This window comes from Acipenser ruthenus, chromosome 28 (genome assembly GCF_902713425.1).
Source record: "Acipenser ruthenus chromosome 28, fAciRut3.2 maternal haplotype, whole genome shotgun sequence".
NCBI classification, from domain to species: Eukaryota; Metazoa; Chordata; class Actinopteri; order Acipenseriformes; family Acipenseridae; genus Acipenser; species Acipenser ruthenus.
The window spans coordinates 16,459,513-16,592,569 of record NC_081216.1 but is presented as its reverse complement, the minus strand read 5'-3'; the positions used below and the strand labels follow the sequence as shown (position 1 = coordinate 16,592,569).

Here is a 133,057-nt window from a genome sequence, read left to right as displayed (position 1 = left end):
TGTGTGTGTGTTTGACGGCCTTGCTTTGAGATAGTCTTGCACTCAATTAACTTTCTTTCCTCCCATTTCTGTTTCTTTCTTTCTCCTTAGTTTCTTTTCTACCACTCCCACTTTTCACAAGTATCTACACCTCTACTCCACTCCTGATCACACACCTTATACAGACAAATCATAATGATGGGTGCAGTTCACTGCTAGCTTTCACAGGGAGGGGACCGCCCTTCCAAATACATATAATGATATCATATACATTTGTTCATCAGTACGCTGAAAAAGGCACTAGACAAATCATTTGTCTATTTGAATTAATTTCTTAGAATTTGGAGTGTTTTGAAGTTATGGATGACATGAACCCAGCAATTTTGAAAGTACTTGCTTTAAATAATTTGAGAAATCATTAGCTATATAGGTCTCGAATGTGCAGTTTTAAAAATATGTTAATGCATTTTCATTTTAAAATCTCAGTTTCTATGCCTTGTTCTTGGGTTGCCTGCTGCCCTTACACTGTCTGGGTCATTTCACCCCAGCAGTGTCTTCTGGATCAAAGCATGTTACTGGCTGAAAGCATGTCAGTCAATAGGGGAAGCAGAGGATTGGTTATTGACAGGAATGAAGCAAGTGAAGGGGTGGTGACAGTTTCAAAGACCCAGGAAGTACAAGACAGTCTAAAAGCATGGCTTGTGAACATAGTTTTATTTAACCTGGTGTGGTGCCATATATCAAGTTTTGAAATTAAAATGCATGCTTGCTATAACATGTGTTTCTTTCAAAACTACACAATTGAGACCTGTAAATGGAAAGATGTGCAAGGTAGAGACATTTTATGAAACTATTTTGTTAGCTACAATTACTTCAAAAGTTACTTCAAGAGTTCACCCAGTATAGTTTCAATGAAGTGCCAGTTTGATTATTGTTCTTAGGGAAGCTCATTCTAAATGAGTTTTAGGGTGTGATAATGATTACATTATTCGCTTTCATAACAAAGCCCCTGTTTAATGTATAGAGAAACAGGCAACCATTAGCATCTCTACGTCACATGACAACCGAATCTCAGAACAGCAAACCAAGCCTGTCATGGCAAAATGCATGTCAGGAGAGCCCAGGGTACAGACAGAAAACCTGCAGAAATACCCACTCTCTATTAGAATTTCACAGGGAAAATGACATGAGGTACAGAAAGTGATGGTTTGCTTTGAATTGAGTGATACTTGTATACTAGCATGAACGATAATTTCTAAAATTTCAAGGATTTAGCAAAATAAGTCAGTGGTTATACCCGTTTCCGAAATTGCTCTGAATCATATGCATTGCCAAATAAATGTCTAATGCACACATTGATATTTTAAGATTCACCCCAAAGCCAGGTAAAGTGCTTTGCAAGTTCCAATCACTGTTTGAGGATTAAATAACAAAAGACTGTAAGAGCTGCTGAGCAGGAGTATAGAGGCGTCCCTTACAGACAGCCAGTGAAGTATTTGCAAACCTGGATAATTGCTTCCTATCGCGGAGGTTATAAATGTTACTTAACTCGCAGAATTGGAACAAAATCACTCATTTGTTGCCAGATCCCTGCAGTGCCGCCAGAACAATCAGTTCAGATCAGATGGCAAGGTGATGCCTCCGAAATGTGACCCTTCTTGAGGTAGAGAGTGAGTGGCTGGCTTGGCAGGCTATAAAATACTTGGGAAGGTGAACCGGTTTAGGGTTGAATTCTTTATGCAACATATCCTAATTGGGGGCTACCAACATTTATTGGGTATAAAATGTCAACTCCTGTCATTTGTGTTCAAGTTCTTAAGCAGACCTGGTCTTCTCAGTGATGTGCAAATTACTTCCAAGCCTTTCATTCCTCACAGCCACCGTTTTAAGCCTTCAGCCTTCCACAACACTTAAGTTAACTTCCTGAAGTACAGGAAATTACACCCTACCTGTTCTTAGTACTGTACCTATAACACTGGGAGCACACTTACATCAACACGTAGGATAAAGGGGCTTCACTTTAGTTGATCCAGCCCAATACATCTGGATAGAGCAGAGATTGGACCAGAAGGTGACCCCCGTATTCAATTACCAGTCAATGGTAGCCAATACTAACCGCGCCAGGTAAATGAGTCAGTCGATTTGCCCCACTACCTGTATCAGCATCAGCCAAGAGATTCAATATGCAGGCATTCAAGGCTGAACGACAAACAAGCCAGTGAAATAAGCATGTTGAGACTCAAATTTCTAATCATCTGTTACAATTTTTTTTTTTAAATCTCAACAGTTGTCCCGACTGAATATTATCCAGGTTTAGACTTGACTGCCCTCCTAGAAACCACATTTCTGAACATTTAATGTCAGAACCTATTGGACGAGAACCAAAGCTTTCTGTTGGATTGTTTGATTGTACTACAGTGAATATTGTTCACGATCGGTAGCTAGGTGTGTATTGGTGGATTCTAAGACTGCTGCAACAGCTATTAAGTACTGTGTTGATTCATTAATTAAGCGTTTGGCTCTGGAATAACGTCCCTACCAACATCATAACTGTAACCAGGGCTCGGTGTATACATTTCACAAAGTACTTTTTAAAAAGTTGTTTTTTAATTTTAAAAATAGGTAAGATGGTGCTAACTTTGCCTGCAGACCTACACCAGTCTCAGTATGTTCTTCACAACAGGATCCCTCATTTAGATAGCATGCATCTATATCTGTTCTCTGCCCTCTCAGGACATCTATCCATGAACTCTAATTCATTGCACAACTTATGACTATCCCTGACAGCCATCACACCACTTTTCTCTCATTTCATTTTTTTTGTCTCTCTTCTTCCTTTTCTTTCATTTTGCTTGCCCTATACCTTTGTTGTTATCTGAGCCAGTAGAATCTCTTGTTGATTACCTTCTTATTTTTACAATGCATTGCAAGCTCACCATAATGATTTATTTGGAATCAGGAAGTCCCCAAAAATTACATTTGAAACTTTAAAGGTTTCACATTTAATACATGATGTAAATGTTAATAATACTACTACTACTACTACTACTACTACTACTACTACTACTACTACTAATAATAATAATAATAATAATAATAATAATAATAATAATAATAATAATAATAATAATAATAGATTGCTAACAGAAAAGGTTCAGCGTCAATTAAAAAGCATGGGAAGCTTCAAGTAGGTGTGTGGTTTCTTTCCAGTATTTCTGAATGAGTCAACAAGCCATGTGTTTTGCCTGACCTGGCATCCTTGTGTTTCTATATCAACAGCATAGTCAGCTCCAGCACTGAGGCCAGGAAACAAACGGTTCACATGGAGTGGAATGACTGGCTGTATCAGAAAGGAACATTGTTCATGAAAACCTGTGAACAAAATCAGCGTGCCTTTTCTATTGATCTTCCAGTTTTCCCATGAACCTGTTGTGGTATTGACTACAATGAACTGTGCCGCTATGACTAATGCTACATTTCCATCTGCCACTGGGACAGACTTGAAAGCGATTTGAAATGAGACTCGTTTCCGTATTAGCCTTTTGAGATCAAATTGATTTGAACAGGGACTCTGTCAGACACAGTTAGGGCATCCAGCTGAACAGTTTTCAAATGTTAGCAACTATGTAAATGTTCTTCACATATGTAAACAAAATCACTGGAAAGTACAAGGAATTTCAACAGGAATGAAATGTTTACAAGGAAATTCACACCTCTGTGTTTTTTTTTAGGTTAGGATCAAAAACTCAAATTAACAAAACTAGAGGTCTAAAGCAAACAAAACACTAAGGCCCTGTCCACACTATGCCTTTATACCAGCTTAAAAGTGCTAAATACGGTTAGCGCCTACACTAGGCAGCGTAATACCTCAGGCGGTAGTCTCGAGTCCGGTTCTAAATTAGTTCGCATCAGGTAGTGCGGTTTGTCAGCAGTGTGGACGCCGTAACACCAAACAAAATTTTTGTGTATCCTCCAATATCCCAAAATGCTTTCTGATATGTTTTGGCGCGTGAACATTACAAATACAGTACTCAGAACAGGCGGCTGAAGGAGTTGAGAACGACTGTCAATACTGCTGTACTGTATACAATTTCTGAGGCTTGTTGTGAAATGGTGGATCATGGAGCGACGAGATCAGATGCCGAAATCAAGGCACATTGATATCTGGAGCGATGAAATCGGTCAAGGAGAACTTAAGAGTTCAAAACGAAAACCCACACATTATGACAAAATGCACCTTGTGTTTTTAAGAAACAAAGCCATTACGTTCATGCTAAGAAGCGCCATGTCTTCCATGGGCACGGGCTCCATATTTGCCGGGTTGTAAACATGAAATACAGTGCATGGTGGGATAATGTCATATTCAGTCCCACAGTACGTTGCGAACTGTAACCAAACTATTTTAATTGTGTTTGTACGCATTAAGCCAGACTAAACATGAAACAGTACTTTAGTGTGGACGCTTTGAGCTGGATTAATTAAAATGTTTTTGAGTACGGTTCTCAAGATCGGTTAGGTAGTGTGGACAGGGCCTTACAGGAAGCTTTTTCAGACAAATTGTGAAGCCACTCGGTTGATATTTTGTGAGGATTTGTTTACTTTTCTGTCCTGCAGATAAATGTGATTCATTCACAGCAGGCAGATACACTCAGATTCCTTGTCCATGTGGTTTAATGCTAATCCTCCACATTCTCATATATATATATATATATATATATATATATATATATATGAATGGTCCCTGCGAATTCTGGTCAAAGGGACTGCATAGCTGCACTGCACTGGACTAATGGCGTGGGCTATGAGAGTGGAATGCCACTCTGAGTCCCACTCAGTTCATTAGCAGTTAAACACTGGCCCTTTTGAATACAACTGTGCAATAATTGGGCTTTTAGGACATGTCACAGTCACTAAAAATGCACTTTTATAAAATGACTTTCTTATCTTAGTGGGTTTTAATGTAACTTTAAAATTGCTGCTTTTGTATTATTATGTGTATACTGTTATTTAAATGGTCTGATTGTGGTAGTTGTATATGTGACATGCTATACAAATGTATTGTGGTTTGTTCTTTTTTTCTGTTATGTACTGTACAGTGCTTTGCGATACTTTTGCATAAAAAGCACTATATATCAAAGCTGCCAGGTCAGTTTCAGTATTAATGGGCAGAGGTGGTGGTGGAGTAGGTTGACCTGAGTGCATAATTAAACCTCAAGGGGATTTGTGTGGAGTAGTGGTTAGGGCTCTGGACTCTTGACAGGAGGGTCGTGGGTTCAATCCCAGGTGGGGGACACTGCTGTTGTACCCTTGAGCAAGGTACTTTACCTCGATTGCTCCAGTAAAAACCCAACTATATAAATGGGTAATTGTATGTAAAAATAATGTAATTGTATGTAAAAATAATGTGATATCTTGTAACAATTGTAAGTCGCCCTGGATAAGGGCGTCTGCTAAGAAATAAATAATAATAATTTTACTTTTGTATGTTTTCAATGTTCCAGTACAGGGGTCTCCAAATCTGGTCCTGGAGGGCCGGTCTCTCCTGGTTTTTGTTCTACCTGTACTCTAAATTAATTAATTGGAGCAATTAAGCTTCCAATAAGCACTTAATTGGTCCAATTAAGTAATTTAGGGTACAGTTGGAACAAAAACCAGACGACCCCTGTTCTGGTATGATAATGCCACTGTTACCATAGCAACAAGACTTCATAAATCAGTGAGGTGTCTTGTGATGTCATAGAGGCCACCAAGCAACAGTGCCTGACAATAGAATGTTCTGGGGGCTTATAAATTCAATTATAAACAACTATTATAAAGTTGTTTCAACTTTACAAACAAACCAGACCTTTTGAGTTTTTCTCCTGTGCTGAATCGGATTATTAAGATTATACATATTCAACGAAGTTCTTGTTTCAATTAAATTTTGTTTTTTATTATTTAGATGTATTGATAGTAGTTAATAATTCCAGTTATTTTACATTGTTACATATATACAGTAGATTAAGTTTTATTTTCTTCTAGGCCTAGAATAGTAATTGTTTACTTCTTAGATTAATTTCATTTTATTTTTTTTCTGTTTGTTTAGTTTATTGTAGTTATATTTAAGTATTTGGTAAAAACAGATTTTTGACTAACTTTTTTTTTTTAAGTAAAAAAAGTTCCTTTCCAGGTGTCATTTGAATTTGGATACAATCACAGGTAAATATTTTAATGAAAAGTTATATATTTCACTGTCTAAGCGACCTAAAGACAGAACTAAAGTGGTTCATTTTTCAGAAAGTAAAAAAAAAAATTCTTACTACAGTATATTGATTCGATTTGTAAACACACACTACAGGATATAGTAAATAAACTACAAAAATAATAAAGATAAATTACTGAAAGTTAAAAAAAATAAAAATAAATTAATCTCAAGTAAATTACTAAACAAACATAAAAAATGCAAACTGTTGCTTGGGACTGTGTGTAGCTGGATAGGCCAGTCCATTATTATTATTATTATTATTATTATTATTATTATTATTATTATTATTATTATTATTATTTATCCAGGGCGACTTACAGTTATAAACAAAAAATACATTGTAATTATGACAGTGGGTCTTTTGGTAAAAATTAGCCCAAGCTGTGGATCAAGTTATGTTTACTTGTCGATAACAATAATGTTAATAATAATAATAGAGAGGACTTTCTGTTTCACAGACACCCCCCCACCCCATATTGATGAGGCGCTCTCAGTCCCTCCCCCTGTGCAGGGCAGGCAGCAGTGTGGGGGTCCCCAGGAGAAGCTGGAGTCTGGACGCTGCCCCCGGATCCAGGAGCCCCCACAAACCTAGACTGGCCTCCTCCACCAGAGCCAAAGAAAACATCCAGACGGTCTCCACAAAGCCTCAGGAGCCCATACTCATTGGGGACCCCCCCGGGAATGTTCTGAAAGGTAATGAACCCCTATACTCCAGTCAGTTTCATTCTACACCAGCACTTCAGCGACATAGCATAAAACAAAAGGCTTATAACACAGGAGGTGTGTTATAGAATGTCATCATTGCAATAAGAAAGTTTCGTTTTAAACGCTGTTGCTTATAACAGCATCTCCAACTATAATGAAAATGAAGATGTCACACCATTCTCTGTGGAGACCAAAACAGTGATGTCACTGAACCATGCTGATATGAGTGGAATGAAAGGACACCATCACAAAGCAATGTTTGCAATGTCTTTTTCTATAGATATTTTTGGTATCCCACAATGCCTTGCTTGCAGCAGGGTACAGGTTAAGAGGAGCTATGGATGAATTATAGATGTCACCCCTCAAAATCAAGTGGAGAGTGTTCTCCAGTCATTTAAGCTGTTTCACATAACTCTTTTATCCAGGAGCCCCGTTGTGCACAGGGTATCACTACAGATGTAGGTTATGGTCTATTTTTAATGTTATGCACACTGGTGTTATATTGTCTTTTGTTTTTATCTCCTTTGCATTGATTTCCATTTCTCTGTGACTCCACCACGGTGTTCTCCAGGGGATGACTCTGGTTTTGGCCTAAAATCCACCCCAGATGCCCAGTATCAGTAAGTAACATTTCAAAGTCAAATCTCTTAAAAAAAAAAAATAAATAAAAAAAACTCACCATACTGTACCTCCATTGTTCAGGGTAATGGGGACCAAAGGTTGTTTGGAAAATCAAATACCTTACTGTATTGTTAGTCTGACATGTCCAATCAAGAAGGAGGCTGTGTGGTCCAGTGGTTAAAGAAAAGGGCTTGTAACCAGGAGGTCCCCGGTTCAAATCCCACCTCAGCCACTGACTCATTGTGACCCTGAGCAAGTCACTTAACCTTCACTTAACCTTTCGGGTGAGACATAGTTGTAAATGACTCTGCAGCTGATGCATAGCTCACACACCCTAGTCTCTGTAAATCGCCTTGGATAAAGGCGTCTGCTAAATAAACAAATAATAAGAAGAAGAAGAAGAAGAAACCTCCAGAAACAATTACAGTACTCTTATGCAATTAATGGTTTCATTCTGCACTAGCACTCCTCTAACATAGCATACAACACGAATGCCTCTGCACTGCATGTGAACTCATAGTGTAGTCTACTTTATCACTCCATTGTCCACTGCCTCTTCTAGAAGAGCTGCCCTTCTCTACCAGCTTTAGGCTGAAGAGGTCTCCAGTTCAATTGGATGTTAGTTGCCATGGAGCTGGCTACAAACTGTCATTTCACTCAGACCTGTGACCCCTCTCTCCTGTACAGTTCATCCAGTGCCTGGGACCAGGTTAGCACCCTATCCTAAGCGTTGCATTGAAGGTTTTACTATTAAAGGACCTCCTGTTCCTAGGGACTACTAGATAGACCCTTAGATGGGTGGTTATAATTTGAGCGTACTAATGAATACTATGTTATTTTCTTTAGCAAAGTGAGGTCTCTCATGAGACAGAGACATGTTGCTGAGAGAGCCAAAGCACTGCCTATACTGGCCTTCAATCTGCACGTGAACACCGGATCACTGGTGAGATTGTTTTTCCAGTAAAAAAATGTCAAGCATTGGGGAATACAGTACACCAAGGGGAAACAGGGGGGCATTTACATCTTGCAACATATGGGTACAGTTGAGGGCTTTGTTTTTGACTTGAGAAATTAGATAAGTCTTTTTCTCCTAAAATTTTATTTCTTTACTGTTTTGTTTTTTTTTCTACTGCACTTCACTATGGAACCTGTGGGTGAAGGATTCAGTTCATTAAGTCTAGCGTGACTGCGCTTTCACTACCATGTTAAAGTCTAGTGCGAAAACCTGTATATGTCTGCACCCCTGTGTGAGGTTCCAGCTATACTTCTGTTATTATTTAGGGAAGAAGATCATTTTAATTGCTGTTGTGCTTAGTTTTTCGTGTTCAAGAACTATAGCTGTTGTTTTGAATCCCCCCCCCCCGCCCCCGCCCCCCCCCGCCCCCTACACAATCTTTCATTGTGTTTCTAAAATAAATGTTGTATTGATCTGACCACAGGAAGACACAAGCGAAGAGATGAGGAAACTGCGCATTATGCTCGACAAAGAGGTAACCCTATTATGGTTTTCATAGCAACAGCGAGGCAGACTGAAGAACTTTTTGGCAATAGCAAGGTTCCTGTCGACCTTGATGTAGAGCTTCTGAAGTATAAACTATTTTGCAACATAGCTTACATAACCACTACTCTGAATGGCTTATCAGATGTTGCTAATGGAATGTTATCCCTACAACCAATGATAAGGAGTGAACAGGTAAAATAAGTAAAGACTAACGTTCAACACTTATTAGCTTGTTACAGAAGGGCGTGAGAATAGACCAGTGGATCACTGGATCGCACTGAATGAAAAGAAATTTCCCAAACTGGAGGTAAACTGTCATGACCTCTGCCAATACAAAAATGTGTTACAGCTGGTTTGCCTCACCCTTACAGCCAATAAAAACCCAGCTTTATTGATCATGCAGAACAGTAATTGACACATCTGAGAATTAAATAGAAAATCCATAATGTTGCTTTATCTTGTTTTTGAAAAACACTTTTTTGTTCAGGTCACGTGGTATTTATTCTGTGCAGCAAAGTTCAGTTTTGAATTATAAAAATAAAATAAAAAAAACACCATTTAAAACATTTATTTAGAAAATATTGTCACTGCATACTTGATTGTATGGAGCAATTAGGGCAGCAATCTCAAGTGATTTTTCAGACAATATGACATGAAACCTAGGGAATTCTAAATTACCAGAACATGCTCATATCACAAAATAAATATCATAAATGTAATGTGTTTTTTTTCTTCTGCTATATATTACACAGCGTAAAATACAGGACCATGAAAGGGACTATGACGACCGTGTGAAACAAATTTTAAAGGTACGTATTATAGTTCAGACACCCTACAGTAACTGTGCCATTGCAAACCTTCAGTTGAAATATTGCATTTGAACTTACAGTAATCCATTTTGTCATGATTTACAGGTGAACGAAGAAATCGAACAAATTGACTCAAGAGGACAAACAGCTTACAATAAAATACTGGTAGGTACAATTTAAAAACTTTTCTCTGTTTCAAACAAGGTCTAGCACTTCATTTAATGGTTTCAATTGTGGGTTTAGCCACAGTGAAGTTTTTACGCAGCCAGTTGCTCCTTGTTGTATTACAGAGCCTGAAGGAGGAGATAAAAAAACTGCAGAAGAAACTGAGCAACCTGGATAAAGTGGATGGAGAGGCTTTTATACAACAGTATGAGGAAGAGTACGGGGAGGAGCCAGAGGAGAGCGAGGAGAAAAGAAAAGGAAACAACCAAGAGGATCAAGAGGAAGCAGAACAGAAGGAAGAAAGAATGGAAGCCAAGAACCCAAATAGAGAGGTGAAAAGGAAGCAAGCACCCAAAGGGACTAACACAAAGGAAGATAAGTAAGTAATCTGCGTGTAACAAGGAAACACAGAAATTCAGTTATGGTACTCTATGAACATTCATGGAGTACCACGGTTATTTCACGAACGAGGATGGACGTATTATGATTATCTTCATTTTCCAATCGTTTTTCCTTTTTAAGGCTTTCGACTGGTGGCTGCTCCTGCTTTTCATGGTTGTGTGGAAAGAGCCGGGTCCAGAAAAGAAAGAAGGTAGAGCTCACTACAGAAGTCTTATAGCTTCTTTAACAAAAGTTTAACAAGAGATGTGCAGAACTTTTGGTCAGTTTATTCATATCATCCGTTCTTTCTCTCAATAGGCTTGGATTTGCTCCTGAGGATTATTGCTAAACATTCCTTATTGCGAAGGCTTGCGTTTCTGACAGTCACATTCACACAGGCTCTATTTATTTGCTCTCCTGCACCTTGTCTCTCAGTATGTGCTAGTCTCCTGTGACCCCGACTGTTTTGGCTTTGCATTAATAGTGTTTTTTGTGAAGTATTTGTTTTAAGTAGGTTAGCTGCATGGTTTTTCGACCGTGAATTGGGTGGTTATCCATACTAGTTGTAGTGCTGATGACTATTATTGGGTTCTCTGGCAGTTGTTGTTTTCTAATAAAAACCTGATTTACACAACACAAAAAACAGGACAATCAACCTAAATTCACACAGAATTACCATATATAAAGCCTTTTTTTCAAAGTGAAATGAAAACAGTCACATTACAAGAGATCTTACCACATAGTGAGCAAAAGGAATAGGTCAAACATAAGGGACATGCCTGAATCCATCAGTAAGAAACTTCAGTCAGTTATCTAAGAAAACACCCTAGAAGAAATGTTATATAATCAGAAATATGGGCCTCAACATAAAAAAGCGGTTCCACCATGTTCTTGGTGGGGAATAAAAAATTAATGGATAATGTATAGTGTATAATGAAAGATGTGTAATATTTCTTTTAAAAAGGAATGTTAACTTTAGAAATAAGTCAAGATATCAATAAGGTTAATCTTTGCATCCATTGCTCAGAAATATGTTTATAGAGTGAATGTGCTCAAATTAATTCCGGGTGACCACTTTCTGCACTTGCAATATGATTTTACCTTTAACATGTATGTATTTTCAGAACCAATTCATGTTTTACTTATTTACTCAGTTACTTCTATTTACATATATAATTGTTTTATTGAAATAAAAATGTATGATTAAAATTTCCTTGTAAATTATTCTAAATGGGGAAACAGAACTTAACATATAACAAATTTATGTTACAGTAGAACTTCTGTGGCAGTGTGAAAGCCCTGCTGGTGCACGAGTGTGTGTTGTGTAGAGACTGTTAGGTAGGCAGAGAGGGGGTTCAAAACACATGGGAATGTGGCTGGAACTGACAATTTAATACATTATAAAATAGCTGTTAGAGGGAGGGTTAGAATTGTTGTTGGTGATAGTAGAGGTCTGTGTTTCGCGTTTCATGTTCCTTGCTATGCTGTCAGTTTGTTTACATTCGTGAGTTTTCGTCAAACCTTTTGACAGGTGTGTTTTTGTAAAGATTTTGTTAGTTTTATTCATTAAAACTGCACATTAGCACATTTAACCTTGCAGCTTTGTGTCTCTCTCCCTGCCATAGCATCTGGGTTGGGACGCTACCACGCCACACTTCTCCGTGCAATTAATGGGATCGTTTTTTGTATTTGCAACACAAAAATATTTGCAAACCAAATACTCAAAAAACATAAACCAAAGAGTCGTAGCTTCCATGTTGCACAACTTTAATAGAATATTCTAGCTAATCTACAGAAAAACATCACTTTAAAAATAACAAATTGTTTAGAACACTGAAAGGCCATAACGCACTCTACGTGCCAGGGCATGTTGCTGTGCTGGTGTGTTACGATTTAATCACAGGAAAAACCTGTTTCAAAATGAATTCAAGGTGCATTTTGTTGGTACTTTTCACATGGGTCAACAATAATCTTTTTTTAATTAAAAAAGCTGGGTGGAATGCACCTATGGCAATTTTTGCACTGTCTCCTTTAGCTACCAATCTAGATTCCTAAAGCACCTGCTGGAGCGCTCTTCCTGTTCTACATCCCGCAGAGAATCAACAGGCACAGCATTGCTGTTTTAGGTAAGTATGTGGGCACCAAAGGAGTTAAAAATCATAAGCAGCTTTGTGGGATCTAAAGTATTGAGACAATTTGGCTTTTTATATTTTATTTTTTACTTAAAATGTAATTAACTCTCAACAATGTTAAATCTGGCTCAATTAAAAGTTTTTTTGACAGTTTGGTAACAATGCTACATTTCATGAAAAGGAAAGTCTATAACACTCTGTGGTGCTTATAAGCAGTGCAAACCAGCAAAACTGTTCTTTTTTTAAAAGAGAATACATAAAACCATGAGAAATGCATGTATATAAATAACTTAGTCATGACATAAAAACAAAGTTAATGCTTCCAAACAGCTCCCCTACCTTCCCTTATAAGTTTTGTTAATGCATTTGACTTTTATGCAATTGTTTCTTGGCATGAAAAACCCTGAGTAGCCTATGATGAAGCCAATGGGTGGGTAGGTTTAAATATTATCAATTTATTGAATGGGTGAAGTGTGATACATAAATTGTACTCTACACATTTGTGGGTGTATATTTCAAAAGTTCATAACAGAGGGAACCAGGATGTCGCTTTATTTTTGCTTCAGATTACATTTTACAATGTACAAAGGTAAGCCAAAAAAAAAAAAAAAAAGAGTTAAATGTTAAGAGGAAAAAACAATTCATGCGCTTTAAAACCTTTTATTATTATTATTATTATTTTTTTATGTTTTAGTCAAGATTGTGCTACATTGAAAAGGTAACCACATCTGCAGGCTGGAGTATTTTGATACATTTGGTTAACATGGTGTTGTCCGCTAATCTCATGGCAGTGGTATCTGTGTTACTGCTGTTTGCATTCAGTAGGCTGGGTTGCTTCTTTCTGTAGGGGGGAAAAAATAAAAATTATATTATATATGATAATTAGGAGAAAGGAGTAACGCCTAAATACAAATAAAATGCTCTGTGCATTAGCAGGCTGATTTTCAATTATTTTGCACTGTTCCACTTTTCATATATTTCTCCAAAACACAATTTTCAAAAGCCTTGATTTGAGCAATCACTCCCTCCACTGGTGCCTGTGCATCGCAGTGCACCTGTTGCAGAGGTACAATTTAAAAACTGAAAAGAAGAGCAAGAGAGTCCATGTAACCAATATTTTACAACTATTTTATGGTGGTGTAAAATGTTGAGCAAGCTATAAAACAGGATTATCAATGTAAATCAATTTGGACTGTCCCCAATGCCTTTCTAGTCCATTGATAAATCACAAACTGCACTTTCTAAATGCATGAATTTAATTTCACCATTTCCAAAATGAGCTACTACAGGATGTTAGAGGGAAGCTCAGATATTTTGTTAAAACACAGAAACCTCTAAAAATATTTGAGATCTGCAAATTATTGAACAAGCTTTTGTTCAGTATACCGAACATTTTTCATTTTTCATTTGACAGCCCTCAGGTACGGACGTTCAAAATACTGAATATTAAATATTTCGGGATCCCACATATTGGTATCGTATTTTGTATATATTTTTAGGTCTCGTGTAAAGCAAATAATGTGTTTCACAGCGAAATTTCATTCTCTCATAAACTTGGTCTCAGGACAATACAAAAAAGCCTACATGTGGCTAACCATACGTGTTACCTTAACATACTGTGTGGCAGAGCAAAGAGAATTTAAAGCGTTGTGTCCTTCATTACCATAGGAATTAATACATGAATATTTAATGGTGTGCTCCAGGACAACACCAGGCAGGAATAAATTGAAAATAGTCAATTTTTACACAAGAGCAAGTGAGGAGCATATTGGAGTACAAAAAAAATAGAACAGAGCAAAATCTTTGAACATTGACCTGTAATTCCTAGTCAATCAGTATATTAGGAAAGAAGAGGTACAGTCTAAGAGGTAAAGGGATGGAACTTAAAAATTAAACAAAAAAAGAAAAGAAAAAGGTGTATTCTCCCTTACCTAAAAATGTATGAATTGACACATGAATTATGCCTAAAATAGAGGAAGAAAAAAAAATAGATGCATATGTTTTTTTGGTTTTTTTTTGACATCTGGACATTCAACCAAAAACCTCAATAAAAATGAAGCTACCAACCATAATTCCACAATACAAAAAAATCTAGGTAAACTAGTTCAAGAAAGAAAATTATATATATATATATATATATATATATATATATATATATATATATATATATATATATATATATATATTCCGAATAGTTTTCCTTTTAAGGTCTCACTGAACCGACACATTTCAATTGAAAGCCAGTTAAGTTTTTAAATCAGATGATTGGGTTGTGCTGTGTGTATAATCTCCAAAGTGCTTTCAATTAAAAACAAACTGTCTCCTTTTAATCTGTAGACAGATGAGTTTCCCGTGGCCGATGCAGATCCACATTATAATCACATAAGCATAACAATAGACAATCTACTGTTCCTTCAGGCATCATCAGTCTATTTATCCATTTATTTTGTTTTATTTCATCTATACTGTACATTATCAAATTTTATTTTTTCTAAAACCACAAACTTTGTCATCCATGGTGTGTCTGTTCCTTGTAAACTATTGGTTCATTTACTTTTGTAATTCTTTTATTTGATAGGCGGTTCTGTATTCTTTTATATAATGATGTACCTGTCTCTCCTACGTATTTTATTTTATTAAATGTTATGCAAAATATACCATATACATGGTTACTATGCATGCATGACTGATTATTTTAAGACTGCATATTTATTTTCTTCATTTGCAATTTTACTTTGATCTTTACCAATACATTTGCACACTTTACATGTGAATTACAGGTTTCAATGTCCATTAATGTATCTATGGTCCCTTTATGCTTGGACTAAAATGTGGACTTAAATGTCAGCCAAATTTGCATCCCTTCTAAAAGCTACGATAGATGCTTTCGGAAATATTTAATTTTTTTTCTGAAGTTTACGTAAATGCTTCCAAACAAATTTTTTAAATGTTGGTTAATTGAGAATATGTAATTATTAATGGTACTCTCTTAACCCTCTCTTCCCTTGTCTTATAATCAAGTAGTTAATAACTATTTTCTTTGTCATCAATTCTCTCTCAATAATTTGTTCTTTATCTTCTTGATTTATTTTTAATTCCTTTCTGTTTTTTCATCAGAACAGATTTTCTTTTTATCCTTATACCGTCCTTTAGGAATTGCTCTTTTAGTAAGGATATGCAGATGACATATGTAGGTACTGATGCATATCAGTAGGTCTCAAGTAAAAAAATCTGTTTTAATATATATAGTGATTTATAAGGTGATTAGAAAGTAAGTTTATCACATCAACACATCATTGATGTGGTAAACTTATTTTCATCACCCTGTATATAAAAACAAAGTGTTGGTTAACAGATCTAAATAACCAATAGATATGCTACCATAACCTGAACCCACATATCAAAGTTAACCATGTCATAATTATAAGAATTGCCATCATGGTTATCTACTTCCATGAGGTTCACCAGTGTTTATATTAAGCCATTCTTCCAAAGTATTAACTCAAATAAATAAAAATGAAATAAATACATGAGCTTCTTTAACAACCCTCAATCTACCAGACTATAAATTAACTAGAAAAGCAGAAATTGCATTATATTTCAGGCATAAACCCCACTATTAAATAAGGCAGGGTGCTAGTCCAAATGGAAGCTAGAATGAAATGCATCAGGGGAAGCCTGGCGTTACATTCAAAATGTAATCCAACTGAAAGCTGACCTTAGGATCATACTCTTCATCTTCATCCACATCTTCCTATTTAAAAGAAATGTTAAAGAAAGAAAAAAAAAATCAAGACAAATGAGCAGGTACTAAACTGCATGTGCAAAAACAGTAAATGGTAGATACTCATTCACAAACAACTGTAGTACAGAGACAAAATGCATATTTGAAGTAAATGTGTTCATAGATAAGCATAACTGCATAAAAGAAAATACATGCATTGTAGTATTATTAAGAAAAAAACACAACACGCTCCCTAATTTTATTCAGTATATGTTTAAATCGGGGAAAATGTAACCATGCCTCCTCCCAAACCTATAGTGGAACACAATGGGAGTCTGTTTGTATCAACACCAGACATCAAGAGGCACACCTTAAGTAAACCTTTGTCAATATTTAGGTTATTAAAAGCATCTGTCATGTGGGACTGGGTAGCAGATTGGGCTGGTCATCTTTACAGAATACTGGCTGCAATATTGATTTGATGTGTGCGGTCTTAAAGTCTTATATGTACTATGTATTCATTTTAGTTTCTTTTCACAAAACATGGTGGTGTACAAGGCTCAATGCACAAACAGAATACTGAGAATACAATACAAGCTAATCTATCAGTCCAATGTAGTTTCATGTATTTTTTTTTAACTGCAACATCTTTATATATGGTTTAAAAAAAATACTACCAACAAAGAAGCACTCTTGCAGGTTTAAATCCTTGCTAATAACCGGATTTTCTGTTTTTACATATTTAAAATTGCACATGCAGACATGTCTCTTTTAAATAAGATGCCACATAAATTGTGGTCAGGTAAAAACAACCTACCTCCTCCTCGCCTTCTTCCCCCTCCTCCTCTTCAAACTAAAAAAATAAAAATGGGGGGAAAAAAACATGCGTTAAAAACAAAAAAATAAAAAACAAAACAAAAACACCCCCACAACACTCATACATTACAAATATAAAATACCCCATACTCATTTATTTAAGTAAACTATTATTGTTAAACACAGGGACACCTACATTATCGTCATCATCTTCTATGGCTTCTCCAGTGAAATATAGCACTGCCCGAGGAACTATCCGTTCACGGAAAAAGTGTCCAACTTCAAAATCTTCTGCTAAACTGAATTCAGAATCTTCATCCTGGAAAACACATTATGATCCTGAGACAATTTGTGTTCTCATATTATACAGCACAATAAAGTAAACACTAGACCAGTATATTAAATTAGCTTAAACTTTTTTGGATTATTTTAACAGTTTTTGCTATTAATTTGTTAAAACTTGAATAATAAAGACCTGTTACTCACCAATGCCTCTCCATCTCCAGAAACTAAAAATATAAAAAATAGATTAAATGAAATTGTTAATATTCTATTGCACGGTAAACACTGTCTGAGGAAAATTTCTATTAATAGCATAAGATTATGCTTTCATTAAAACGCATCATACAGCAGTTCTGTACATTTGTTTAGGTTTATTGCTCATTTGCTGAAAACAATAGTACTGATAAAGTTAAAAAAATTCTGTGTGCCATAGCAACCAGTATAAAAATGACAATCCAACATCCTCTTGGCTCCAATGCAAAAATGCATAGTTTATATGACTGCCAATTAAACAATCCTGAGTCTAATTCACAAGCAGCAATTTCCCAGTGCTAAGATCAGGCTCTACTGCATTCCTTTTGTCTATTAAAAAATTAATACATTTGACAGCCTTAACTGCAGCAGTTAAATTGAAGAATGAGTTTGAAAGACATCAAAAAGACCAACACTAACACAAACTGTTCTACATTACAAGTAGCAAGTGCAAGGTCTCCCATCTCCTCCTTAATGTGCACCTAGATTGTAGATATTTAGACTTCTGAAATGCTATACTACTTTTAAAACAAGTCAAATATGATCTATTTTTCTGTTATGTGAATTTGTGGCTTCAGATGTATGAAAATATTAGTTAATCAATCGAGTTTCTTTAAAAAGTTGACAGTAAATAAATACATTTGCACATTTATATTTTAAGACAATCACAGCATGGTCATTTGCGTAGTGTTTTTCTTCTTGTACAGGTAACATGATAAAATGCAATATCAATGTGAAGCTATACAGTTCATTTTTGGAACTATAGTAGATATTTACTACAGCTAGATTAAACCAACTAGCTGCTATGCAAAAAAACAGTGTCAACACTCTTCCAACTGCTAAAATCTACAGGACCTTTAATTATAATAATCCTTAATAAATAGAAAGCACACTTTTGTAGAAGATTCCCACATCTTTTTTTTTTTTTTTTAAGTGACTTAAAAGAAGAAAAAAAAAAAAAAGAAAAAAAGGGAGGGCCAAACCACAAAGATTCTTTGTTCCCAAGATTGCACACTCCGATTCCTTGTCACATAAGGAAGTGATGATCAGGCCGTACAGGAATGTTGGCACCAGCCCAGACAATAAGGACTCGCCTAACTTCAAGTACTATAGAGACTACCTGTTTAATTACTGAAGGAATTTAAAGCTACGTAAGCGTTCAAATCTGTATCATCATAATTAGTAAGTTGTGAGACAATAGGTAGATAGTGAAGGTGTGCTTCTCGCCAGGGTTGGTTAATTTTTAGGTTAATTTGAGGTTTTAACTAATTAAATTACCTAGTTAATTGTAAATTAATTACTAAGGAGTTAATTTAACTTGTTGACGATTTAACGCATTAACATGATTGCCAGTATTCAGTTGTTGTCATTGCAAAATGTATCGGCAGCTCACTCAATACAACACGTTATCACAGCAACTGCAGCCTCTTGCTATGCACATTGCTGCACACACAGCCTGCACGCTCCAAAAAGGCAGTTTGCAAAGTGATGTCGCCGATTCAAATGTTGTAAAGAAAAAGTCAATTGCAAAAAGTCGATACCTGCGATCATAAAGCAGTTCTACAACGTCAATTGTGCTGCCGCAGACAACTTATCCAAGATGGAGACACTTAAAAGGCGAATGCAAGCTTTGCAAAAAAGGAAGATCAGCAAAGTTAATAAAAAAAAGAAATGTCTTGTTATCTTAATTGTGGTAGGGTTCATTTAATTTCAATAATTAACTGTTCATTTAATTGATAATGATGACTTTAATTTAATGCATTAACTGTGCACATTAATTTGTCTAACCCTGCTTCCCTCCCTGGCAATTTATCAAATCTCTTCCATTAAATAGGGCATTATATTCCTGGTGGTGTTACAAGAATATTTTAATCTTGAGCATGGTTATTACCAGTTACCTTAAATAACAAAACAACTATGCATGTATACTCCTGCCCTCTATCAAAATTCAAATATCCTGACTACCAGACCAGTCCTATCAAGCTGTTACTCACAGTATTCTGTATCTCACAATTTAATGCAACAACAAAGGTTTGGTAACAAATTCAGGCTTTTGTTTCCATCTACCCCCAATACATTTTTTATTGTATTATAGCCTGATGATGTACACAGAACACCCAACAACAGAGAAGCAGATCACATAGCTTTTAAATACCCATCTAAGGACATCTGGTACGTGAATGACTGTAGCATACACATATCAGTAAAACATTAACCAAGGTCAAAACCATATAATTATATATGTTTAAACATTGACACTGCTAAAGTCAAGAAAAGTCAAATAGAGGATATGATTAAATATTGACAGATGCTAATGTGAGGACTCTCACAAGACACCTGTTAACTGAAGCAAAAATGATAATAATACATACAGAATACAGTTAGTGTGTTTAGACACTTAACTCCGAGCTGGCTTAGTGTTGATTAGATAAAAACATTGTTATCATTTGAGTCACCTGTTTACACTTGAACGGCGCTCTAAGCTGGTTCTGACTCTGTGCGCACGCACAGCCACTGACTTAAAGTGCGTGACCTCAGACGTCAGATCTGCAGGGCGACCTCCCGATACACAGGAGGAAAAGTTAAGACATTGTGATTTCCTGAGTTAACAAATCAAATTTTTACCCACGATTTTCTCCCCAATTTTGAATGTCCAATCCATTTTTTACCCTCACCGCAGTGATTCCCCACACATCTCAGGAGAACTGAAGGTTCAATGGGTGTCCTCCGATCCCAAGACCAAGCCAGCTTCCTTTTTTACACACCAGGAAATCGAGAACAGATGTCAGTGAGCTACCGTCCTCTGAAGGGTAAAAGGCCCGTCCCCTGCAGGTGTCTGCCAGAGCTCAGTAGGCGCCTGACCAGCAGGTTCTGCTGTAGCGAAATGGGGAGAAACAGTCCCTGCCAGTTTTGCCTCCCTAACACACGGTAGTGCCAGAGCCAAAGCAACACTCCTTTCGGAATCCCCAGCGAAGACCGACGATTTTGCACAGCCAGGATGCAAACCTGCGTTCCCATGACTGTACGACTCACCCTACGCACCACACTGCTGTGCTTTCACCAGGTGAGCCACTCCGGAAACCCTAACAAGTGTTTTCTTTCCGATTAGCTAAAACTTGAGGACCTAGAAAAAGCATGTACCATGCAGGAGTATTCTATCTGTATAAATCTGAATAAAAGTTACCTGTACATGTTACTGAAGTACAGATATTGATCCAACATTTCTCCACTTGTCTACTCCCATTTATATTACACACCTGTATAAAACCAAACATTTTCTAGTTACTAGCATTTGTAATATTCACCTTAAACCTAAAATAAACAACCATATGATGGGCATGTTGTTTATTTATTGGATCTAGGTAAAATATACTTAGTTAAAATGTACTTTGTTTTAGAAAAATGTTAATAACATTGCAAAAACACAAATTAAAAAACACGTCTTTTTTGCAGTCACAGTGAGTAGTTCTACAGTGAAACTGTGTGTTCGGATATGATACTCTTAATAGTATTGGAGGTGAAACATCATTCAGGAAATGGTAGAACAGTGCATTTATTTAATTTTGTAATTGATTTATTAGGCTTCCAAGCTGGCTTGGGAAGCCTATTACTGTAGATTGTTTTTATTTATTTATTTATTTATTAGTCGGTTTTTCCTCCCAAAACTTTAAACTGCTCCTGTTTGCACGCGGTGTAACCAATCAACATGAAACTTGGCAGGTATCATCCCGTGTATATTAGTTCAAATGCAAACAAAATTGCGCTCCTGTGTCAACCAAGATGGCGACCCGACTCATTTTTTGGAAAAACCTTTCAAAATCTTCTTCTTGGGAAGCGCTGAACCGATTGATCTGAAACTTTGCATATGTCATCAGCAACCAAACCCGCTTCAAGTTTGCGAAGTAGAAGTTGCTGCAATAAATTTTACTATCAAAATGGCTGCCACCAAATTCGCAAAAAATGCACCCAAACAAACTGCTTCTGTTTGCAAACCATTTAACAAACTAACTAACTTGGTAGGCGTCATCCTGAGGACAATGGAATTCAAATGTGTCAAAATGGTGTTCTTTTGTTAAACAAGATGACCAACCGACCGACATTTTCTTCTTAAATTTAAAACTGCTTCAGTTGAAAAATTGTTTATTTGATTAACTCCAAAATTGACAAGTCATCCCTGTGTCAATATAATTGACTTTTTCAGAAACGGTGTTTGTGCGTAAATCAATATGGCCACTTAACGCATTTCTTTAAAAACCTTTCAAAATCTACAGGCAAATGTAAAACTAGCTTTCAACTCCTTATAGAGTGCAGTTAAGTTAATGGTTACTATGGAACACATATAGGAGACCATATGTGCTCTATCTAAAAATGACCTTGCCTGCAATCTTTGACTTCCCCAATGTCAAACTTAAAACTAGCTTATAAATCACTTGTGCTGCAATGTTACAGCTTGCCAAAATTTCCAACTTGTACTGAGCTTAGAAGCAGTAGAAGTGTCTGGCAGTTCTAGTTTATCTTAAATTTGGTCAGGTATTGTTACTGAAGTATACAGGACACACTTCAAGTAAACATTGGGGGGGTAATACACCATGATACTAATAGGCTTACATATCATAGAATGTGTAAACTAAACTGTTATTTTTTTGGTTCTCCATTTTTATGTCATTAGTGGTTACCAAGATAAACGTCCAGGATCCTGTGCATGAGTGAAACTGCCCAGAATTGACGATTAAAAAAATACTAACCAGCCTGTCATGTACGTGGCTTCACCAGAGTGTATTTGTATGTCCTGTTCCAAATGAGACATAAAAAACTGTAAAAAATTCCCTACCTACCTTATGATTATTTATTTATCTGCAACAGACAACTGGCCTAATGTACCAACAATGGACCAACCTGGGCTACAGACATGCCATCAACCCATTGCCCATTTGGAAATGATTTTGCATTGGAATGGAACCCGCTGCTAGGAAAGGTAACTTGCAACAGGTTACGAACAATGCAGGTAAAGAAAAAACAAGAGACAAACTAAAAATTCAGAATTTAAATCTCATGTAGTAATTCTGAGTTGCATAAAAAGTGAATTATGAAATAGTGTACCAGTGCTGCCACCTACTGCTCGTGAGAATAGTCCTAAAACTAACACACCTGGAGTATGTACAGTACACACTTTTTTTCATGGGTCGCTCTCACTCACATGAAATAATTTGTTTTGTAAATGGCCTCACCAACAAGTATTCTGTAAAAAGCTACATGTCCCTTTTTGCAAGAGTCAGCCTCAATGGGCAAGACAGCCAATTTGACAGACCAGGGATGGAAGCAAGACTCCTAATCTATTACAGTTTCACCCATTCCAGGCTGCACTACAAGCTTGATTAGCCACAGTGTACAGGTAACTAGTCTAATTAAACCCATAGTAAAATCAGGAATGGATCAAACTGCTTTGCAATTGGAGTATTATAGTCAAACAATAAGAGAAATGAAATAGAATCATAAAAAATGTAACTGATAATCAACTTCCTTGGATAGATAGGTAGATTTTTTTTTTTTAAATCTCAATCTTGATCTCTTCAATCACAGCGACCGTTCCTGTAAAGCACTGGGCTGAAGCAAATTCAGCCAGATTGCAATTGGGGTGGAGATCGGTTGTGTTGGATCTTAGCAACAGAGTCCTCTTATGTTAAGCTATACCCCCACCCCCACCCCAAAAAAATATTGATATTTAAGAATATAAAAAAACATAATTACACTGCAGTAATTGCAGACATCAGTGTATTATAATACAGTGAGCAGTTCTGTTCAGGTTGACTGATATGACAGCCTCCCTGATCACCTTGAGAAGTTAAACTAACGTTGAGAAGAGACACAGGCAGCGTGTTTGTAGGAATAAAAAATATAGGTGCAAAGCTCGATCATTGTACTAGGGAAACTGATTTCAAAAGCATCAACTTTAATTACTCTCAAAACTGTTTGAGAAGTTTTCATATTTAAGCAATAACTCACGACAGGGTGTGCGGTAAGATATCTTATTGCACTTCTGGGTGGTTAAAATATGTCTTGCCACGAGTTATTGCTTCCAGATGAAAACTACTCAGACAGTTTTGTGAGTAAATTGACTGTATAGCTCCACCTTGTGGTAAAATGTCAGTTTCAGTCAGATATTCTTGAAGTAGTACTTTCTCCATTATTAGGGCACTCTTTTTTTATTACTTGGGAGAGTAGTCATTGTTGAGATTATATATATATATATATTATATATATATATATAAAATATATATATATATATATATATATATATATATATATATATATATATATATATATATATATATATATATATATATATATATATATATATATATATATGCTGCTTACCTTTGACAGGGTTGAAGAAGTTGAAGAAAGAGTCACTGGGTACTTGTTTCGTGATTGTCCTCATTGTGCCACGGCCCTTGTGCTTCTGCTTCTTTTTGATTGTTTTTACAGTCACGTTTTTGCCTTTCTTCCAGTCAATTAAACACCTGGTTTAAAAAAGGATAAAATAATGAACTTCTTTAAAAGTAACATTAAATCACAAACCCAGGCAGTTATAAGTGCATAGTGTTTTGGTCTACAACATCTGGAAATCAAAAGTCACATGAACACAATATGGCAGCCATTACTGAAGGGTATGCTTACATTCCCCCCACAACCTACTGCAGATCTAGACTGTGTCATATGCATATTTGAAAAGAGAAATGTCTTTCACAACAGTAATATTTAACATCACCTGATGGATACTATGTCAGCTTCTTTCTAAACACATCTTTAGGACCCAATACTATAACAAAGCAGTACCCTATAATTTGATTTAATTTTGCACTGCAATGGAAAGCGCCGATAGGACGGGCAACTTGCAACAGGTTACGAACAATGCAGGGAAAAAACACACTCTTTCCATGCTGCAATAGAGAAAATTCATAAGGAATCCTAAAAGAAAAAACAAAGCCAAATGTCCGCTCACCCTTCACAGTCAACAATTTCAGGCCCTTCAAAAGAGAAAGGGTCTGCCTGATCTGGTTCTGACTTCATCTTGTAGACTTTTGTTAGGACAGCATTGTTGAAGAAGTCATTGGGCTCAAAGAGGAACTCTAACGTGAAACTCTGTTAGACAACAAGCAAGATCAATGTCTTTTGTTTATCTTCATTAATATTGCAAAGCTTAATAAGAACAGTGTCTGTTCTGGTTAACTTCTAATGAATGTGTTATTGTGTTCCCAAAGATAGAACAGAAAGACTCCAAACAAAAAGCAGTTTCCTGTTTCAGTGGGGTTAATTTAGCACTGGAATGGAACCCAATGCCAGAAAGCAGACTGATCACAGGTTACGAACAGTGCAAAGTAAACATCTTAAACTAAAACAAGGAGACAAGATTGTTACAACCAGTGCAAATGGCACCAAAAGCCAATTTAAATAAAGCTTCTCAAAACAATTTAAACTGGGAGAGGAAATACTAACCAATGGTTGTCCAGGATCAGAAAACTTAACTTTGATGTCCTGCAAGTGATTCAGGATTGGCTCGTCATGCTCCTAGATTAAGAAGGGGAGATGAAAAGTAAATTAAGCCAGAGTATATGGTCCCAAAACAAACATTTTACCGGCATGCAAGAATTGATTTTTGCATTATTTCAGAAATCTTCTGCATTCTGAATGGGTCAGTTTTTACAATGCTCACATTGGAATAATGTAGTAGTAACAATCTAATTCTTTGAAATTGCTTGACACATACATGAATGATTTGCTTAAAGTACATCCTTGTAAAATAACCCAAACAGCTTATGTATCAAAGTACAGAACAGACAGACTGCACCAGCAGCCAGCCACTTGTTCTAGATGAGTTAATGTAGCACTGGAATGGAACCCACAATCAGAAAAGGGGCTGATCACAGATTACGAACAGTGCAAGATTGTTGTCTGTCAATTTAGGTTGCTTATAGTGCAAGAAATGATTAAAATTAAAACAAAAGAGGTTCATTTTTTTAACCATTAATTAAACTTGTCTAGGTTTGATTATTCAAGCAAAGGTTATTAAAATCTACCTCTGGTTTGCCTGAATCTCAAGAACATTAGTTGCTGTAGTTTCCGTAGTATACCACGCACTCATTTACATATTATTGAGGCTCATGACGAGGGGTGTGTGGAATGCATCGAAGCATGTTCTCTATGACTTGTTTTTCAAATTTGAATGCTTAACAGACATGGGAGCACACATGTCGGGAGCATAGTTTCGTGCCGGCGTGTATGTTGCACAGCACCACCGAGATGACAGCAGGAGAAGACGCCATTAAAACTTTAACATTGAAAAATACAGTTTTCCTAAAAAGCGTGTGACAGCTGCTTGTAATGGAGCCGTGTTTAATTAATGAGACCTTAAAAGAATTTCTGCAACCAATGCCATAGAATAAACAAATGTTTTTTTATGTAAGTTTAATTTTTGCTAATAATGCCATATTATTTAAAACTGATGTCCCATGCATTATAGTAGTAACATTAGGAAGGTGTGGTTTACAGTATTTAAGATTTATATAAGATATGTTACATTAAAATGCATCAGCTAAAATATATTTCACAGTACCGGTATAGAATGTGTTCATTTAAAAAAAAAAAAAAAAAATGATCAGCAATGTATTTTCTTTATTCATTTAAAAACAATAGTTTGTTCTTCACATTTACTGTCATAAACTCAATGCATTTAGTGCCAAAGATAATCTATATAACACTTGAATGTAATAGTACAGCTTTAAAAGGGCCGCCAGTTTGCCAAATAGGTAAACAGAAAACAGATTCTCACTTGTATTTCTCTGCAAAGGCAATACCTTTGTTATAAAATCAATTCAAATCCGAACCAAATTCAAAATTAAGGCTAGGATATGCTGTGCTTAAGTATTGTAGGTGACAAAAATATTTTGCCTGGATACGGATATAAGGGTTAAAAGAAGAATCCTTCAATTTGTTGTAAACAGAAAAAAGAAAACAAGGTTATCAAGTGTTGGTTCTTACATGTACCAAGTCGCTTAGAATGTCTATGTTCCGGAATATCGTGATCCAGAACCCTGGGATTCCTTTAAGGTCTTCCTCTGGTACTGCATCTTCTTTATTTTCCTCTACTGTTGCTTTCTTTTTCATATCTTCCTGGGATAGAAAGAGCAGAATGCTGGGATAAATGGGTTTGTTTTTTTAAGCAGGTATTTATTCAAAAGTTGCTCACTTCCAGTATTGGTCATAATTGTGGGTAGGATGCCCTAACCGTGCACAAAAATGTATATGTACTAAACCAAACATGTCTAATATTAACTAACTAAAACACTTAGCATTTTGGATAGTGTTGAACAATACAAAGTTACAATGTTCCCAGCGACAGAACAGAGAGGCAAGCAAACAAAAAGACAATCTGATGTTTTAGTGGGTTGATGTAGCACTGGAATGGAAGCCAATGTCAGAAAGTAGACTGATCACAGGTTAAAAACAGCACAAACTATCTTTTTGTTCGCATGAGGGTTTTGGGGGTAATTTAGCCACTGTGAGTGTGTAATCAGAATGTTATAATGAAAGCAACATACATCCCTGCCATCATGAAAACATAAAACCACCATGGCTGACTAACATGTAAAAATACACTCAATAACTAAAGGATGTCCTAAATTACATAATTGCAATTGGAGAAGTGATTTTATTTTATTTATATATAGAGAGAGATAGATAGAGCGATAGATAGAGAGATTTTATTTTTCACTTTGACATTATGGACTTTTTTTGTGTTGATCAGTGGCATAAACGCCTAATTAAATCCATTTTGATTCCATGATGTAACATAATAAAATTGGAAAAGTCCAAGGGGGGTGAATACTTATGAGAGCCACTGTATATAGCTAGTAATCTATTCTATCACATTAAGCATAAAAATTACAAAGCTTTATAAATCATTAAATTAATGCAATTCAGCACAACTTTGATACATTACAGAACTTTAGGAATCTTTAAAAACTCAGTAAAATGTTTTGATACTTGCAATTGAAATTAATAAATTAAGTTCTTAGCTGCTCAATACCAGACATGATCTCCAGCCCTTACTGACGAAATAGAAGAAAAATCAAGAACAAGGTCACTGTTTAAATTTGCTTAACTGCAACAATTTAAAGCCTGGCATGCCAACTTGAAAATAAAATAAAAATGCTGTCACGGCAGATGAGATCCTGGTAAAACTTCTGGCCTTTACAAAAATAGTGTTGTTTAAAACTGTTCCATTACCTTATCAACACCTGAATTTAAGTATTTTTTTTCTGTTAGTCACCATCACACAGCAAAAGGATTGTTAAGTAGGCAGAGTGAAAACAGATAAACCTGAGTACAGTTTTTTTTTTTTTTTTATGACGTTTAAATCAAGAAACCGCAAATACAGGCAAATGAACAAAAACACATTCCAGTTAACTGTAGAACTGAAGGTATATACAGAATGTCTCCTCTGTATCAGTCAATAAAAGTCATTCTTTTCATTTCTCTCTGCCATGTTAAGCCAAGTAGCTGCAGAGAGTGGTTGTTATCATTAAAGCGAATTTCAAATCTCGTGGTTTTAATTTTAGCAGCAGGGGTTGGTTGCCTAGTTACTAAGTGCAGCAGAGTAGAACACACCGAAACAAGGGAAAATCATTAGTAAAAACGGAATCAGAAATCGGGATTCAGGAGCTGAATTTACCATACAGGATTCCTAGGATGCAAACATTAAATACACCACACGTAATTCATCACGTAAGTACAGGTGCATTCGGTCGGGTTGATTAGACCGTACGGTTGATCAAAGAGCAGATAATTGTCTATATATATATATATATATATATATATATATATATATATATATATATATATATATATATATATATATATATATATATATATATACACACATACAGTACTGTGCAAAAGTTTTAGGCAGGTGTGAAAAAATGCTGTAAAGTAAGAATGCTTTCAAAAATAGACATGTTAATAGTTTATATTTATCAATTAACAAAATGCAAAGTGAGTGAACAGAAGAAAAATCTACATCAAATCAATATTTGGTGTGACCACCCTTTGCCTTCAAAACAGCATCAATTCTTCTAGGTACACTTGCACACAGTTTTTGAAGGAACTCGGCAGGTAGGTTGGCCCAAACATCTTGGAGAACTAACCACAGTTCTTCTGTGGATTTAGGCAGCCTCAATTGCTTCTCTCTCTTCATGTAATCCCAGACAGACTCGATGATGTTGAGATCAGGGCTCTGTGGGGGCCAAACCATCACTTCCAGGACTCCATGTTCTTCTTTACGCTGAAGATCTTAATGACTTTCGCTGTATGTTTGGGGTCGTTGTCATGCTGCAGAATAAATTTGGGGCCAATTAGATGCCTCCCTGATGGTATTGCATGATGGATAAGTATCTGCCTGTACTTCTCAGCATTGAGGAGACCATCAATTCTGACCAAATCCCCAACTCCATTTGCAGAAATGCAGCCCCAAACTTGCAAGGAACCTCCACCATGCTTCACTGTTGCCTGCAGACACTCATTCGTGTACCGCTCTCCAGCCCTTCGGCGAACAAACTGCCTTCTGCTACAGCCAAATATTTCAAATTTTGACTCATCAGTCCAGAGCACCTGCTGCCATTTTTCTGCATCCCAGTTCCTGTGTTTTTGTGCATAGTTGAGTCGCTCGGCCTTGTTTCCACGTCTGATGTATGGCTTTTTGGCCGCAAGTCTTCCATGAAGGCCACTTCTGACCAGACTTCTCCGGACAGTAGATGGGTGTACCAGGGTCCCACTGTTTTCTCCCAATTCTGAGCTGATGGTACTGCTGGACATCTTCCGATTGCGAAGGGAAGTAAGCATGATGTGTCTTTCATCTGCTGCAGTAAGTTTCCTTGGCCGACCACTGCGTCTACAGTCCTCAGCGTTGCCCGTTTCTTTGTGCTTCTTCAAAAGAGCTTGGACAGCACATCTGGAAACCCCTGTCTGCCTTGAAATTTCTGCCTGGGAGAGACCTTGCTGATGCAGTATAACTACCTTGTGTCTTGTTGCTGTGCTCAGTCTTGCCATGGTGTATGACTTGACAGTAAACTGTCTTCAGCAACCTCACCTTGTTAGCTGAGTTTGGCTGTTCCTCACCCAGTTTTATTCCTCCTACACAGCTGTTTCTGTTTCAGTTAACCCTTTGCGGTCCATTGTCGGACTGGGTCCGACATTGCAATTATTCCTCTCAGGTCCTTTTCGGACTGGGTCCCACATCATTATAGCAACGCAAAAAACGGGTTTCTAGTCGTTTTTTCTCCGGAAAAAGCCGAGAAAACCATTCAATTGCCGAGTGGGAGCGACAGGAGCCGAAACAAGTCGGGGGGGGGGAAGGCGTATCACATGAATAGTCATATATGGCCCTGGTATCAGATAACGGGGCGGTCATAGTAAACAAGCTGGCTGAGTGCGTCAGCGCACAGAGACTATCATGGACATTTGCAGAGCTTTTTTCAGATGTTATAGTAATAAAATAATGACTTTGATCGCAATATTGAGGAGTTTGGTGATAAAACGAGTGATCCGGAGATGATTGATCGGTATGTACGACTATTATTTTTATTATTATTTATTTCTTACATAGATGAAAGCGATAGCGAAAGAAAGGGTGTGGCGGGGCTGGAGAAGCCTAGTGAGTGCTTTGTTGATATGCAGGGCCATTTAAACCTGTTTGACTGTGGAAAAAAATACATTTTAAACAACGCGTCTAAAATTAACTGCGCGTGTGAAAATAAATTGGACCTGACGCGCCTGACACGCACTTAATAAATGGACTGCAAAGGGTTAATGATTGTGTTTCAACCTACATATTGAATTGATGATCATTAGCACCTGTTTGGTATAATTGTTTAATCATACACCTGACTATATGCCTACAAAATCCCTGACTTTGTGCAAGTGTACCTAGAAGAATTGATGCTGTTTTGAAGGCAAAGGGTGGTCACACTAAATATGGATTTGATTTAGATTTTTTCTTCTGTTCACTCACTTTGCATTTAGTTAATTGATAAATATAATCTATTAACATGTCTATTTTTGAAAGCATTCTTACTTTACAGCATTTTTTCACACCTGCCTAAAACTTTTGCACAGTACTGTATATATATAGGCAATTATCCGCAGTACATGGCTGTACACAGAGGGTGTGTAGGAGTGTGGAGAGAGAGAACAAAAAAAAAAAAGAGCGCAACTTGAAATGCAGAAACTAAAACTTGGGTTATACTTACAGCTAATTCATCCTCCTCTTCTCCTTCACTATGCCACTCACACTCTTCATCTGTAGGCTCAATACTACCGGTAACTATTTCTCGTCTCTGTGAAACAAATAGAATGGCCATCAAATAAATAAGCAAAAAGGCTGTGCTGATTTTGTTTTATATTTGCTACCTGCATGCTTGGTGGCAGTGAAACATTTTGTCCATGGTGTTAAAATAGAAATCTTCAAAACAATAAGTAACACTGTTTTAAAAAAAGTAATATCTTTTGCATGCACAAAATGTTCCTAACGTTGAAAGCAGCCAAACTTAAAAAAAAAAAAAAAAAAGCAGATGGCCATTAGTTCTTATGGGATTAATGTAGCACTGGAATGGAACCCAAAGTCAGAAAAGTGACTGTCAGGTTACGAACAGTGCACAGTTTGTTAAAATTAGCTATACTGGATAAAATACAGCCCTTGATAATTTAAACTAGAATATCATTGGAACGGCATCCATTTTATCCCCCTTTAGCTTGCTGATAATCAGAGGGGTTGGACACAACACATTTTAAATAATTTGCTCCACAAGACGTCTACCCTCACCTACCCATGTCTGGATGCACAGAAAGGGGGATTTATACATATGTGGAAAAGAAATTCCACCATACATTCCTACTAGGTAAGACGATCAGCAATATCACTGAATGTGGATACAAGCAGGGCAACAGAATAGTGGGTCACATACATGGTTGCCTACAATGGGCACCTAAGGATTTTATTGGGACTCAAAGATTTTCTCCAGCAACAGCTGCTACTACCACCGCCTGCTCCTCTCTCTCCCCGCTCTAGTTATCTGTCCTTAAAACTTAACATGCTTCGTTACGATGAAATATATTGCCCACAATGTTGCCCACTACCATTTACCTTGTCTTTTGATTTATCCTATACTTAGTATTTTAGTGATGATACATTTGAATTGTAATAACCAACAAGGTATTGCCACTTTTAATTTATTTATTTATTTATTTATTTTTTTTAATTCAGAAGTCAGGACTTTATCTGAGTGTACATCACACGTCAAAACAAAACACTGCTTATGCACCTTGATGGACATTGCAGCAATTGTTAAATGCAGCCACGACAATTGCTGCATGGCCGGCGTTAAATTTTGTACACTGTAAATATGTAAGCAAACACACGCAAACAATGTAAAAGAGGTCCAGGCTTTATGTCCTACCTTGTCAAACAGTGGCTGGTACATGGCTGCATATTTCCTTTCTAGTTCATGGACTTCCTCATAAAATTTGGCTTCTATGTGTGCACATTTTACCTGCAGCTGCTTTAAGGCGTTAACTCGTCTCTTGACCTGTATTGGTATACTGTAAGGAACACAAACAGACAAGGACATGTTAATTGCGGCACTCCCATGAAAATGATACACAAGCGTGAAATGATACGCTCATGGTAAAAGCCTGGTAAGCAGCACAAGATCAATAGATACTTTAGATCAGTACTGAACTCAACAACCAATTTCTTCATATTGCAATAATCTATTACAGTATCTAAAGATTAAATAAATCTATTTTCATATAAGGGTTATGTAAAATAAGAACAAATGACAATTATGTACAATCAATTATATATAAATAATGCCAATGGGTTATAAAGAAATGCCTATGCCAGTGTTGACGGTCATACAGTAAATGAGTTAGGGTTGCAGTGATACAGCAGTTATACCGTTATATTGCGATACAAAAATTGTTATTTGTCAAATCAATTACAGCTACATTACAGGATAATGGCAAGGATAATGTTATTAAGTCAGAGATATGTTGCATAAAAAAGCAATCCACATTTGGAGACGTTCCTTATTTGTCAGTTAAACAATGTGAAAGGCTTACGTATGACTTCCTGTCTGTATAACACAAGCAAAGTCTGTGCAAGGAGGCAGTGACAATAACGGAAACCAGTGCTATGAGGACGAAACACCGAATTTAGTCGTTAAGAAAAAAAACACATTCTGTCATTTGGGACTACTTTGGAATTGCTGAAAACGACCAACGAGAGAAAAATCCAAACACTTACTGTATAGCATGTAAAACGCTTGTGTCCTGGTGGCAGCACCTCTAATTTATTTAGCCATCTACGTGACTGGCACCCCCCAACTTCACATCAAAACTAAGAAACAGCAATTTCAATCTAAGCCACAAACCAGTGCCACAGTAAATAGGCCACAGTAAATCAGTCTGAAATCACAGCAGCTTTTGGGATGCAAAAAGTGTACAATATCAACAGTGCTGAGGCTATAAAGCTTCGAAAAGCCATTGGATACTGGCTTGAAGCAGCCAGTCTACGGTGTTGAAAAAGGATATGCTGCATACATTTAATCCTCGCTACAAGGTAGGCCTGATTTACTTAAATACACGCTTTAGGTTTAGAGTTTTAAAACAGATCAGTAGCCTAGGCGTAAGAGCATTTACCTTGTGTAGCGAGAAGTTTAATTTCACCCCCCATAAAACTCTAGGCTTAATCAGTGAAATTAATATATTTTCCTTGAAATTCTATTACGTACTGTTATTGTTAACATTAATACAACTGTTCCTTTCTATAAAATTATCCTGAAAAAAAATATTCTAGATCCAGATGATCATTTATCGTGATAACACTGGGATATCTTCATTTTCTGTTCACTTTGTACCGTGATGTGAAATCTCGTATCGCTGCAACCCTAAAATGAGTGCTAACAAATACTTTAAATATATAGATTTTTAACCTTTTATTAGCTTCATTGACATTACTGCCCCACTTTTACTGTGCTGAGAATATATTTTTCTTCTTCACTTACTTCAAATGCAATGCTATAGATGAACTGGTGCATCCTGGTACATTTGAACTTCAACACCATTGAACTTCAACACACTGAGTGTTTAGGTACCAGGAAGCAGCAGCAACATTACATATATAGCATTATCTTTGAAATATCTGCATATTCCAAATGTAAGTAATAAGTACAAACACAAAATGTGTTAAGAATGAGCTTGTTTTGAAAGCTGGTACTCTTTTAAAGTTTTATCATTTGCCTGCACAACATGTTCCCAACTTTGGAAATAGCCAAACTTCAGCAAAATCAGATGACCATTCGTTCTAGTGGGATTAATGTAGCACTGGAATGGAACCCAAAGTCAGAAAATGGACTGTCAGAAGGTTACGAACAGTGCACAATGTTTGTTAGAATATATCATCAAATTAGCTACACCAGAAAATAATACAGCACTTGCTCAATTAAACTGGAATAGGGTTGGAACGACTCGCTTTTAAGCAGAGGGGACGGACACAGCTCATTAAAAAAAAAAAAAAAATCTTAGTGACTTCAACAAGTCTATCCATCCCAGAGACTGTGTAACATTCTTAATGTTGTGATCACAAAGGTACACCTAAAACATTTCTTCTAGTTGGTGATCTAGCATTAAAACGTGTATAACAATTACTATACATATCAAATAAATAATGAATATGACCAAACTTTAGTGCAAGGCTCGGTAATGGTATTTGCTTAATGGGGAACCTACACGTTTCTTTTCACTAGAAGACTCGAGCACTAAAAATGTCCTGGGTTTAAATCCCAACACAGTGCAAGCAAAAGCAGCAAACAAGATGTTGGATTCTAGGTGAGCTAGAATGAGTTAACAGAGTTAATTTCTTACCTATCCATGATGGTGGATGGAGTATGTGATGCACTTTCAAGTCGCTCCTGAAGAGCGGCCATGGCCTGTGGATTCTGCATGACCTGATCCGCTGCAAAATGGGTTTTGGGGGGGGGGGGGGGGGGGGAGAAGCGAAACCTTTGTTTATTAGAACAATGGCACTTCTCTTAAACACATTTGATGTAATACACAGTGCTCCAGATAAGCTGTGTACTGGGTATTTTATGTCGTGAAAAAATATGAATTACGTATGATATTTAAATGTTATGCTTAAGGAATACACATAGCAATTTTTTTCAAGATTTCTCAGTGCCGTCTTGGTCCCCTCAACCTAACATACCAATTTACCTATTTGTCAACTGAATTTTTGGAAGTTAAATCTGTATTTGGAGACAGTCAGGATCCTTTATATTGCTTTTACAAGGCTATCAATAAGGAATACAATATTATCATTTCTTTATTTGCACAGGCTAGAAACGCAGATCACTGAACAGGGGAGGTATTGAATTTCACTCCCTGGTCTATATTTTTTTATATGACGTCACTGAGGGGCATTTATATTTTAAATTACTTAATTTTATTAGAACATGTATGTTACATTTTAGGGCAGAGGAAAACTTAAAAGATTAAAATCAGCACAAAAACAAGTCCAGAAAAAAAAAAGTTACCAGAATTATCTGAATATTTCATAATTTTATAATGGAAGTGTAAATTGGCCACACAGATGTTTGAGATTCACAATACAATAGATTAGCACATACAAAAAGCCCACAAATGGTTCTTAAGCCTTTTGCAGTTAAAAAAAAACTTATGACATGGCCCAAAATGTCAACACATCGTGGCCATATCCGTATCAACAATGTATATAGATAGGGTGTTGTACAATACAAGATGATAGCCACACTGTGAGAGTGGGTTGAAAATCAGCTTAAATTGTATCATTTTTTATATATATATATATATATATATATATATACACAATTAAACAGTATATAGCTAATCTAAATGTGACATCATATCCATCAGATACAAGACATTTCATATACACCATTTGAGACTAATACTTTGCAGAAGGCTTTATCACATCTATATCACACTCAACCAGATTATACAAGTTTATACAGTAGCTCATAGAAGAAACAAAATACTTAAGATCAGTAGCTTTAAATGGACCTTACCTTTGCCAATCTTGTCACCGTCCATAGTAAAAGGCTTTGGCCCACTTAACTGGAATCAAACACAGGCTTCACATTAGACACACAGTAACACAGAAACTGAGCGCTTCTTTAAATCTCAAGCCTTGACTTGTTATGGCTTAGTTCTCTAACAATACAAAAACATTACACAAACATTATTAACCTTAAACTTTCAGATACCATACAGAACAATACAAACTGACTTCACATACTGTGTGAGGCAGGAGATTTTTTAAAAAATAACTTCTGACTCACTTTTATAACAACCTCATTACACAGACAACCTACAGTACTCATACTAAATAACACTGTTCTGCATACATGCATTTAGATAAATTTGTGAAATTATGAAGCTGTTGGTGAAATTATGACGTTTGGGATGCCCGTTTGCTGGAATGACATGTGCCAGAACTGCCAGAGGTGAGACTGGGCAAACAGGCATGGGAAATGTTAATTTTTTATGCTGCTATCCAATTACATTTTCGTCACATTTAGTTTGAATATCTACAAGCCTTACAACCTTTTTATTGTTGTTATTTCTGGGATGGGCAGGTTGGAATGCCAAATTCAAGGTAAACGAACCACACCAAAAATGCTGTGCCAAAAAGTCTAGTACCCAGGAGATGTGACTCCCTTTATGCAACATAATGTAGACATGCAAGAAATACAAAAATGTATAAACATTTCTTAAAGCTACTATAAAAATATGAAACCCTTTTTAAAGTTTTCACTTACATATTTAATACATTAAACACAATGCTCTCGTACAAAAAGTCATATTTACATTAATATCTAAACAGTGAGGTTAAATGGGTGTCTACCATTGCACAATACAATCTTCACAACATTGTTACTACTAGTGAGAATAGATGAATAGCTAGAATGATAGTTTTGTTATTTAACTAAACCCCAGGAAAATGACTGCTGTGTAGGGAACAAAGAATGAAAAACACATATTTTGTTTTAAAATCGATTACCTGTAGCTCCACAGTATGGAAAAAAGGTCTCAAAACCAACAAGCATTACAATTACAATTTATGTTCTGCTTTTAAATTAAAACTATTATTTAATATTCAGTTTTCACTTCGAAATAAAAAGTACACTGTACAATACTTTCCTGTATCATTATGTACATTGTCCTCGATCAAAAGTAACCTACACCCGATTATTTTCAAAGTCCCAATAACAGTTCAATGTTACAAATATTCAATTTTTATTTTTGATATTAACGAAGTATCCTGTTATTTTATATATTTTTGCTTTCAACTTTTAAGAAAAAGTGTACCATATATGTAAGCGTAGCTTATTACTGACATAAAAAAAACGACTACTGTTCCGTTCAATAACCGCATAGCTAACTTCTGAATTACATAGAAACTCAAATTGGCCTGTTTTTAAACACTTTATCCCTATGTAAACAAATTACGCACCTTGTAAAGACTATAACGTACGTCTTTACAGCTCAATTAAATGGTATCTGAATGCGAAGAAAATCCAATTATTTGTATCTGTTCATAAAGTTTCTCTCTGTGTGACAGGCGCGCCTGCTTCCCTAGTCTAGCTCAGTTAAATCCCAACACGTGTCTGAATCGGATATTATCCAACACCACCACCACGGCGTTCCCCGTCACGAATACAATACACTTCTTAATCCACATTCTGTAATGACAAAAAAGAACGGTATATTTTAAGTCATTTTTCCCCTTTTATTTATTTTGTTTTGTTTTGTTTTGTTTTGTTTTTACCTCAGGGCCGCTTTCCTTCCTCTCTCAGGCTTGCAGCCGCAGCGAAAGTTCCGAACCTCGCACTAACCCCGCCTCCCATTGGCCTGAGCACACACACGGCCGCCCCAGTGCTGTTCAGGGATCCCCAGTAAGTCCGCACGCCATTGGCTCCTCAGATGAGGGGGCGGTCAGAAGCGAGCATTACGAGAACGACCTTTACAATGTTGCAATATATATATATATTATTATTAATATCAACATAAACAATGCACAAGTGAATCGTTTTATTTAACACAAGAGTATTTACAAGTAGCCAGAGGAGAAACAAAAATAAATAGGCCTATTACACAACATCACAGAGTAATTACAGACAGCAGGGTGTTGAAATATTGTTGAACGACGATGTTGTTCAGTGTTGCTCGGCACAAGGCCATAGGCATTTATATCTCCTTCTTTAAAAAGCTGCATTATAAAGTATTTAACCCCTGTGTATTTTCCACCCACTATTTTATTTTATTTTATTGGTGTATATTTTTATTTCTTTAGTCTTTACAAAATGCCCAACAGTCTTTTTTACAGTATATAGCTTTTTTGTATATTGCAGTACATGGGCTGATAAGTGATGCTTTTCATATGTGGTGATATATTTAGCAATTCAATATGACATATTTATTGTTTGTATTACAGCACTAATTGTGCACTACGTTTCCGAGGGGATCAAATCTGAGGCCAAAGAAAGACGTTTGCCAATGTGTCCTATACGTTATATAACTATACAATGTTTTGGACGCTTGAAATTTTGGATTTTCAATTACATGGCATGCTATGTCGGTTTTCAAAGTAGAATTATGTAGATTTTGTAAGGGTGTTAAGGATGATGCGTTGCGCTCAATTCAAATAATGCGTTAGCATATATAAAAGGAGCTTTCCACCGGAATAATGTGCAGTATAAAGAAGCTAGGAAGAGATTCAATCTTCAATGTGAGCCGGTCAGTTCTCAGGGTGTTGGCTACAATCTCACTGTTCTCACAGCACAGACCTGTAACCTCGCTCTCTTCTGTGCATTTCTTTAGCTCTGCCGGTACAGGAACACACCAAAGCTTTGTAGAAATAAGGTGTTAGGTTATTTTTTTTCTTTGTTGGGTGCCATTTTGGATCAAAGTGTACAGTGGTATGTAGTTCAGTGTGGGCATGTGAGTTGAGTTCAGAGGCTTCCTGTTGATCCAAAATGGAACCCACAAAAATCCATGCTCATATTACCTCCTTCTCGGCCTTGTCTGCAACAAGTATCATTGTCCCTCAGTCCCGTCAATAAATAAGCATAGTAAACCAAGCTTAATACAAGCGTGGCAAAAAACTAGACTTTGAGCAAAACTGCAGGTCCTAGGCAGTACACTGACCCTAAAAACATGTCACAAGTTTAAATCCTGGATAGGGACATTCCTAAACATAATCAGTCTCCAATAACCTCAGCATGTGCGCATGTGCACCTGGTGGGAAGGGATAACTTGCATAACCACTGATATATTTGGACAGCTGATGTCAAAGATCTTTTGTCACTGACCTGTCTGGAAAAGATACAGGGTGCTAACTTTGACTAAGCCCTTCCTCCCCCAGTCTATAGTCTACCCATTCAGACGTTATACAGCAACAGACTTTAGCAACAAAATACACCAAATAATACAGTGCATGCTATATATAGGTATTTATAAGCTTGTGATGCCATGGTAACCACATATTTATTTCTCTTTAAATCTCATGTCTTTGTGATGTCATTCACTATATAGCTAATGATGTAGCGATCTACTGTTCCTGTTACTGTTCAGGCATCATGGTATCTAGTCTATTTATCCATTTATTGTCTTTTATTCTTCTATACTGTACATTATCTAATTTTTTTTTTTCTAAAACCACAAACTTTGTCATCCATGGTGTGTCTGTTCCTTGTAAACTATTGGTTCATTTACTTTTGTAATTATTTTATTTGATAGGCGGTTCTGTATTCCTTTATATAATGATGTACCTACATAATTTATTTTATTACCATTTATGTAAAATATACCATATACAAGGTTGCTATCCTTACAGGATGAATTTTATAAGACTGAATATTTATTTTCTTTATTTGTGATTTAACTTTTATCTTAACCAATATATTTGCACACTTGACATGTGCTTTTACAGATTTCAATGTCCCTTAATGTATCTATGATCCCTTTATGTTTAATGTTGACTAAAATGTCAGCCAAATTTGCATCCCTACAAAAAGCTACGATTAGTGTTTCTTTCTGAATTATAAAGTAAATGTAATTGCTTCCAAACAATTTTTGAACTGTTGATTAATTTAGAATATGTAATAATGGTACTCTCTTAACCCTCTCTTCCCTTTTAATCAAGTAGTTAATTTGTCAACTTTTCTGAATTCTCTCAATATTTTTTTCTTTAATACTGTTTTCTTAATTTGTTTTTAATTCCCTTCTCTGTTTTTTGTAGTCATTTTAATCAGATTATTTTTTTTATCCTTATACACATGCTCTTTTGGTAAATCAGACGGGGCAAATACTTTTTCACGGCACTGTATATCCTGATACAGTACTATGAATTTTCTTCATGGTCCTGGTCAAATGTAGCTGTTTGTAAATTCCGTCATCACATATTTCCTGTTAGGTCCATTTATTTTGGGGCCCTCAGAGGGAAGAAAAATGTGAATAAAACCAATCACCTTTGTTCAAATAGCTCACGCATCAATGCCATTTCCATGAAGCAGCACAAAAATGTGCACTATCCTTGCAGACAAAAGTGGAGGTGTTGAAAGCGATGGATAATGCACCAACCTTACAAGAAAAAGAAACATGTTGCTGCAGATTTCCACATTTCCACAAACACTTTGTCAACCAAGCTGTGGATGCAAGTCATCAGCATTTCCGATTTGCTCAATACTTGAGGTTGAGGACACTGTTTTTCTGGTCAGAATGGAACTTACAGGTTTCAAGTGCAGTTCATTTCCAATGTAGGCTATACTTTTTAAAAGTTCACTTACAACTCTATTTTAAATAAAATGCACAGTACTTTTACATTTGTAATACTTTTCATTGTTCTGTAATTGACAATTAATTTCAATGTTACTGTAACTTCAATAAAAACTTACAGTATATATTTGTCTTAGACTCCTGGTACTAAGAATTACTGACAATACAATTTTATTTGCTGGTTCGTTGAACGTCATATTAACCCAATTGGTTTGAGACAACTTATCATACACTACTACTTTATGAATATATTTTATTTGAATACACATATAATATATGTGTTTTCTGAATTGAAGTTCATAATGGTAACAGAGACCAGATTTTCTTTTTAAATCTGTGTCTGTTTTAAACAATTACTTTGCAATACAATAACTTTTCTCATGTATGATTGGCCAACACAGAACATATGTCATTGACCACATACGATTAATAGTGCAGTACAAATATGAAAAGCTGAAGGTAAGTGATGAATGTAGGTATTTTAATGCTTGAGGCTCAGGAGGGGGTTCCAGGAAGCCATAGTAGTGAGATGGTAGGGAAAAGTGGCTTGAGTCAAACTGAAAAGTTAATGTGGGGTCTGTGGGGTAAACAGTGCCAGAATGCCACTTCAAGCTGTATGGGAGGCTTCCAGTGTCTCATAATAAAGCAGACATCAGAGGAGCTCAAATCAATAAGCTTTACTGTCTTTCCCCTGATTATGAAGTTCTAACCCCTCAGCACTTTGTGGCTTGTTTAATTTTCTTAGTGAAAGCTTGGCATACTATTTGTTTGGCTCTGTTTCTTTTCAGTAGGTCCATTTTCACACGGCGCCTGGGGATGTTTTTCAGAACAAAAAAGTATTATAAATCCCATTCAGTGCTTGCTAGCAACATTGTCAAAAGTCCCTATTTTTTTTTCCCCAGACTATCCTTTTGATTTCCAATGCCTAATTTAAATGTCGCCTCTGCATCATTGCATCCTGCCATTGCATGAAGACCGATGGGCGACTGTTACCACTGTCAAGCTAAGAGCATAAGCAATGGATATCAGTAAACTTCTGAACCCTCGTGTGTGGAGTGCCTTACCAGTAGGGGGCGTGGGAGTGTGACGAGGCTGATTTTCCTCTCTAATTTGTAGGGAGGGCAAAGGTCTAGGGGAGCCACCCTGGTAAGAAAATGTAGACCTTGGTTAACTGTTCTATACTCTATCAGAATCTATCAGAAAAACTTGGAAGGTAGGCTTCAAAAGTCATTAGGCTAGAAGTGCCATTGTAGACAGGTCCAGCTTGTTGCTGGTTTGGTAGCTCCCCAGTAATAAGTGCCATTGCTGGACAGCAGGTTTAACAGGAGTCTGGTGACTGAGATTGCTGGGTTAAAAAAAACAAAAAAAAACACTCCAATATTATACCAAAAGGACATTGTGTCCCTGGAGAGAGTCCAGCAAAGAGTGACCAGACCAATCCCAGGGCTTAAAGGAATGTGTTACAAAAATAGGTTGAAGGACCTACATTTACTTAGCCTAAAACAAAAAATGATTAGGGGAAGGGGCTAGAACTGGATGTAGCCATCTCTCGTTCATTCATTTTCATATGTTCCTACATCTGGGTTTGTGTCTCTCAAACGTTGCTCTAGGGCTCAGCATCTCTCCTCTCGAATGCAGTATTTCTGACGGGTATATAACTGCTTCCGAGTCCCTCAGCACTGTAGGATTCTAGACATCGTGGAGCTCCCACAGCTGCCAGAAATGACTGCCCTGGGCTGCCTTAGGATTCTTCACAGTTGTTGTGCGCAGATGCCTGCTCCTGACTCAGCAATGTGTTAGGACAGGCAATGACAGGATACCGACAAGAATGCTGGAAAGTTTAAGCAATGTTTACCCAAAAATGAAGATCCCTAAAACGGCCTAATATTTTACTAAACCGAAAATCTTTTTTTTTTTATTATTATTTTGCAATGATTGTTATAGATATATATATCTATATTAATATCTATCTATCTATATAAATATTATATATCTATTATGTATATATATATATCTCTATATTTATATATATATATATATATATATATATATAATATATATCTATCTATCTATCTATCTATCTATATATTTATCTATATATATATAAGTGTTATCATTTTTGATACGCTCTAAACCACTGTAATGGCATACTGTGGAGTAAAACTATTTTATGAATAGGGCCCAAGTCTTTTTAAATGAAATGTGACACAAAATGCCATTATCTAAAGCAGTGGGGCTCTCAAAGTGACTTACAAAAAAAACCCCCAAAAAACAAACAAAAAAAAACTGTAGTACATGTAAAATTAATTTTAAAAAAAAAACAACCAGAAGACATGCAGTATTACAAAATGAGATATTTAGTGATAACATGAATGTACGCTTGTCGTGGTTCATTAGCCCACACACTACAGAGAAACTGTTTTTGATTGATACTTGATACATCTAAAGAAATAAATACACTGTTAAAAATGAGGCCAGAATAGGTGTGTTTTTGATAGTTTTATTTTCCATCATTGTGTTGTATGTCCAATGTGTGGGAGGACATTGTTGTGACAGATTGTTTTAATTTGATGTCTCTGGGACACTCTTTAAAGCAGGTTGCTGGAAATCAAGAGTTTATCCTGGCGTGACATTAAAATAACTAAAATCTCTTGCTGTATTATTTCACTGTACTAAAACTGAAATTCTTAAGTGAAGTGGTTTGATCACTTGGCTTGCACAGATGTAATTTGCAATCACTTTGTGAAAATGGGAAAAAGTAACAACATTGCACAAATACTAAAGTATATTTTATTTAGGATTTGGTTTGGTCATATAAAATTATATGAAACAAATGAAAAACTGCAATGATTTTAATACCATATTTTAATTCCATAAAATTATTTTCAAAGATGGACACATACTGTATATGCACCAGACGTTTACTTCATAACTATTTGTTTACAGATCCGTTTCACAAAATGGAGAATGGCGTTGCTTTCACTTTGATCAAACCGTTGCTCAGACGCTGATGTGAGTCCCTGCTAACCCAGCTGGAGCAGTCAGGGGGATCAGGGGTGACAGTGCTCCTGGCTGGATCTCAGGGATCCTCCGTTAGCTTCGCTGGTGGGGACACTTTCAGCTGCTCCCTCCGTTCTGAACCATCTCCAGGTAGTCCTTGTGAAGCTTCTCCTGAGCGTCATACAGTTTCTTCAGCTTCTTTGTCTGTCCTTTGCTGATCTCCTTGCCCTCCGCGTCATGCGTGGGAAAACCCTGCAATGTAGAAACATCAGTGTTAAGACCAGCATTGCCAGTTACATTCATCCCTGTAGATGCATATGGAAGGTGCATTCAAGAGATATATCTTAGTTATTTGTGCAATAGAATATTCTTAGGCAGTTTCATCACAATTGGAAAAGCGTTTCTACAGACAGATGCAAAAATAAAATTACATGGACGGACAAACAGCCTCTTTCTACCTCCATCAGACATGCCTTCATTTATATACATCCATGTGGGATAAAAACTATGGAGGGTCAAGAAGCATGGTGCCATTTCTATTTTCAAAACATGTTGCATGTTGGCTGCACAAGACCATTTTACCCCATTTTTTGTCAGCTGGGAAAAAAGTAAACGGTTCAAGACACAAGCCTTGGACCCCCCCAAAAAATAAAAAAAAATAAAAAGATACTATAAACACACACTGTCAACATCCCGGTCTGTATGCCACCTCAGCAGTGAAGTCAACTCTTTTGTCTTAATAAAAAATACGCACTGTGTAACTATGACTCCAAAACAAAAATCATTTTATGTTGCAACAAAGCTGGAAAGTATACTGATCGTTTGAAAAAAAGCAGTAACTCAGGCATATCTCTGTCATGAATATAGGTTGTTTTGGCTTGTTCAACAACCATGCGGCAAAGCAAAATTGATTAAAGAAAAAACAAACAATAATAAACTTTTCATGTCGGGTTGATTTGGAATAAAAGATCAGTTTGGGATTCTTGCATGTTGGATTAAGATTTGGTTCACTTTGAAACGATTTGTGTCAGATTTATTTACTTATTTATTTTTTAAATTTAGTCGTCGTCAATTCCCCCCCCCCCATTTGAAATGCCCAATTATGATTATTTTATCCTGGTTCACCGCTGCAAACTCCCCTGACGACTCGGGAAACGGAGGCTGGAACACGCATCCTATGAAACATGCTCCTGCCAATCCGTCTTTTTTCACGCTGCGGATCCACAGCGGGGCCACCAGACCTATAGTGCCGGAGGACAACACGGATCTGATGGCTCCACTGCAGAACCGCAGCTCCCCATCGACCACAGGGGTCGTTGGTGCGCGGTGAACCGTGGATTCCCCTGCCGACCTAAGCCCTCCCTACCCGGGCAGTGCTCCACCAATTGTGGGCCGCCCCCTAGGAACCCCCGCTCACGGTCGGCAGTGAGTCAGATTGAGTTTGAATAAAAGTTCAGCTTCAATTTGGCTTTTTTGCTTTTTTTACTGCGTTTTAACAAATTGGATAAAGCAAAAGCAGAATACTGCATACATGAGACGAACAGTTTATCTTCATTTTGGGTGTCCTTTCGCCATAACGATCCCCTTGATATAACGAACAAAAGGCTTGGACCCCAACAGGTTCATTATAGCGAGGGTGTACTGTACTAATTACAATTTCCCAATGTGATCGACTGTAGTGGAACTAGCAATAAATCTTTATTTCAAATCTGCTTGTAACTATATTGATTGCTCTACAGTCTGTTTGTCACCAGACTGCAATAAACAAAGAAAAGAACAAACAAGACCTGATGGACACAGACGCAGCACCCTTGGTCGTACTTAAGGTCCACTGAGCTACTGCATATAATCTAGTCTTCTAATAATTGAAATGTCTCAATAAAACCAGATTAACTCACACTACACATCTTACAGGAATGACATGGAGGGTACGCTTACACTGTCATCGAAGTTCGAGTACTTGTCAATTTCTGAGCGGAACATTTCACTTGGTGGGATCTTCATCTTTGCTAGTTTTGCTGCCTGTTAATAGAAAAAAAAACAACATTACTACAAGACAAGTACATGTGCAAAAATGCAGGATGAACATGTTGATGCATGCTGAACATGCATCAACATGTACTGTACAAACCCGAGCCAGGTCAAAGCACTGACAAACAGAACCAAGATTAAGGGATTTGTTTGAAGTATTGTGCTCGTGTTGAAAAAAAACAGGACCGAAACACACGGGGCTGGATTTTCCACTTTCCTTTATTAAGTTGCCTCTTCATTTAGGTTCAATAGTACAAGGGACAATAAATAAATAAATAAAGTGAAGAGTAAAATGAAAATATGAAACGTGTAAAACTACAAAAATATAGCATCATTATCTTACCTTTGATTAAACCAATACTTTAACATGTGCTAAGGAATGTCCTTTTCAAGTTTCATCATAATTGGATACAGACAGATAGACACACTTAGCAACATTCATCACAATTAAATACACATAAATATAAGAAGTATGAACATTCATGGAGTACTGTCCAAAAATGACGGATGGTCGAGTTCTAATGCAAAGACCTTTTTGTTTATTGAGTATTCTGTAAACCTAAAGAATTACGTAGAATTTTATTGTATGACTTTAGTTACAGTTGTGTTGTCTTTTGCAAAGATACTAAGTGGGGAAGAGTTAATACCATTCTTTCCCACCTCTTTCCAGGGAAGCAATGGGATTATTTGCATTTATAGTTTACTGCAGCGTAGTAGCAAGGCAGTCCTATTCCCCTGTTCAGAGGTCAGACTTCTCATTTCTGATGGCACAGAATGTAGATGTGCGGTGGGATGCCCTGCCCATTTGTGTATATATGTTTTATTATTATTATTTGTTTTGTGTAAATATGACGGCAGAAAAAACAGTGTTATGATTTATTATTTATGTGCGACTGTCGGCTAAATAATTATTGAATTAGCTGACAGTCACGTAGACAAATTTAAACCTGTGTGGAATGCGGCCATCTCCGGCTTGATTGATTGTTGTTAGTCTGGAGATGGTCGGATATAAATGGAGACCCACTGCTTTTGCAAGGGGGGTGGAAAACAGAGACGTGTCTGTCTGGAGAGAGATAGGCTGGAAATACGATTGCTATCCTACAAACCCTACCTGTTTACTCACCTTCCTGAAGGGTACTCGTTTTCGTTTGTTTTGTGTTCTGTTATAGTGTTTGTTTACTTTGGTCCTTTTGTTTTGTGTTTATTTAAAGTGTATTATTGTTTAATAAATAGAAAGCACCGTAGCGTCTCATAAATTACCCCGCAGTTGCCGTGTGTGTGCAATTAGTTCTTGTTCTAACGTCAACCCTACAGCCATCCTTGTCACAAGCTGGTTACTTACTTCCTGTTCCTGTTTCTTCCGGGCCGCCTCTTCTTTCTTCCTCTTCTTCTCTTCCTCCACCTGTGATAGAGAAGCAGGAGTCTCAGAAATATAGACTCACCAAGAGCTTTAGCACAGGGCTGTCCAAGGGCAGTACGACAGGACTGGACACAAAAACAAAAACAACAAAAACCATGGCAACCCTATGGAAACTGGTTCAGTGTTCTATGCAGTCAAAAGAAGAGGCTTTTCCGTATTGAAAGGGGTGTGACATTATGAACTGCTGAAAATACCAGCTCGATTCCAGTAAACATGTATCGGAATAGCAAACACACTCAAACTGGCCAATGGGGATTACCTGTCCTCTTACCTCAATGACTTGAATTGAAGCCCAGGGCTTTTATTTTGAGTGCCTCAATTCATTGATCAATTAAATCGCTCTTTGCCCTATTTGGAGTTTTACACAGCTCGACTAAAGATCTTTGTTTGTATTTGTTTTGACACCTAACTGTCACCATGGTCAAATACTGCAAAAGACATTAAGGACTAGTTATTAAAAAAATAATTCCCTGCTTTAAATAAATAGTAACATCACACTATGATTTTATTTATCATATCATACTGAAGTGCTGCAGGTACAGTCTAAACCTGCAACTATCTACTAAAACAATACTACCACCCAGGTTGGCTCCAGCTAATTTTGATGTGAAACCCAAAACAGCTCAGGACAATCAATGCGTGGAACAGGATGCCTTCAGTACACAGGCCATGGCAGTTTATTATAGCCATGAAGAGGTATGCATTCATTTTGAATGTCTCCAGCTCATGTTTTCCGCTGCATTTTAAGCTCTGTTTGTTTTCAATGAGGAAGCTGCAGATCACCTTACTGCTCAGAGGGAAAGAGTCCAGCTCAGTGACTATGAATACAATAGACACTGCTACACAATTAGCAGGTGCTTCATCTCTCTTGATAAATGAGTGGCTTTACCTGTTTCTTCTCCTCCCTCTCCTTCAGCAACGTCTCACGATCAACTAGCTTTACCACCGTCGGGAGGCCTGCAATACAAGAGGGAGAGACTGCTCATGATCTCACTGCAAATGCATTGTACAAATCCCTATCGTACTCTAAAACCAAACTTGCTTGTTTTTCCCTCTCTTGAATTAGTGATTTTCAAGTACAACACAACAGAAAAAAACATGCTATATCTATATATATATATATATTATATATATATATATATATATATATATATATATATATATATATACACTGTTGCATCCAGGGAACCTAGTCACTTCATGCACTGTAGGATGTTTTAGACCAACAAGGCTCAAACAGACAGACAGCACAAGGTAAATATATATAATGGTATGGAGTTGAAATATCTGTATACGCAGTATCACAAATGAATCTAAATCGGATTCAATAAGAAGTAAAAATGCACAAAGAATGCCTACGTGGGCCTCCTTACCTTCGTGGTCCTCCAGACGCACTCCAAGTTCTGGGAGGGTGTCATCGCGCAGAGCATCGCACAGCTGCAGGACCTCCGTGACTGACAGGACACAGGGACACGCGTTTCATCACTCAGTTTTACTTATTTAATGGTGTTCACAAATCTGAACACCAACACAAAAGGGCAGGTCTGACCATACCCAGTGCACGGCTGCAGATTGTGGTTGCTTAGGGCGAGTACTCCAGTTGCCTATCACGTATCATACAAATATTTGAATTCTAGATGAGCTTCATTTCCTGGCATGTGAACATTTTAAATTCAAACTTTCAATGCAAATAAAATCTAAACTGTTTTGAATAGATTTGGCTGCAATTGTTGCCCGATTTAAAGATTTGCCTCATATTGGTATACAGTAAAGCTGTATTTCTGATTTTAGATTCTCACCAGATAACACAGAACCAAGAGATGTATTTTGTTTTAATTTGGGTGTGTTTTGTAGCGATAGAGGTACAGCACACACTAGGATTCCCATCTGTGCTGTTACTTGATTTAAGTTGTCATGTTGTCTCAATACATCCACGTTTGGGTAACACCAGGAAGAACTGATCAATTCACTTTTCGACTGAATACACTGTGGAGGACAAATATTTACCTTTGTTTTCCCGAGCGATCTTTCGCACCGTTTCCCTGAAGTCTGACAGGACGCTCAGGTAGGGCATCACAATGGCCTCGAGCTGTGTGTAGAACACAGTGTTGAATGAAGAGCAAGGCCAGAGCTCTCAATACACATGAGAAGGGGAACTCTCTACCGTGCTAACAAAAGCTGGGAACAAGATTATAAATAATGTCGCCATCACTCGTCAAGCGATCCATAGGAAAAGAGCATTTGTCAAGGTGTCGCAACACTGTACACAACTATACACCTCTGATTTTAAAGCAAACAGCAAATTTGAACTTATTTTATCTGGCGAGCCCCGGAAGTGTCTGCTTTGGACTCACTGGGTGCCTGGCCATTAGAGGCTGCTATTGCATGGTGAGGAGAAACAATCCCTTCTGATTTTGCCTCGCTAACCAGCAGGAGCTCCACAGCCAATGCAACGCTCTCTCTAGAATCCCCAATGAAGACTGACTACTTTGTGCAGCCAGGACACAAACGTGCGCTCCCCTCACTGTATGACTTTCCCTGCCCGTGCCTTTACCAGGGGAAATCCTTAAGAGTTTATTTAATTACAAAATCAACATTTATTGCACGCTACTCAGGGGAATAAATGGTGGGTGTGGCAATACTGATGGGAATAAAAGTTGTTTCAATTTCTTACTTACATCCATATTTTGGCCACTTCCTCCCACAGGAAATCCAATAGGCTCCACTCCATCTATAGCCCCAAAGACCTGGCACAAAGGGGAAACATTCTGAAGGTGAATACATAACAATGTAATTAAACCACAATCAGTGACATTGTGAAAGACAGGAAAAGACAATACATGAGCTGAAGAGGGGTTATGAATGGAAAAGACTGTGGGGCACTGAGAAGTAAAACTATGGGAAATAAGACAAGATACAAGGGAAAATTATTTGGGCAATTCCATGTCAGGTATCTGAATTGTAATAAAACGTGTGGTTGAATAATTGTGGTAAGGAATGATAAAAAAAAAGGTAAGGAGGTACATAAGAAAACATATATTTGACCTCAGAATGCACCAATAAATAAAAACAGTCATTCAAAAATTAAAGGTAAAACTTACAGACATCGATTGCTATAAGTTTTACTGATAATTTACAAATGAATGTTGGAACCAGTACAAGATGCGGGACGCCATTTGCAACAAACAAGCTTCAAATGCATTCCTATAGAGCTGTCCTTCAGCTGTGCGAATATCATTAAACACCCATTCAAACAGAAAGCGGACAGAAAGCCATCCTTGTTCAGAGTTAACAATGGATGGTAGTGCAGACTAGGAATACATTATGAACTTGTGCCAAGGAATACACTTACCATCTTCCACTATAACTGATAAGCAGTCCTGTAGATATTCAACTGTGAGGTAATAAGGCAAGTACCGTGCTGACTCCACAGGGACCCTTATGTATCAAAGTACTGAACAGACAGACTGCACCAGCAGCCAGCCACTTGCTCTAGATGAGTTAATGTAGCACTGGAATGGAACCCAAAATCAGAAAAGGGGCTGATCACAGGTTACGAGCAGTGCAAGGTATGATGTAAAAATGCTTAATGTAACTTATTAAATAACTACACTTTAACAATATACAATGCAGCAGCAGTAAGAGTAGGAATTCAGATTGTTTTTTTAAATCTACAAATGAAGTACTGGGTGCTATAAGGCAGTAATAATTAGCATATTGTCAACTTCCAATTGACATACAAACCAACCAAAGAGTAGCTTATTAAGACTGCTCCTTAGGGCTGTTTGTGTTTTTAATGTGCATGGTGAATGCGCGCCGGCCCCTCTCTCACCCTCAGCATCTCGGTGAGGTAGGCTGCCACGCTCTGCAGCAGCATCCTGTTGGGGGTCTGTCTGTTGCTCTTCCTGGCGGCAATGTAGGTGTTTCCCAGGCTCACCAGGGCCCTCATCTCCTCCATGGCAGTGCGAGTGTCCACGTTGTCACACAGAGCCCTGTGTACAGCTGCCTTCTTCTCATAAAAGCTGCTCATTCAAAACAAAAACGGGAGATCCGTGCTTTAGGAGAACGACGGTGTCGTTGCCATGGTCTTGTCTCAGAAGTGCTTTTGAATAAATTAGATCAATACATTACTTTTTCTGGTCAAAACGGATTTCTAATGACTTACTACATAAGCTAACAAAATAATTCCAATGAAGAACACCTCATTTGTATTTCTGTCATTTACTAGGTCTCGCATGTCTCCTGGAATGTATTTATTAGCTCAATGCACAGAGTTCACAAACAAGGTTATTATAGGGCACGATGTCCCAGCCCCTGACACTGTAGAACACAGTATTTATTACCTTGTTTTATTTTTAAACATTGTAGAAAGATCACAACGCTGTTGGCACTGAAGCAGACAGAAGAATTAAAGAAAAAGATAGTGCTATTGCAGATATCTAACACCATAAAAGCTGTACAAATGGCTTAATACTTATAGGCAAGTCTTGATTCCACATGGACTCTTACTGTATGTATCAAAGTACAGAACAGACAGGCTGCACCAGCAGCTAGCCACTTGTTCTAGATGAGTTAATGTAGCACTGGAATGGAACCCACAATCAGAAAAGTGGCTGATCACAGCTTACGAACAGTGCAAGATAGGGTTTTAATGCATCCTGATTGTAAGCACTTGTAAGCATGTTGTCATGCTACGGTACATACATTTTGAATGTTTTGGTTTTACACAACCCCCCCTCCCTCTGATTCTAGAGACCCATACCTCTTGTTGAGCTCAATTTCCTGAGAATCCCACTTCTCATACTGGCCGGTGATGTTAGTTGGAGCTCTCAGGACATCCTTCACATTTAAAAAGAACTCCTAGGTCAGAAAAGCACAGTACAGTTGTGTAAGCAAAGTCACTCATCCTTACCTTGCTTACAGTCACAGTTTAATCAGACTCTCTCTTCAAAGCACTAATTAGAGCTAAACATTTAACCATAAAATAAATTAAAATCACATATAACAGTCAGTAAATTCATTCAGTACTGCATTCATTTGCTTTGCTGTTAAACGTTGATTTTATTTAGCTACATACTGAATCACATTTATAATGTGTCTGATGGAAGTAACTGAACTTGTGCTCATTGACTATAGTGACCATCACACTTACAACGACTTGAAAGTATCAGCCATTAAAGGCATTTCTATATGCAATTCTGATGTTGTTAGAAGACCCTGTTATTGTGCTCTGGAAAGGGAGAACCCTGACCCCTGGTGGTAAAAATACGGTACAACAGTCTCCTCTCCAGCAGCAGTGCCTATCCAGCCAACTCCAGTGCAACCCACGAGGTCTGAGGAAATGTGTGCCGCTTACATTAATGAACTTCTCGTACTGGATGGCAGACTCCATAGTGTTGTTGGAATAGTCTAGAGTGTCCTTCCATGAGTGCATTAGGAATGCCAGTCGGAGCTGTCGAGCTGAAATCAAAAACTGAATTCAACAACGCAGTCATGCAGTAGCACTGTTATAGACACACATACACAACATCCTAAATATGTTATCATATATAGGAAAATAATGCTCAGATGAGCCTTCGCAATTAACGTACGCAACTGTAATTAAAAACAGCCTCAATTAAACATGGTTGGCTAAGCTATCGCACAAGTTTTTTTTTACTTTTTAATGAGTGGGATCCCAAGCACTGAGTTTGTTAAAGATACCCCAATTTCTGTATATTGCATGATGTTACAATCTTTGGTTCCCAATATATTTAGGAAGAGAGGAGTGCATGCATAGGCATTATGAAAAGGGTTGAAGTATAGCAACGGACTATTGAGGGTTTCTAAAAAACAAATAAAAAAATGCAAATTGTTTGGAGGGGTTTCAATGGTCTACGTTTGCATTAAAGGAGGAGTAAATGCAAAGCGGGGATCAAGTCTGTCCTGCACAAAACAAACTCAGAGGTGCATATAAGGTAGCATTGCAGGCTGTAATTCGAAACTTCTCATCTTCCAAAAATAATGTAAATTAGCAAAACTGAAAGCTGGGATTTTGCAGACTACAATACCTCAAAGGTTTCCAAATCATATGATGGGAATGTGACATGAAAACTGTAATCTGTAACTCCTGGATCAATGCTGGTATAAATACAATTAAAAGACATTTTTACTGATAAATCTGATAAATCTTTTCCCTCTTTAAGGACACTCAAACTGAAATATAACTTAAGTGACTCTTCTGCATATAAATCATCTTAAATGCACTCTTTCTAAATTATATAATGGACCACCTTATCGTCCACAGAATACCAAATTAGAGCAGTTTTTGTTTGACTCTAAAAACTCACAAAATTAGACTATTTCGTGACAGTCAAATTGCCTTTGACGGCCCTTTAAGATCATACTGGGAAAACACATTTAAAATTAAATTAGAAAATGACACTGGAAATTGATCAATAAAAATGTCTGTTTATCCTCACAAAATGCAAAACTGTGTTCCAATATAAAATACTGCATAATGTTTACTTAACCCCTATAAATTATATAACTGTAAATTAATAAATAATTATTTATGCTGGAGACATAGCAAAGAGAATTCTGACTTACCACATTTACTTTGGTATTGGACCAAGTTAAAAAAAAATCTGGTCAGATGTTTTCTTTCATATAAATCAAATATACTCATAAATATCGCTCGATTCAATTGACTTTCATTTTAAACATCATTAATATTACTATTAAATAGATTTTTAACATAATGGCTAAAAAGATTAATTTCTCTGAAACCAAGAAGCTTACTATAATAGACGAAATGTCAAAAAACATAACATTGCTTAACAGTAATTAACAATTCGGTTACTGTTAAGGAGAAAAATCAAGTCATGCTAGGAGAGAATTCTCCAAAATGAAAAGACAAAAAACAGGGGGCGGACCGCCGATTGAGATTGGCTATTTATCTCGGCTTATTATTGATCTGTTTGGTGAAAACGAGCTAACACCTGGATGAATTTACCTAAGGATGGGACAGTTCATCGTTTACGGAATCTATCAGGTGAGATCAATTAAACACTTCAGCAGTGGACATTTATTAGGTTACTTTTATTTCTGTCAACCCTGTCGAATAGCATTACTGTATAGATGATTACCACATACTAACATCTTTCTCTGTCAAACTGCTGCTTCACTCTCTCAACTGCCAGTTCCTGCTGTCTCTCAGCATAAACGCCGCTCTGAAGTAGGTGGAACTTCTTATTTATATTCATGGCTGTTTGTAAACCCATTTGGTTTACTACTGCCATCTACAGGACTGGAGTAAAAATTGCGATACCTGCGTGATTGCTTCGAATTTATATTCTATCACCGATGTTACTTGTTCTGATAAACAATACTTATAAATCTCCCAATAATTCTTCTTAGTTCCCAATATTTCCTCCGGTGTTATATTTGAAACTCCTATTTTGTTCAGACAAGTAATCATAACTTTCCTTTCCAAATCATTCTTGCCACAGTGAATAAGATGCTCTACTGACTCACACCACATTCTCTACACGTGCCATCAATGTTTCCCAATCAACTTTAGATATTTATTTAACCCACAATGACCTATTCGTAGTCTACCTATAAAATATGATCAAATGTATTTAAAAACAGTAGGTGCCTGCACGTTTAATGAATGAAACCCCTTTCTGCTCACAAAGGAGATTCTCTGTTCGTAGGAGCTTGGGTTGAGATTTGTGTCCCAGCCACTGCTCCGAGTATGTTGGGGAAACACGCGATTTCAAACCAGCCTCTACATGCAGCTTGCTGTGGTCTTCTTGGGAAGGTGACGAAACGAGGTACCTTCCTTGCTAAAGCTGATGACACCGCATGGATGGATCTTGAAGCTGTAGATTTATGTACTCCCGTCAAATCCCCGACTACTGCTTGAAAGCTGCCGCAAGCATAAAAATGCAGGGCCAGATAAACTTGTATGGCAGGTGGTAATGCCTGGTTTTGGGAGGTACTATGGAGGTCGTACTAAATTGACACTGTTGTGTTTGCTACTTATGGATGAGAACACAGTACCTGTGTGTTTTGCTAGAGCATCCTTGATGGTAATGAAGTTTTTCAGAGACTTGGACATCTTGCAGCCAGCAATGGTCAGGTGACCTGTGTGCAGGAAATAGCGCACCCAGTGGTCGTTCTCAAAATATGCCTGCAGGGGTCAAACAGGTTTAAGTTAAAATCTTTTAAAAAAATAATTTTAAAAGATAATTATTAAAAACAGATTTTCCTTGAAATTAATTATTGTTGATGCAATAAAGCATAGCTTTAAAATATGAATTTATATCAACTGTTTTTTTAAGGACTGCTCCTTGTCTTATACTGTCCTGGGCTCTGTTCTTTTTAGAAATGAAACGTTGAGTTAGGAGGGAGACAAACAGTTCTAAAGCAAGGAAACAAACAAATGTGATCAGATATGCATTGAAAGCCTCACCTCGGACTGTGCCAACTCATTGTCATGATGAGGGAAGCGGAGGTCGAACCCACCTCCATGGATGTCCATGGATTCTCCCAAGATGGAGCCAGCCATCGCTGAGCATTCGATGTGCCAGCCTGGCCGTCCCTATCAAAGAAAAAGAAAAAGTCTGGGCTGAAACACTAAACTGAATTCAATTAGTCACGAAATGTGGGTTTAGTTGCCCTCGCAGCTCCTCAAGCAAGCATACCTCAATCCTATTCTGAACACCTCCTACCAGCCATTCAGTCCCAGGCCTCTCTCAAGCAAGACTGGCAGTTGTGTTATTATTTATGTTGGCTTTCGTTTTCCCTACAGGTTAACTAACAGCCTTTGGAGACTACACAGTTAGATAACGTACTGAAGATCTAACTATAGCAGAATGCAGTAAAAAGAAACCAATGAATGATACTGCAGTGCTAAATTGAACAAGCTTGTGAGATACTAACCTTTCCCCAGGGGGAGTCCCATGATGGCTCCCCAGGTTTTGAAGCCTTCCACAGGGCAAAGTCATTCTGAGACCTCTTCTCACTGAGCCTGTCAGCTGAGATACTCAGGTCACCTGCAACAAGTTACACTGGTCTTTTAATTACCACACTGCTTTCCCAATGTTAATGAATGGTTTACTTCATGTCAAAGTTCTCTGTCAAGATTAATTATTCCCACCTAGGCTGTAAATATGAAATTAAAGCTAGCAGTCTCATGAGAAGGGAGATTACCCTGCTCTACATCCACTGTATATGCATGTAAAAATGGGTAGACAGACAGACAGATTTCCCCCATATTATCTAAATAACCTTACATCTGATCAATTGGATGATATCTCAAGATACAAGTAAAATGTAATGCATGTAAAAGACAGATGGATAGCCATCTGCTTACATGATTGTCTGACACTCTTAATAACCTTTGTTAAAGAATCTGGCAGTTTTAATCTGAATTGGCACCAAGGTTCTTTAGATCTACTCAGCAGTGCAGGTGTATCTCCTACCTTCCCCTTCCTGCAGTGCTTTCTGGTCCCCTACAGCCTCTGGAACCAGCTTGCCATACGAGTGCTTTTCACTGCCGCCAAACTGCGCTGTGTCAAAATACACAGAACCATTTGAGACATACCTGCAATGCAGGGAGAAAAAGAGCCGTTACAATGTAAATCACATAGTGGACCTGCTGTGACATCAGAGTACAAACAACATGAAATACTTGCCAAGTTACTGAAGCATCACATCCTTTTAATCCAGACTATCAGTCTAAAATCCAGATTCACACTGAAGTACTGTGACTGTAGAAAAAACAATGTTTTACATGGAAGTGTTCAGTGTTACTGTACTCACCCATAACCATTCTCCACCACCTTTTTCACAAACGCCACAATCTCTGGTACATACTCACTGACTCTGGTCAGCACATCCGGGGGCAGGACCTAGAAAGAGAGGAAGCCGTTTCACAAACCGGACTGCAGAACTGTCACATTGCTTTCCTCATCCAACTCCTTATACTTTGGAATGGACATCGGCATTTCAATTCATAAACCATTCACAGTCTGTTTGCTTCTAGATTGTACGATGCCTTCGCTTACTGAATATGGATCCGTTGTGACAGCACAAGAAATAATAAATAATGTTTTCCCCCCTTCTTAATCACTAGTGGTACTAGCTCATACAAATACATTTTATTGTGCACTTCCATTAATTCATATGTGAAGTGTTGAAAAACAACCCGATATAGTTCTGTTTTGACATCTGGTACCATAATAAGAAAGCTCACTGTATATCTTACTTTCAGATAGTTATGGTTTCATTTCAGCTGTGACTTTGGGATCAAAGCATGTCAATGGCTGCAAAGCATGTCAGTCATTAGGGGAAGCAGCTGGTTGGCAAATGACAGGAAATAAGGGGTTAAAGGAGAGGGGACCATTCTGCCCACCTTTAAATTTACAGCTTTTAAATAGCCTGTTGTGTTGGGGTTTTCATGAAAGGCATTACAGAAATACTGTATGCGATTTATAAAAGAAGCTTACATTAAGTGCTTCCATATCCTGGTGGTATTCACCTTCCCAGTACTTTGGAAGGATGGAAAAGATGGAGTTCTCAGTGACCTGACTGCCTAACTGGGAATCCAACCAATCAGAAAGCAGGTCCTTGGCTTCTTTGAGTAACAGCTTGGGAACAAAATACAGAGAACGTATATTAAGACTACTTAAAAACATGTGCATTCATAAATACTAACATACAAGAAATAGAAGGCTTATTTGCAAAACATTAAAGGACGTTTCAAGTAGTTTTAATGGATTATTTTTGGAAGAGTGCTATAAACATTCGCTTTGGTGCTCTTAAAAAAAAAAAAAAAACGATTAAAACTTCTATTTCTTAATTAGAACCCAGAATTACTAAAATACAGTCTCTAATTAAAACAATAAATAGCCTACAGGTTAAACAAAGTCGTTTTTCTTAATAGTTAGGTAAACAAAAGATTAATGATATCTGTAGTACTATGTATGCTATCAGTTTTTTTTTAACTTTTAGTTTACAGTATTAACTATTATCAGCAGTAAAATGGACTGAACTAAAGCTAGCAGTTATAAGGTTGATTGAGAAAGAGGCTGCTGTGTCAACACAAAATCCCTGTGGTGGTTTCATTTGAGAATCTAAATAGTGAAGCCAATAAGCTTGTCAGCTGTTCCTTCAGACCTCGTTCCACTGTATTTTACTAAGGTCAATAAATCCTGCCTGTGTGAAACCCCAGCAGGATTACAGTGGCGGGTTCATCTCCTACCTCTGCCTTGGGCGCTACTTCGCTGGCGGCTGCTCCCCTCTGCACTGCCTCCTGTAGGGGACCCAGCACCAAGGTCACTGCTGCGTGAAGGCGCTCCAGCATCTGCTTCTTGTCAGGGTCTGTCGTTTCTGCCAGCTTTACCAGGAAGGGCTACGAGAAGGGAGATGCAGATGAAATGCCCTGTTACTGAGTTTGACACAGTTATAACCACCACGTGTGCACGCTTCTTACTGTTTCTGTCTCAGGTTAACATGCGTGGTGTAAAATAAAAACATATTTTGACACAGACTGAGAAAGACACAGTAAGAACTGGTTTTGGAATGCACTGTATTACAGTGCTTTGCAATCATTTTCACTGATTTTTCTTTAATAGTATAGTATACACACAGTGCCGTGCTTTTGTATTTTGACTCGCTGATGTACCTGACATTGTTCATTTATAATGCCCTGACGTTAATAAAGCATCTCTCTCTCTCTCTCTCTCTCTCTCTCTCTCTCTCTCTCTCTCTCTCTCTGCAGTTGCTGCAGTGTCTGTATTGAAAGAGCATTTGGCAGAGAGCACTTGGGATGAATAAAGTGCAACAGATTACCTTTAATGCAGTCTGAACATCTCCCAGAATCTGTGCAGGAGCTGGCTTCTTCTCTCTGTACTGCTCAAACAGGTGGTTCTGCCGGGCTCTCTTTATGATCTGATGAGTAAATACAAATCCACATGATTAGAAGATAAAGTCTCACACACTGGGGTCTATTCTAGAAGATTCTATAATAATCCAGCTGAAATTCACCCAAGAGTGGGCATCCTCCAAACCCACAAACAAGCCAGTTGTCTGTTTACACTCAAGAGCTGTATAGTGGATGTGAACGACTTACCTGCCTTTGGAGGACAAAGGCCAGCCCTGCCTGTGTCCACCTGAGCTCACTGTGTGCTGGTAGTGCGTAGATGAGAAACAGCCCCTGACAATTTTGCTTAAATAACTTGTAGGAGAGAATGCTCCCTGTGGAAGATCAGCAACTTCACACAGTGAGGACACAAACCTGCGCGCCCCTGACTCACCCTGCACACCACGTGGTTGTGTCTTTACCAGGTGAGATATTTGGGAAGCCCACACTACAAGTTTTTTATAAAAATGGGTGGAAATAATTCGATTTAAATTCCACACTTGGACCGAGTAAAAAACAAAACTCAATTTAAACCATTTAAAAAAATTTAAAAAAATAAACACGATTAAGAAATGAAATATTCCTAGCTGGATTTGTCTTTATTAAAGCATCTGGCTTTTCTAAATCTGTCGTACCTTATCGTCGATGTCTGTGATGTTCATGCAGTAGAATACATCGTATTTGAAGTAATTCATTAAGACTCTTCGCAGGATGTCAAACGATATATAAGATCTGGAAAAAGGGAAAAAGATGGAGTCAAATACAGCATCTGCAAATGTACTGTATGCCTGATAAGTGTTGGAAGCATTGCGGTTGTGATGATATTGATACTGTGTGTGTAAGTTAAATAATGTGATGGCATTTTTATTTGATTAAATTACATATTTAAGGTTAAACGGACATGGTAGAAATTGCAGGAACTGTTTTTCTTTTCATTTGTCAAAATCATGTTAACTAATATTGTGCAGCACCTGGGAATGGAGATACTGTATGTAAACAAACTAACACAAATCCATTTGAAACAGTTTCCCTTATTACACATATATGAAATTCACAACGAAACCCTCTAACTATACAGACTATAGATTCATAGTGTGTGTTTTTCGAATACTTTGTTACTTAGAAAAAAAAAAGTTTGATACTTAAGTTGGCAGCACTTGATTTAATTAATTTGTAAAGCTACTGGCAGAATGCGCTGGCTGTTCAGCATATCAATCTCGACCCCACTGGATTTGTGTCGCCTGCCCTCAGTACGTAATGCTCTACAGTCATTGGCTGAGTTTTTATTCTAGAAGCTACAGCACAGCACTATATTGCTATTGAAGACATTGGTAGTGTCAGTTCAGCTGTAGACCCTACTAGCACACAGTTGAGGAGGGGCTGTGAATTGCTGTACCTTGCGTGGCCCATGTGAGAGGCATCGTAGACAGTGGGCCCGCAGCAGTACCACAACACCTGCTTCCCATTCTGAGGCACAAACTCGTCCTGTACAAGGGAACATGAAGCAGCAGTTAATACTGGCAGGCCCTGCACATATACCCACATTGTAATTCTCTCAATAAAGAAAGCCCTTACCAAATGGACAGGCGTTTCTCATGATATATGTTAAACTGAAATGTGTGACATACAGAAGGACGGTCATACACACAGACATACAGGGGCCTCCACTCTATTCTGGTTGCCAGGGATACGCAGCGGAGTGAACGATACCCCCTCACCTTATTGCGAGTCAGGCTGTTGTACAGGTGGAGTCTCGGCTGCTCCGTTCCTTCTGGAGGGGACCAAGCGGGCTGAACCCTCTTCCCCTTTGCTTAAAAACAAGACACACTCTCATTAGTTTGTAAGATAACGACTGAGAAGTCACCTCAGCTACCTTTACACAATACAGAGGTAGAGACAGTCGTTTTTTTATATTGTCAACTCAGTCAGCTGCTAAAGAAATCAAAAGTAAACAGAAAAAACACAGTACAGTACTCCATGAACATTCAGGGTGTATCCTTTAAATAAGAGCCCCCTACAGGATACAAGCGCAATACTCAGTATACAGTAACATGCAAGCTATGTATCTACCAATGCAATTCACTACTGCAGGAGCATCACTGGCTTGAGCCCCAAGGTTTATTTTTTATCTTATTCTAATGGAATACATGGGCAATGGAGCACCAGCAATCAGGTGGGGTCCTATTACATGTAACACAGGAAATGAACTCAGTGTTGCGATAGTGAAACTGGCTTCACCAGTCAGTGAAATTATAACCAGCAAAACAATTGGGCACTTGCGTGAATCTCACGTAAGGCAACATTTTTACATCATTGTGATTTGACAAACTAGAACAGGAAATCAGTAAATGCAAAAGTTGGGACAAAAAAAGAAGTGAAACATTTGCACCATGCAGCAAACACTAGTGTGTAAATGTATTGTCCTTCCCATGACTGACACATTCACTGACATGCAACCTGATGCAGAGATCCAGGTTCAAAAGAATATATTATTCTTATTAGGAAAACCTGGAGATATGTTACCTTCTATTACAAATATACACAGCAGGGAGTACATGGCAGGTTCTTTACAAATAATATTACTGTGAAGCCTACCTAAACATTTATGACTGAATGGATTAAAATCCCTAGAGTATTTCATAGAACTTAATAAATAAATAAATAAATAAAATGAACACAGACTGCCCAAAAGACAAAGTGAGAATGCACCGTAATAGATTAACCTCGGATTTTAGGACGGAAGAGTTTGAATTGGGGGATAATTCTTGTCTTAAAAAAGCCAAAGTTCAAGTGTTTAATTGGAATAGCCACATTAAGTTGCATTTTGCGATTAAGTTCTGAATAAATATACCCTCTACTAATGGGTTGGCCCATGAGACCAGGACTGTAATATTACCAGGCAGTCACAAAGTCTAGGGGCGCTGCATCACTGGGGAATTCAAGCGCTGGATTCATGCACTCAAACGCCCTGTCCTGTTCTACTCACTGTCACATGAATTAGCAGAGCTGGTGTCTGTGATGGCCGCTATGTGCCTGTACCACCTCAGCACATGGAAGTACTGCTCTCGGGGCGGCTCAGGGAAACGTGTGAATGCTTCCACGTCCGCCTGCGAGAAGGTGAACCCTCCGATGTAACTGCGAGTGCTCAGGTACTCGTTCAGGGCTGCGAGCCTGGCAGACTCCTCTCTTATACTGAGAAGCAAGCCATAGTCGAATGCTGCAAAGAGGGGCACATGAAGAAACTCACTGTGGCTGCCCACACAAATATGTGAATGGAGTGTTGTGAATGAATGGAGTGACAAAGGAAGGGTTTAAATATATTGACATTTCTTTTTTGCGCCAACATTTTTACACTGCTCCCTTTTAAAAGCTCCTGCTCAAAATCATTACCTACTGCTTACTGGTAACAAATCACTTCCTGTGCTTAAAAGTCAAAGGGCCTTAGTCTGAAGCAAGTTCAAATGCAAGTTTAACTATTAATAAAACAAAAAATTCCATAAATTAGTAGATTTGTTTTGCTGTCTTTACATAGTTAATGTTATTTTATTGACACTCCCAGTCAGTTCCCATACAAGCAAGATGACTAAATTACCTTCCTCATTTTGATAAATGACCATAAGGGAAATATGCAGACGACACCAAACTAGGAGGAGGAGTGGACTCAAATGGATTTGAAATGTCTGTTGCTGGGCAGAATTAAGGCAAATTCATTTGAATGTTAACAAGTACTGCAGTTCTAACTGCTTGCCATAGACATGTAATGCTGGCTAGATCGGCCAAAGGGTCTTGATATTAAGCGCCAGCACCATCTACAGGGCTAATGCTTTTTCCGCGATCGTGGAATCATGTAATTAGGCACTGGGAACGGAATGAGGCATTTTGGGAATGGAATTTTGCAGTGATGTGTTTTTCTACTCGCAACTCCAATGTTGCTGTCCTTCGATTGAAGATGTTTTAATTATCAACATTATAAATTGACATTATAAATTGATAAAAAGTGGGAAGAAACTGAATTTGCTATTCCCCAGAATGGAAAATCAGTAGCCCTGCATCTAGACAGCAGTGTACTGTCAGCGGAACAAAAGGAGATGTGTTAGCATGGCTCTTATTTCAATGAAAGCACTTTGGCTGATCCAGCCTGGGTCAAATCTGTACACATCAGAACAAAAACTAGAACGGAAGTGCAGCTCTGGACCTGAAGGCAGTAACTGAGAATCAACCACAATGATTACTAACATGACAGCAAGGGGGCTGGAAAAAACACCCAACAATGAAATGTGAAGCTACTTACTATTTAATGGGTCAGCTGAGGTCTAGCCACAGAATGGTATTATTTCCAGTAGTGTCTTTTGTGTACAGTGCTCGCTAGCCCCTGCAGCAGTCCTTGTGATAACAGTACAGTATAATTTTTAAATTTTTCTCCTGTCACTTTCTCTGTCTAATTATTCAACTTAACTATCTTCTTTTGAACCATAATGTTATCGGAGTAGGAAATACAACTTCCACTGCATAGCAGTTTGATCCAGTCCTGGTTTTACTGTGGGTTTAATAAGACACACCTGAGCTTGTTACCTGTACACTGTGGGTAATCAAGCTTGTATTAAAATCTGGCATGGACGAAACTGCTATGCAATATGAAAGAGCCTTTTTCTCACCCCCGAATATACTTACACATAATTAGAGACTTATAGCAAAAAAATGACTTAATTTGAATGGAATGGGGAAACCTATTCAGTGCTGGTAATTATGATCTCCAGGCAAGCTCAGAGAGCTAGGTAATGACAGATAAGGAGAAAAACGAAGTATGAAACAGACATAGCTCTCTTTCTGTTTCACTTAGTTTTCTATCTGAACAGTTCTCGGGCTGACTCCAGTCATGGCAAAAGAAGCACTTTAGGGAGGTGTATAGTACACCAGCAGTTCCTTAATATGAAACGCAAACAGAAGACTCATACAAATGCAGTGACCTATGTGCATCGCATATGGGTGTCAGTCTGCTTCAGTTGCTACCTTTCCCAATCACAAAATACGAATACAGGGACGTTAACTGCAATCCCCATTGTGTTTCAATAGAATCCCGAAGTATGATGTTTTACGGGTAGAATGGGTTCTGTTTGGGATGTAGGACTGGTAAATCAGCTGTTTATGCTGCTGTTTGAATCTGAAAGGACTTGAATCTGCGATACATCTTCATGATCCTCATAACTCGACTACAATACGGAAATAAGTGTAACCACAGTCAAATACTAGCTTGTTTACTTGTAGAATGTATCCCATGAATAGATTTTATTGTTAGGAAAACTCACCCTGTTCCACAGATGCCGCCATTCTAAAACCTTCAATCTCCCTGTGTGAAGCGAGCAGCAGTTGCTGGCAACATTATGCAACTTCCGGTAAATCAGTCCGAGACGGTCGAAAGTGTATTTCAAAATAAAAGTCTCAAATAACCTGCAAAAAAAATAATGCCGCCTTGTATTTATCTTTATTTTTGTTTATATTGCTTATTGTATTTCTATTTGTTTATATTGCTTATTTTATGTATATTTGTTTATATTTCTATTCTATTATATATTTTGTATGTAAAAATCTATCATGTGTATATTTCAGCCATTCCTGAAAAAAATTAAGGATTGTAACTCAGTAAAAGGGGGGTTTAAATGTAATGAACAGACTCATAGTGAATAGAAAATGGGGTTGGTTGTGCCAGATTTACATCACTGCTATTGTTGCTGGGGTTTTAGTAGTGCCCGGGCACTGAAAATATGACATTTTGGCTGGTAGGTTGTGTATTTCAGTCATTCCTGAAAAAATTAAGTCAGTAAAAGGGGGTTAAATGTAATTATTTTACTTAAAAAAATAATTAACTATTGTAACTGAGTTATGTTATTGTAATCCTGTTTAAGATCTTTGTTGGTAGGTGGTAGATTTTCTGACCCGGCTTACCGTTGACCTTGGCCTTCAAGATCTGTTGCGTCAGGAATGCCATCGCTGTGCAGCCCGAATGAAGGTCCGATACCTCTCAATATCCCAACACTTCCCCGTCACTGATGGTGTACATCTCAGTGATGACTGTGGCATGCCTCTCCTTGCACAGCTCATGTGGTGTGCAGTTTACCAACAACTGTTTGCTGCACAAGAGACCAAACCAGCAACAACAGGTTTGCAGAGCAGTAAACCTGGCCTCAGTCCACGTGTGGTTGTGAGAGGGTCAGCACCAGTAATCTGATCCTTTGGAGTGGGCTGAGGTGAAAAACGGTACAACCAAGAAGGCAGCAAAAGAGGTATTCTTGGAGATGACACTGTAAGTATTAAACCTTAATTTGTGTTGTTTTAATTTGATGTTCTTTGGCATTAGACAATAAAAAAATGCAAAACAATCAATTAATAAATAATAAATTACCTGGTGTTGAAGTGAAAGTCTTGGTCTCTGTTAATATATATTAAGCCTAATAAATGATCATTTATCGTCTTGTTTTTGCATTGATAGGTTACAGTAATTCATACAGTATATGCAAAAACAATAATAATATTATTAATAATACAAGTTTTTTTTAAATAATTACCTGGTATAAAGTAGCTAGACCTTGGTGATTATTAATAGTATTAATAATTAAATTAATAATGAATGACAAGCAATTTATTACTGTAGCTTCTTGCTGCTGCTTTTACTGTCTCTTCCAACAATTATATGAGTGAAAGGATGGAGGGACTTTTATCTTGAAAAAAAAGCCGGTTCCGACATTGAGATGCGGAAGTAGCATTCACCGGAAGTTACGCCGGAACTGAAATTCACGGATATTTCAATCTGATGCAACAACGTGTCTAGGACTTATACGAAAAGGACAGGAAAATGATGTCACAAGCGGGCGGAGTTAGTAAACAGCGGCGCCATTTCTGGAGTCCGTCGAGCACTTTAACATCGCCCTCGCAATGCTTTTAACGTGTTCGCGCTTGCCTGGCAAAATGTTTCTTGACATAATTAAGCATTAATTCGCATAAATAACAGTCAGTCACTTTACATTAACGATATTTTGTATTGTTATTAAAAAAAAATACCGGTATATCCTGGCGCTGCAACACAGCATAGCCGCAATTTATTTAGTACTGAGTGGGCTCCACAAATGGCGCCTGTACCTGAGTACCGAACTGCATCACGGGATTGACTGTCCTATCCTTCTTTATATAGTCCTAGCAACGTGTCCGGAAGCTTCCTGTTCTACTTCCGCCACTCCAGTTGTCATAGCTAGCCATCTTGGTAAGGTCAAAATAAAATGACACCAGACTTATATATTTTCAACGGTATAGTTACTATGCATTATTTTATTCTAACTGATCATCCTAATTTATTTAACCAAAATAGTAATAGTAGTACACATGGGATATATTATGAAACGTGTTCTTTAAATATAAACTTGTATTAGTTCATTTATTTTCAAATTACATTTGTTTCCTTTACATTTCCAAAGATATGAAGTTTGGAGGTATTTAAAAAATATGCTGTTCCTCATTACATTAAATTTAAAAAATACATATATATTTTTAACATTTCAACAAGAACAAAAGTGAATAAACAGACTTAAAATGTGTGACTGCTTAAGTCAAAAAAACTGACTGCTTAATAAAGGTTCCAGTGCGCCACTTTGAATGTGATACTACTGTACTATAAATAATGTCCTGTGGCATTAGACTAAGGCTGAATTTGTGGGAAATAGCGGTGTATAGCCAGAAGCAAGTCCTGTATATACGATATATATCTGCATTTCCTTTAGATCCTAGTAATGACTAACTGAAAATCCATACATACCTAAGGTATGTTTGTTTCACAGTAAAGTATTTTTAAACTTTACCCTAGTTAGTGACTAATTAATTGATTTCATAATATACACGTGAGCTACCAGCTGTGTTGAAGTCAAAGATTTCCTTTTTAATTTTGTAACCCCTTTCATGTAAAAGATGGATAGGTAACACAAAATGAAAGAAAGGGTACCCCTTTTTGACTACTTCACTCTTACACTACTGCGGTAATTAGTTCTATATTAGGACAAACACTCATTAACAACAAAGGCTGACAGTGAAAATAACATGTGCAGTCATTCAGAGTGCTGTCATTTATTCCAACTCAAACCTGCTGACAAAATAACGTTTTTACTATAAGGGCTGAGCAGCTTGTTGTTTGAAAAAACAAACAAACAGGCTTTTCAAACCTACAACTTTCTCCACTGTACATCAATTATTTCAATACCACGAAGAAAATGAGTTTAGCTAAGATTGCACCTGCGTTTGTAATTAAATTATAAGCTAATGTTCTCAGGGGAGTGGATTAGCATAATTACGAGGAGACATAATTAGCACAAACAGCAAACATTCTCTTTCAGCTCAGAATTACATTACTGGCAATTTACAGGAGTGCCAGACATTTTTGTTTACCTCTTGTTATCTCTGAAACATTATCACGGGTCCCACTTTTTTGCTCTGTTTAGTGTTTGTATTTTATACATATACTCATAGATATGTTAAAAGCAATACTTTAGAACAAGTGTCTGCTACTTCCTGGTACATAATCACTTCCTGTGCTGCAATACCAATGGCCAAGCTGGAATTAAAGATTTGAATACAAGCAAAGAACCAAAAGATCTTCACACACAAGAACCATAACAGCTACTTGCATGGTTCAAGGCTTCCTGGAAAGGGCAGTTTTAGTTTCAGATGACGTTTTACATGTCCGTATCAGACGTTCTAAAGTGAAACTACAGCAAAGCACAACTCAGTCAGGCTTGAGTCATGTGACGTGTCAGATCCCTATTGGTTTCTTGACTATTATTTGGTGGCTACAAAAGATACAAAAAAATTAAATTCGTGGATTGCCAATACGCTGGAAAAACTGGAAATGGTCAATCTATTCACATTGACTTTACCCTTTTCCCATTCAAAAAAATAAAACCTACTACAAAAATAATAAATACATTTCCCATTGCTGCTGGGCAATGTCCCGCCTTCCTGACCTGTTTTTATCATCGCTCGTTCTGAATACTTTAAACCCGCCCCAACTACTGAGTGACTGCACATTCCTACATTTCTACTGGAGATTTAAAACGAGATTACAATCAGGATGGAGGCTTGCTAGCGGGATTTAAAAATAAGCACCGAAAAATACAATTAATAAAACCCGAAAAATAGAGGCCCTAACTATAAAAAAGCAGAGGCTTTGGGCTTTCCAGTGATATCACATATGCCCGGATCAGTTGTTCCTAGTTCTGTTTATTTTTTCATAAATTGTTGTTTTTGTTTTGAAACAATAAAAAAAAACAAAAATATGTGTCAAGGCTATAACTTTGTTATTGTTTGTCTGTTTCATACCAAATTTGGCACTAATGGTCAAAAGCAATAAAAAATTCATTTTGCAGTGTAATTTTGTCCTTGAGGTAACAAAATAAATGATTTTTTTTTTATTACGTGTTTTTGTTTGGGGGGTAGTTTTTATAATATATATCAATAATTGTGTGTTTGTCAGTGTGTTTGTTTAGCAAGAAAGATCATTTTATGGCCTTTCATTTGATGTGTGTTACATGCTTGTAATCCTAACGGAACAGGAGTTAGAAAAGATAACATACACATTGGCAAAACAAGGCAAAATTAGGCTTGAATTTAAAAGTTTAAAGGGCCTTCTAATGCCTTTTCCTCGGCCGCTTGAAAGCGATTTGAAATCAAAATTACAGTTGGGACTCTGTCAGCCCCAGTTAGGACTGCCGGCTGGCACAACTCAAACTGTCCAACTCCTGCTCCATACTCCCCTAAATTATGATGATTTTTGTATGAAAGCAGCTTCTATCTTCATGCCCACCTTTTACATGTGCATTCAGTGAATGTAGGTCATGGTGTTCTCCTTTTTCATGATACTGATTGTGTTTTTTTTTCGCTGTTGTTTCAAATTCCCCTTTCCAGGGACTACATTTCTTATCAGTACACAGTTGCATAAATGAAAGTGGATCTTCTTGGAACCATTTCGTTGTATCAAACGACTGTCTCGTTAGAACATAATAGCCTAGCAACAATACTTGCTTGATTAGAAGGGGTCCAAGGTCGTTTGACCTCGTGGATCAGCACAGTTAAAATGATCCGAGCAGCTCTTCCAGCATTAGCCACCGCCCCTCCCCTAGTCCCTCCCCTGGTACTGTAGGGAGGTGAGCGAGTTCATTTATGACGTGTTGTAGGGGGCTGGTCTTTGGGAGGCCGGTATTTTACATTGCGTATTTATTCACTCTCATTGCACGCGAACGTTGTTTGAATAGTAAGGAAGATCACAGGCACTGAAAAACCGTAACAAAAAACGCGCATCAAAATTGACCTATTAAGAAACACAGTATTGTATAGTACCACTCAGGTAAGGTGACCAGCTGTTTCTATCTAATTGATGTATTTTAAAGTGATATTTGAACATGAGAACGGCTGCTTATCGGTATGGTTACGTTCATGTGAAATATAAGCACAGAAATATATATTTTTTTGATATCCGAGCTACGCTTTTGAGCGGGGTAGGTCAGCGAGGTAGGTCAGCGTCTTGTGCACCGGTAGTTTACAAGGTGTGTAGTTTGTCGCTGTCATGTAAACAGCTGCAATAGCTTGAAACTGAATTAAAAAATAGATAAAATAAACTTTATTTTTTATCGTTGTTTCTTATTCGTAGTTTGAAGGGAGTATTGTCAATTGACTTGACACACAAGGAACATGCTTGTGGGCGTGCTGTCAAATTTTTGTGGTCAGTCAAAAAAAAAAAAAAATCCTGGTTATAAATTTATGACGTGGAAAAATCATAATATAATATCGGCATATGCAAGAAGAAAGAACACTATCTACGATTATGCCGGGTGATTGATCTGGTTTTTGTCACATATGTGATGGGTCACGGAGTACAGAGGTTTTTTTTTTCTCCAAGAGGTCACTTGCTATCATGCGTTTTTTTTTTTTTTTTTTTAAACTCACAGGGTCGGTGTACAGTGTCATGTGCTTGGCTTACATACCTTGTATGTGAATTACATACTGAATGCACTTAAAATTATACTTACTGTTTCCTTCGCAGAAAGTGCCTACACAATTTCAATCAGACGTTTGATGAATTCTTTATGAATTGCACAACAGCTCTTTCCTAGGTGAGCTTGTGACAAGTGACATATACATGCCGTTCGTTGCTATGTAGAAGCCACTGTGCACTTGTCAAATGCTCGCCATTCACATAATGCAATTCATCTGTTCTGGTTCCATGCTTAGTAGTTTTGGTAATAATAATGTGAGTATAGCGAGTTGGGAGATTACTGCAGTGTATTCCAAAATGTTTTTATTTAAGTAGGCAAGCAGAAGAATTAAAGCAAAGCTTGGCGAGAAGACAGAAACTCACTGAGTCACCCCCAGTATAGGCTTTGGGAACCAGTTAGGGCCCGAATCGATTGGCATGGCGTGTCCGTATATCATTGCAATAATAACGCCGTAGGTTTTGACCTCAGTGCATTGTGATTAAATAAGGAAACAAAAGTACAAATCTTTGATGCGTTTGCAACAGATCGAGCGTTACGTTAATCATAAAAAGCAAGGTTGTTGTTTGTATTTATTATTCATTGCCAACGAGCTATACAGGTATCCCGGGTCTTTCTGTTTACTGTATACAGAGCTCTGTACAGTATAAAGCGTCCAGATATTTTTAAACACCTGTCTCACAAGTTTCTTTATTGTCTTCAGATAAATATGAGTTGCATAGGCGTGTGTATAGTAATTAACTTGGCTGGTACGTTGGCTTTCCTTTCTCTGGAGGAAGGGAAGACGGCTCTTGGCTGCGCATTTCCATTCCGCAGCGCAATGACCTTTTACCTAGATTCTAGAAGCACAGTCATGTGATTTAGTGGCGGCGTGGGGGAGGGGCAGGGGTGTTTAGATATACAACAGCATGAAAGTCAAGTGGTTGGCAAAGCATGTGTCCTTGAAATGTCACAAATAATTTCAGAAGTTAGCGGTGACTTACTACTATATTTGGAATCATAACAGTGCTACTGTATTTTGCAAGCAGAGACACGTTTAGCTTTCTGTTTTTTTGTTTTGTTTTGCACACGTCGAAAGAAATAATACTAAAGTTTTGGAACTTAAAAAAGAAAAAGAAAATTATGTTCCGTTTAAAACAAGCTTTTTTGTGGTTGTTAAAACAGGCCACCGACTGCTGTTTTTTTTTTTTTTATCAGCTCTTATACTTTACCGACCGGCACCTTGCTGTTTTTAGAAACAAGTGCAATTACTGTTCTTCGGTTACCATGGTCACGTCCTTGCGGGTAGTATGCATACACTTGCAGTTTAACCCTTATGACATTTGAAGTAAATTCAAAGCAGAGTTCTCCTGTGTGAATAGCTTTGCTTTTAAATTACTTTAAAACTTTTAACCGTTTCACAAACCTGATTACAATATTGAATGCATAAACGTCTTTTAAAATTATTTTGTTGTTGACTTGGTTAGTACAGTGACATACTTTAATATCTACTACCAGTAAATATACAGTTATAATTTTGTAACACTTCCAAGGTTAGCAGCAAGACAAAGCCCTGACCACACTACATAACCGATCTCCAGAACCATACTCAGAAATGTTTTAATTAATCCAGCTCAAAGCGTCCACACTAAGTACTGTTTCATGTTTAGTCTGGCTTAATCCGTGCAAACACTATTAAAATAGCCTGGTGTAGTGTTTTAAAGTGGTACATCATCACAATGTGGTACGCGTACCAAAACTTGACCTGTATAATGTTAGAAAGTGGTACGCTGTGAGATTTTGGTACAAGTGCAGTCAATTGTGATGTGATGCATTTTCCTATTGTCAAACAGAGGTACATTTACCATTAATTGTACATTATTTTTGTGCAAACCATTAATTATACATCTTTTGCAAACAAACTGGAAACAGACAATCAGTTTCTCTAAAAATAAAAAACAATTTACGACGAACAAGACAAAATGAGAAGTCCATTGGAAAGTTGCAGAAGTAAAAAAATGTACAAGACCCAATGTATTGCATATGATAAATATTCACATACTACAGTAGCAGCACAATGCACTGTGGGACTTAATATGACATTATCCCACTATGCACTGTATTTTATGCTTAAAACCTGGCAAATATGGAGCCTGTGCCCATGGAAGACATGGTGCTTCTTAGCATGAACATAATGGCTTTGTTTCTTAAAAACACAAGGTGCATTTTATCATAATGTGTGCTTCATTTTGAACTGAAGTTCTCCTTGACTGAATTTCATCGCTCCAGATATCAATGTGCCTTGATTTCAGCATCTGATCACATCACTCCACTATCCACCATTTTACAAGCCTCAGAAATTGTATATGGTACAGCAGTGTATTCGTGCTCAACTATTCTGAGTACTGTATTTGTAATGTCCACGCGCCAAGACATCAGAAAGCATTTTTGTGTGGTTTGTTTTCTGACAAACCACACTACCTGATGCAATCTAATTTAGAACCAGATTCGAAACTACGTCCTGAGGTGGTCTTAAGGCCGGTATTAAACGCTGCGTAGTGTGGATGCTAACCGTATTTAGCACTTTTATTTATTTATTTATTTATTTATTTATTTTTTTAAATTTAGTCGTTGCCAATTAGTTTTTTATTATTTTCTCCCCAATTTGAAATGCCCAATGATTTTTTTATGCTCAGCTCACCGCTACCACCCCTGCGGTGACTCGAGAGGGGCGAAGATGAACACACGCTGTCCTCCGAAGCGTGTGCCGTCAGCCGCCCGCTTCTTTACACATGGCGAACTCACCGTGCAGCCGCCTCAGAGCTACAGCGTCGGAGGACAACGCAGCTCTGGGCAGCTTACAGGCAAGCCCGCAGGCGCCCGGCCAGACTACAGGGGTCGCAGGTGCACGATGAGCCGAGGACACCCTGGCCGACCTAACCCTCCCTCCCCCCGGGCGACGCTCGGCCAATTGAGCGCCGCCCCCTGGAAGCTCCCATCCACGGTCGGCTGTGGAATAGCCTGGACTCGAACTCGCGACGTCCAGGCTATAGAGCGCATCCTGCACTCTAGCGAGTGCTTTTACTGGATGCGCCACTCGGGAGCCCCATATTTAGCACTTTTAAGATGGTTTAAAGGCATTGTGTGGACAGGGCCAAAGTTCCAGGAGAATCTAATGTGGGTATAACATTTGCAGTTGATCTTTTACAATTATTATTTATTTCTTAGCAGATGCCCTTATCCAGGGCAACTTACAGTCGTAAACAAAAATACATTTCAACAATTGCATCATATGGCAAATGCAGTAATATTGGATTGTAATGACTGGTTAAAACTTGTTGGACCAACGAGTGTTATTTAACCTCTTACATCAATTAACATTTGCAAAGCTCTTGAAACACGCTTACCAATTAATGTTATTTGTCTAGGTTATCTCCCACATGGAGAACAATTAGGTAAAAGATCATCCAAATGGGCATGTTACCCAGCTCTTCAAACACTGTGTTACCCAGCTCTTCAAACACTGTGTTACCCAGCTCTTCAAACACTGTGTTACCCAGCTCTTCAAACACTGTGTTACCCAGCTCTTCAAACACTGTGTTACCCAGCTCTTCAAACACTGTGTTACCCAGCTCTTCTTTAGCAGGCACACCACGCCTGTCCTGGTAACATTTTTTCAATCGCGTGCAGTTTATGTGGGAAGGCTTGAGTTGGAATGATCCATTTGTTATGAATGACTGAAAAAAAAGTAAGGAGATGCCTTTCTGGTTAAGCAACTGACCAGCCCTGTGGATACTGTCTTTGACAGTTCTTTTGCAAATTGGGAATAAAAGGAAAGGCGTCATAGAGGAAGAGATGCATTGCTTCGTGCCGATTGGCAGCCTGCAGGCTCACTCAGTTGGCACTAGATAAAAATATAAGCTGGAAATACAAATACAATCTGCTGTGGAAAACTTTGCCCGGCTAGGAAAATACAAAGTGACCCTTTACAGTATGGAAAAGGTCATAATGTGGTTCAGTCCCAGTGTCCCCATAATGTAATTTTACAGGTATTCTCATTGGAAGTAGAATACATACAGCACAATGTTCATTGCTCCCTACTATAGCGGTAAAACATTCAGTAAAGTAAAAAAAAGAACTTTGATCAACTAATGTAAACACTTATGATTATGATCTAATCAGGTCATAGGACAAATAACCACTCAAAATGACATGTGCTAGTGCAGTCCAAGAAGAGCAGTTTAGGGAGTGCCCCTAAATAATATTTGCATGATGCATTTCAACATTTAATTATTTATAGTAGTGTTTTTGCATAGTGCTGAATGAGTTGTGATAATATTTATACAGTATTTAAAGCAGTGTTATTTTGTACCCTGACCTGTCATTTTACCTCCACCCTCACAAAATATGTTTGTACTTGAGAATGAAATCACATCACATTATGATTAAATGTTAAATACATAATGTAAAGTACGAGTCAATGTTTTTTTTTTTTATTCCTAAACAAAATGTATTTTTACAAGAAATTAAAAAGAATGAAATCACATCTTAGCAAAAGGCGAGACACCTGCGATGTTGACACACCAACTTTCTTTGCAACAGCGGCCTGAGAAACCACAGAAGACTCCTTCTTCAAGAGTTCAACGTTGTTTACGCAATTTACGCAAGTCACAGCATAACCAGGGATCCTAGTTTTCCACAAAAAAAATTCAATTCTCAGATACAAAAAATAAATAAAATCTGTTCCTGCAAAAAAAAAAATTGAGTCGTCATCCACGCAGTACTGTTGAATAACAGTTAACACAGGAAGTATTTATTGGTACACTTTCAAATTTGAAAGAAGTTACAAGCTCACCAGAGTGCCATCAATCAATCAATAATATAAACACAGGTACCATTTTACTTTAAACATTACAAATACGTCTGTGTAATAATAATAATAATAATAAAAAAATGTATTCCTAACAGTTTATATTGAGTTAGTCTTTGTCACCGGATGGGTATTGCCAAACTCATTAACCCGATCTTTAGGGGTGATTGTTTATCGTTGTCAGCATCTTTAAACAGCTTGCTGAGTAGTAAACGCACTGAATACTGAAGTAAACTACATTTCAGCATGAATGTGACAGTGACAGTGCACCACGTTCAACCTTGACCTCTGTACCAGAAGCAGTTGTATTGTTCAAGTATGTTTTCAAAATTGAAAGCAAAATTGCCTGTGTTGATGATTATATATGGTAAGTGTATTGATTTGGTTATCAAACAACCAAATAAACCTTGCATGCTTTTTGCCCTGCTCCAAATGTAAAACAAAATAATATCTGACAGCATAGAAACTCTGTGTTTTTCCGCGTTATACTGTAGCAAACTGATTCCTAGGGTCGCTGGTAATCATGTACTCGCTGCACTGTGCTATGCGACCTGTCTTGCTCTGAAAAAGCGATCTCCGTTCATCATTTAAAAATACTGTATCCCAATTAAACGAAGTGACATCCCAATTAAATGACAATAATAACATTCCCAGAGCTGTATCCCATTGAAGCAGCAATCCCGATTATCAGTATCCCGATTAGGCGGCGCCGAGTGTAGTTCTATACTGTTGCATTATTTTATTTATTTTTTTTCACACTGCAGAGTCACCGTGCAGCCACCTCAGAGCTACAGCGTCGGAGGACAACGCAGCTCTGGGCAGCTGACAAGCAAGCCCGCAGGTGCCCGGCCAGACGGTGAGCCCGCGACCTCCAGGCTATAGGGCGCATCCTGCACTCCACTCGGAATTGTTGCATTATTTTATTACTCTCAGAAAATGTATCTCAGCACATGCTTCACAATGGAGCCCAGTATCATTTAGTGTATGTTGTGTCATATAACTGTAACCGTCTTGTATTAGTATGTCTCTTATTTTTTTAGAACTTTAGAAGTGTGCACTACAGTACTGGGTGATCTATGCACAGGGTGATATCTATACACAGGGTGTACTGGAATTCAGACAGATCCACCCTAACTATGAATAACTGAAAGCAAACCGATGAATCATCTAATTTGTGACTGATCAATAAAGCAAAGGTCTTACCGGTAGTGTACATGACCCTTTTTGAATCAACAGGCTGTTGGTATTTTTTTTTAAGCCATGGAATCCATATATTATATGGCTTAACAGCTACTTGGGCTGACACATAAAGCTATAGTTGTTAGGGGTGTAATGATACACTACTGTCACGATACGTATGGAAATATGCAGGTCGTATATATCACGATACATGCGATGGTCCAGATTGGCTACATGTATGATGCATAATAAGATCAAACGATTATTTAAAGACAGACTGTTGTATTAAAGAAATGAAATGAAATGGGGACTGTATGTATTCAAACCAACTTATTCATCATTCAAGAACCATTTGGTGAACTACAATGAGATATGTTTTGGTTTTACTCTTGTATCACAATACCAACGATACATGCATATAGTGATACATTATGTTGTATAAAGAAAGTATCACAATTCATCAATGCGTACTGAAACATTACACTCCTAGTTGAGGTGCAACACAGATTGAAATTCCCCTGTTCTTTAAGCAGACGGTGAAATAAGTGCTTTTATAATTGTCACAAGTAATTAGCCTATGTGCTAAAAAGCGACAAACATTGGATTGGCCCTAAAAGATAATCCCTGGTACATTGAATACTAATTACAGTATCTAAATACTCTATTGTATACTAGAATTTCAAACTGGGCAGTAAGGGATTAAAATGCAGTTTTGGGAGAAGTGATTGCAGTGAATCACTTTCCCTTGAAAGCCTGAATGATTGAATTGGTTTTTAAGCCTGGATAATCCTGAAAGGGTCTGTTAAGATATTGCCTGGAGCATCTTGCCTGTTTGGCATTGAAATATGAATGCTGAGCCTGCACTGCAGCAGTAGAGGTGTTGTTGCCTGTCATGTTGTTAGCCTGGGTGGCAGTGCATGGTGGAGGCAGCTGTACAGTACATAGGCTACTATGCATGTCAATTTTTCACTGCTTATCCAATTGTGGTAGCCTAAAACTTAACACCCTGGGGATACAGTTTAAGGGGACATGTGTTCATTCGTTCATTTACATTTTTATTACATAGCATGGATATTGCAGGTCAGGGAAGAACCACTTTTTAACTGCACATTAGTGTAAGGTTTTGTAAACCTGGCCGAATTTAGGAATGTATCAAATCGTGAAGGAGCGCTGTGTTTTATTTGTGTTTCTCCGCTGGTTTCCTGTTTTATAAGTTTGCTCTTTCTTTGCATGACCTATTTTTCTTTTTGTAATCTTCCCCATATCCTACACTTGGTTTGATGCAGGCTTTTGAGCTAGACTGGCACATCATTGCCACAAGAAGGACCTGTCTGTTCTTGTGCTGCCAATTCTGGCACTCTGCCTATGTTGGAGTCTAATTTTAATGATCTAAAGCATCAGGTCTAAACCCACTCTGGTACAGTATGTTGACCAGACATGTTATGATGGCTATTGCAAACTGAATAAATCATACAGAAACTAAGTTACTTTTATTAAGCATGTAGAGATGAGGAGGCAAGAACAATAATAAAATGTGAAGTAAAAAAAATAAAATGCGTGTCGCTTTTTACTGTAGCAAAAAAAACACAGCACAAACATCTGCCCACTCTGGGTTATTTAAACAAACACAGTTTTCCTTTGTCATACACTGTGCTTAGGAGGAGACAACACAACACTATGCTTCCCTGAATCCAATGTTTCCTATGGTGAGTCTTTCCCCTGCTTAAATACTGCAGCATTAAGTAAGTAACCAACAGTGGAGCCCTATTTTCATCTCTCTGCTTGGTCTCAACCAAATGAGCCACAGGACCAATGTAAAAAATGTGACACATTTTCACATCATTCTTAGGATTCCCTGTTGCAATTGGACCCCTTCCTGGTTGAATCCAGTGGATTGAAAAGGCATAACCCGCATATACAGTGCAGTCTTAGAGTTCTGCATGCATCAGGAAAACCAACGGTGACCATCCCCTACCCCCAAATGAATTGCTATTGAAGAACATTGGGTCAGGGTCTGAATGTTAACATGCCTGTGTTTTCTTTTTCAGTGAATCCAGGAAACAGGTATGGCAGAGGCTCACCAGGCCGTAGCGTTTCAGTTCACAGTAACACCAGACGGCATCGACCTTCGGCTCAGCCATGAAGCGCTTCGACAGATCTACCTCTCCGGGCTGCACTCCTGGAAGAAGAAGTTCATCAGATTCAAGGTACTGTGTGCAAGAATCGCTTCTTAACTTCTTGGAAGAAGAAGTTCATCAGATTCAAGGTACTGTGTGCAAGAATCGTTTCTTAGCACAGGGACTACATCTACAGCTGATTTCACAGACCCCAATTAGCACTAATCTTGGACTTCATAATATCCAACCTTGGGTAAGGCAGTGTAAGATCTGTGAAGCCAGCTGTTAAAGCAACAGGCTAATCTCTGGTGCCTCTGTGTGGTCGAGAGCAACATTACAGTGTAGAACGACTGTGTTATAAGGGTGGTTTGCATGGTATGTGGATGGGGACCCTGAGTTGCTTTAATAGTTCTGGTACATTGGAAGAAGAGTAATGCTGTTCTTGTACAGTGCAAACTGAATCTATAAAAAAAAAGATTCCCGATCTGGGTGCTCTCGTCATTACGGTATGTTGGCTTAAATCTCCTGTGGGACAGACAGCAAGGCATTGCTTTTTATTGCACTGAGGCTGAGCGCAGACAGCATAGCATAAAGGGTGGCCATATGTGTGACAGTATGTGTATGACTTAAGAAATTTACTGATTTACTGCAGACTAGGCTAGCCTGTCACTGCACTGCAAACCGACAGGGCAGTTAGCTCCTCTGCTGCCAAATCCTGACGCTCTGCATGCCTCTCCTAGACTAAGTGTTGTATCATCTAAAAAACACTGGATCTAAATAACACTGCTTTTAAACTCATTAGCAACCCTATTGGTGTTTTTTCCACTAGAGATCAATCTTATTAATATCAATAAATACAATTAAAATAAATGGTTAAATGGTGGTCCAGTGGTTAAAGAAAAGGGCTTAACACCAGATTCACGGTTCAATCCCAGCTCAACAGCTGACTTCCTGTGTGTGAGACCCTGAGCAAGTCACTTAACCTCCTTGTGCTCCGTCCTTCAGATGAGATGTAAAACCAAGGTCCTTTTGTAAGCGACTCTGCAGCAGTTGTTGATGCAAGTCTCTGTAAGTCACTTTGGATAAAAGCGTCTGCAGTGCTAAATGACCAATAATAATAATTAAGATGACTGAAACAGAAAATGACACTAACAGGGTTATTTTATAAATTAAAAAATGCTGAATACATTTACTCACTTTTATAATTTTCAAAAGTATAAATTGCCTTTCATATTTCATCTGAAAATAATGGTCTGTTTTGGCCTTTTAAAGCGCTTTGCTGACCCTGTTTCCCTTTGTAGAATGGGGTCATGACCGGTGTGTTTCCTGGAAGCCCTACAAGCTTGCTGGTAGTTGTGGTGGGGTTCATGTCCACAACAGCATACACAAAAACAGATCCTTCATTCGGGTTGATAGCCAGAATCGGGGCACACCTCCCTATAAGGTAAATAATTTGCAGGCGTTTCAGTCTGTTTAATATATAATAAACTGTTAGTGAAACTGCTGTCACCTGTAGAGATCACTCCCAAAATCAATTTCACTGTCTTCTGAGAACACATTCGGTTTCACTGCCCTCGACTCGTACTGTCTTCTGAGAACACAGTCCTTACTGTGTTGCACCTATTTACACAGAAGCTGCAAAAAGACAGAGTTCATAGAAGGCAGTACAAGAGCTTGCTATTGGTGGTGGTTTTATGGTTCATCAGAAATGGGACATTATTTTGATTCTGTAGGAGCTAGCATTAAAGAAGAACATTAATCCACAGGTGCTTTGTGCTCTGTTTTTCCACCTTGACGAATGGCATAGTTGTAACAAACTATTCAGCCAAAACAAAACTATCATAAATCTTTATTTAACAGAAAAAGCGCTTGTCTAACATGGAGTAACCACAGTGCCACCTATTGACTGAAATTGATGGTGACGCAGATCAACATTAACAATCTGTAAGAGTACAACCCCTCCCTTAACTTTTCTCCTGGGAGTCCAAAATCACGAAGACATAAAAACATGCCTCATACCCCTACATTATAAAGTAGTACCTGTCACCATGTAATTACTACATGTATTGTATGAAGTGAATTATCATTTTAAAGAGATACAAATGCAAACTATACGAGGAGCAGTGATTATTAAATAATGAACATGCAGTGCACTATAATGACTCTACAATTGCATTATGATTTAAAGACAGTTACTGTATAATCCCTATAATTATGTACTAATATGGCAAAATGTCTGTGTACATAACATTCTGTTCTCAGACTGAATGTATCTTCAGAGCTGTGGTTAAGCATTCATTTCTTCTTTGCTGTCAGGAGAGTCTAGCTTGCTGTGATCTTGATTTCCAGCCTTGCTCTTGTTGGTCCTCTGCAGTAGGTACCTGTCTGATGAGAGCCAGAAGATTGTGGGAGGAGTGCTCATCGGCACCGGCCTGTGGGTGGCTGGTATCTACATCATGCGCAGCTCCCTGAAGATGCTGCTCTCCTGGCATGGCTGGATGTTCAGTGCACACGGCAAAGTGCCCAAGAGAACCCGAATCTGGATGGTGAGTGCTGTAGCTGAAGGGACTTTATTTGCTCAATTGCGTGGTCACGTCACAGGAATGTACAATTCCATTATCAAATAGTGAGCTCTAGCAACAGATGATTTTTACTGTTTTCTGTACTGTGAATATATATATATATATATATATATATATATATATATAATATAATATAATATAATATAATATATATATATATATATATATATATATATATATATATATGTATATATATATAATATACAATTTTTTTTTACAGCATCTCATTTGGAATCTGTCTTGCAAACATTCAAATTCAATGTCAGGAAGTCTGGGTAAATCACAGTGTTCCGATATTACCTTGCATTTAAGCAGATGCACAGCTTGGTCTAAGGGAAGTCATTCTCTGCAATCGTTTGTTTAATTTAAGTTTAAACACCTTTTTTTTATATAAACATTGAACTTGTTACATATAAAGACTACTCCATGAATGCTCACAGAGTGCTAGGACTGTTTGACTCATATCCTGATTGCTTTTTATGTAACAGTCTAAAATCACTTACAACATACATTCTGCTGTACTGTTCTCAGAATTGGATAAGTTATTTTAATATATAAATCTAAAACTGAAGTGTGCCGTGCAGACATACTGCTGCCTCCATATATATTGCAATCCCTGTTCATGCTGTTTATGGCTTTTCCTCTGTAGGCATTGGTGAAGCTTTTCTCTGGACCCAAGCCAATGTTGTACAGCTTCCAGACGTCACTCCCACGCCTTCCTGTACCTGCAGTCGCAGACACTATGAAACGAGTGAGTCAAGTGTGTGTGTGTGTGTGTGTGTGTATGATTCTTAAATGTTAGACTGTACTATTTGGTTTGGCATGCTAATGGTATTAAACATTTAAAATGTTTTGTAAGCATTTAACCACTGTCAGCATTTTCCAGTCTTTAGTATATAGTAGTGCTGTATAGAGTGCTTCCCATTTTAAGGCAGACCTTTTAAACAGCTCATTTATTTTTTGCTGTACTGCATCTGCTTTCAGAGTGTTCTTGTTTTGAGAGTCTGGCTGGTTTTATGCAGGGCAGGTCAGTATACTCTGAATTGCACAGTGCCATTGTTTGAAATTGGCAGCTTGTTCTTCATGTACAGTCTGACACAAAGGGGACTGCCTGACTGAGAATTTTTTATGGGCAATCTCAGGGTAACCACAGATAGGCAATCGGAGGGGGATTCCCCAGTGCAGTAAAGTCACAGATGAGTTTTTATCCCGGTGGGTTATAGGTTGATAGACACCTAAGCCAACGTTCTTTAAACTGAATGCACTGAAGGCATTAGCCAAACATTTGTCCCCTGCTTTGTGTGTGATTTTGATAAACTTCTTCTTTTATTTTGTTTGGAGTAGTACCTGGAGTCAGCCCGCCCGCTAATGGACGATGAGCAGTACAATAGAATGGAGGCTCTTGCTAAAGACTTTGAAGTGAACCTGGGACCCCGCCTGCAGTGGTATCTGAAACTGAAGTCTTGGTGGGCAACAAATTATGTAAGTTAATGTTGTTTTGCTTACGGTTGTTCTATAGAGTTGTGTAGCGTTTGTGTAATAAAACACATTCTAATCGCAAAGGTTCTTTTGTTCGTAAAACCTCTGGGAGAGACTTGGAATTGAATGTCAAAACTCTTGTGTGACAAAATCTTGTATATGAATATGCGGTAGGGTTAAGCCATGTGACAAAGCCATGCATCGTTTGTAATTGCACTCAACTCAAAGGAGTGTTAAAGATCACCGGTCCTCCCCCCTTTACCTGGGTTTGAAGATCATTTCCTTCTTGCTTGCTTTTGAACCATGGGATGTACAGATTTTTTTGAATTACAGTGCTGTAAATCCAACTTATCACTGTTTTGTATTCATGTTTTCCAGGTTAGCGATTGGTGGGAAGAATATATCTATCTCAGAGGACGCGGACCAATCATGGTCAACAGTAATTATTATGCAATGGTAAGTCATTTATAACATGAAAGTCACATGGCACAAACTCTTTGTATTAAAATACCAACCCATTTATAAATATTATACAAATTCTCTAAAGCTGCATTGCCGCTAATCCTGCTCAATTCCACACGATAACATAACTCATCACTGACTGTTTTACCTTAACCAATTGTTAATATGCAAAACAAACAGTATTGCATTGCTGAATTCTTATTAACAATCATACATAACTTTATTGTACTCACCAGAGCATTCTTTAAAGAGCCTGAGAGTTGTAAATTATAGAGGGAATCAGTTCAGGATATTTCACCTTATTGCACTTCAGCACTTGATGAGGCCAGGCTGGGCCAGGTTGGCACATTTGTCGTTTAGGTTCGACTGGTTTGTAGCACAAATTCAGTTTTCTTTCTCCAGAACAGGAAATTGCTCTTTTTAATAGCCAATGTTGGACTTGGCAGGTGTGCTAATGAGCTTGTAAGATTAGTTCATGTCGTTGTGCCAGGTTCTGTGTCAGTGCTAGCTATTAACAGTATACTGTAGTTTTGTGTACATTGCACTGATGACTCGGCTTCCTGAGTTAGCTTCTATCCTTAGTTATTGTGAATACTGCATGTGCAGTTTTGAAGAAGCACTTGAATGAAGCTCATAGCAAACCTGCATTTTCATTTGATAACCGATATCTGTACTAGGCTTAGGAAAGCTGTTTACATGACTTACTTTTAGGTAGACTTGCATTTAATAGTAATTTTTACTGAGACAGTAATAGTGTTCCCACCCTACAAAGCCGCCTTTTCGGTCATTAACCAATCAGCTGCTTCCTGTAAATCTGACAGGGTCTAACCCAGAAGATACTGCTGAGTTGAAATGGGCCAGGAAGTGCAAGTGTAACAGACTACAGAAAAGCAGCAAACTGAGAACTTTACTTAACCTAGTATCAGATACATGCGCTTCTTTCAAAACTACAGCGATGCTATAAAAACACTAGCTTTCAAAACTACATAAGTCTCCTCTTCAGGCCTAAGTGGAAATTGAAAGAAACAGTTAACAGGTTTCTTTTTAAATTTTAACTAAGAATCCTGTTGAGCTTAAGTTATTTTCAGTTGCTTTCTTTTTTTTTTTTAGCTCTTCTTTCTGATACTTCTGCCAAGCTCAGCCAAATACCCTTTTGCATTATTACCTATATCCAGAGAACCACTTATCCGATTTGAAGCATTAACTTGAAATTATTTCTAACTAACAAAGTGCTGATACATTACATGCTTGACGAAGCTCTTGCAGAACTATTGAAGGAAACTGACTGCCTGCGGCAGAACTGATGTGTTTGGTTTGCACCAGCAAATCCATTGAACCGACTTCAAAGAGATGTTTCTGGGTCGGTTCATTCTAGGCTCCTAGACAACAAGCTGGGACATACTGTGCTTTATTTAATGTGCTTGCTTTCAGTAAAACTTCAGCGTGATAATTTGTTCTCGGTACCTTATTTAAAGTACCCATGTGACTACAATAGAGCTCACAGAATCACGTCTAAATTCTCAGCACAGCTGGTACACAGAGTGTAACCATTAACCGGTCCCTCTGCAACTCTTTGCCTCCAGTGGATGTAAGAAATAAGGTATTGGCTAAAATTAAGAAATCCCACATTACACAAGGAAAAGCATACTCCAGACCTTTCTGTCACGTTTGAACAGCTCTGGTTGTGTTATTTGTTTCATACAGGTGATGTATAGGCTTGCTGGTGGATGATAAGCTCAGTGATTTTTCTGTTTCAATATGTGTCCTTTTCCATAAAACCCAAGAAAATGTTGTGAGAGCGCCACTTGTAAAAGGGAAGATTAAAAAATAAGTTATTTGAGTGGAAACAGGCATATCCTGTGCAGTGTAGGAGGTTAATAAGATCACTGTAGCCCATCTGTTGCTTGTCACAATGCACTACAATACGTTTTGGCCAGTCAGTGTAGATTAGCTTGATCGGATCCTCAGTTTTTGTTGTTGACTATATGTTGCAATAAGGCCCACTCTAATAAAGATGTTTACATGTTAATTGAGAAATGTATCCATATACAGTAGTACTGTACATGTAAAGCAGGATATCATTTCCTATTGGAAATGCTTATGTGTTACACATAGGGAATGCATTGGATTTGCTGTGTAGACAAAAGTTAATGCCAGCAAGGTGAACATGGAGTGCATACAGTATGGGGGGAGGGGTGTGTGTGTGTATATATATATATATAAAATATATGTTTATAGCTATAATGCTAACACCTGGGAGATATTTATAATAGGGGTTTATTCGAGCAGCCCTATAAAGCTTCTCCACAACTTCCCAGAACCATTTTATGTATAGCCTCAGGACAGTCTCCTTTATTTCCCTGAACAAGACTCTATTGTTGAGTAATCTTATACTGCCTCCCTCACATTATTAATTCAAGGAACCAGTGGAAGAATACATTCAGAGTCTTGGTGTGTGTGTAATATATCTTGGTCTGACATACTTGTTTTAAAAACTTTTTTTTGTTGTTGTTGTCGGTCTAGGACTACCTGTACGTCTATCCAACAAAGATTCAGTCAGCCAGAGCTGGAAACACAATCCACGCCATCCTGCTGTATAGAAGAAAGCTGGACAGAGAGCAAATCAAACCAGTAAGTGAACAGCTGGATTATGATTTATTTTGACCAGAACCCCTTTGAAGTGGCTTAGGTCTGCTGTAACCCCCCAATATACCCCCTCATTAATTAATATATATTTTAGAAATACATTTGCATATATATTTGTACATATTATTGTATTGTTCTTAATCAGATATCAACTTTCATAACACAAGTCTCTACAAAATGACTAAGCATGTATGTTTGTGTGTATGTGTGTGTGTGTGTGTGTGTATATATATATATATATATATATATATATATATATATATATATATATATATATATATATATATATATAAAATATAAGAAGTGAATCAATATTCTTATAATGTGACTGTTTCATGAGCCCTCTTACCCCTTTTCCACTGGCACATTCGAGCCGAAAGGGCCCTAGGCCCTCACGGTACGGGTGGTTTTCCACTGGCTATTTGTCGAGCTGAGTGAGTACCAAACCATGAAACTCTGGCCTCACATCTGAATCTGGCTCGGAGCTGAGCAGGGCCAGGGGCGGAATTAATGATTATTGTCATTACTTTGTCAGACAGTAGACTTGAGGAAGACAAACAACATGATCCATAACCATAACCTCAGGATCCAGCTTTCTCAACTCAAATACAGAGTCTCTTAACCCTTTGCGGTCCATTTATTAAATGCGCGTCAGGCACGCCAGGTCTAATTTATTTTCACACGCGCAGTTAATATTAGACGTGCTGTTTAAAAGTATTTTTTTTTCACAGTCAAACGGGTTTAAAAGGCCCTGCATATCAACAAAGCACTCACAAGGCATCTCCAGCCCCGCCCCACCCTTTTGTTCGCTATAGGTTTCACATATGCTAAGAAATAAATAATAATAATAATAATAATAATAATAGTCGTACATACCGATCGATCATCTCCTGATCACTCGTTTTATCACCAAACTCCTCAATAATGCAATCCAAGTCATTATTTTATTACTATAACATCTCAAAAAAGCTCTGCAAATGTCCGTGATAGTCTCTGTGCGCTGGTGCAGTATCAGATAGCTTGTTTCCTTATGACCGCCCCTATTGTAATGCCAGGAGCATGTATGCCTATTCATGAGATACGCCTTTTTTTTTTTTTTTTTTTATCGGCTTGTCTCGGCTCCTGTCGCTCCCACTCGGCCATTGAATGGTTTTCTCGACTTTTTCCGCTGAAAAAACGACTAGAAACCCGTTTTTTGCGTTTTTATAATGATGTCGGACAGGGTCCGACAATGGACCTGATAGGAATAATTGCAATGTCGGACCAGGTCCGACAATGGACCGCAAAGGGTTAATACTGCATCATCTACATGTGTCTCCACACGTTCATTGCGTGTGACGTCAAGTTCAAGGCTCGGGCTCAGCAGTGGAAAAACGAGGCTTCACCGAAGCGGCCATGGTGCGCCTCGGTTGAACAGTGGAAAAGAGGGCTCTGAATTCTTTCTGGTACCCCCTACTATACAATCGCTTGTGACAAACAAGCGTTCCCCAGTTAGTCCTTGTTCCTGGAACCTGTAAAAGCAACTAGGAGTCTTGCTGGATGTTGTTCCATGAGCAAAAAATGGATTTGAAGATCATAAGCACTCCTTTAGGCTGCTGGAACCCGAGTTCTACTCTTTTTAAGGCCACAACCTGGGAAGTAAATGTTAATAAAAGTACATGTTATAAAGATGATGTGTTGACGCATTGCTCCAGTGATGTTTTAGCAATTTGTGAACAAAGCAAAAAAACAATAAGTTGACCAGTTTGAGTTTAAAAATGAGAAGTATAAAAGTATAACCTCAAAGTTAGGAACTCCACACTTGAAAACTGATCCGTCAACCAAACTCAAACTGGAAACGGCTCCTGGCTCGTCTAAAAGACATGAAGCTTTGACGCAGTTAAACACAGCTTATTTTTTGTATTCTTATTATTATTCCTGATGTTAAAGGTGTGACCTTTTATTGATACACTTGTATTAAATCATTGAAAATAATACAAGGTTCCGATCCATAACTATTAAACACTCAATAGTGCTGCATTTAGAAATGCTAAAAGAAACTCAAATTTAAATGACAGTTTCGACCAATGTCATTGGTTCTTTGGTGTTAGTATTTTTAACTTCAGTTTTGAATATGCAGAAAAAAAAGCATTGGTTTGCATTTCTTTAATATTCCAAAACTATAACCAAACAGCTTACTGTCATTTTATCCATTTTCAAATGGGTTTGGTATAGGTTGATAAATGCCTAGGTTTATTTATAAAGTTTTGTCTTATGATTGTGGTTGTTTCTTCTGAAGTGTTTTGAGGTTATGGATGATATTGCACTGCAGGGTGCCAGTAACAACGAAGGCAATCTGAGTGAACGACACTGCTGATAGCAACAGGGCCATCCTCAACAAATGGAATCGGCATTTTACATTTCTTTCTCTCTTTCTTCACCGTACCCACCTCTAAAATACAACTTTCCAATTTTGCTTGGGAATTGTTTGCGGTGTGAAACAGATTTTCGTCATGGGATCCACGGTACCCATCTGCTCATCCCAGTGGGAGCGTATGTTTAATACTTCCCGCCTCCCGGGCCAAGAGACAGGTAAGAGGGGTGAAGCAGTGGCTGAAGAGTTGAGGAAAGCAAGACCCCTGTCCAATGTCACCCGCATACCTTGCCAGCACACACGTCATCGTCCCACTTATTTCATAAATATTAATACAAAAAACTATCAATAAAAAAAATGGTGCCACATCTAGTTGTAATGTATTTAGAATATTAAAACGCAGGTGTGGCTTTAGGTTAGGTTATTGTCTTGTCCACTGAATAACCAAATTTAAATATTACAAAACAAGGTATTGGAGTCTTGCCCGTGATGTTCTGGCCTAATGTAGTGTATATTCAGGATACCTTACCTCCATTTTAAGAAACCTTATTTGTAACTTGGAACTGTGCTCCATTACACATTGTATGATTTTGGTTATTTCACAGTTAGGCCATGTTGACAGTACATGTAGTACTGTACTGTATAAGGGCCTTTCACTACTGTATTGCTGTCAGTAATTTGATTATTAAGTAAAATAATAAAATAGCATGGGTGCACTTTATTTATATCCCTGGTAGGGCGTGTTTATGTTAGCGGCACCCAGCACAACAACCAACTCGCACTTTTTAATTCGCAGTATTTTTGTAAAAGCAATTGCTAAACCGCCTGCCATTATGAAACAATGCTGCTTTGCGGATTGCTGGTGACATTCTTTCAGGTGAGCGCCTGACTGTTTCAGACCCCACTGCCGATCCCTGCACAGCAGCTAACCCCCCACCCCTGGCGCCGCACCTCCTCCTTTTTAAATTTCCGGTTTTATTTTCTTTTGTCTGTGGTCTGTAGGTTTACTCGGCTTGCTAACTTTCCATCTTCGTGGACTCCTTCATATCCCGTTTTTTTGTCTCTTTAGTTTGCCTCTTTGCCTTTTGTGTTCTTATTTGTTATCTGGGTTTTTGACTCTTTGACTTTTTGCTTTTCAGCTTATGATTCAAAATACTATTCCAATGTGCACTTCCCAGTATGAGCGTATGTTCAACTCCAGTCGCATTCCAGGTGTAGAGACAGGTATAGTTCCAGTCTCTCCAGCTCCTAACCAGAAGCTTTTAGTTAAAACTGCATGGATTTCCTAATTACCTTGGCCATTTATAAAATGATTGCAATAATAATTTACTGCATTTAATAAAAAAAAAAATAAAAAAAATTGCTAAATGTTAAATGAAAAACAAAATTACAGTGTTTTAACTCATTTGTTAGGCTCGCCATGCAGAGAAAAAAATCACCTGTCTCAGTCTTCAAACAATAGACTCCACAGGGAATACCAGTGGTTTTAAAGTTACAAACCCATACTTGTATTGGGCCTATTAGATTTATGTTTGAAAAATCATCAAATTTCCAATTTTGTGTTAATTAATTAAAAGGCTGAAATACATGAATGAAGAGCCTTCACTTCAACAATAGTAAAGCTACTAGAATATATTTTACAGGTCAAACTGTAAATTAGGAATGAAAAAGAAATAATCGTTTAAGTCAACAGATTAATAAATACTTTTTTCTACTAGGCTAAGGGATTGATTTGAGGAACTTTATACTTTGCCAGTATAAACCACCCTTGGATTTGATTTTTACAGCACTGGGGAATCGCTCTGCATTGCATCAACCACCTCGTGTTGTTTTTTAGTTATAGGGGGGCTGAGGATTCCCTCGTACTGTAAAATGTTCCAATAAACTGCAGCTGTGGTTTATCTTGGACGGGTTTATCGAAGGTTGGACTAACCCTTGTGTGATCAGTTTGAATAATAGTGTGGCAGCTACTTTTACAAAATAAAAAAAATATATAATAATATCCGAATTCAATTCCAAGAAACTTAGTAGACAAACGTTTCGGCTTTATACCTTCAGAAAAATAATGGTGCTCAATATCATCAAGTAAAACAGTATCACAAATAAAATAAACATTTTATTGTATGTCTTACATAGTTTACAAACTAGAACCCCTTTAGAAACTCAGAGGTACCTGTAACTAACCAATTAGTTACCTAATGAAATGCCTAAAAGACAGGTGATTTTTATTTTATTGTTAAAAACATTCCCAGGATGGAGATAAGGTTCCCATCGAATAGCAGTTCCAGCAGTTGCAGGGCTGACTGTGAGCTGAATTAGACACCCCAGAGCCTGCAATGACTTTAGCTGCTGTTCGGTGGGATCTGGACCCTATCCTGATTCCTCTCCCCACTGCTTTCTGTTTGGTGCACTTCTGTTATTACTGTATGTGGAGTGTAGTGTGGTGTGCAAGTGAAAGTGAGTCTAAGTCTGCTTTCATAATGTTTATAAGACGCACATTGAGATAATGCTTGTGTCGAACTGAACCAATTGAAATTACAAGAACACTACATTTTAGCAGTGTAATCCATACATTCCCTTTGTTAACAGCAAATCTATAAGTATTTGTGTTGATGTCTCTTACAACTGTCATGGCCGTTCGTACTGTGTAGCCCTGCCTGGATGCGAATGGGTAGCTTCTGGATCAAAGCTCTGTGGAAAAGTGTCTTGTATAGTTCTCCTTTCTTTTTCTTCACCAGGCCAAAACTTTGTTTCATGTCAAAGACTGTACACAAATACAAACTAATGAATCATTTATATGAAAAACTAGTATGATGGGGGGGGGGGGACGGGGACGACACTCTCTAAATTATTTTGAGGTGAAACAAACAAGGCTTTAAACCCTTTACAATGTAGCTGCACTTTGTTTAGTCTCCCTACTATTTGCACTCCTAAACACATCATTTTAATTACTGTGCAGCAGGGATTTGGGCACCTCCCTAAACCCCACACTGTCTATTTAGGGTCAGAGTTCATGCTGTACAGGAATTACACTTTGAGAGTTCTATTGTAGTAGCTGGAGGAATGAGCTTCAACAGAAGGGAAACTAAACAGGGTTTAGACGCCTTGTTTTATTAAAGCTTGGTCAGAACACCGCATTACAAAACCTTTTCATGAATACATGCTGAACATGAAACATTAACTTACTGGCCTTTTTCTACATCTTGTCTTTTGTTGCCATGTTTCTAAGTATCACTTCCCTTGTAGTCGTTCATCTATATTTTCTGCTTTTAGTATTTCCCCTAGGTTTTTAAAATGTGTGATAATGCAACAGTTATTAACACAAACAGGCCTTTACTCTAAAGACATTTTATATCTGAAATGAACAAGCACTTGACACAAAGTAAATGATGTGGACCGTCCTCAATTGAGTGGAAATTTCACAATACAATTCCTTTTTCAAAAAGGTGTTTCTTTTTATAATAAACCCATTACTTGGTGTCACATACTGAAGTTTAATTGTTGTGGATACATTTTAAAACATATTGGTGGATATTTTGGTACTGAGGATTTGAAGGTCTGGTTTCCCATCTTGCACTTTCTTGATGTCTGCATGTTCACTGCATGTTCACTTGTAAGGTATCCTTTTTTTATTGTTGTTTTTATTTTTTTTAATTTGATAAATAAAGTTTGCACAGAAAATCCACAGCTAATCTGTAAACCAAATATGTTTTATTTGTAATTTTTGAACTACTTTGATAAACAAAGTTTTTTAACCCCAAAATGAAAAGACCTTTTTTTTTTTTTTTAAAGAAAACCAAGCCAATAATGGTGGGAAAAAATAAATACAAATTAGGCTACTCATTTTAATTTTGTAACATGTAACAACAGTAATTTGATTATGTGTTTTGCCTAGGCCTGTTGTTACATTTTGTATTTATAGTTAAATACAGTTAAATAGGGATAGAAATAATACTCCAATTGCATAGCAGTTTGATCCATTCCTGGTTTTACTATGAGTGTAATAAGGTACACTTGAGCTTGTTCATACACACTGGGGATAATCAAGCTTGTATTAAAACATGGAATGGGGGAATAGGAGTCTTATTTCCAGCTCTGTTTTAAGGAATAATGTATAATCACAGCATACAAACCACGAAAGTGAACTTTTTCTAAAAATGAAAATTTCTATATTTTCATTTCAGTATCGAAAAGACCTGAAATGATTGTGAAATTTCCACATATTCATTTTGGGAATAGTCCAGTAGGTTACCTTAGCAGCCTACCCAACCAATACGCTATAAAACTGAACATTTTCCCCTAAAAGCTGATGCATTGTCTCAGCGACAACTTTTGAAAGCTGCTTTAGCCTCACCGAGTTGATGTTTGAGTCCTATTGCATGTCTGACCGCTTGTAATTGCTAGAATGCAGTGTTTCTACCTCTGTGACCATAGACACGATTCAGCACGTGAGGGACAGCAAGCACATCGTGGTGTTTCACAAGGGGCGCTTCTTCAAGGTGTGGATGTACCACGACGGACGGCTGCTGAAACCCAGAGAGATCGAGCAGCAGATGCAGAAGATTCTGGACGATAAATCGGAGCCTCAGCCTGGAGAACAGAATCTTGCAGCACTCACTGCAGGAGACAGGTGGGCTTACTTTAGAGAGCTTAAAGGAATTTTAGCCAATGCTTCCAATTCCATATTAGCATCAGGACCATTATCACTGGTCCCTTATGGTTCAACTGAAAATCTTCTTTTGGTTCTTTGTGTTTTTGTTTTTTTTAATGTAATTTATGTATTTAATAACTTTATTAAGAGGTAGGCAGGTTTTTCAAGTACCACTCATGTTGCTGGTACATAATCACTTCCTGTTTGTAGGTCACATTGTCTGATTGAATTGAATAAAACCATTTGGTTACAGAAGTGGTTTAGTAGTTTGACTAATCAGAAGATCTCTAGTAATTACTGGGTAAAGGCATGGCTGTGTGTGTCAAGGGCGAGTCAGGGGAGCGGAGGTTTGTGTCCTGGCAGTGCCAAGTTGCTGATCTTTGCAGGGGATCTGCCAGGAATCCTCATATTGGCTGTGAAGCTCTCAAGGGTTTATGAGACAGAACTGGCAGTGACTCAAGCAGACACCTGTAGGGCTGAACTGCTGTGGGAAGATAACATAATTGGACATGCTAAATTGTAACACGGCAAGTAAACTATTGTGGCAGGACAAATTGGCTTCACCTGACTGAACTGAAAAAAAAGATAAGGCAAAGCAGTAAGTGTAACTCTTACAAGAACCTCCCTGAAGGGTGGTGTTGGACTGTTGCCTATTTAGAGAAATAAACAAATATCTGCATGCTCTAAAGGTTGCTTGCAGGAACCATTAGCAGGAGATGCTGAAATAAAAACCACATTTAGAGAGGGAAGCTGAGCCAAGAATTACTGAGATCAAGGTTCAGTCATTACTGTTATTGAAGTTCATGAGGCTTCCATGTATTTGTAAACATTTGCACACTAGGCTTAATACATTCGCCTTAATGCAGTAGTTGTCAATTGGTTTATTCCTAGTTTTCAAAGCAGAATACTTTTGCTGTATGTTTAGTCGTTTTCCCCATACATTACTGACAGCTTGTAGTTGTGCTTTGCTCCAGACAGTAAGCCACTATTTTTGCAGGGTAACAAGTCTCCAATTATATCCATTTGTGTTTTAAAAAGTCATGCTGGCTCCCGAGTGGCGCATCCAGTAAAAGCACTCGCTAGAGTGCAGGATATCGCGAGTTCGAGTCCAGGCTATTCCACAGCCGACCGTGGACGGGAGCTCTCAGGGGGCGGCGCAGGGTGTCCTCGAAGGGAGGGTTAGGTCGGCCAGGGTGTCCTCAGCTCACCCCGCACCAGCGACCCCTGTAGTCTGGCCGGGTGCCTGCGGGCTTGCTTGTAAGCTGCCCAGAGCTGCGTTGTCCTCCGGCGCTGTAGCTCTGAGGCGGCTGCACGGTGAGTCTGCAGAGTGTAAAGAAGCGGGCGGCTGACGGCACACGCTTCGGAGGACAGCGTGTGTTCATCTTTGCCCCTCCCGAGTCAGCGCAGGGGTGGTAGCGGTGAGCTGAGCCTAAAAAATAATTGGTCATTTCAAATTGGGGAGAAAATAATAAAAACTAATTGGCAACGACTAAATTATTAAAAAAAGAAGAAAAAAAAAGTCATGCTAATGTGAATATCTCAATCATGAAACCAAACATATGATACCAAATGTAGCCAGGATAGGAATTGTGGGTTGTGATGCTCGCTTGACCAGTGGTATTATCTGAGATCTTAAGAGGGACTTAGGTTTTCACAGATCTATTCCAGTAAACTCATCTGCTTGTTTGGCACTTCTTTTAGCAAGTCTATTTTAACTGGGAGTTTGACTGGCTTTTTAAAAAAAAAATGTAAGTAATGCGTCAGAGGTGTTTTTTTAAATATAAATATACTCATTTTCACTAAAGCAGCACAAGCACACAGGTACTCAATGCGACAGATATTCATTTGTCTTTTTTTTTTTTTTTTTTTTCCCCAGCCGCCAATTTAGTCAAATTGTATTCCTCGCCTTTTGATTCCTCTATCTCCATACGGTGTTTGTTAAACAGCTGTTTCATTATTTGGTCACTTCAGTAGTAATCGCATTACACTCATTTGTATTCTGTAGAGTTCCTTGGGCCAATGCCCGTCAGAACTACTTCAGCAAAGGGAAGAACAAGCAGAGTTTGGATGCAGTTGAGAAGGCAGCCTTCTTTGTGACCCTTGATGATACTGAGCAAGGCTTTAACAAGGAAGATCCTGTGAGATCACTGGATAGCTATGCCAAGTCTTTGCTTCATGGAAAATGCTACGACAGGTAGGCTTGTTTGTAACATATTACATTTACCTGATGCATGCATTACTTTTAAGTTATATGTTGAACAGCTTGTTGTGGGCATTCCTTAGCACAGGTGCCAGAATACCTCATCTCTGGTTGTGATCACCATGTGGATTGATTTGGATGTTTATTTTGTATGGTGTATTTTCTTTTTCTTCACTTGTAGGTGGTTTGACAAGTCTTTCTCCTTTATTGTATACAAGAATGGAACCATGGGCTTGAATGCAGAGCACTCCTGGGCAGATGCTCCTATTATTGGTCACCTTTGGGAGGTAGGGCTCTACAGAGATAGGGTTTCTCTATTAACTCGAGGGAGGTCTGGGGAACAGCTCACCACTCTGCAAGCAAAGCAAGCTTGTTATAAGCATTTCAGTTACACTTTATTAGCCATTGTTTTACACTTGAATTTACTATAAAATTAAAAAATAACTACAAGACATGAGTTATTTGAGACATGAGAACTCTATTGAAATGAATGTACATTTGCACATTTCTTAAGGTTTTCATGTTGCAGCTGCCTTTCTTATTATCATAACCCTGGTTCCCTGAAATAGAAATTTAACCATGCCGCTGAGATCTTTGACTGCAGTGCTTTTGATCCCTCGGGGGTGTGGGTCACGACTGCATCACAGGCTCAAAGAGCAGTTTTGGTATAAAGTATTCAAGATTCGGGTCTTTATTTATTATTAGTATTTCATGTAATATTTAGCAGTCACTTTTATCCAAAGCGACTTACAAAGACTAGGGGGTGAACTATGCATCAACAACTGCTTTCTATTTCAGGGAACCAGGGTTATGATTAGAGCCCTGTGAAATTTATTTTAATTTTTTTATAATTTTTCATTTTATTTTTCACAAATGTCGTTTTATTAGAGATACACATTAATAAAACCACTTAAATAGATATATATCATTAATAATATAGTATAGATCATGTTTTAACTACATACATATTTTTTTATTAAACTTTTTTTTTTTTTTAAATATATATATTTTTACTGCCCTACTATTGTGGGGCTGTCGTAATAGTTGCACATACAGGAATCTACCCATTTAAAAAAAAACAGATAGGATTTGTATTTCAATCCCATTGCACTGAAGCAGTATACAGCAAGCTTCCCAGTATTTAAACACTAAGCAAAGCAGATTCATTCATTCAAATCCATTCAAAACCAAAACAGCATTTGCTCCAGTGCAAAGTTTGCACCACTTGAAATAAAACAATAAATTAGCATACTAATACAGAATATAATCAAACAAGCCATATTTTCCCCAAAAGCAATAAAACAGCTAATTATGCTTAACAACAGTATCTTTCGACTCCTATGTTTGTTTTATAATGATTTTTCGTGTTATTGATTTTTATATTTGCATTTCGTTTTATTTAGTTTTATATGTTACATTTCATGTTATTTTGTGTTATTTCGTATTTGCGAAGAACACGGGGCTCTAGTTACGAAAATAACCGTTTCAGACTTCATACAGAGTGATTAGAAAGTATCAGTGATACGGTGTGTTGGTGTGGTAAACTTACTTTCTGTAGTTAAACCTGATCAAGTATGCACATTCTTTTTTTTTTAATTTAGGGTTAAACTTGATTTCACATGAAAATTGTCAAAATATGTCATTATTGACTAGTATACATTAGGCTGCCTGAGGAAATCCTTAATTCAACAGTTACCTTGGCTATTAGTACAGCAATGTAACATATTAACACCCCCAAACATGATTTAATTATAAAACAAAACTTCTAAGATAAAATAGACTATACCAGGAAGTAACAGTAAGTAATGAGTTCATTATTACAAAATACACAACACCATTCCTTATAGATTTTTGGTGCAGTTTAATTATTGAAAGTGTTTTAAAGGAGTGAATCTTACATACCCAATATTTATACCATCACCTTGTAGTTTTTTGAGATTGAAAACAGCGATTGGTTGAGAAAGAGAGCCAAAGTGTGAGGACTCCAACACCTCCGTAACCAATCAGAGCTTTTCCTATGACTCGCATGTTTCTGTGCCTGTCATGTGACTTGTCTTGGAAGAGCAGGTCTGAACAACGTACAAGACCGTTGGCCAATTATTGTTCATTAAATGAGAACAATAAAATCAACAACACTTTTACCATAATGTGTGCCTCGGTCTTGTAGAAAGACCTATTAAGATGTACTGTGCATTGAGTGACCCTTTCTTTAGAGGGTAAACTATATTGTTTTTTAATTATTTTGGCAGCATGTGTTGTCTACAGACAGTTTCCAGCTGGGATATGAAGAGGACGGGCATTGCAAAGGCAGCACTAACCCCAATGTGCCTGGACCCCAAAAACTACAGTGGGAGATTCCAGAAGAAGTGAGTTTGAGACTAAACGGAAGTTACGCCATGCACATTCATAGAGTACTGTAGTTATTACACGAGTGAGGGTTGCTGAAAAACCCCAAGACCCTGAAGGGGTGATTCTCAGGAAGTAAGGCGGAGAAACAAACATTGCTTGAAGGAGACTCCACGACAGAATGCTTTTATGGGATTTCAGAGAGCGCAACAATTACACGCTTCCCCACCTCACTTCCTCAAAATATTGCTGGAAGATATGATATGAAGTATTCATTTATGGAGGTGTTTTTACCTGTAACTCGATTACTTGATTATTATTAATTTATTATATTTATATTATGAGCTGATAAGATGAAACGACACAGGTAAGTTGGTATGTGCCCTGTGCCACTCCCTAGTAATGGAAACAGCAAATTCCTCTTCATATTCCTGAGAACACTAAAGTTAACTAAATATTCACTGAGTGATAAGGTGACTGGTTTATTATCTGAAACTAGGAAACCCTTTCGTCAGGAGTTTTCAGGATATTTACAGTTGCTTTTTTTGTTGCCCCATAAAGTATAGCGTTCCTGGCAATCATCAGGGACAGTTCAAAAGGACATGGTATCACATGTTGCAATTACAGAACATTTGGTTTAGTACTAGAGCTATGGCCAAAAGTTTTGCATCCCCTAGAATTTTAGGATTGAGACATATTTTATTTAACATCATACAAAATGATATCTGTCTACCGCAAGCCTTAGTAATAGTACAACAGTATTTCATGTTAGATTTTGAAATGTCACATAAAAATAAAAATAAAACCACTATTTATTGCTTATAAAATGTATTTTAGCATGGCCAGCTCAAATAATAAATAAAAGAATTATGGCCATAGGGCTCCCGAGTGGCGCATCCAGTAAAAGCACTCACTAGAGTGCAGGATGCGCTCTATAGCCTGGACGTCACCGGTTCGAGTCCAGGCTATTCCACAGCCGACCGTGGACGGGAGCTCCCAGGGGGCGGCGCTCAATTGGCCGAGCGTCGTCCGGGGGGAGGGAGGGTTAGGTCGGCCAGGGTGTCCTCGGCTCACCGCGCACCAGCGACCCCTGTAGTCTGGCCGGGCGCCTGCGGGCTTGCCTGTAAGCTGCCCAGAGCTGCGTTGTCCTCCAACGCTGTAGCTCTGAGGCGGCTGCACGGTGAGTCTGCAGAGTGTAAAGAAGCGGGCGGCTGACGGCACACGCTTCGGAGGACAGCGTGTGTTCATCTTCGCCCCTACCAAGTCAGCGCAGGGGTGGTAGCGGTGAGCTGAGCCTAAAAATAATTGGGCATTTCAAATTGGGGAGAAAATAATAAAAACTAATTGGCAACGACTAAATTAAAAAAAAAAAAAAAATTATGGCCATATATACAAAAGGGACCAAAACCAACCAAAAAATAAATAAAAAAAACTGAACAATTGAAAAATGTGCAAAAGAAAATAAAACAAAACATTCAGATTATTCGTCCCAGGGACCCTGATCATGTGGTGCAAGATGGAGTTATTCACTGTGGCTTCAAAGGCCTGGAAGGTGGTAGAAACCTAACCCTAACAGCTGACTTGTGATGTGCATCTGATCCACAAACACTGTCAACATGAAAAACAAATGTATATTTATTGGAAAAAGTTATCGTTGATCTTGCCATTTCTCTTCTTCTGTAAAGATTGCGTCTGAAAATGTTTGTTTACTGCACTGAGGTAGGTCTGTCTTACAGCGCAGCAGTAACATTGCAAAACACTCACATTCACGGCTCTCTCCTGACATGGTCCAATGCCAGAAATTAATGAATAGGATCTCCTTTAAAAAGCTCTGACTCTGCTCTTTCGAATGGTTAAAGGGCCAGGTTGCCGGCAGGATTTTAACGCTGTGTGGTCCAGTGGTTAAAATCCCACCTCAGCCACTGACTCATTGTGTGACCCTGAGCAAGTCACTTAACCTCCTTGTGCTCCGTCTTTCAGGTGAGACGTAATTGTAAGTGACTCTGCAGCTGATGCATAGTTCACCCACCCTAGTCTCTGTAAGTCGCCTTGGATAAAGGCGCCTGCTAAATAAACAAATAATAATAATAATAACATGAGGCTGACCCTAAAGAGTTAATAACTTTTTTTTTTAATTTGTTATATTCAATTTATGGTTTAAAATATCTTACCACCAGGTGGCACTGTAACTCAAGGAATTACCTTATTACCAACCTTCACTGAAGGTCATAGTAAAACCTGGAAGTGTTTGAATGTTTATGACTGTAAGTAGCCCTGGATAAGGGCGTCTGCTAAGAAATAAATAATAATAATAATAATAATAATATTTATTACTGCCCCATGATTTTTTATTTTTATACGTTTTATGGTGCTTTCAGTTTAGGAGCTGCTCTTCAGTTCTAGCTGCCTGTCATACAGACATGTAACTTCTGTTAGGTCAGCCAAAGTGTCTTTTTTATAGAAGTAAGAGCCATAGCCAGCACCATCTATTGATCTGCCACTTCGGACCAAGTTTCCTTTTGTTTTACTAGCAATACACAGCAGTGCTGTACATGTCAGCAAAGAGCCAACAATACACATGTCTAAGCAGGCAACCAGATCTGTAGAGCATCTCCTGAATTCATAGAACCGAAACACAAAATAAACAATATTGGAGTAATTGCAGTAAAAACGACCCAGAATGATTGCAGACATACAGAGGAGTCTGCTGCGAAGGGCTTTTGCAAGTATCCCTCGCGTTTGTCTCATCACTCATTTCTTTCATTATTTTGTCTCCAGTGCCAAAGTGTTATCCAGAGCTCTCTGAAGGTTGCCCAGGCACTGGCTGACGATGTTGACTCCCACACTTTCCCATTCAACAAATTTGGAAAAGGTCTGATCAAGAAGTGCAGGACGAGCCCCGACGCCTTCATTCAGATCGCCTTGCAGCTGGCTCACTTCCGGGTAAGAGAGTGGCTGGACCTGGTCAGCACTGGGTCAAGCATGCTGTTTACTTGGACCTATTCAGCTCCTTCCTGTTCAACCTAACTATTCATTTGAGATAATTAGATCAAGGCATGCTTGAGTATGTTTTGCAGGCAGTGAGCAATAATAAGAGGAAATATCTGTAATTTGAAACAACTTTCCACATCTGTAACTATAATTTCCATAAAAATAGCCATTTCATGTTTTGTCTACAGCTTTTTTTCTATATGATGGAAACTTGAAACTTAGACAGACAACCTGGCTTTAACAGGACCCTGAGAGGCCAACCTGCTGGTCTTTGCTGGGTATTTAAAACCGGCAGGGTCTGTTTCTCCTCGCGTAACGGTATCCCTACTGGCCAGGTGTCCATAGAGGTCACCCGGATGTTTGTAGGGCACGCTTTGTCCTCAAGTGGCTTCTAGCGTGCCATCATCCACTCACAAGCTTATTTGTGTAAAAAGTAAACAAAAGCATTGAGATTTCTATGAATAACCAAGGTGTTTTTTGACAAGGAATGTTCAGTTTTATCCATTTATTGACATCTTCAAATCTCATTTCTTTGTTTTCCCCACAGAAGTATTAAAGCAAGGTTGTCTATAGCCAAGTTTCAATTACAGAGTTACTCAAAGCTGTAGGCAAGCATCAAATGACTATTTTCCACATTATTGTTAACTATCAACTGACATACGTACACCGAAGCTGTGGGTTGACATGACCCTTGTCTTTTTTTTCTCTAAAATGTATACATTAAAAAGATATTTAACTTTGATTGCAGCTAATATGTCCATAGACACAAATGAATTCCGTGTTCCGTGTTGTCCCCCCCCCCCCCCCCACACACACACAGGACAAGGGCAAGTTCTGCCTGACATACGAAGCCTCGATGACTCGACTCTTCAGAGAGGGTCGAACGGAGACTGTGCGCTCCTGCACTGTGGAATCATGCAACTTTGTACACGCCATGATGGATTCCCAAAAAACAGTAAGAGCTGCAACAAAAAAAACAATAACCGTACACTACTGGTATATTAACTGTGCTCATTCTCAGAGTAATAGTACAGTTTAACACCTAGTTTTGAGCAACAAAAAAAAAAAGTGGAAGAAATGAATTCTTGACACAATACAACAATAAATACCATTTCATTTATTTACTAAGGTATATAAAAGTAATGTTGAGGCAGGTACGGAATGCCTGTAGAAGCAAGATAATGATAACTTGTTTGTTGCATCCCAAGAATGAAGAGAAAATGAAGCTGTTCGATCTTGCGGCTGAAAAACACCAGAATTTGTACCGTCTGGCGATGACTGGGGACGGCATTGATCGGCACCTCTTCTGTCTCTACGTAGTGTCCAAATATCTCGGGGTCGATTCTCCCTTCCTGAAAGAGGTGACTATGTTTTCTGTAATAATAATAATTCTATTTTTAAATCCTATTTTTTTGAGACACTACAGCTTTAAATATACAGGTATATTCGTAAACAGCACAACATTAAAACACATGTTTCAAATGTTGTCCTTTTACTTTTTCTGTTTCCAGTCATTGTGAGTGGTTCCTATTGCATTTCCTGAACTCAGGAGCAGCTCTAGTTGCCAGCTTGTCATTCATCACATATGTAATGCAGGATAGATCAGCAAAGTGCCTGTAAAGTTAGAAGAGCCATCACCATGTAGTGAACAGGTGTTGTGAACATGTGCTGCATATTTACAAGACAAAAAGAAACTAAGTTCACTAGATGGCGCTAGCTCTTAAACAGACACAATGCTGCTCTAGCCTGTGTTCCAAATTTCTATTGTGACAATCAGGCAGTTAGGGGTGGAGAGCTTCTCCAGAAAACTGGTCAAAGCAACAAAGTATATCAAAGATCAGGTTTTAAATTTAGGCCCGAGCAGACCTCTAATAAGAACAAGAACCAATCAAAATGATTGTAAACATCATAAGATACTTCGTAATGTTACATTTTGTAAGTCTCCCTGGATAAGGTCGTCTGCTAAGAAATAAATAATAAATAAGAGGACATCAAAAAAAACTCTTTAGAGTTACATACATTTGAACTTCAATAAATGAACAATTGCGTATCAGTTTTATACTTGCCAGGCAAAATCAAATCTATTCAAGCCCAATGGGGCACTCTGGGTGATGTTTGAAGTGTGTTCACTGTGTATTTCCTGTCCTGTAGGTTCTTTCGGAGCCATGGAGGCTCTCCACCAGCCAGACTCCTCAGCAGCAATTGGAACTGTTTGACTTGGCCAATAACCCTCACCATGTGTCCAGCGGGGGGGGCTTCGGACCTGTGAGTAGAGTCTTTATTAACTTGATATAAAACAGGGATAAGATCATGAAAAACACATCAGGATTGTGACTTTGGATTTGGTTCCTTGATATACGGACCTGCCATTCCAAAAAAAATGCAATAGATCTGCATATATCCAGCGAAACATTGAAAGGGGTTGGATTTGACACAGTGATAGAACTATAAATCATTACAACTGATACCGAGATAAAATGCAAACTTTGGGCGTCCCTATTACAAAAAAAGTTAGACCCACCGTGATTTTTCTTTGTAATCCACAATAGTGTTTACAAGTCAGACTTATTCCGATTGAGTTTGAGCTGTAGTAACGGCACCCTTTCCTCTTCAGGTCGCCGATGATGGTTATGGTGTCTCTTACATCATCGTTGGAGAAAATCTCATCAATTTCCACATCTCCAGCAAGCTGTCAAGCCCAGAGACGGTACGTTTTTTACTTAATCTAGTTTGAGATCCAAATCATAACCGTTACCATTCATAAATGTGTGTCACACTTATAAATATAGGTATATTTACTTATGTGCATGAGAGTTGAAGCAGATAATATAATAACTTGGGTACAAGCTTAACTATTAATAACACTAACTGTGAGGTGGTTCAACATTTTCAAAAGGCTTTTCAGTGACAGGCCAGCTGAGAAAATACAAACACTGAGCTTAAAATTGAAATCAGCCTAACCCTAACCCTACTCGAAAGAATTTAGTACAGTTTTGCATTTGCCCATCTTTCTGCATCAGATAAAGAATGTGACCCGTCTTTCTGCATCTATGCCTTCAAAACCTTACAAACCACACTCTTTATCGGACCATTTCCTGCAAAGAGTACACCTGGGGAAAGACTGTATTAATCTAATATTCTAATAACTGGGAGAAAAACTAGCTCTGAATTGTTTTTTTTTAATTGTTAAACTTTGTATTGAAATTCTCAGCTACATTTTGTGATTTTATAATATTACCAGGCTGACTTTATTTAACAACATTTTTACATATTGTGAAAAACCATGCTTTCACTGAAAATCCTGTGAATGCTTCAGCTCTCCTGTGCAATGCATGTTTTATTTACATGGCTTTTATTTTGTTTGCAGGACTCTCACCGATTCGGAGAAAACATTATCCAGTCCATGCTTGACATCCTCGCTCTTTTCAACCTCAACAAAAAGGCAGGCAAATAATTGTTCTGCCCCAGATGAAAAGAAAAGAAAAACTGTTGGATTGCTGTTTCAAAATCGGCTTCCGTACGCTTGTACAGAAATGTTTGGGCGTTTTTAATCTTAAAAAAATGAAACTGAAAAAAAAAAACAGTTAATGTATATCATGTTTAATGAAGACGTGTGTTTAAAAATGTATTGGAAAATAGTGTTGTAGCACAGATTAAATGGACCTACTCTGCAAGATTATATGTGCTGGTGCCATAATTAATATATCTTGTGACTAAAAGCAAAAAAGGTTAAGAAAAGGAGACTAGAAAAGGTTGTCTTTAAATAACCTACGAAAACAAGGCATCAGCAAGTGCAGGAATGAGGTGTTAATATTGCAGTCTTACACAGTGCAGTGTACAGTAACTGTTATTAGCTGCTAAATTATTTAATGAAGTCAAGAAAAAACAAAATAGTTCAAAAGCTGTTTTTATTTTTCATACTTCAGGTTTTTACCTTGGTCCAGATGTAACGACACTAGCTAGCTTGTATGAATGCAAAAAATAAGCCCCTCCCTCAGAAAGGGGTCTTGCTGTAAATAAACGAGGAACACGCACTGATCCACACCCCCTGCATGGGAATGTGAAGAGGCTGAGGGTTCTCCTTTCAGTTACTGTGGAAGGAAGTTTCATAAGAAAGTTGTATGGTAAAATGAAGTGTACTCTTCACAAGGATTCAATGTAACATTATAATACTCGCAGGTGAAAGTTTTAGGGGCGGCAGTGTAATATTGTACAGTACTGTGTGTACTTCAATCATGAAAACAAGAAAGACTTGAACTACATGCGAGTCCAGCCTTTTCCTTTCACTTCTTGATTTGTAAGTTGCATTGTATGCAGTGGCATTTTCACAAATATGTAAAACAGAAGGAATACCTCAAAATGATCAGATTGTCCAATAAAAGTTAGGTTGACAGCTATCATTTTTCTACAGTGTTGATTTATTTATTTTATTTTTATTTAATTTATTTGAACCTGAATTGTTTTTTCTATAAAGTGTGGATTATAGAAACACATGTGACAGCACCCATGTCATTTTTATATATATACAGTACTGTGCAAAAGTTTTAGGCAGGTGTGAAAAAATGCTGTAAAGTAAGAATGCTTTCAAAAATAGACATGTTAATAGATTATATTTATCAATGAACTAAATGCAAAGTGAGTGAACAGAAGAAAAATCTAAATCAAATCCATATTTGGTGTGACCACCCTTTGCCTTCAAAACAGCATCAATTCTTCTAGGTACACTTGCACAAAGTCAGGGATTTTGTAGGCATATAGTCAGGTGTATGATTAAACAATTATACCAAACAGGTGCTAAGGATCATTAATTCAATATGTAGGTTGAAACACAATCATTAACTGAAACAGAAACAGCTGTGTAGGAGGAATAAAACTGGGTGAGGAACAGCCAAACTCAGCTAACAAGGTGAGGTTGCTGAAGACAGTTTACTGTCAAAAGTCATACACCATGGCAAGACTGAGCACAGCAACAAGACACAAGGTAGTTCTACTGCATCTGCAAGGTCTCTCCCAGGCAGAAATTTCAAGGCAGACAGGGGTTTCCAGATGTGCTATCCAAGCTCTTTTGAAGAAGCACAAAGAAACGGGCAACGTTGAGGACCGTAGACGCAGTGGTCGGCCAAGGAAACTTACTGCAGCAGATGAAAGACACATCATGCTTAGTTCCCTTCGCAATCGGAAGATGTCCAGCAGTGCCATCAGCTCAGAATTAGCAGAAAACAGTGGGACCCTGGTACACCCATCTACTGTCCGGAGAAGTGTGGTCAGAAGTGGCCTTCATGGAAGACTTGCGGCCAAAAAGCCATACCTCCGACGTGGAAACAAGGCCAAGCGACTCAACTATGCACGAAAACACAGGAACTGGGGTGCAGAAAAATGGCAGCAGGTGCTCTGGACTGATGAGTCAAAATTTGAAATATTTGGCTGTAGCAGAAGGCAGTTTGTTCGCCAAAGGGCTGGAGAGCGGTACACGAATGAGTGTCTGCAGGCAACAGTGAAGCATGGTGGAGGTTCCTTGCAAGTTTGGGGCTGCATTTCTGCAAATGGAGTTGGGGATTTGGTCAGAATTAATGGTCTCCTCAATGCTGAGAAGTACAGGCAGATACTTATCCATCATGCAGTACCATCAGGGAGGCATCTGATTGGCCCCAGATTTATTCTGCAGCATGACAACGACCCCAAACATACAGCGAAAGTCATTAAGAACTGTCTTCAGCGTAAAGAAGAACAAGGAGTCCTGGAAGTGATGGTTTTGCCCCCACAGAGCCCTGATCTCAACATCATCGAGTCTGTCAGTGATCACATGAAGAGAGAGAAGCAACTGAGGCTGCCTAAATCTACAGAAGAACTGTGGTTAGTTCTCCAAGATGTTTGGGCCAACCTACCTGCCGAGTTCCTTCAAAAACTGTGTGCAAGTGTACCTAGAAGAATTGATGCTGTTTTGAAGGCAAAGGGTGGTCACACCAAATATTGATTTGATGTAGATTTTTCTTCTGTTCACTCACTTTGCATTTTGTTAATTGATAAATATAAACTATTAACATGTCTATTTTTGAAAACATTCTTACTTTACAGCATTTTTTCACACCTGCCTAAAACTTTTGCACAGTACTGTATATATATTTTTTAAACTCACCTGGAATCGTGCTTGGGAAAGGAAGCTTACACTTGTACTTCCTGGGTCAAACAGTACTCAAATTAAATCATTGAAAACAATTAGACATTTGCAATCCCAATTTTAGGTACTGCATTATAAATATACCCATGAATCCTGGTGTTAAAATTGACCGCAATTATGGCTCCTTATTTTAAGCACAATTTTATGTGAACCTGTGTGGTTTCACTAAAGGAGCTAGTCTTACTAAACAGATTGAGCGCATTCTTGTCTCTTGGCCAAGATAAATGAATAGCAAGATGTTTCTTCTCTTATTTGGATATTGAAGTTGAAAGGCCGGTCTCCTTGCAGGTGCCCTTTCCTCTGGGTGGTGGGTTTATTTTTCCTCCTGCTGCGCTCACTGGAAATCAACTCAATCCTGGATTACAAATATTCCCCATGGGGACGTTATTGAGGATGGTTGTTTTTTGCCACCCACGTTAGGGGTGATGCCCTGAATTTGAGAAGGTAGCTTTACTACAGCCGTGCACTGGGTTAATTAACATCCTCTTTAAATGAAGTCCGCTGTATCTTGTATTTTGAATTTCATTTTTGTGCAAGTCTGTACTAGCCTAGTTTCACCACCTCATCACCAGGGGAGACCCAGACACAGTAACATTTTGGGATGGCTTGGTCCCAATTCTCAATAGAGAATGGTTGTTTACAACATTTGGCATCTTTAGCGATGTAAAAACCACAACACAAAATGTAGTTTTGTACTAATGGATCTCTTAAGAACAGACAGGCCTCTGGAATAACTGACTGTTCCCTGACCCGTGTCCCATACATGGCAGGCAAGAATTCAACTGATCACTTTGACACCACAGTGGCTTTAAGGATAGGCTGTACTTTAAATGGCATTTCAAATTACAAAGCTGGAAAACACATGCACTTGACCAGACACCAGAAACCTTAAACCTTGACTTGCACTTTCTAAAAATAGCACACTGTAGGCTTCACTTTTCCTTGAAGCTGGCGCTGGTACAAATCCCAGTTCTGAGTATATAGCGTATAGAGCCACAGCAGTGAGACAGTGTTTTCAGTTCTACTTGGTAGTACACAAATCGAGTGTTCTTTAAGAAACTGCAGGAGATATTTTCAAACTCTGTGTTTAATTAACTGCTGTTTTTAGAATAATGAAAATTCCACATTAATGTGAACATTTTATAATATTATTTTATACATCTGCCTTTGTACTGGTTTCAAAATATCTTAGATCTGGAGTTTTAGTTGTTTATTATTTGTTTATATTATTATTATTATTATTATTATTATTATTATTATTATTATTATTATTATTATTATTGTCATTTTTATTGTTATTAATGTATTTATTTTAAGAGGGCCCAATTATTTTACCTCTGTATTTCTCACCAATTTATAATGGCCAGTTCTGTTCCCTGACTGCAGCAATTCCCACAGGAATGCAGAAGGTGATCTGTGTGTCTCCTCTAATCCCACAGCCAGGCCTATCACCTCTTTACGCTCAGGCGTGCAACAGCAGAGGTCAGAGCTACTGGCTCCTGATCTTAAGCTCACTGTGCGTCTGGCCAGTAGGGGGCGCTGTAGTGTATAATGACCAGCTTTGAAGTTAGCTGACTCACTGCAGTTCCTGACAATTTTGCCTCCCTAACCTGCAGGAGCAGAGTCAGTGTGGACGCAAACCTGCACTCCCCTGACTGTATGACTCACCCTGCACACCACACGCCCGTGCAGAGGCCATATTGTTTTTGATGAGTGGCCAAAATACTGTAATAAACCACTCACCTAGTCTTGTTAAAATTGATTTTTTAGCTATAGCTCCAGATAAATGACTAGACAAACAAAAATAAAATTTGCAGTTCAGTGTTCTGTTTTACTATGTTTATTGACATTGGTTTTGTAAACAAAAGTTACAATTATTCTATCAACAAAAAATGAAAATATTTAATGATTGCTGTAAAACACAGTTGCATTACATATCGCTACAAATTCTAATGAAGTTATTCTAGGAAATGAAAGCTATACATGTCAAGCATTGATTACGAAGCATTATTTATAGTGCATGCACAAGATTAGGCCGCGTTTAACACTGGAAACATCATTGATAAAAAAAAAACAAAAACGATTTAATGTGCTGTAAAGTATTATATGAATATATAGACTACAATCAATATTGACTTACAATGTAATTAATTTTAAAAAGACATAAACATTGGTGATTTCTTTGAGAATATCTTTTAAAACAGTTAAGGCACAAAAAGGATCACAGTTTAAAACAAAAAGTCTAATGTGTCTGTCTTATTTTTATTACAATACTACTCCAGACACACAAGGCCTTTAACACATGCCTGTGTCAAGAACTTGACCTCAGTTTACTCCAGGTTGTAATAAGCATAGTTTAAAGGAGCGACAACCAACGGTTTAAACATCTGTTTGCTTACCTCTGATTTACACTAGCAACATTTTAACTGAACCCCCTTTTCTAATGTAGATATTTGGGCTATTTGCTAGTTTAGTTACTTTAATATAAGACATGCAGGCATACAGGATAAAATGTGCTGCTGCATCCGGGTTCCCTAATCACTTCCTGTGCTTCAGATTGCTTGCTCCAATGGCCCAGCTGTATTCAGACCATGTAACTCACAGTACAGCAAGTGATTACTGTAAGTGTTTTATTTGAGAAATATGTAATGTATATAATGTTAAAGTGAAAAACTAAACAAGCAAGGAGCAGAGGGGTGTGATTTCTGTTGGAGTTTCTGAAGGGCTATTTGCTTTTACGAGGGATGTAATATGGCTGCCTCATAATGACAGTGGGGATACAACAGACACATGTTTTGCTGAGTGAATCAGTCAGTGCTGAGGAGGAGTCATATTTATTTTAAGAATACTGGCATTAGCATTAATCAAACCAAAGGCTGTTTAGTTTTAAAATACATTGTTTAGTTTTAAAAATACTGTAACAAGCACGACTGACTGCACACTGCTAGAGGCTGTGTGAGGTGTCGTCTCAGGACTGGCAGCGGTATGTAAATTAGTATGTAAATAAGTATGTAAATTACCCCTTCTGGCTGGCAGTGCTTGCATTATTCAACAGCCTTTAAAAGAGCTTCTGTGTCTGCTTCTCTCCTATAACAGTGCTTATAAGCATTAGCACAGTTGCAATACATTCAAAATATATTATTAAAATGGGTTAGTCCAATAACCCTCTAGGGGGACGTTTAGTGTCAGATCTAAACATTAGGGTGCCTGAATTGAGTAAAGGATTTATATAATGACAGTTTGGAGTAAAAAACGTAAAATGTGGCCACCTTCATCTCAATAACAAGGACACCTATCGATAACAATTTCATAAAAATGTAAACTGTAAAAAGTTAAGACATTAAAATGAACACAAAGTACCAAGCCACACTAAGACAGTTAACCTATCAGACCTGAGAGTTTCTTGGAAAATACAATGTAAGAAGAATAAGAAATCAAATGCCATGTCCCAGAGGAAATACAGATGGATCGAGTCACTGCAGTGCAGTTGTACATTTTACAGCTTCAATTTGAGGGCAAACACCACATGGATTTCAAGCAATTACAAGAAGCCAGAAATACAAGCATCTGGAGATACCAAAAGCTTTAAGTGTTAAGTAGTTAAAATGACAGGTGTAGAACCCATTGCATAACGATAGTTAGACCATGGATAATGTTCAGCCAGACTTGCTAAAAGCAGACAGTACCAAACCCTTTTCAAGAAGTATTCATGGTACAGTATTTAGTCCATGCAACAACCTAGGAAATCCCAGAAACTGTCCTTAGTTTCCAAGTACAGTCCTTGCACTTTTTTATTGTAGCTTTTCTTGATGACTGAATGACCAATAATATTTTCAAATCACGTTTCTCACATTCAGGGCCCTATTCACAAAACGTTAAGGGCTGTTTTGAGTGTTTATAAAGATTCTCCCAGGTTTAATAGCAATGCTGAGAGAGCTAGTGTTAAATGCCTTTTATTATATTTGGTGCTGCTGATTCAATAGTTTTGCACACATTCAAATCCAATGCCAGAATCATCAAGCGAATCCCGGTGTTTCTCTTCCACACATTGTACTTGTTATAAAAACAGAATACTCCATCAACGTTCATGGAGTGCTGTGGTTATTTCACTCATAAACAACCCATTTGAACCCCTGCATAATTGTTTGATTACGATTCATTTTGGGATGACTTTTTCATATAATAAGGAAATGACTGCAGCAGCCTGTGAAGTTTCTAAAAATACTAGAAGCTCAGATATTTCCTTTTCACCAGCCATATCCTGAATTTAAAAGATCATCCAGATAACGATAGGGTGACCTTTCAAAGGATTTGTCTAACATTATTGTTCATACAATATGCATTATCCTGGCTCATACACAACAGAAAATGTCCTTCACATTTTCTTTCCTATTGGCCTTTTGGTACTCCGTCGAACGGAAAGCCAATTTCGGTAAACGTTAAAGACTGTTAAATGTAAACGCACAGTTCAATCAGTACTGTAAATGCAAAACCGAGGCTGTGGCAAAAACCACGAAGAAAATCTTGAATCTAGAAATCATTTCACGTAAAGTGCAGATACAAAAAGCGCCACGTCTCAGGGTACTGACTTGGGGCACTGCAGCTGTGGTCTGAAGCAAGTGCAACTCAGAAAGCGAGTGTGGAAAACTAACAGGCCTCATGAACACCTTCGTTGGAAAACAGCCACTTCTTCAAGGGGGACAGAGTAATTCTCCAACAAAGTCCCGCCGTCGAAAACCTTGCCATTGTTTGTGTCCATCCACTGGTATTCACTGCCTGGCAGGTAGATATCCCGCTGCACTTCACCACGCTCTGTCACTGGGGCGACAAGCATCTGCACAAAAACAAATGCAACACTTATCACTTATGATCAACACTTATGATTTTTGCTGTAAACGGTTTAGCTTTCCAGACTTCAAACTCTAGATTACATCCTGTGTTGCCGGTATTAGAAACCCCACACCCCAGTTTCCTCATCCCTGCGGCACAGGAAGTTCTACAAGGATTATTCCGATTGGAGTGTGAATGATTAAGATGACGAGGTAAGAAAATGATATGTCATCCTTTTAAAAGCAATTCAAATTCAATTTGAAATCATAGACGCTTCATGCAATAATTATGTGATGGGGTACAGTCTGAGATGTTCTGAGATGGAGAAGGATACTGATTACCCCTGGCCTGTGTTGATATCACACGGTCACACGATTAGTTTTTAGTTAAGACAGAGTACAATTCTGACACACATTCAGCATTTTCCCACAGAGAAAAGGAACAGCTGCCAAACTTATTTTGCTCTTAAGAGGAATGAAATAAGTGGAGAACACAGCTGGTCGTTCAAGGAATAGTGTCAACGATTGGTGTCAAAAACAGTGGCGGAAAAAAGAATACATTGAATAAATCCTTAGGAATGGTTGAACGCAAGCTTGTTAATGCAGTCTTTCAACACAGTGTTTTTAACCAGGAGTTGTCCCGCAAGGACTGAATCCAGTTACATTGTTGGGGGGGGGGGGGGGGTCTAGCCTCAATACCCAGGGTAACTCAAGTCGGATATATTCATGTTTGTTTCATGCAAATATATAGAAAAATCTAATTAGTAAATCATATTTCAAATTTGTATTTTTCTTTGTATCCTAATAGATTTATATGTGAGTTATACTCCATTGCATTGAATGTCCAATTCATTCTTTTTCAAGCAAACTTGATCAATAAGAAATTGGTTTTACAGTATATTTTAAATCCATTTTTAGGAGTGATATCCAAGGAACATACAGTATTTTCTCATGTCTTTAGTATTAGTGTCTGTAACCTTACTCCATAACAAATACTGCTTTATCCAAATTGTGGAATAACATACCACACAAAACAGCGACTTTCCTAATAGGAGTTGTAGCGAGTACGGTTTTCTAACCTCGTCTCCAATAAGAAACTCGTCATCAATGGTGTAGGTGACGGGGTCATCTGGACTGATCCACCAGACAGGTCGAAAGACCGGCCTGCCTTGTGAGACCCACTCTTCTGCATACTGTATTATGAGTGGAACGACAGAGTCCTGGTGTTTGAGTATATACGATCTTGTGAGGTTCAAGACCTGCAATGCAAGCACAAGACAGCTTTAGGAATCTTAAATACAGATTGAGATATTTCATTCAAAGTCTTGAAATATTTCCATACGCCTCTTTACAATTTAAGCTTAAAAATACAACTAGGGTTAATCTGGTCTGTTTTAGTTTCCCATTCTTTTAAATCAAATTTTCCAGGAAAATATTCAGTTACTTCAAATGATAATACATGCAGTAATAATGTTGTACATAATAGTGTTAATAGTTACATACATACTCACACATTTTTTGTTTGAATATACATTTTAATATGGATGTCATGCTATCCCTGATAAAAGATTACCATAGTAAGTGTGCACAGTATATTTGCAGCTTCCCATGCTTTTCCCATGGTTACAATGCTTACCTATGTTTTACCATCCTTTCACTATGCTTTATTATTACACTTTGATGTGCTTTTACTGTGGTAAACATTTATAAGGGATTATATATTCTAATTAACATAATTAAAAATGCGTTTATGAGTGTAAGTCACTGTCACAAAGACGGCCGGAGTGGGTGGCGTCAGACCAGATGCAGGAAATAAACAACAGAGATTTGGGGTTTGGTGCATCTGAGCGAATGCTTTCGCTCAGCATTTAATAAACAGAACAGAAAATAAAAGGTTTTAAACACAAAAACACGGGACACTGCACTTGCGCCAAAATAAATAGACAAACAAAACGTACTAAACACTTAACAAACGGTGCACGGAGACAAACAAACACGGTGAGTACAACACTTATAGTTACGCTTTCTTTCACTATTTAGTTTCTCCTTCTCCACACCCGTTCTCCACTCTCGAACACCCAAACCCGACTGAATGAAAATGTGCATCTATATATACTGTTGTGCTGGGATTCAATTACTAATTAATTATTCACTTGAATCCCAGCACGTGAATTAATTCTGTGCAACCCCGTGCTCACATATTACATTTAACCAGCACGTGAAGTGATTTGTGCTCTCCTCGTGCCTAAATACAAATCTACCTTTTTAAATCACACGTGAAACACAGACCCGTTTATATCCCGTGTACCAATCTATACACCAACATTTACACACGCACGCAACACACAACACATAATATGCACACAGGGGCGGGGCACATTGCCACAGTCACCTATAGTTATTTTTTTATTAGACATTACTGTGACATGAACTAAATTGATTTATCTAAAAAAGATACATATTAATTTATCTGAAAATACCATCAATAAATAGACAAATGAGCAGAAAATAAATAAATAATAATGGCTAGTGAAACAATAGACTATAAAAGAATGCAGTTAATAGAGAAGTAAAAATATTTCATTATACAATTGAGCTTGGTTGAGGCACATACTGTATGCAGCTTGAAGTTTTTCTATCAGTAAAGATTTCATCAGTCAAACACTTTGGTCTTGAGGTTGGAAAAACATGAGAATTGTAATCCTTCACCCAGTGGTACCAGGAAGACTGGTGGAATTCAGTAATCTTCTAAAGAATAATACTGCTACATAAAGTATAATAATGTGTTGACATTCAAGGGTGTTATTTAATAGAGACACAGAAATGTGCTGATACGTCAATATAATAACTACAAAACAGGGCCATGCCCCATGTTAAAGTTGAATATGCATGAAACGTACATAGATCACTGTTAAAGAACCCCAGTCTAGAACAGTTTCATGAATATTAAACTCTATTTTACTCATAAACCGACTTCTTTAAATAGCCCTTTGTGAATAGGATCTAAAGATTAGTTGCTAAGGGCCGCGTTGTGGATTATGCACAGGGGATCTGTTTCCATAGGAAAATGATGACTTGACCTGGTGATTAATGGCTTCAGAAACTCTACTGATAATCCAGAGGGCCTATTCCTGGTGAGGTATTTTGGAATGAATAAATAACTGCAGTAATCCAGGGATGTGCTGGTTAGTGAATGCATACTCCTCCTGTCAGTCTTATTCCAGTACAGTGTAATACAGGGGTCTCCAACTCTGGTCCTGGAGAGCCCGTCCTGCAGGTTTTATAGGTGTCTTTACATCATCAGTGGCTAAAGCCTGTTAATCTTGACTAATTAAGCCAATAATTGGTGCAATTAAGTAACTGAGACCTCGGTTGAAACAAAAACCAGCAGACCCAGTAGGGTTGGAGACCCTTGGTGTAATATATGGTTTCCTTCAAAATACAGCCATCCATGTCACTGCTCGAGGTTTGAGACTGTAGGGCAGGGGTGGGCAATCCTGGTCCTGGAGGGCCGGTGTCCCTCCTGGCTTTTGTTCCAACTGTGCTCTAAATTACTTAATTGTACTGATTATTACCAATTATTGGTCTAATTAAGTAATTTAGAGCACAGTTGGAACAAAAGCCAGGAGGGACACCGGCCCTCCAGGACCAGGATTGCCCACCCCTGCTGTAGGGCATCATCAGGGTATACACTGAGGGGATTCTGCGATTTCCAGCGATAGCAGGAGTAAGGGTAAAAACTGGAGCAAGGGGGTATTCACAAAAACTAACTTACTGTAGGAGACAAAGAAAAGTTGAAATAGTTTTCAAATAAAAGTTTACAACAGAGGGGCACAAATCTGGTCTGGAGTCCATGTTTTGTAGGTATCATTACCTAATTAACTGATTAAGACCTGCTGGTTAAATTGGTTCAGTTCAGCAAAACTGGGCACTGATTCTCAAAATTTTTTTTTTTTTTTTTGGAGAACTACTGAAGCTGTGATCCACCCAGTAAAAACAAAGCCATAAAAGCCACAAAAAAGTTAAATACTTATTTTTATGTGGTGTGATAAAGGGAGCAGAGAAAGTGTAGTCCTGGGGCGCACAGGACTACAGCTCCCAGAAGGGCACAGGCTGAAAAGCCTTCATTGTCTTTTGTTATTGTTAATTTATTTAATTGTTATATCACCTGCACCTGGCTATTATTGTAAATTAGAGCCAGGTGCAGAGTATAAAAGGAGAGCAGTTTGTTTCTTCTGTGTGAAGAAGCCTGATTGATAGTGTGCTCAATCATCACCTCTGTTCTTACCCAACTGAAACCTTGGGCTTCATGATCATCAACATTTGTCATGAGAGGGAACTTATCAGTACACCCAACAGCAACCCGCTTCCCCCATAGTTTCAGCTTTTTTTTTTTTTTAAAAAAAAAGACTTTTAAACTGATTTTATCATTGGGCTCAAATGTTACCTCCATGGCCTTGCAGTGATACATTTATTATTATTTGTTTATTTAGCAGACGCCTTTATCCAAGGCGACTTACAGAGACTAGGGTAGGTGAACTTTGCATCAGCTGCAGAGTCACTTACAATTACATCTCACCCGAAAGACAGAGCACAAGGAGGTTAAATGACTTGCTTAGGGTCACACAGTGAGTCAGTGGCTGAGGTGAGATTTGAACCGGGGACCTCCTGGTTACGAGCCCTTTTCTTTAACCACTGGACCACACAACCATTTAGTTGGTTGAGGTGTCTGAAGATATCTGCCAGGTAAGCAAGTTTTGCAGCTGCTCTGTGAACAAAATTAATCAGACTTTTTATCCATCAAAAATGAATGCAGCTCTAAACAGGGCTCATAAAGACAACACAGCACTTTACCGCTTGAAAACCAAAGAACTTCGGTGTGCCATAAAGGTGGACATGTTCGCTTCCCATTTCCCTGCACAGCACTTCAAAACAGCGACCATTGAGGGGGTGTGCGTTTAACACATCTTGTAGCCGTCTGTAATACAGCGTGCAGTTCAGTTTTTTTTTTAATGTTAAGGCCTCTTTGGGAGAAGACAATGCTGCAAAGTAGAATGTTTTGCTACTTGCTGAACAATCCCTGACTTTCTGCTCGTCATAGCGGCAGCACCATCGGTAGCAATTCACACACAGTTCTTCCATTCCAATCCGTTTTCTACCATAAGTGTCCAAAACCTTGAAAATCTCCTCCACTGTTGTTTTTGTGGGGAGTTCTGCACTAAACAGGAAATCCTCCTGTAAGTCACCATTGCAGCAGTAACGTACGTACACAAGCAAAACATCTGTCGACTCATCTATTTGAATGGCAAACAGCTTGCTTGCTTTCACAAAATCCACATGTTGCTCTTTCATGTCTTTTGAAGTGCCTGTTATCCTCTTGTGTATGGTATGATTCGATAGCAGGACACACTTAAGTTTCCTGGCAGCAGATTCTCCGAACATTTCTGTACACATATCCAAAGCAGCTGCCAATATCAACTCTTCGGCTATTGGGTAGCCTTTCTTACATTTAGCTATACGCTGCAAAACTAGAAAGGAAGCTTTGCACTCTCAGATACAGTAGAAGCGCACCTGGCAGCAGTGTGGAGTAGTGGTTAGGGCTCTGGACTCTTGACCGGAGGGTTGTGGGTTCAATCCCTGGTGGGGGGACACTGCTGTTGTACCCTTGAGCAAGTACTTTACCTAGATTACTCCAGTAAAAACCCAACTGTATAAATGGGTAATTGTATGTGAATTGTAACAATTGTAAGTTGCCCTGGATAAGGGTGTCTGCTAAGAAATAAATAAATAATAATAACCACATTTTTTTTGTGTTTGTATCTGCTTCAATTTCCTTTTAAAGTACGCCAAAGGTTTACCTTCATCACCCGGGGGTAGCGTTTGTTGATGCTTCTTGAATTTGGCAAGCACTTCACTGCAAATGACACACTGGGGTTTGGGTTCAGTTTCGGAACCGATATAAGTGAAGCCCAACTGAAGATACGATTTGACTTTTTTTTTTTTCCCCGCTGTGCCTTCACTATGCCCAGGCCTAACGCGGTTCGAAAAACGATCCATTTATTTATTTTTTAATTCACTCATTTAATTAATTGTAATTATTTTTATTTTCTTTTGTTTTAGATACACTTAATTTAACTTTATTTCTTAATTATTCCTTATACCTTTTGCTTTTTACCGCTTTTAGCTTTCCAGATCCCAGCGCTCCTCGAGTCTTAACAGTTGCAAAAGCACTCACTTTCTTGCACTCGACATAATTTCTGGCGCCTCATTCTCATTGTAAAATAATTATATTTGATTGGCGGTATCCCAAGTTAAAAAGGCCAATGGACTATGCCAATCATAGTGCCTCAAGATGTCATTTCAATAACACTATAGTTCTAAAGTGAATAAAGAACTAAAAATAGGTGTCATAAAAAATGTATTTAGTGTCCCTTTGTCAGTAAAGCCGAGAGAGAGAAACGAAGAACCCATGCAGTGAGATATGACTGGAGCTTGAGGAAACAGAACTCATTTACAGAGTGGCCACAGGCTTTGTTTATATGGCCCTGCAGCAGATTACTAAATTGAGTCAAGAGGCTACGACACCTCTGAAATTCAAACCTGGTTTAAAAGAAGAATCCCCATATACTGTACATGTGAGCTCCAAGCATCCCTGCAACAGATCAGACCATTGACAGCAACACAACCCCAATGAAACTGGGTTAGCCCCGAATGTATTTCTGGATAGGCCTGCTGATTACACTTTTGCTGTGAACTGAAGAAACATGAGTGGGATACCATTATTTATTTCACATATGAAGTGGTTTACCAGTATATATATATATATATATATATATATATATATATATATATATATATATATATATATATATATATATATATATATATATATATTGTAATTAGTGTAATGTTGGAATGTATTTATTGTTTTTCGGGTTACAGTATTTGCACTATTCAGATTATTTTATACATGTTAGTTGTCAGGATTAAACAGAATATTTAGGTTGCTATTTGATAAGTCTTATTTTATTCAGTATAAATGATTAGCTGGTAATCTGATGCTCCTGTATCTTTAATTGGAAGACCTATATGCACTGTGATGTTGCTCCTCAAGTGTTTTGAGTTAGGTTGTATCCTGGTTCTGGGAGACAGAGCGTTACCATGAGGTTTGTCTGTATTCTAATGCTGTAAACAAAAGGAACTAACCTGTGCCAAGAAAATAAAGAATACTGAACAAAGAAATCTTGTTTGTACACTTTGTGAACCTGTTCGGCTCCTTCAAAGAGTAAACTTAAACTTTACCGGACTACAATAGCATAAAACCCCTTTCTGCTTAAGGCTGCATTTTAAACTATGTACACAAAAACCTGCAAAGCGTATATCAAACACCCACAGGTCATATAAGATAGCTTAGTTACACAAAACACAATTAAAGCTAGCGTAGCACCCATACCATCTCATTGTAACATTTTACTAAGGAACAACCCTTGAAAAAAACATGAGATTTCCTATCAGTTACTACAATAGTTTGTGTTTAAGAAAGATGTTAGGGAAAGATATGCCTCAGCTGTCTCTTGTTTAACTAAGCTATTTGATACAGGTTTATTCTTTAATTTGTCAATTGTTAGGCATGTTTAAAGGACTGCTACTTTTTCAAACTTTTTTGTAAGTTTAATATTTTGATCAGATACTATACAAAGAAGCCCTGCTGCTTTGACCACAGCATGCATCAAGTAAATACCCATAATAGTCATTTAAAAAAAAAGAAAATGCTGCACATAATGTTCTACAGCACATTTGGAAATTAAAACCCATTCCCCACCCCGATAGCAATGGTACATCCTGTCAGGTGTGGTAGACATGTCTGGGTTATGCATTCTCCAGTGCTGGGCTGAACAGTGACTGTATTTTGGATTGTTATTGTTTCATTGATCTAAATGTGTGTGTATATATATATATATATATATATATATATATATATATATATATATATATATATATATATATATATATATATATATATAAAAACACATTTAGATTATAATATATATAGAAAGCACTGTATGTTACCAGGCCAATTTTATAACCTAACAGCATATAATTTGTATATGAACATATAAGTATACACATAAAAACCAAATGAAGAACAGTAAGAGGCATATAAGTAACATATATTGCTTTTAATATATGTAAAATATAAGTTCTGTCCGTATGGTCATTACAGAACCCCAATGAAAAACAAATACCCTACCCAATCATTCTGCATTTATTTATTTTTTTCAAAGAAGGGATGATTATCTGTTCAAACATACAAAGATATTTAATATACAAGGGGTGTGAGTTAATAGGCAATACATGCGCCAACTCTCTGTCATTAGTCATTAAATGGATAACATATTGGGGTATTAATGTTCTTGTGAGATGGCTTGCTTATTAAAAGCAAGAGGCTGATTATATATTCATGGATACCAAGGTTTTTAGTGAGCTAAATATTTAAGATCCCTTATATAATCTTAACACCTAATGAGGGTGGCGTAGTCAACTATATTATATTAAATGTACTGCTGAACTGTACAGTGGAGCCACAATAGTTTTCGCTGTAGATTGTTTAGCTTTCCAGACTTCACACTGACACTGGTAAAGGCTTTTCATCCAGCCACCACACTTTAACTGGTTTAAAATGGGGTAACAAATTGACCCCCAAAAACCACAAACCCCTCAACTAGGAGGCTGAAGCGATTTCCCTGCTCACCTGAGTGAGCGTCTCCTCCGATGTGACATGCTGTAGGGGCTGGTCCTCGATCACAGATGCCTCACCAAACACTGAGGAATGAGCTTCACATTCCTGTAAGGGTCATTCCCCTAACTGAATATCTTCACTAGCCTCCTGTTACAGTAAAACATTAAACAACCCTTTCCAAAAAGAAATTGCTTTTTTTTTGCATTGCAGAGAATACAAATTAGTTCCGCTGTTGTGTGAATTTCAACCACAGGATTCTACAGACCCCACGGCATCCTCCTCGGCAGTTTTTTTTACTCAGCAAATTAATGATAAAGGTTGAAACAATTTACTTGGTGGTGGATAGCCCTGCTTTGCTTAGAACTATGAAAGGAAATACATGTTTTCTAGTTTGAAATGACTCCCAACATTAGGTCTTTATTTAGTAACTAGGTTACTAACATGTTTTTAATGTTGATCATGTTCGATTAATGGTTAGTTAAAGAGCACCAAGAGTGTGGTTGTCAAAGCAACTAGTAACACAAAATGAACCACAGTTGGTAACATGTTAGTAAGCTTGTTGTTAACAGGTAATACACAACCCAATGGCCCCATAAAATAAAGAGTGAGCAAGCCTGTTGGAAACAAGAAGAGGTTGTTTGGCCCATCAAGGGTCATCCCCACTGCTAGGACAATATCATTTATTTTCTTTTTTTCTTGAACGGACCCAGTGTGTAGCCAAGTAAAGATGCTGTAAGCCTAATGAACCATCTCTGGTATATTGTATTGATTTGATAGTGTCTAATGCCCTAAGAGTCCAGACACATTTTCCAATGTCTGCTTGACAGAGGCCCCGGACTGAGAGACAGACATGGGAGGGTAGGAGTCTGTTTTTTTACACAGTGTGGTAAGATTATGGAATAGGTTACCCAGCTAAGGTTACCAATGCTGAATCGTTGGAAGCCTTTAAGACCAGACTTGAAAGTTTTAGGATCAATCAGCTACTATGGCCTCCTCATGTTTGATCGTTTTCTTTTGTTCTTATGTTCTTATAGCAACCATTGGACAGACCCACAGGCATCAAAGACTGTTTTCTGATAACGTGGAGTGCACAGATGGCTAAATGGTTCCAACACATTTGTTTCTATTCCATTGTCTAAATGCTTCTACAGCTGCTCTGAAGATCTGTTCAGAAATTTGGTATGAAAGGAGTCCAATGTTTGTATAATTATTATTATTATTATTATTATTATTATTATTATTATTATTATTATTATTTTATTTTTTATTTTTTAATAAGATCCTTTTCAAGGAGAAGTTATAGAGCTTCTATCCTATTACCTCATCCGCCAGCAGAGGGCAGCATGACAGAAAGGCAGATCGTTGAAGCAAAGCAAGTCCTGGTTAGTAATTGGACCAAAGAGCGCCATGGAAATTCAGATGTTGGGAAATAGAAAATCTATATACTGAATCTGAGCAGGAACCGAAATTACAGCTGTATACCCCTCACCAGATTCTTTGGTAACCTGTTTTCAGTTGCAACCTATCTATCAATAAGGAATCTGAATTTGAACAGCTGAAGAAGTAACAGTACTAGCTATTTTATCTTAACTGTACTGCTCACAGCACATTGCACTGCATCCATATTTTGCCAGAAAAGTTGAACTTATGAGCTTAACTAGAAAAAGACTTGTCTCTTTAGCCCGTCACTCTCCTGTCAGGTTAAAAATGGAAACCTTAATTGCCATAACAAAGTATTTTTCCAAGATCATTCTCAAAATCATTATCATTCCTCCCTGAGTGCCTCTCGTTATTCACAAGATTTATGATCATAAATGTAAAATACAATCTAACATAAAACAGATGTGCGCATAACCACAGGTGATGTGGAGCAGAAACCAAACAATTACTCACACATGGTTCAGAAAAACTACTTTCGAGTGCACTGAGGCAGATACTGAAGAAACCAGGGCCAAACATATCAACAGCTTCCATTCTGTACACTTCCCTGCCACTGTATTAGGATCTGTCTACGCCCTGGTGTGAGGCCTGTTCTATACCCTAATGTAAGAATACAGACCAAGGAGCTTGTCAAGAAAGCTGTGTTTTTATTCTCCTCTGTAATTCCTCTTTTAACAAACAGGTGAATATTTTCTTCTTTAAGAGGAGTCACAATACACAAGACATTGTCCATAGGAAACTACTTAACCCTAATACAACTCATGTGCTGTGCTGTGCTGTTTCCTCCTCAGTGGATTCAGAGGTGCTAACTCCCATCCCTGGCTGCAGACATTCACTGGCTGTTATACGGCACATTTTGTCACCTGACCAGGTCATTTTTTTTAAATAAAACATTTTAAACAGAATTTACATATCTTAGTATATTTTATGACACTTTATATATTTTACAACCAAAAACAACCCCGAACATTTGTATTTTAATTAAAATAATTTCCCCCAAATAATTATTTTTAACAATAGGTAAAATAAAAGCTTAAGAATAAGCAAAAAAATATAAACCATCCAAAAGTAATTCCTATTAAATCTGCAAGAAATCGCATCCTAAACTTACGATCACCAAGAAAACTGGTGTATTTACATTTATTTATAGTATTTTGAAGATTATTTTTCCCCCTTTGTCATGTGACCTCACTCCAAAACTAACAGAAAGCAAAAAATGAAAATACTCAATGTAAACAAAAGGCAAGTACTGTATATTGTTGCTTTGTATGTGTTGGATAGAAATAAGTGCACTTTTCAACTGGTCAAAGACGAGGATAGCATGAGAATTAATAAACAGTTTAAATGTATTTATCTATTTTATGTGGGAAACTCAGTGGACATGACACCTTGGTCTGAGTGAGTAATTACTCCAGATTCCCAGTTAACTTTAAATACAATTTAATAAAATAATTTAAAAAAATGTAATGCAGTATCAGTAGACATCTGAGGTGCCTGCGTGCTACCACTCAAAAAAGACACAGGTGACGCCAAGAACGATACAGCCAATAACAAACACAGGTACTACTGTAGGAATGTCCAATAAAATGACCTTTCTTATTGATGCACAAGGATGAATCAGTTTGGAATCATTGCTCAGTTTCCTTTATAAAGGTTTACCTGGGTAATTTTACAGTTAACAGTGACCATACTGTATTTACTGCTCCCTGTTCTTGATATTCAAAGGTATCACCCAGTTGATGGCTGCCCAGTCATTGTACATACCCGATCCCCACACATCCAGGGTGGCGTCCAGAAGGAAATGACAGGGAGAAAGGTAGCAATCTGCAGCCAGCGGATAAACAGCTCCTCATCAGTTACAAGTTCACTTGACAGGGAACCTCCTGAAACAGAGAGAATAAAACATTCAGCTATTTTGAGTAATTGAAATATATTTGTATGAGAAACAAAGTCAATACATTGTTCAAGGCTAAATGTCTGTCATCTTGACTTGAGTTTCTTTTAAGTATTACCTTAGAAAGCATGATTGAGTGTTTGAAAATATGGATACATATATTATTTCTATACATAAGCATTATAAATAGCTTGAGACTAATTTGTTTAATAGCACCTTACTCTAACATTTGTCTATGTTGCAATGATTTATAGCTACTTTTTAGTTTTTCCAAGTGATATGTATATTGTTTATAGTTATTGATTTTAAATAAACAAATACATTTTTTTTGTGAATAAAGTTTTACTTTGACCATTTTTAACACAAAAGAACTAGCAATATATATTGTATATACAATTATGGATACTATAACTTGTCCTCAATAATGTTTAGTGCCACTGTATACTATTTCCTTATTTAGGTTGTAATGTAAAATAGATCATATGAAGCTTTGAACAAATTGAAAACCTTGCAATGTCTACCACTCTACCTATGCGTGAATCGATGGGAGTTAAACCACCTGATTGCCATTCGCTTCATTCCCCTTTTCAATTACATTACAGTAGACAATGTCTCTGAGATAATCACACAACATGTTGTGCTTTCCCAGTGATAAGAACACATTGAAGATGCAGCATGTTTTTCACTGGCTCCCTGGCAATTATTTGAAGGATTGCCTTTTCAACTGACAATGTATTCTGCAGTATCAAACATCAAAGTGCATTCTTGTCTCTGCTTTGTGAGAAGTATTTCAGGTTAGGATACACTTCTACACTATTGGAATTTAGAACATTTCACTAAACCTGTAGTATTCGCCTAAGACATCAATATTTGCAGCATGTTGATGGTTATGTTTAAGGTAGAAGCCACTTTGACTCTGGGGAAGCATATCTAACAATGCTATAAGTTGCTTTTTACAGGTTTAGTAATAAAACCCAACACAAAGCTTACACTTGAATTTTAGGTAAGGGTGGTTCATTTCCTATGCATATAATCAAATACAGTTGCTGTTCAGAGTTGTGATTTGGATAGGGTCAGGTCTGTGCCATTCCAGTGTGGTTTCTCACTGCTGTACTAAGACTGAGGCTAAACAGAGCTTTAGGATGATAATGACATTTAGTTTGGTGCATAAAGTATTCTTCTGAAACTTGGTTTGTGGGTTTAAATGGATTATTGAAAGGAAAAAAGAGATTCTTGGCTCCATGGCAATTCATTTTAAACTTCAAACATTGTATGCAAACTTCATCTACAGTTTCAGTTATGGATTGCTGATGCTGTCTTCTTCGCCAGTGCTCTCCTCACAAAGCCAGTCGTTATTATTTACTGGCTCACATTCTCAGACTGGGTTGGTTTCAATAGACAACTTCCTGATTGCAGACTATTTCTAATATTCAAATCTTTATGGAAAAACTTTTTTTATTTTTTGATATCCCACAACCTAACCAATATACTGTGCATTACCTGCCAACATCCCCCTTCCCCCTAGTCAGCTACAGTATAGTGTGTAATACTGGCTGTGTTTATGCTTGCAGTTTTTTCCACACACATGTTACTGCCAATTGTTATATCGAAGTGTTGTAAGTGAGTTGCTGGTTATTATATCCGTTTAGGTTTTTAACACCAGATCAATCTAGGGTATGATAACAAACAACACAGCTGCAGTTTTAAACCAGAATCTTGAAACCGCCTTGTAACAGGGTGAGGTTACATACGTGGGTCTTCACTGAATAATACTGAGTCAGACACAGAGCAGCGGGTGTTGACACGCCACACAGGCACGCAGATTTAATTAACACAGGTGCTGCCACTAGGGTACCAGCAATTTAATAAAGAAAACAAAACAAAGCTAAAAATCACAGTGAGCGCTGGTCCCACTAAAAGGAACGTCCCGCTCCAGGAACCTACTACACTACGCAAAACATCTCTATACTGTTTGGGATCAATATTCCCTAAACTGACTTATTTCCGGCCTCTCGAAGTCCCGACATCTTCATGGCGACTCCGGCCAAACGTTCAAACGCCCTCGGCTGGGCAATGCCTTCACGAGCACCGTCTTGGAGTGGAAGGGTTTCATGTGGTGGTTCTCCCCAGAGAGCGGACTCTCTCCTCCTCAATGTCAACAAAGCAAGCTTTGCGTCCGTCTGTATGGCTATGGCCATGCAGTAGCCTTGAGCTGTGGCACAGATGCCTTTTGAGCCCCATGCAGCCTCCCCGGGCATGCCCCTCAGCCAATCCGGACAATCCCGATCAGCTCTGCGCCTGGTGAGCCTAACTGCTCAACTGGTTGCTTAGCAATGCATCTCCTGTTCCGCGTCCCAGCTGCACACACCCGCACAAGAACCAGTGACTGGGCTCTCCCTGTCACAAGCCTACATATTGTGAGATAGTGTAGTCCTGGGGGAATGGGACTACATCTCCCAGAGGGGAAAAGCCTTAGTTTGGTTAATTGTTTCATTTAATTTGTTAATTGTTTTGTTATTAATTATCCCCTGCACCTGGAAGCTATTGTTAAATTGGGACCAGGTGCAGGGTATTTAAGAGGAGCAGTCAGTCTGCTCAAGGCTGCTGAGGAGAGGGAGGCAGAAAAGGTGCTCTGCTTCCAAGCAGCCGTTAAAGAGGAAGTGCAAAGAGTGCATTTTGTTGTCGGGCAGGTAAACGGCTTAGCCGTCCTGCAGATAAGCAGGTTCCTGTTTGTTTAGTTAGTGCTCCTATAAGAGCCAGGTGTTTATTTTGTGTTTTGTTTGTTTATTAAAAATTAGCGCGCCAGCGCTTTTCAAACCCTCCATCTCTGTGTCGGGTCAGTTTTTAAAGGGGCAAAGAACCGTGAGTGAGTTGCCGCTTTGTCACAATATAAATACAGCTCTGTAGTACTAGCTGCAGGTCACATTCCTGCTTATCATTCTGACTACATGCTCCAGTTTTGACAGCTTCTACAGAATCTTTTTTTCAGCAGGTTAATTTACTTGTTTGCCACTTCAATTTGCTTCACCTGAGAACAGAATAGAATTGGCATCTCAGCCCAGTGAATTGAATGGAAAGGCAAGGGCTGGACACCAACCTCAAACAATAAGTTGAAATATGAACATCTTACCATTGAACTAAACAGCAAACTCTGTAGTCAAGAGGCAAGTACGGGTCTTTTGCTGATCTCAGTATTATTAACTCATCAACTGCCAAGAGTAGTTCCATTATAACAGCTAAAGCAGTCCAATACAGTTTTCATTTTGAAGGAAGCAGCACAGAGAAACGAGTAATACCTCAGAGAAACCACACACGCTTGAGAATGTTACTAACTGCAAAAGTATGACCAGCAAGTAAATGTTTCTATTTTTGCAGCGTCTCGCAGTGTTTGCCAGAATTAGGGGATGAGATTCTATCCAATCAGCTCTGTTCATACAGTACAGGGCAACAGACCATGGGTCAGCTAGCGAAGTACTCTCATTAAACGAATACTATTGTAACAGGATGACAGGGTTACAGCAGAGTCCAAATGAAAATGAATTCTCAAATGCAAAAAGAACAGCACTAAAAACAATAAGGTACTCAGTTTCTATTAGTCAAACTATTATCTGAAAGGGTTCTGATAAAAATAGTGTTGGTGTGCAGTCTTTGGTCTTAAGAAGCTTCAGAAAATTGCTGGGCCTGTATTTTCCACTATGGGCAACTAGCAGGCAAATATTGCCCATAATGGAGAGCTTGGGCCCCTTGTCTTTTAGGCTCTGGACTCCTGACCGGAGGGTCATGGGTTCAAATCCCGGTGGGGACACTGCTGCTGTACCCTTGAGCAAGGTACTTTACCTAGATTGCTCCAGTAAAAACCCAACTGTATAAATGGGTAATTGTATGTAAAAATACTGTGATATCTTGTAACAATTGTAAGTCGCCCTGGATAAGGGCGTCAGCTAAGAAATAAATAATAATAATAAAATAATAAATGTAAAAAATGTAAATTGCTCCCTGTCTCTACTTCACTTCAAAACTGTCTCAATAAATACGAGGCAATTAAATCAATTTGCCTAAAAATACACTTTATTTAAAAATCAATCCAGTCCTTTCCAGAATGTTCCAAACATATGACTTTTTTTTAACAGACTCTTTTTTAAATGCCACTGATTGATTAGATGAATATGGGGAATATACCAGTTCATGATGGCCTAGCCTTCTACATAAAAGCATTATTAAGACAATACCGTCTTGTCCTATATGACTACATACGCTAAGCTATATTATTACCTACTGCATCAGGTATGAAGAAATTGTATCCCAGAAGACTGTAGTGAAGAATGGAAGGAATAATGCCCTTTATGCCTGAGTAGCTCCAGTCTGACTGTAGGGGAGACATTCGAACAAACAGCGGTAAGTGGTTTGATCTGCAAAAACAAGGGGAAAAAATCTACATTTTAGTGGCAATTTTACATACATTGTAAAGGAGATTGGTCTGTTGAGGCCAAGGTTTCAGGTCAGATTTTGGTTGTGGGCCTCTTTTCCACTGTACAAGCGAGCCGTGCCAGGGCCATACCGAGCCCTCGCGGTGTGGTTAAGGGAATCCTGGGTTATTTTTCCACTGCAGAGCAGAGCTGTCACACACAACGAAAGATGGCTGTTATTAATTATTGTTTTATGTGCAAACAAATGGTGTTCAAAAATGAATAGACCAACGGTACAACTGTATCTTGTATCACTATATTTTGTAAATATATTTAGGAATTTCTTAATAATCCACACATTTTACTGATTATATTGACTTAATAAGTTCAATTAGCTCTGTTGAAGGTGAAAAAAGAAGGTTTGAAAAATATGATTTGCCAAAGATATCCCATTTAAGGATAGTTGTTGTTTTTTCTAGTTAAAAAGAAGCTGTGCGAGCACAACGAGAGCCGTAGTTGTATGTATGGTACAGCTGTACAGTATTTTGTTTGACTATATTTTTGTAAATAAGTTTAGAATTGTTTTATTTTCCACATTTTTTCTTTATATTAATATAATAAAGGTCAAGGATGAGAAATTTGGTAGAATTCTGTGTTTGAGTATGAGTTTAGTATGAGTAATCTTCCTGAAGTAACACTTCTATCTGCCCACAGATAAACTAGAGCCTGCACTACGTCAGCTGGCTGTACTGACGAAAATCCTTAACCCCGCCCCTGCTCGCAGCCGGATTCAGATGTTTTGTGAGGCCAGAGTTTCATGGTTTGGTTCTGGCTCGGCTCAACAAATAGCCAGAGGAGAACCACCCGTACCCATACCATACCGAGCCCTCACGGGTCGGATGTGCCAGTGGAGAAGGGGTATTAGTGACAAGCAATATGATCCAACATTGAGATACCATTGTAAGCCCTGCAGCACCTGGTACTTTTAAACATTTTAGTAACCATTTAATTGACTCACTCGTTCTTGCTGTGAACTGAACTGGTTGCGCTGCTACAGGGGGTGGCTAAGACGCTCTCTCTCTCTCTCTCTCTCTCTCTCTCTCTCTCTCTCTCTCTCTCTTTCTCCCCTTATCTGAGAAATGTATGTGTTGTTGCAAGTAGAGGGTGGAGATTGGAGAATGTATCTATTGTGGGCTGGGGTGGGTTTGGGTTACATGTGTGCCTTACAATGATAAACTCACCACAGTTGGAAAAGGCAGGAGAGGGGCAGACATTGCCAACTCTCCAGAGCGAATAGCTAAGTATTTTACATGATCTGTTACTCTGAATTAGGGCTAGTTCACATACTCTAGTAGTAGTGAATGTTAATAATAAAACCTGGTTACTGTGATTTGAAATGGTTTGTCATGTCTGGTAATTCCACTCTCAAGGTCTCAATAGGTATTAAGAAAATAATAGGCCTTGTTTTCTTACATCCCATAGTAACACCATTAACATACCTCAGTTAACCAGTATGGGCAAACACAATGGATTTGAAACATTGGTGCTCACAAATAGAAAACTGGTTTATTTGTAGACATGGAAAATCGGTTTCACTTTGCTATGCTTTACAATGGGAAGCTGCAATATGCTTTTAGGGCCTATTTAAACTTACCTCGTCCCAGCTGTTATTATTGATGAGTTCCCTATCTTGGCAGCAATCTCAGCAAACAGGCTGATGTACTCATCCCCGGACAGGGTCTTGGGAGGCTCCAGGGCCTGTTCCGTGAAGGGGTTTCCCTCCCCACCTTCCAAGGTGATGTACTCCACCCCCAGCTTCGCCTGCAAGCTGCTCACCTGGTCCAGAAACCAGTTCACTGCAGCATGATTCGTTATGTTCAACTTCACAGAAAACTTCCCCTTCCATTTGGTGAGCAGTGGGACCTGAAATGGCAGGGATAGGGTTAATTTCTGTCTGTGCCAGATGAATATGCGTGTGGGCGTGGCTGTGTTTGCAAAGCCACAGGTGTAATCAATTATTGTTTCTAATTGTGTGTGTTTAATTTTATTTATATCACCTGCCTGTAATTAGCAGGCAGGTACAAAAACAGGGAAAAAGTTTGTTCAGTGTAGTCTGTGAGAAGGAAAGAGGCTGTCAGTGTGAAAAGACTGGTGTGGCTTAAAAAGAAAGGTAGTGTGTAAACCTGTTTTTGTTTGTGCTTGTAAAGTTTTTGTTATCAGTAAATGGCTTGGCCATCCGATGTTGTTAGTACTAAAAGAAAAAGTTTAGTTAGTACTCTGTGGAGTTTTTGTTTTGTTTATTTATTTTTTGTTTGGTATTTCAAATAAAGGGTGCAAATGCGCTGTAAAAATTTTAATTTCTGTGTGTGAGTCAGTAAATCATGCTGGAAAAGAACCTGAGTGAGTGAGAATCTTTCACATATGGTGGCAGCAGTGGGATGTTACCGCCATCTGGAGGTTGGGCGGATAAGCACAGTTGTAAATAAAATAAATAAATAATGTGTACCTGCTCTGGCCTGGGTCCGTGGAAGCACTATTAGTGCAACTATAACTCTTACGAGCGCTGTCTTTCAAACAAAGACATAATTGAAATTCTTAACATACATAAATCCCTATGGGAAAATGGAAACAGCAATCTACATTTGAATTAATTTTCCTAACACAGTACCTCTAGCTACATTCAAGTAGTAGCTATCTGAGGCAGATGAAACTGAAAGACATATATATATATATATATATATATATATATATATATATATATATATATATATCTCGCACAGTTACAATAAGTGTTTATCCATAACAATAAAACATTAAATATTTGCTAAATTTAGAAATAAAAAAAAATAAACTTACAAAATACAATGAGAAATGTTTTGACTAATGGTCTTTTTTAATGTCTTCAAAGATTTTTGAATTCTACTGGTTTTATTGTCCTTTTTGGAATGTTGTTTTTTTACATATACTGTATATTTCTTTTGTAGAAACACGATATCTTTGCTCTTCCTTTTATCAAATAAAATACATTTGGTGGTTTCACCTTGGCCCCCAGGTGACATAAATCCACATCATAAACTCTCCACACAGTTCAGTACAATTATCAGTCTCAACTTCCATGAGCAGTAATCTCACAAGTACCATGAAATAAGAAGAGCCCCAGAAAGAGGCTAGTTAATAATTACCAGATACCCATCTGTTTTGGAGGGAAGGCTGAGCCAGTAGTCTTCTCGTCCCTCTTGCAGTGAGGTTTGGAATTGCCTTGTATCAACGCTTGTGTATGGAGATAAAGTAATGGAAATGTTTAGAAGTTTAACACGTGGGAGGTCCCTAGTGTGTCTCAAAGTACTTTTTTTCCTGCCGTAGAAAGATTCATGGTCCTGTAAAAAAAAAAAAAGTTTAAAAAAAAAAAATACATGGCAGAGGATGATCAGCAAAATTAATCTAAAAAATGGACAATAAACTTTCAAAGCCAACAAGCAAAAAAGCAGACAGCGAAAATCAATGAAAAAAGTATGTGAGAGAAAATGTGTAGTCCTATTTTCTGTGAGCTAGAATATTATCTTGAGTATTGTGGTCACTTTTAGCCGATGATTGTTAATTGAAAATGTCATCATTGTCCAACCGTAGCATCCATCAAGTATAAAAACGTGAACATCTAGATGCAGGAAGTCTATCATTGGGAATCAGGCAAAACTATGGCAACCGTCAGCAACTGTACGGTTCACTAGTTCATAATGGGTATATACTCTATACAAAGTAACTTACTTAGATCAGTTTCGTAAATTATTCCAGAGTTAAATCAAAGGTTCAAAGCAATAAATATATTTACATGCCACTTTAAAATATATATATATATATATATATTTTATAACCGAATCATTTAAAAATATCTTTATAGACATTATTAAGCAAAAAAAAAAAGGAAGAAGAAAAATGACACTGTGCAAGCAGTATCATTTTCCTAGCAGGTCGTACAGTGCCGTTCAGTTTAAAACAGGCAACTTCATCTCTTCATCATCTCCCTGCTTTTCCTACAGCGCAAATAACTTCATCTGATATGCGACATATGGTAACATTTATGAGAAAAATTAATAAGAAATAAAAAATGATTCAAGACCTGCTTACAGCAAATATCTAGTTTTCCTTGACAGTCTAGAAACCCAGTGTACTAACGTAAACCCTACTTTATAAATGAGGATATTCAACCAAGCCACGCCAGCAAACCAGGGCGAACCTGCTCTTGGCCTGGTTCCACATTACAAAGAAATTACATGAGGAAATAATCCCCTCGGACCTGCCTGGAAGACGAATTCAATATGAATGCGTGGAAACTCCAGCACGTATATAGCAGTACTCACTGACCAGTTTAGCTGGGTTTTATTTCAGGCATTTTGAAGATCAGGTTGGAACACCGCAAGCTGCAAATACTGGAAGTCTGCGGTCTCTCGGTTAAGCAAAGGACTATGTGCCAGGAGATCCTGGGGTGGATTCCCAGAACAAGGTCTCACTGACTCACAGTGCAACAGCTTGGTAAGCCATGGGGCCACTTTGTATTTGTATTAGTACACATACTCTCTGACAGCAACCAAGCAGCTTGGGGAGGCAAAAAAAAAAAAATACTGATTATATAGAAAAAGAGTAGATTTCAATTACCGGTGAAAACACACTTAAAATACTGTGTTAAATTTTAACCTTAATCAAAGTCTTTAAAAAGCTGGCAATAAAGTGAACCTTTTCACTATTTCAAATGCAGCGACCAGGACCAGAGGACACATTTGGAAACTGTGTGGAGAGACTCAGGACACATGGTAGGAGAGACTTAACACAGAAAGTGGTGAGCGCATAGAATGGGTAACCAAGCCTCTCTGCTGCTGATGAGTCATTGGGATATTTTAAGAACCGACTAAAAGAGTTAGGATAAAGAGGGGGCAACAATGCTTGTTTCTGATTGATCCCAGAACTTTTTCTATTGTTCCACCCCATCTATAAGTGTGAGAAAAACTAAAAGCTGCAATAGTACGAAAAAGTAGGAGCTGTTCTGTCAACAGAACCAGTATGACGTAAAAGCGAAGTGGTGTTCACTGACTATCTTACTGTACATGCATAACCTTTAGCCACTACAGTAGTTCCTTTAAAAGGCTTCCCGTAATGCACTGGGATTGTCGTTAGCCAGCTGATTCAGTTACTCACCAAGCTGTTTGCTTTGTAAAGCCAATGACTGAAACAGGCAGTCCGTCTGCCAAATCTAATTTAATAACACAGCTGCAACCTGCAACTATGTGATATTGTATGGCCTAACAGACACAAATTGGGACAGACCTCAGGTTACCCCTCAACTTAATCGTGCCAGTGTGAAGACGGTGTCATTTAGTGTGGGGAGCTGGCTTCTGGTTTTTGGTTCTACTATAACCAATAATAACCTTCTGATATCTAACTATTATACATAGCAGTATAAATCTTGACCAACGTGCCTACTATACCATCCTCCTGTCCATGGTCTACTGTCTACAAATTTTCCCAGCATATTTGCTAACCGGTCAACACTTTTTATCATAAATGCATTGCAGTGTGGAACTGAACTTCTGTCCTAATCTCAATACACATCTTCAATCTTTACTCTCTGTGATGCGTTTGACTGTCCTGAAGCACACACAACAACAGGTGGTACTTTTTGGCCCTGAAGAGACTGTAAGATCCACATATAGTGTGTAGAAAATATGTTTGGCTGAAGTTGAAGGTCAGTTACAGAAGGATCTGCACCTCAAGAAGAACAAAACTGACTCCAGTAA

At 38.0% G+C, this 133,057-nt stretch overlaps 3 protein-coding genes, 6 non-coding genes and 1 pseudogene across 16 annotated transcripts; 1 reads left to right on the top strand and 9 right to left on the bottom strand.

The window, feature by feature from the left end:
• Window positions 1-13,073: 13,073 nt before the first annotated feature.
• Window positions 13,074-37,637, bottom strand: LOC117434973 (nucleosome assembly protein 1-like 4). Of its 3 annotated transcripts, XM_059002951.1 has the most exons (15): window positions 37,530-37,637; window positions 37,215-37,443; window positions 35,767-35,815; window positions 34,589-34,679; window positions 32,122-32,263; window positions 30,916-31,002; window positions 26,651-26,782; window positions 25,109-25,180; window positions 24,615-24,754; window positions 23,987-24,132; window positions 17,564-17,586; window positions 17,274-17,396; window positions 17,079-17,114; window positions 16,256-16,291; window positions 13,074-13,378 (listed from the first exon to the last, which is right to left on the bottom strand). In XM_059002951.1, exons 3-15 carry the CDS (start codon window positions 35,789-35,791, stop codon window positions 13,340-13,342), a joined length of 1,092 nt encoding a protein of 363 aa, XP_058858934.1. In that variant the 5' UTR covers window positions 35,792-35,815; window positions 37,215-37,443; window positions 37,530-37,637; the 3' UTR covers window positions 13,074-13,339. The 3 variants fall into 3 exon arrangements, with proteins under 3 accessions (XP_058858934.1, XP_033913626.1, XP_058858935.1); XM_034057735.2 differs by lacking the exon at window positions 37,215-37,443; XM_059002952.1 differs by lacking the exons at window positions 13,074-13,378; window positions 37,215-37,443 and adding an exon at window positions 14,469-14,501.
• Window positions 22,485-22,616, bottom strand: LOC117435198 (small nucleolar RNA SNORA54). Its single transcript, XR_004549131.1, has one exon. It is a non-coding gene; the product is annotated as a small nucleolar RNA SNORA54 (small nucleolar RNA).
• On the bottom strand, window positions 24,860-24,989 carry LOC117435196 (small nucleolar RNA SNORA54). The gene has a single exon (XR_004549129.1). It is a non-coding gene; the product is annotated as a small nucleolar RNA SNORA54 (small nucleolar RNA).
• On the bottom strand, window positions 25,427-25,555 carry LOC117435200 (small nucleolar RNA SNORA54). Its single transcript, XR_004549133.1, has one exon. It is a non-coding gene; the product is annotated as a small nucleolar RNA SNORA54 (small nucleolar RNA).
• Window positions 31,183-31,322, bottom strand: LOC131702012 (small nucleolar RNA SNORA54; annotated as a pseudogene).
• LOC117435201 (small nucleolar RNA SNORA54) lies at window positions 33,972-34,104 on the bottom strand. Its single transcript, XR_004549134.1, has one exon. It is a non-coding gene; the product is annotated as a small nucleolar RNA SNORA54 (small nucleolar RNA).
• A 5,667-nt stretch (window positions 37,638-43,304) lies between the features above and the next one.
• LOC117435125 (cysteine--tRNA ligase, cytoplasmic-like) lies at window positions 43,305-64,311 on the bottom strand. Of its 3 annotated transcripts, XM_034058079.3 has the most exons (23): window positions 64,206-64,309; window positions 61,886-62,116; window positions 60,618-60,709; window positions 60,296-60,384; window positions 59,535-59,631; window positions 58,830-58,928; window positions 58,240-58,389; window positions 57,485-57,625; window positions 56,799-56,887; window positions 56,459-56,580; window positions 55,917-56,029; window positions 55,447-55,575; window positions 55,035-55,164; window positions 52,345-52,448; window positions 51,751-51,848; window positions 50,821-51,010; window positions 49,667-49,735; window positions 48,996-49,077; window positions 48,362-48,442; window positions 47,878-47,945; window positions 46,911-46,970; window positions 45,476-45,559; window positions 43,305-43,789 (listed from the first exon to the last, which is right to left on the bottom strand). In XM_034058079.3, exons 1-23 carry the CDS (start codon window positions 64,225-64,227, stop codon window positions 43,655-43,657), a joined length of 2,475 nt encoding a protein of 824 aa, XP_033913970.1. In that variant the 5' UTR covers window positions 64,228-64,309; the 3' UTR covers window positions 43,305-43,654. The 3 variants fall into 3 exon arrangements, with proteins under 3 accessions (XP_033913970.1, XP_033913971.1, XP_058858930.1); XM_034058080.3 differs by lacking the exon at window positions 61,886-62,116 and having other exon boundaries at window positions 64,206-64,310; XM_059002947.1 differs by lacking the exons at window positions 43,305-43,789; window positions 45,476-45,559; window positions 46,911-46,970; window positions 47,878-47,945; window positions 48,362-48,442 and having other exon boundaries at window positions 49,038-49,166; window positions 64,206-64,311.
• LOC117435199 (small nucleolar RNA SNORA54) lies at window positions 50,428-50,556 on the bottom strand. The gene has a single exon (XR_004549132.1). It is a non-coding gene; the product is annotated as a small nucleolar RNA SNORA54 (small nucleolar RNA).
• On the bottom strand, window positions 51,499-51,627 carry LOC117435202 (small nucleolar RNA SNORA54). Its single transcript, XR_004549135.1, has one exon. It is a non-coding gene; the product is annotated as a small nucleolar RNA SNORA54 (small nucleolar RNA).
• A 4,821-nt stretch (window positions 64,312-69,132) lies between the features above and the next one.
• LOC117435120 (carnitine O-palmitoyltransferase 1, liver isoform-like) lies at window positions 69,133-104,178 on the top strand. 4 transcript variants are annotated; one of them, XM_059002948.1, is made up of 20 exons: window positions 69,145-69,280; window positions 75,540-75,631; window positions 78,003-78,161; window positions 79,373-79,515; window positions 80,446-80,617; window positions 81,303-81,404; window positions 81,998-82,135; window positions 82,511-82,588; window positions 85,118-85,225; window positions 87,724-87,811; window positions 92,028-92,223; window positions 94,250-94,438; window positions 94,626-94,731; window positions 96,694-96,810; window positions 99,569-99,733; window positions 100,602-100,736; window positions 100,990-101,142; window positions 101,933-102,046; window positions 102,396-102,488; window positions 103,149-104,178. In XM_059002948.1, the coding sequence occupies exons 3-20, from the start codon at window positions 78,021-78,023 to the stop codon at window positions 103,233-103,235; spliced, it is 2,325 nt and encodes a 774-aa protein (XP_058858931.1). In that variant the 5' UTR covers window positions 69,145-69,280; window positions 75,540-75,631; window positions 78,003-78,020; the 3' UTR covers window positions 103,236-104,178. The 4 variants fall into 4 exon arrangements, with proteins under 4 accessions (XP_058858932.1, XP_033913961.1, XP_058858931.1 ...); XM_059002949.1 differs by lacking the exons at window positions 75,540-75,631; window positions 87,724-87,811 and adding an exon at window positions 88,733-88,817 and having other exon boundaries at window positions 69,133-69,280; XM_034058070.3 differs by lacking the exon at window positions 75,540-75,631 and having other exon boundaries at window positions 69,133-69,280.
• The last annotated feature ends 28,879 nt before the right edge of the window (window positions 104,179-133,057 follow it).

Excerpts from the sequence above, each read along its gene's own strand:
- LOC117434973 (XM_059002951.1), bottom strand. The coding sequence starts at position 35,791 with ATGGACGGTGACAAGATTGGCAAAG. Across the intron at positions 24,755-25,108 it reads CTGATCCTGGACAACCATTG|AGTTTCACGTTAGAGTTCCT; the intron begins GTTAGTATTTCC and ends GTTGTCTAACAG. Across the intron at positions 16,292-17,078 it reads GGGAAGAAGGCGAGGAGGAG|GAAGATGTGGATGAAGATGA; the intron begins GTAGGTTGTTTT and ends TCTTTTAAATAG.
- LOC117435125 (XM_034058079.3), bottom strand. The coding sequence starts at position 64,227 with ATGGCGGCATCTGTGGAACAGG. Across the intron at positions 56,030-56,458 it reads AGCACTGCAGGAAGGGGAAG|GTGACCTGAGTATCTCAGCT; the intron begins GTAGGAGATACA and ends AACTTGTTGCAG. Across the intron at positions 45,560-46,910 it reads GGAAGAAACAGGAACAGGAA|GCAGCAAAACTAGCAAAGAT; the intron begins GTAAGTAACCAG and ends TTCTATTAACAG.
- LOC117435120 (XM_034058070.3), top strand. The coding sequence starts at position 78,021 with ATGGCAGAGGCTCACCAGGCCGTAGCGTTTCAGTTCACAGTAACACCA. Across the intron at positions 101,143-101,932 it reads ATTCTCCCTTCCTGAAAGAG|GTTCTTTCGGAGCCATGGAG; the intron begins GTGACTATGTTT and ends CCTGTCCTGTAG. Across the intron at positions 102,047-102,395 it reads GCGGGGGGGGCTTCGGACCT|GTCGCCGATGATGGTTATGG; the intron begins GTGAGTAGAGTC and ends TTTCCTCTTCAG.